At 42.6% G+C, this 138,406-nt stretch overlaps 3 protein-coding genes across 8 annotated transcripts; 2 read left to right on the forward strand and 1 right to left on the reverse strand.

The window, feature by feature from the left end:
• Positions 1–13,525: 13,525 nt before the first annotated feature.
• On the reverse strand, positions 13,526–61,624 carry sdha (succinate dehydrogenase complex, subunit A, flavoprotein (Fp)). 2 transcript variants are annotated; one of them, XM_043688951.2, is made up of 15 exons: positions 61,498–61,624; positions 56,380–56,469; positions 52,979–53,140; positions 50,407–50,550; positions 45,574–45,738; positions 36,676–36,824; positions 32,939–33,063; positions 31,416–31,584; positions 29,827–30,022; positions 28,786–28,957; positions 23,252–23,370; positions 20,823–20,934; positions 19,392–19,522; positions 15,672–15,785; positions 13,526–14,570 (listed from the first exon to the last, which is right to left on the reverse strand). In XM_043688951.2, exons 1-15 carry the CDS (start codon positions 61,543–61,545, stop codon positions 14,484–14,486), a joined length of 1,983 nt encoding a protein of 660 aa, XP_043544886.2. In that variant the 5' UTR covers positions 61,546–61,624; the 3' UTR covers positions 13,526–14,483. The 2 variants fall into 2 exon arrangements, with proteins under 2 accessions (XP_043544886.2, XP_043544885.2); XM_043688950.2 differs by having other exon boundaries at positions 61,483–61,560.
• A 122-nt stretch (positions 61,625–61,746) lies between these two features.
• Positions 61,747–80,636, forward strand: LOC122549323 (coiled-coil domain-containing protein 127-like). 2 transcript variants are annotated; one of them, XM_043688952.2, is made up of 3 exons: positions 61,747–61,807; positions 76,162–76,318; positions 78,331–80,636. In XM_043688952.2, the coding sequence occupies exons 2-3, from the start codon at positions 76,195–76,197 to the stop codon at positions 79,008–79,010; spliced, it is 804 nt and encodes a 267-aa protein (XP_043544887.1). In that variant the 5' UTR covers positions 61,747–61,807; positions 76,162–76,194; the 3' UTR covers positions 79,011–80,636. The 2 variants fall into 2 exon arrangements, with proteins under 2 accessions (XP_043544887.1, XP_043544888.1); XM_043688953.2 differs by having other exon boundaries at positions 61,801–61,941.
• A 42,189-nt stretch (positions 80,637–122,825) lies between these two features.
• cunh7orf25 (chromosome unknown C7orf25 homolog) lies at positions 122,826–125,970 on the forward strand. 4 transcript variants are annotated; one of them, XM_043688946.2, is made up of 2 exons: positions 122,826–122,889; positions 124,315–125,970. In XM_043688946.2, exon 2 carries the CDS (start codon positions 124,322–124,324, stop codon positions 125,600–125,602), a length of 1,281 nt encoding a protein of 426 aa, XP_043544881.1. In that variant the 5' UTR covers positions 122,826–122,889; positions 124,315–124,321; the 3' UTR covers positions 125,603–125,970. The 4 variants fall into 4 exon arrangements, with proteins under 4 accessions (XP_043544881.1, XP_087842198.1, XP_043544882.1 ...); XM_087986072.1 differs by lacking the exon at positions 122,826–122,889 and adding an exon at positions 123,184–123,487; XM_043688947.2 differs by lacking the exon at positions 122,826–122,889 and adding an exon at positions 123,604–123,781.
• The last annotated feature ends 12,436 nt before the right edge of the window (positions 125,971–138,406 follow it).

Here is a 138,406-nt window from a genome sequence, read left to right on the forward strand (position 1 = left end):
AGAGATAACTGGAAGTTCTACCCTATTTTTGGGTAATGTCATCCCAAAATGGCAGGAAGAGAATCTCAATGCTACATACATACACTGTCTGAAAACTCAGTCCAGGTTAAAAGAATTACAGGCTGACTTAACTATGTGTATCAGCTGCACCTCTTGTTAATCTGCATGGACGAACAATTTATAAGAAGATATGTTAATTTGATGTGTGAACTTGCATTGTTGAATTTGTAAAGGTCATTGGGTGTTCTTAAGTGTGACTGGAGAATATTGATTCAGCGCTAATAAATCTAGAAACCAGCTGTGACCTGAGAACAATGATGTACATGTCTCCAAGGGAATACATTAAAATATTATTAGAAAACTTAGTGAAATTTGTATCACACAAATGCCTAGCAATGACCAACGCCAATAAAAGACAATCAAATCACAGCCCCTTGAAATTCAATGGCGTTACCAGCACTAAATCCCTCACCTTCAACATCCTGACCAGAAAATCAACTGGAGTCACCATATATAGTGACTTCAACAGCAAGTCAGAGGTCAGGAATACTGCAGTGAGTAACTCATCTCCTGACTCCACATGGCACCTTCCCTTGGAATTGCAGAAGCTGTGATACCTATCTGCTTACTTCTTCCCTCCTCATTGTCCAATCACACCTTCTAGGTGAAGTAGCAATTTACCTGCACTTCACTTAATCTAGTCTCGTGTACTCGCTGCTCGATGAAATGGAGACTAGGTGACCGCTTTGCAGAATGTTTACAGTCTGCCCATAAAAATGGCCCCGAGCTTCCATTTGCCAGCCACTTCAGCACATCACCATGTTCCCTGGCCAACATTCTATCTTGGGCCTGCCTCAGTGCTCCAGTAAGGCTCAGCACAGCTGAAAGAACAGAATCTTATTTTCTTCTTAGGGACCTTGCAGCCTTCAGGGCTCAATAATTTCAGAACTTGAACACCTCCTTCTGTGTCATTTATCCATGCCCACTTGGTCCTATCATCAGGCTGCTTTTAGTACAGCCAACCTATTTTCATCAATTTATGGTCCCCATTTTCAGTTTTTCTTCCTCCCTGGCTTACTATCATCCATCCCTTTGTCTGCCTAACTATCTTTCTCTCTCTCTGAGCTCCATCTCCAATGATCCAATTTACAACAGGACTGCATTCACCTCCAAGACACTAGCAACAATTCATTTAGTGAAGTCAGGGTCAGCCAACATTATTCATTTGTTAGGATCATATTCAACTTCTCAGAAGCTGCTTGTACACTTTTGACCATCTCACAATTGCCTGTTTGGTAATACATCTATTAGAAATGTATCTATTATGCGAAAGTTAGGCATACATTTCTAACCCGAACCCTACATACCCAAATATCTCTGATATTTCATTTAGTTTGAGGAATGGGGAATTCTGTTTGAACTTTTACTGTCTCTGTCCTTGGCAACATTTGTCCTTGCCCTACAATGTGTCCAAAGTAAGTTACTCTTGCTTTTGCAATCCCACTCTGGGCAAGATTCATTACTAAGTCACTTAACTAAGACTGTTCAAATAAAATATCTATTAACTTACATGTTCTTCCCAAGAGTTGCTGTACATTGACACATCACCCAAGTGAACCACACAATTAGTTATAGTAATTACAATTTGATTCATAAGTCTTTGGTATGTAGCTGGAGAGCTTTAAACCCCAAACAGCATGACTCAACATTAATACAAAGGGTAATCGCTCACTAGCTCATGATGTTAGTGATTCTTGTCAATGCCCCTTGAATAAATCAATCTTAGAATAAAATGAGACAGTCATTCCTATAATGCAATCTTCTAGCATAGGAACTGGGTTTGCTTTTTGAAAGTTTGTGCAGAATCTAGTTGATCCATCAGGTTTAGGATCTAATATTCTTGGAGAACTCCAGCTGCTTTAAACTACATTCAATTAAGTGATTTTCACACATGTATTCAATCTCCATTTTACCCTGGGCTTGTTTTCCTGGGCTTAAGTGATACAGATATTGATTTTTTTTTGGTATTTTATTGGTTGTATTATTCCCCTAACCATAAATTATATCTGGCTAAGATTGAACACCCTAGTTTATCTCTACAGATTCCCTTAAATTCTATAAGTAAACTAATAAGGTCTTTCTATTTGTTTTTCCTCTAATTACATGAATACAACATCTTGCAGTCCTAGTAATTTCGCATTAGCTAATCAGATAGTTGGTTCACTTTGTGAATTGTCTACATCTTCTATATCACTCTCACTGTTTCTGTCATTGTCCACTATTCTTACTACTGCATGATATACATGCTCCTTCTTATCCTCCTCTCTCTGTTAGTAATGTATTAACAAAATTATATGCCAAAACCAATTCTTCCTCCTGTGATCTGGAGTGTCTCTCATAATTTACTTTTCTGAACTCTTTTAATTACTTTGTATGGATCTCTTATATGGATCAACTTATAAAGGTGATAATACTAATTCTTTATCCCATTTGAAATGTTCTGGTTTCAGCATGTTTGTCTGATCATGCTTTCATTTCTGTCTTTGATTTATAAATGCTCCTGTGCTATTTTGCATGCTGCTATGAGTCTCTGTAGAAACATAATTGAACATAAAGGGTTCTTCTTCTTCTAAGTTTTTACTTTATCAATTTTAGTGAACCTCATCACACAATCAGAGATTAATTCAAAAGCACTAAAACCAGTAGATTCTCTTAGGGACTGCGTGATTGTAAATAATAGAAAAAGCAGACCTTTGCCCTAATGCTGAGAATATTTAGAAGATTGTGCTTTAATCATTGCCATGCGAATCTGATGGTATCTCTAAAGTACCCAGTGATCGTCAATGATACGTTGTGGACTTCAGCTTCTTTATACCCAGTTACTTATCATGAAAATTTTTAGACATGAAGCCAGAACGTGGTCTGATATGGTACTCTCTAATGCGTAAAGAAATTTTGTGAATTTTTCCACACCTATTTTAGCTGTAATTGTCCTTAAAGCATCTGGAAATCAGGTTGTCATATTCATAATTGTTAGTATTTACTGGCATCCTGCTTTCGATTTTCAGTAATGGCTCTACACAATCTACGCATACAACATTACAGGATACAAAGTGGTGCTGAGACAGATAGTGGACAAAGACACATCCTTCCCTGATCTGCTCAATGCTTTCTATGCTTGGTTTGAGCAGAATGTCAGCAGTGTGGTGACCCCTGTTCCCTCAGTCACCGTTGTAGTCATCAGATTGGTCTTCCTGGGAGTCAACGTCAGGAAAGGGACAGGCCCAGACTGTGTCCCCAGCCAAGCACTCAGATCCTGTGTGGACCAACTGGCAGAGGTATTCACCGAAATCCTCAACCTCTCCTTCCAACAAGCTGAAGTCCCCACCTGCTTCAAGAAGACCACCGTCATGCCCCTACCTAAGAAAGCACAGTCACTGTGTCTCAATGACTACCACCCAGTGGCTCTGACCTCCAATAATAATGAAGTACTTTGAGAGGCTGGCCATGGCCCACATGAACTACAGTGTCTCAGCCTGCCTCAATCCTCTACAATTTGCCTACTGATGTAACAGGTCCATAGTGGATGCCATATCCCTAGCCCTGCACTCATCCCTGGAACAGCTGGACAATAAGGACACCCTACGTCAGACTCCTGCTCATTGGCTACAGCTCAGACTTTAACAGACTGATCTCAAAGCTTCGTGACTTGGGTCTTGGCTCCATCCTGTACAACTGGATCCTCAGCTTTCTGACCCATAGACCACAATGAGTAAAGATTGGTAATTGCACCTCCTTCACAGTAACACTCACCACTGGAGCCCCCCAAAGATGTGTTCTTAGCTCACTACTGTACACCCACAAATGCGTTGCCAAATTCCAAAAGAAAACCATCTACAAGTTTGCTGAAGACACCGCCATCGTGCCACGGATATCTAACAATGACAAGTCAAAATATAGAAGGGAGATAGAGGGTTGGTAACGTGGTGCAATGAGAACAATCTCTCTCTCAGCATCAGCAAAACTAAAGACCTGATCATTGACTTCAGAAAGGAGGAGGAGAACATACCCCTATCTACATCAATGGAGCTGAGGTTGAGTGGGTGGAGAGCATCAAGATCCTTGGAGTGACGATAACTGACAAACTGTCCTGAACTTTCCATGTAGATGTGATAGTCAAGAAGGCACGACAATGCCTCTTCTTCCTCTGGTGGATCAGGAAATTTGGCATGTCCATAAGGACGCTCACCAACTTCTACAGATGCACCATTGAGAGCATATTGTCCAGGTGCATAACAGCCTGGCATGGAACTGCTCTTTCCAGGACCGTAAGAAACAACAGAAGGTGGTGTGCACAGCTGAAGACAATCACAGAAGTTAACCTTCCATCCACTGACTCCATTTACAGAGGAACCTCGATTATCCAAAGGACACGGGCAAGGGTTTTTTATTCGGTTAATCGAATGCCGGATAATCAAATGCCGGATAACGTAGTTAGCCAAGCATTGGAACATTGGATCTTGTTCGGATAATCAGAAATTTGGTTAATCAAATGCCGGATAATTGAGGTTCCTCTGTACACGGCTTGCATTGCACCCCAGTAATGATCTCCTTCAACCTCTTCCATCAACCAGAAGATACAGAAGCTTGAACAAACACACACACACCAGCAGGTTCGGGAACAGTTTCTTCCCGCCCGTTAATAGACTGATGAATGGACTCATTAGCCTCAAATAATGTTGGTCTTGCAAATGCTGATCTCACCTCGCGCACACACTGTGCAGTGTAACCTGTATGCTTTTGTCTAAATCATTTTGATCTATACTTGCTTGCTTACTATGATCTGCTTGTGCTACTCGGAAACAAAGCTTTTCACTGTATCTCGGTTCACGAGACAATCAATCTTACTCCATTGAAAAGTTCTTCAAAAACTGGTATGGTTATTAAATGAAATAAAAATAACAAGTGCTGGAGAAATGCAGTTGTTATGGAAGTATTTGTGAGGACAGTGTTAACATTTTGAGTCCAATATGACTCTCTTTCAGACCAGAGTCCTATTGGACTTGAAATATTAAATGTTTTTCACTCCACAGATATTGCCAAAATTGCTGAGTTTATCCAGTGCTTTTTCTATTTCAGATTTCCAGCATCCACATTTTGTTTTGACTTGCAGTGTTATTATTTGTCCTTGTTTGAATTTATGTTGAAGTTTTCCCATCACTTGACATATATAGCATATTTTACAAAACTGCACGATGTGCCTATGAAGGATTAGTCAGGAAAAGTGCCAAACAAAGCTTAGCTTTTCTATATTCCTGTAGTTGCTACTATAAGAATTTCATGTACTACCCAAAATAATTCTTTATGATATCTGCAAGGTACCACTATCTGATGAACAACTGACCACTCCTCAATTGCAGGTCTGTATGAGATCATCTCTAATTCCTCATCAGAATTATGTTCTTATTGTGTCATTTTTAACATACAGAATTCCGTCAGTCTCAGCGTCTGTGTTGGCTGAGTGGATTAACTTGTCTAACACAGGATCTGCTTTTTGAGTAGTACTTAAATGAGACATATTAAACACTTTTAAATAATTCCTGTCCTTAAAATTTTGACTAACATCAGCTTGTGGTGTTGCTTTCAATTTTGATGATGAATTTTGCTTAACTCTTTTTCTGGTCACCACATATAAAAGGAAATGCCTGGAACTGATCAGTGTAACTGTTCCATCTCTTAACCTCAGCCAGACTTCCCATGATTATGGGTGAAGCTACAATTTTCACTCCTGCTAAATCATTACCTTGAAGTAAGTCAATTCTATCCACACTTAATTGCTGAACAATCCTTACTGTTGATATTTCAGACATTGTCACATTCCAAATGGGCTTTGTATTCAGGAATGGGTATTTACCATCCATTAATTCCAATGATTAAAATTTTGGTTTTTAGTACACTCTCAGGAAAAAATATGTTCTTCTCCAGCAAAAGAGTTTGAGTAGCTCCTGTATCCTTTTATAAATTTATGTAGCATTTGAAGAAAAATGAGCTTAATTTTTCTATGAATACACATCCTTTATATCTCTCATCTACCTTATTTAACTCTCCTGCATTCAAAACATTTTACCTTGAGTCTTATAGTTGTAGTTAAAGCTACAGTTTGATTTCAGGTATATTCCTACTGGGCTCTTTTTTTGGACTCACTGTTACAAGCCCCAACAAATCCCACAAGTTTCCCACAAAACGTCCATCATTCTGAATGAAGGTGTGACTTTTAACATTCATATTTCAAAGACCACAAGTTTCTTACACAGATTTTTATTTATTGTCCAGCTTCTACAGAAAATTTGATAGAATGTAGCTTGGGTTTTTTCTTTTGAGCTTGAACTTTGTTGTTGTTAGTACATCTTTCATCTTCACAAAATTACTTTTGGATATCTCTATCATTCTAATGTTGGCATTGCATCCACCATCTGTTATTACGTGTTCGAGGTAGACAAATTTACATTCTTAGGAACAGGAGGTGGTCATTCAGCCCCTCAAACCTGTTCCACCATTCAATGAGGTTATGGTTGATCTGTGGCCATATATCTGCCTTTGGCCTGTATCCCTTTATACCTTTGCTTAACAAAGATTTCAAATTAATAACTGATCCAGCATCAACTAGCATTTGCAGTAGAGAGTTCCAAACCTCTACCACCCTCTGTATGTAGAAGTGCTTCCTAACATCTTTCCTGAATGGTCTGGCCCTAATTTTTAGACTGTGCCCCCTAGTTCTAGAATCCCCAATCGATGGAATAGTTTATATTTATCTACCCTGTAATTTCCTGTTAATATCAATCGGATCACCCTTGAACCTTCTAAATTCTAGAGATAACAGGCCTAATTGATCCAGTGTGACACTATTCTCACAATCATTACTCTTTCTTCTAATGTTTACCTTCTGAGTGCTACTGTTTTTGCATTTATTCTACATTTAAACTTCTAGATTTTACTCAATCTAACTCTATGAATATTGTTCTCTGTCCAGATTGAATCATGATGGCAACAGTACAGGGTACACAGCTTTGTTGTACTCCCCTCTTCAACTGAAATATATTTGATTGCCCCTCTTCCAGTCTGATGCTTTTATGAGGTTCCAAATTATGCTCTAATAAATCTCACACCTTCACCATCAATGTCATATTTCTGCAACACATTTACTAATTCTTGATAATTAACATGATTGAATGGTGTTAAATAGTCTATGAAGTACAGAAAGATATTTATGGTGATTGCTCTTGGGTTAAATATTCACTTGTCCATAATTTACCAACTTCTGCTGCAAATGCCTTATTATTTCTGTCAGTTATCATTTCAAGATCACTTTAAATGAGAAAAGCACAGCAGGTCAGGCAGCATCCAAGGAGCAGGAGAATCGACGTTTCGGGCATAAGCCCTTCTTCATTCCTGAAGAAGGGCTCATGCCCGAAACGTCGATTCTCCTGCTCCTTGGATGCTGCGTGACCTGCTGCGCTTTCCCAGCAACACATTTTCAGCTCTGATCTCCAGCATCTGCAGTCCTCACTTTCTCTACTTTAATGAGGACTAGTTAAGCTTATCTTAGAAAAGGAGAAAGTGAGGTCTGCAGATGCTGGAGATCAAAGTTGAAACTTTATTGCTGGAACAGCACAGCAGGTCAGGCAGCATCCAGGGAACAGGAGATTCGACGTTTCGGGCACAGGCCCTTCTTCAGGAATGAGTACAGGAAACTCATTCCTGAAGAAGGGCCTGTGCCCGAAACGTCGAATCTCCTGTTCCCTGGATGCTGCCTGACCTGCTGTGCTGTTCCAGCAATAAAGTTTTATCTTAGAAAATAACTGCAATCCATTGCCCTAGTTTCTTAGGCATTTTAATGAATAATGTCACTTGGAATGTGTATCTTCTGTCATATATTTGGTCACAAATATCTGCCATGCATCAGCTTTTAGATATTCTGCTTTACTTTAACTATGACAGGAATGTTTCCTGTACTCATTAATACAATATCAAAATATTCTTGCCTTTGATATCTATGCAGTGGATCTGTGTTAGACTTGAGGATTTGAGTGGTGATTTGTGACCTTCAATTGGCAGAAAAGATGGAGAAACAGGTTACTGAACTGAATGACAATTCATCAGAAAAAAAGTAACAGGGCATATGTTTGATTATGGTCAGAGAACATGACATAAAATGGAAAATAAAAATGGCCAAAGTAGAAAGCGTGCAGAAAAATAAAGTAAAAAGGGGAGTTGCAGGAATTAATAAATCAAAGGAGGACTTAAAATCTTATCCTCGCTTCACAGGTCCAGACTATTTCAATGCCTTCCATAGATTTTACTAGATGGGAAATCATATGAAGCCGAAAGCCAATTTGTTGAAGCACACTGGGTACCTCATTACTTAGAAATTACCTTGACATTTTAAAACATGAACTTCTTAAATTAATACCTATTGTATTGCTCAACAAAGCTATTTACACATGTACATTTATTTCACACATTTGTGGACTGGATTTAACATCACATAATTTCAGATGGATGAAGACAATTATATATTTTAAAAATGTTAAAAATGTAAGAACAATGTAGAAAGGCTCACAACATTCAACATTGCCTTAAATACAGCTCTTTAAATATGGAACTGCCCTTCAAACTGGAATTATGAATAGAAGTCCACAAATATGTAACTATTTCATTTGACAATTTACATATTTTGTCTGTATTCAACTATATTCCAACCAAAAGTAATACTTTAGACTCTCCTAGTGGTTAATAGATGCACTGCATGATTATCTTTCCACCCAAGGACAGAATACTCAATTTCTCCATCAGTCCTTGAGTCTCAGAAGATGCAGCCAAACGAGGTGTTGGCATAGTGGTTTTGTCACTGGACTAGTAATCCAGTGATCTGAGCTAATGCTCTGCTGACATGGGTTTGATTGAATCCCTCAATAGTAGATGGTGAAATGTGAATTCAATTAATAAATCTAGAAATAAAAGCTAGTCTACTTGGGTCAATTGTTATAAAAATACATTCTTGAAATAGAAATGAAGACTTGTGTTTCAGAAGTTGCTGTACCTCTAATCAAGCTGAAGTACAGCTCAACACTGATAACTCAACAAATTGCTCTGATATGTTCTGTTCACATAAAGCAATACAAATCCAACCCAGCCAATTGCCATGTTATCAGTCTACTCCCAATCAAATTTATGGGAGCTGTCAACGAGAGTACGATCAAGTTGTACTTGCTTAACAGTAATCTGCACACTGATTCTGAGTTTAGTTCTATCAGGCAGACTCAGCACCTGACCTCATTCAAGCCTTGGTTCAAATACAGACAACAGACAAGTTGCAGGAGTAGGCCATTCGGCCCTTCGAGGCAGCACCACCATTCATTATGATCATGGCTGATCATCCACAATCAGTATCCTGTTCCTGCCTTATCCCCATAACCCTAGATTCCACTATCTCTAAGAGCTCTATCCATCTCTTTCTTGAAAGTATCCAGAGACTTGGACTCCACTGCCTTCTGGGGCAGAGCATTCCCTATATCCACTACTCTCTGGGTGAAGAAGTTTCTCCTCAACTCTGTTCTAAATGGCCTACCCCTTATTTTTAAACTGTGTCCTCTGGTTCTGGACTCACCCATCAGCGGAAACATGCTTCCTGCCTCCAGAGTGTCCAATCCTTTAATAATCTTATATGTCTAAATCAGATCCCCTCTCATCCTTCTAAACTCAAATGTATACAAGCCCAGTCGCTCCAATCTTTTAACATATGATAGTCCCGCCATTCCGGGAATTGACCTCGTGAACCTACGCTGTATTCCCTCAATAGCCAGAATGTCCTTCCTCAATTTTGGAGACCAAAACTGCACACAATACTCCAGGTGCGGTCTCACCAGGGCCCTGTACAGCTGCAGAAGGACCTCTTTGCTCCTATACTCAATTCCTCTTGTTATGAAGGCCAGCCTGCCATTAGCTTTCTTCACTGCCTGCTGTACCTGCATGCTTGCTTTCATTGACTGATGTACAAGAACACCTAGATCTCGTTGCACTTCCCCTTTACCTAACTTGACTCCATTTAGATAGTAACCTGCCTTCCTGTTAACCACATATTTATCAACATTAAACTGCATCTGCCATGCACCCCATCTATCACCTCGGCATTCAGTTCTTTCACCATCAATGGTACACTGTGCATCGTCAAGATGCTCTTTAACAACTCTCCAAGGCTCCACAGAGAGCACTTTCCGTACCAGAAACTCTACCATTTAGAAGGACAAGGACAATAGATACATGGGAAAATGACCACCTGCAACTTCTCTTCCAAGCCACACTCCATTCTGACTTGGAAATATATTGTCATTCCTTCATTGTCACTGGTTCAAACTCTTGGAATTCCCTTTCTAATAACATTGCTATGGCACTTGCATCATGCAGACTACAGTAATTCCAGAAGATAGTTCATCATCTTCCCAAGGGGAAATAAATGCTGGCCCAGCCAGTGACAACCACATTCTATAAAATTAATAAAAGATTAAAAAAAAGGCCTGATAACCAAAGTGAAAAAAAAAACACAACCAGACAGGAAGAGCCCTGTATAATTTTTACTAATCCCATGCAAACAACAAGGAGTTGCCAATGACTAATGTTCAAATAAGAGTAATGCACTTTCTTAAACCAAGGCATCAAGATTGCTTTTCAGGAGGATGTATATTATTTCATAGCACTAAATCAAAGTATAGCACAAGGAAGCACCTCCAGTTTCCTGGCTAATAGAGTCATAGAGACGTACAGCACGGAAACAGACCCTTCGGTCCAACGCGTCCATGCCAACCAGATATCCCAAACCAATCTAGGCCCACCTGCCAGTACCCAGCCCATATTCCTCCAAACCCTTCCTATTCATATACCCATCCAAATGCCTTTTAAATGTTGCAATGGTACTAGCCTCCACCACTTCCTCTGGCAGCTCATTCCATATACATACCACCATCTGCATGAAAAGGTTGCCCCTTAGGTCTCTTTTATAATTTAAGGGAAAACAGCGCAAGTGCATGAGGAAGAAGGGAACATTGAGCTATGCTGATAGAGAAAGGCTGGCTGTAGGCTCAAGTACAGTAGAGTGTTGGTGCACACTGGTTGGGCTGAGAGGCCTGTTTCGGTACAATATATTTAACATAAGAGCAATTGCACTTACTCTTGTTGATAACGCTTGTTAGCCTATAACTATACAAAGGGGAATCTGGCACAATAGCTTTCCTCGTTCAGTTGACAATACCTAAGTTCTCGTCTATAGCTTGAATCATAGGTTCTAGGACCAATCACCTACTTGCTGCATGAAAATTCTGTAGCATTGTATAATCACTTAGTGATTTGGGGATGTGGCCAGTCTATATTGATATTTATCTGTGCAAACAAAGCTTCATTTACAGCACATGGTGTGGATTGCAATACCTTGGGCAGTTTCCTCACCTTTATCCGGTGTCCGGTTTCTGAAGGCAGGAGCTGTTATGAGAATACATTTCCTTCTTATCCCAGGGTCCCATATATGCTGACAACATCCAGCTCTACCACATCACACTTCTCGATGACCCCATCATTGCAAATTTATCAGAGCACTTACTTAACATTTAATACAAAGATTTGATTGAAGAACATTTCTGCTCATCCAATGTTATGAGTGAAAGCAATTGTTTTTGGTTTCAGTTCAAATCTCTTTCCTAGCTAGTACTAACTCCATTCCTTTTCCTAGCAACAATCCAAAATTCAACCAGTCTGCTCACAACCTCTATGTCACATATAATCACAAGATAAGCTTTTGACTTCATCTGTGCCAACAAAAAGCACTCATTTCCACTTCAGCACTGATGCAATTCAGCTGCCTCTGGAACCCTCAAGAATTACTTTGGTGCTTCTAGAATCAACTGATCCAGCATATTTCTGACTGATATCCTACTCTGTAAACTTGAGCTTGTTCAAAACACTGCTATCCATGTCTTTAGTTGGAAATCTCATTCTACTGTCATCCTGTGGCTGCAGACCTATGTTAGCTTTCAGCCAACAAAATCTACACTTCAAAATTCTCATCCATATTTTCAACTCAGTTTGTGATCTCCACGCTCTCTAGCTCTGTAACCATATCAGGCCTCACAACCCTCTTAACTGCACTCCAACACGCACCTGAGACACATATTGGGCAGCATGGTGGTTCAGTAGTTAGCACTGTTGCCTCACAGCGCCAGAGGTCTGGTTTCAATTCCAGCCTCAGGCGACTGCCTGTGTGGAGTTTGCATGCTCTTCCCCTGGTTTCCTCCAGGTGCTCCGGTTTCCTCCCACAGTCCAAAGATGTGCAGATTGAGTGAATTGGCTATGCTAAATGTGCAAAGTGTTCAGGGATGTGTAGGTAAGGTGCATTAGTCAGGGGAAATGTAGAGCGGTAGGGGAACGAGTCTGGGTGGGATACTTTGTGGAGGATCGGTGTGTACTCGTTGGGCCAAAACTGCCTGTTTCCCCACCGTAGGGATTCTATTCATTGGCAAAGATGATGTCAAGTAGCTTATTTCCCCTCTTCTGGAGGTTATTGCACCACCTTCTGGAGACCTAGTCTGGGAGACATCCTTCGGGATTGAACTAACTCTGCCACAGTAGTGCGACTGATCCATTCGGAGTGCTGGACGTTATAATTCCCATCCTGAGTACACATTCCCTTGTTATTCTCAGGTCTTCAGACTGGTGTTCAACTGATTAATCAGCTGAGGGAGGATGATGACCAGCAGATTTACTTTCCAATTCATGACAAGATTGTTTGAAGACTTTGTGGAGTCCAGAATCAATCTTGAAGACTCCAGGATTATTCCTTTCTGTCTATCTGTGTCCCACCTTTGGTAAGTCCGTTCTGCTGATGAAATAGGACACATTGAAGGATGGTGGTTGAGGAATGAGACAATGGCTCTTAAGAAATGATAATTGTGTGTGACTTGCCAGAGACAGTTTTCTCATTTTGACACAGCCTCACCAGATCTTCCAAAGGATGATTTTTCTAGATTGAACAGGCTAACTGTCCATTTGCAGTTTCCAAAGCCAAGCTCGATGCCAGTGGTCCATTGGATTTCAATCTTATTTGACAATCTGCAGTGGTTTGACACAGAGCTGAAAATGTGTTGCTGGAAAAGCGCAGCAGGTCAGGCAGCATCCAGGGAACAGGAGAATCGATGTTTCGGGCATAAGCCCTTCTTCAGGAATGAGGAAAGTTTGTCCAGCAGGCTAAGATAAAAGGTAGGGAGGAGGGACTTGGGGGAGGGAAAGTTTGTCCAGCAGGCTAAGATAAAAGGTAGGGAGGTGGTTTGACATACCTTAGTGGACTTCTAAATCAGTTAAGAGTCAAGCACATTGCGTCAAGAATCATTTCTGGGTCACTCCGGGTAAACATAGCAGATTTCCTTCCCTAACACATTAGCAAACGAGATGAGGTTTTACAACATTGACAGTTTCATGATCATTAAGGAGATTAGCTTTTAATTCCACATTTATTGATTACATCAAAACTTCCTGAGTTGCCAGGTGAGGTTTGGATCATGTCTTCATAACATCAGCTCAGGCTTCTGGATTGCTAATTAACCAGACAACTATAAAATCAATTTAAGCTTCAAATAAATTGTATGTTCAAATAAAACATACAAGTCATAATAGTCTACAATACAATCAACATGAATAGAACTTCATACACCCAAAGCACACCATTATTCTTGTTCAGCCACCGTCACAGCGCCAGAGACCCGGGTTCAATTCCCGCCTCAGGCGACTGACTGTGTGGAGTTTGCACATTCTCCCCGTGCCTGCGTGGGTTTCCTCCGGGTGCTCCGCTTTCCTCCCACAGTCCAAAGATGTGCAGGTTAGGTGAATTGGCCATGCTAAATTGCCCGTAGTGTTAGGTAAGGGTAAATGTAGGGGTATGGGTGGGTTGCGCTTCGGCGGGTCGGTGTGGACTTGTTGGGCCGAAGGGCCTATTTCCACACTGTAATGTAATCTAATCTAATCTAAATGCTTTTGACCTGATTTTTAAAAAAGTCCTACTGAATTGAACATCAGTCAAAGGGTATAATATTCCGACAGAATAATTCAAAGTGGATTTTACAATTTCAGTAATAGTCATGCAGCATTGCAAAGGAATTATTTTTTATAAACCGTTAGATAAACCACTGGCATCATTAGAATGCATGCTCTTTTATGGAATTCATCAATGCACTATGTACAGAGTACTGTTCCTATGGCTTTATCACTCACACTCATACAAAAGATGTTTACGTTTTACAATTTACATATTGTTATAATACATAGAATTCAAAAAGGATGACATTTTGCCACTGAATTAGACTTTTATTAAATATGTTAATAGGGAGCTATCCTTTTTTTTAATTCCCAGTTAAGCATGTAATGATTTAATGGTTTTGTTAGATTTAATAAGAACGAATTGCTGGTGGAACTGTGGCACAGTCTTTTGCATCCAACGTTGTGTCAATTACAGGTCTGTATTCCAGAGTAACCTGGAATTTAAAACAAAAACATGCTCAGAATAACAGACGTGTGGCCTTTTACTATCTCTCTAATTAACTTCAAGCAACAAACTCCAAGGATTGGGATTTCTTTGGAGGCTTTCAATTTTCTGTGGAAAGTGATCCATAGATACAATTATACTCCTCAGGATATCAATCCCCTTTCAGAAAGATCAAAAGAATCATTCAGAGTTTGCTAATAAATCAACAAACAAGCAAAAGTTTGAGAAATACTGTCCAGTCATAAACATGATGACCTTCCACCCTCACCACCATCTGCTCACAGACTTCCCGACCCATCAGTTTGAAAACTTTTATACAACTAATAGCTAACCACATGAAAGTTGACAAAAGAACATAATTTTAATTTAGTGCATTCATCCTCTACATTTATACTTCACCTTTCATCATAAGCACATATTCCTAATTAGTGTATCAAAGAAAATTCATGTGGAGTCTCATTAGAAACATGGAATTTCAGATACGCTACTTAATCAGATTTCCTACTGCACAAAAGTTCTCACACATTAAGTCCTTGGCTCAATGGTTGCATTCCAGCATTTGTCAGCTGGTGGAGGGTTTGAACCACATTCCAGATGGTCCTGGTGAGTGAGGACTCAAGTTCTGGTGCTGAATTTGGGCTTATACAGGATAAATAAATCAACTAATATGAAAATGATCACAGCCAAAGAAGGAGAATTCACATTGCAGTCTGTTAATCAATCTGAAAATCTTTCTACTACTTCAAACTTCAACAGGGAAGTGTATGAAGATACAAAACCAAACAGTTTTATATCAAATAACTGATTTCATATCTTCTGCTAATATGAAGGCTTATAAGAGCTGTCCGCAATTTTGTGACCATTAATTTTAAAATAGAAAGTCACTGGTAGAATACTGGTAATTTTATTGCGTGTGCAGCGGTTTAGATTCATTGTCACAGAAGCACTTGTAATACAGACCTGATATTTATAATTTGTAATTACAAAAAAAAACATGCTTTTTATGCATCAATATTTCAGTGATAAAAAGCATTCAACAAATCTGCTTGTTTCAAACTATCTTCCATTTGCTGCAGTCAATAAGTCTCACCTTTCCAGTCTTGGGATCCACATAACAGAGTGTGTGCTTTCTCCAATGTTCATCAAATGGTTTCTTCTCTTGGTCTTGCAATGGCTTTGAAAAGTCATACTCATCAATTCTCATCTAAAACGAGAACAGAATACAGAAAGAGAAAAATATTCAGATGAACTCATGGCAAAATATTCTCAGCTCTTTGCCTTTCAAATAAGGCTTCTTTGCAACTTATTTCTTTACAAATGAACAGTGTTTATTTTTGCATTTCTATAGCCTTAATGTACACTGTTGTTCCGTAATTTTTACCCTATCCCCCTAGCACTTGTTTTACCACAAAGGGAAACATCTATCATGTCAAGCCATGGTTTTATTAGTTAGCTGGGGTTTTTTTTGATTTTTTTAAAATCAAAGAGATTTCTCCTGTACTCTATTCATCTTTTAGATATGACCCATTACTGCTGCCTTGTCAATATAATTTCCAGTTTTCTTCCCTCATTTCATACTTGTTCCCTTGAAATTAGCATCCCCACCGCACCAAACACAATACTCCTTGCTCTATCTTACTTATGCTTTTCTCAATTATTATTTTAATGATTTGCATGACATTAATCAATACCTTTTTGACATTTATTTCTCTGAACTGATCTGGTTCATTTCCCATCACTAGATTCAGCAAGATTATGGTCTTGTTGGTTTATGTAGTGGGTGAGAAATGAGTACTTATTTCAAATCGTTTCCGTTATTTTGAGACCATCAAATGTTATATTTGCTCTGACTAGATCATTGGGCCAGTTCCAGACTTTATGGCCCTCTCTCTTATAAAATATTAATTAGGTGTTCTTGCTCATATTCCTCAACAGCCTTGTTTTCCAGTAAAGTATTGATCTCTCTCGTAAACATTTGTATGGCCTTCTGGAACAGCACAGTCTACCTCCACAAAACAGAGTGAAGATTTCCTCCCGATTTACTGTTAATGATCTTGGATCAAATTCGAGAATTTTTGTTTGTAGTCTACACTTTTTTTTAAAAACGAGAAGGCCTGTGGATCAGTTGGTCAGATTAGAGTGTGTGGTGCTGGAAAAGCACAATAGGTCAGGCAGCATCCAAGGAGCAGAAAAATCGACGTTTCGGGAAAAAGCCCTTCATCAGGAATGACGCCTCATCCCTGCTGAAGAGCTTTTGCCCAAAACGTTGACTGTCCTGCTCCTTGGATGCTGCCTGACCTGCTGTGCTTTTTCAGCACCAAACTCTCGACTCTAACCTCCAGCATCTGCAGTCCTCACTTTCGCTCAGTTGGTCAGATATCCAGTCTTCAATGCAGAATGATACCAAAAATGTAGTTTCAATTTTCTTGTACACACTTAAATTCCTCTCCATTAAACTCTTAACACTATGGCAGTCCCAGCCTATGTTTGGCAAGTTAAAATCCCCTACCATAACCACCCTACTTCCAGATAACTGAAATCTCCATGCAAATTTGTTTCTTAATTTCCCACTGACTATGAGGGAGTCTATAATATAATCCCAAGTAAGGTGATCATCCCTTTATTTTTCAACTTTCCTCGTTGTATTCCCAGGAACAAGTACAGCAGTAATGCTATCCCTTGTCAAAAATGTCACCCCCCCACCCCCCTTTCAATCCTTCCTATCATATTTGTATCCTGGAACATTAAGCTGCCAGTCCTGTCCATCCCTAAGCCATACAGGAAATCATGTCTCATGACCTTGATTTAGAGTTTTTTGAAGAAGTAACAAAGAGGATTGATGAGGGCAAAGCGTGATCTATGTGGACTTCAGGAAGGTGTTTGATAAGATTCCTAATCAGAGACTGGTTAGCAAGGTTAGATCTCATGGAATACAGGGAGAACTAGCCATTTGGAAACAGAACTGGCTCAAGGTAGAAGACAGAGGGTGGTGGTGGAGGGTTGCTTTTCAGACTGGAGGCCTGTGACCAGTGAAGTGCCACAAGGATCGGTGCTGGGTCCACTCCTTTTCATCATCTATATAAATGATTTGAATGAGAACGCAGGGGCTACAGTTAGTAAGTTTGCAGATGATACCGAAATTGGAGGTGTAGTGGACAGTGAAGAAGGTTACCTCAGAGTACAAAGGGATCTCGATCAGATGAACCAATGGGCTGAGGAGGGTCAGATGGAGTTTAATTTAGATAAATGGGAGGTGCTGCATTTTGGAAAAGCAAATCAGAGCAGCGACTTATACACTGAATGGTCAAGTCCTATGGAGTGTTGCTGAACAAAAAGACCTTGGAGTGCAGGTTCATAGCTGCTTGAAAGTAGAGTCACAAGTAGACAGGATAGTGGTATGCTTTCCTTTATTGGTCAGACCATAGAATAAAGGGGTTGGGAGGTCACATTGCAGCTGTACAGGGCATTGATTAGGCCACTTCTGAAATATTGTGTGCAATTCTGGTCTCCTTCCTATCGGAAGGAAGTTGTAAAACTTGAAAAGGTTCAGAAAAAAGACTTAAGGATGATGCCAGGGTTGAGGATTGAACTCAAGAGAGAGGCTTAAAAGGCTGAGGCTGTTTTCCCTGGAGCGTCAGAGGCTGAGGGGTGATCTTATAGAGGTTTATAAAATCATGACGGGCATGGATAGGATAGATAGACAAAGTCTTTTCCCTGGGGTGGGGGAATCCAGAATTAGAGGGCATAGGTTTAGGGTGATTATTACTGGACACCAGTCATGTGAAATAGATACAATGCTATGTATTTGCTATTTTGATTCATGGCAAACAGTGAAAAAAATACATCTGTGCTCAGTAACTAATTTATTTATTGCTACAAGACCGTTTATATTTAATACTACTTGGAAGACTTGAGTTTTGAAGGATTGCTGAAAGTGGAATTTATTCCAATTCTTGTGGCCAAACCTGAAGTGGCTTTTGAAAGAGGTCACTGACATTTCACTATGGAAATTTTAGATTTTTATTTAAACAAGACTTCCTAGAAGTCACATGACTAGTGATAAAGGCTTGTTTTGCTGTAGACCCTGCTGCTGGGGCTGTTTTGACCAGTGACTGGTTTGGGGAGGTTCTTGTTTTATCTGGTTGACTTGAAGAAAAGCTTGCTAAGAACAGATGGAAGAAAGCTTCCTATGCTGTCTAGCAGATCTGTTCTGTTTCTAAAAAGAAACCGTGCTGCATCAGTTCAGGGTGAAAACTATTTGTTCATCTGAAAGTGTGATTGAAAGAACTTTGAGATTGTACTTCCCAAGTAAGCAGAATCCACAAAGAACGACACACGATTAGTGATTAAACACACACTCCAGAACATCACAGCAACTGAATCCCCAACAATCTCCACTTTATCCTTTTGCCTTCAAGAATAACCCACTGGTGGAACATTATTTCTTCCAAAAGTCAGTCTCTGCAGCAAAATCCTTTTTATCCTCCTCTTCCACAAAAGAGCACAAGTGCGTGCGCTTGCTCGAGGGGTTTGGGGATATTTAAAAGGGTAGGTATTTTCATGTTGACATTACTAATAACATATTCTCACCAATTATTGCATTTTTGAATAAATTTGGTTTTGATAATAACTTCATTATGTTTATTCAGAAACCTGATTGATATTTTTGTTTAAACTCTAAATTAGATAAGGTTTAACTGATCATCTTGGTATGTTGCAAACCATGGACAAGTGGGACTAGTCTGTACAGTACTAAAGATACATTTGACAGTGTGTGACAACATGACCACAAATGTAATTTTACTCAAACCTTGAAATCCTCTCTAGCGTGTGCTCCCCTGCTCTCTTTGCGAGCCTCTGCAGCATAGATAGTCTGAAGGGCACAAAGCATCAAATTCTGCAGTTCCAGGGTCTCAACTAGGTCAGAGTTCCAAACAATACCTGAAACAAGCAATACCGTTCTTATTAAACACAAAGTAATGGTTTGGTAGACTGGACTCATAAGGTTGTTGTTGTTGATAATGGTGCATTTGATACTTACACATGGCTGATCTAACCCTGGTTTGCTAAATTAGTTTAGAGGGAATCAAAAGTCAACCACAGATGAGTTCCATTAAGTTTTAATAATAAAAATAGGTCATCATTCACATCAATTTTTTTTTTGGTGCCAGCCACAATTTACCAGATTTATTACATTCCTTTGTACAATTTGCCATAGTGGGTAATCCAGAAGGTTAACTATTGCATACTGTATCTATTCAAAGGTGTTTCATTATATGCTGTAATTTTAGATTAAAAAATGATAAATTTAGGACTGGTGAGATAGATATATTTAGTTTGCTTAGGTGAATTGCTTAGCAGCATTCCTCAGGAGGCTGAACAACATCCAGTCTGTCTGATCAGCAGTCACTCATCAATTTAACTGCGAACACCCTGTAGTTACAATGTGTGTTATCAACTCACTAAGAATTATTTGATATCACATCCCAAATCCAAACCTTCAACTACCTAGAAGGGCAAGGGTAGCAGGTGCATGAGAACACCATCACCTCTAGTCTCACACCATCCCTGTACCTTCATCACAGCTGAACTAAACCTTGGAACACTCTACCAAAAAACACTGCAGAAATACTTTCCTATGAATGACAGCAGTACAAGAATCAGATAACCAACTATCTCAAGAATAGCTGGACAATTAGCCTTCCAGTAACATCCACAGTCTGATCAATGATTTTAAAAAAAGGTTATCACTGAAATAATACAAGATATTGTTGTGCTAAGCTGCAAAACTGGAAGTCAAAAAATTTGGTAGTATTAACATTTGCAGTGCTGAGCTGGGTAGACAATACTGCACCTTCAGCTGGGATCTCTAAAATGTTGAGGGGCTCTTGGATTAGCTTATTTTGCAGTAAAAGAGATATTACAATTCTGATCGCAACAAAGGTGTATGTATAAAATGAAACTTGAATAATTCATAAATAATTGAATGAATAATTTGAGGGAGAACTTTGAGATTTTTCTTGTGTTTGACGTGGAGGCTTACTTGCAAAGTAGTGTCAGAAGTGGAGTGAGGAATAGCAATTCTATCTGCAAACTCAAGCTAATATATAGCAAGGATCCTATGAGAATTAATCCTTTTGAAGACAGTTGGGCTAACAAATATAGGGCATCCAAAGTTCTGGTGGTAATCCCTCGAGTAATAAATAAGAGAATTTCAGCCGGCAAAAGAAAATATATCTACCTCTGTCAAATGTCTTGATGTCATCCAGAGAGCTGTACAAATTGCTTAACTGCTCACAACCTTCTTTTAGTACAGAGCCTGTGCGGAACACAGCTGCGTGACTTTGCATGCACTGTTGAAAATAAGAATTAAAGCAATTATCAGTCTCAAGTATAGCTGTTGAATTAGCAATTAAGAGTCGGCCACATCAAGCTCTTGCTAATGAGCAGGAAGATCCTTTACCAAGAATGTCAATTTTATACATACCAGGTAAACTTATAATAAGATGCTTACATTTATGTTTTTATCATTCTATTCACAATTGAACAACACTTTAATTGACTTGAACTGGGTATCTAACACTCTTTCTGGGGTGCCAAATCAAAACAGGCTGAAAGCATAAACTGAAATATAGAAGAATGTTAATAGGACATCTTTAATCCAGTACTCAGCAGTTCAGCAATGTGGAACGAACCAGTTTCACTGTATGTGTCTGAGTTGTGAGCTGTATCCAGACTGACAAATTCTAAAATAAAACCATCTATGTTATGGTTCACTGGGGTAGTGAGCTGGAAATCAAACCCTGCACTTCCAATGTCATCACAAAAGTTTTATGAAGTATGCAAAATCACCCAATTATCTGACTTTTAGACCGAGGTTGTCAAAGCATGGTCCAGGTTTCTGTAATGAACAAGAATTACTGTTTACTACAAATAATTAGACTATAACTACAGGTAAACAGTTACAAACCACTGGCACATAACACTACTGATTAAAACTGTAATCCTCTTAGAAACAACCCTCTTTATACAGGCACAGCACATGGACAGATTTTATTAGCTAAGGATATCAATTGTTATAAAGCCAAGGTGGGTAAGATAGAGTTGAAACGCGTATCAGCCATGACGTAACTTGATGATGGTGCAAGGTTGAGGAGCTAAGTAGCCCTATGATTTAGAAAATTCATAAATTGTAAGTTATGTCAATGAGTAAGTGTGAAAGTAATGTCTGACACTAGCACTTTCTCGTTTCATGCAGCATCCATTTAAAATTCAGTTTCAGGAACTGGAATTTCAAATCACTGACGGCCTGATCTGTAGCCACATAAAACTTTCAGTCACTGAGCAATAAATTCTTAAGCAGTTGCCTGTACTAATCAAAGCAACTATGTGATCTACTTTCCTACAATTACAGTTAAGAGGTTATAAAAAATGATTTGGATGTGAATATAGGAGGTATAGTTCGTAAGTTTGCAGATGACACCAAAATTGGAGGGGTAGTGGACAGCAAAGAAGTTTACCTCGGAGTACAACGGAATCTTGATTAATGGACCGAGAAGTGGAAAATGGAGTTTAATTTAGGATAACTGAGGTGCTGCATTTTAGAAAGGTAAATCAGGGAAGACTTACACACTTAATGGTAAGGAACTGGGGAGTGTTGCTGAACAAAGAGATCTTGCAGTGCAGATTCATTGTTCTTTGAAGGTGGAGTCGCAGGTAGATAGGATAGTGAAAGTGGCTTTTGGTATGCTTTCTTTTACTGGTCAAAGTACTGAGGATTGGAGTTGGGAGGTCATGTTGTGGCTGTACAGGACATTGGTCAGGCCACTTTTAGAGTATTGCATTCAATTCGGATGTCCCTCCTATTGGAAGGATGTTTGAAAATTGAAAGGGTTCAGAAAAGATTTACAAGGATGTTGTCAGAGTTGGAGGGTTTGAACCATTGGAAGAAGCTGAATAGGCTGGGACCGTTTCTCCCTGTAGCATCGGAAGCTGAGGGGTGACCGTATTGAGGTTTATAAAATCATGAGGGGCATGAATAGGGTAAATAGATAAGGTCTTTTCCCCGGGATGGGGAGCATAGAGAGCACAAGTTTAAGATGAGAGGGGAAACATTTAAAAACTGACGTAAGGGACAACCTTTTCACGCAGAGGTTTGTGCATGCATGGAATGAACTGGTAGAGGTTATGGAGGCTGGTACAATTACAACATTTAATAGGTATCTGGATTGGTATATGAATAGCAGGGTTTAGAGGGATATGGGCCAAGTGCTGGCAATTTAGGATATCTGGATGGCATGGATGAGTTAGACCAAAGGGTCTGTTTTCATGCTGTTCATCTCTATGACTTGCTTAGTAAATTACACAACAGCAATCTCGATATCACAAAATAAATACAAATTTAACTTCACTGGACACTTGTAAGAATTCATCAAACATTTATTTATAACTTTAAAATCCATAGACTAGCCTATTGTAGAAGCCAGGATTTAACAAGTCAAAGGACTAGGCCCCCAACATTGTGCTAACTAGTCTTTAATGGTGTTGCAGGAGTAGAATTTGTTTGAGGATAAAGCTCTTGCACTTTCAGCAATGTTATTAGAACACACAAATTTCAAAACTATATATGTACCAGTTGGAGAATTTGTAAAGTGGCTTCTCTTCTCTCACCTTCTGCATGCCAATTCTGAGCTCAGATGTACGAGTATTTCCATCAGCAAATCGCAGCTTGTCAAGATTGGCTACAGACTCCTCTCCAGCATTTGGTTTAATCGGTGCAACAGCATCTCCTGAGTTCACAACAATAAATAACAGCACTTCAGATCTCAAGAACTTATTTTGAAAGGACAGAATAAATTGAATTTCACTGGGAAGAGACTTGAAAATAATTCATCAAAAGGAAATTTTCTTTTTTAGTTGCAATATCTTTAAAATCTAGCAAGGTGTCAAACTTTAGTTTACAAAGAAAGTGCAAAGACTGCAAGATACAATGTTATCATTTGGTAGCTCTCAAATGGCATGAGGGGTTTAGATTCAAACCCACTATGGACTCCATCATGTAATCTAGGCAGATTTTACATGCAGTAATAATAGAGGTTTACATGGTAAAAACAAGGAGTGCAGATGCTGGAAACCAGAGTCTAGATTAGAGTGGTGCTGGAAGAGCACATCAGGTTAGGCAGCATCCAAGGAGCAGGAAAATCGATGTTTCGGGCAAAAGTCCTTCATCAGGAATAGAGGCAGGGTGCCTGCAGAGTGGAGAGGTAAATGAGAGGAGGTTGGGGTTGGGGAGAAATTGGCATAGAGTACAGTGGGGATGGAGGTGATAGGTCGGGGAGGGGAGTGGATAGGTGGAAAGGAAGATAGGCAGGTCTATAAATAAGGAGGCCATCTGGTGTGTTCTGTGGTGGAACTGGTCCTCCTGGAAGCAGATACAGCAGAGGTGGAGGAAGTGGGAATACAGGATGGCATTTTTGCAGGAGGTAGGGTGGGAAGAGGTGTAATCCAGGTAGCTGTGAGAGTCAATGGGGTTTCCAGCTCAGTACTGCCCTCGTGACCTGTCCTACCTGCCTATCTTCCTTTCCACCTATCCACTCCACCCTCCTCTCTGACCTATCAACTCCATCCCCACCCCAATTCACCTATTGTACTCTACGCTACTTTCTCCCTACCCCCACCTCCCTCTCATTTATCTCTCCACTCTGCAGGCACCCTGCCTCTATTCCTGAAAGGTCGTTTTTCCTGCTCCTCGGATGCTCCTTGCCCTGCTGTGCTTTTCCAGCACTACTCTAATCTAGGGGTTCACATGGTCAGTCATGCAGCTTTTCAAGTGACAAACTGTGCATGACATTTGGTTCACAGAAAACCTAAAGGCTGGATACCAATATGATGGCTGATTTAAACAGTAATACTATCGCCAGTTTCTTTAACAAACTAGTTCTTGCCCTGCCCTTCTTACACATGCAGGTTTGTTTTTATTAAAACTGAAATTATCTATGTGAAACTCCCAGGACTGGTTTGAACCACATTTTTAGATCTTTATGGAAGAAACTGTATTTAATCCATGTACAGCATTTCTTTCCCCCAAAAGACTCCATTTATTCAGCATTATATAACCAGAGGACAGGAGAAATAAACACTAGTGACAGTTCAAATGCTAAAGCAATCTACATGAGTTAACTATCTGTGAAATCTAAAATCTACAGCCTAACTGGCAATAGCAGACCAGTGTTGGTAATTGTGTTTGAAAGCAATACTGCTGAGACACAAATTGTTTGTCTGGCTGTCTCCCCCACGGCAAAATCCTTGCATGATTTACTCTGGTGTAGCTCTCAGTTAAGAGGTCTTGTGGCACAGTGGTTTCTGCTCAGGGCCAGAAACTCCAAATTCAAGCCCACTTTAGGACTAGATGGCCGAGGAAGGTATTTGTAATGCAGCCAAATATGCTAGGCATTAACTTAAACATTCTTCTAACATATGCTAATGGCTGGCAATAAAAGCCTGAGAAATTACTGGTCTGCCATGTCAGAAAAAGAAATTGGAATCTTTACCATCGTGCTCCAGGCTACAAGCATATGTGCATGAAACCATTAGCCACAGCAACTTGTACTCCTTGGAAAGTACTAGTTAGTTCAGTTGGCTGGTTCATTTCAGTGCCAATAGCACAGGGCTCAGACGCTATTCTGGTTTGGGGGTGTAGGGGGGCAGGCGGTTTGGAGACCGCCTCCTTGCCCTGCCCATAACGGTGCTGGGAGTCAGGCCTGTTTTTGGGCACAAAGCCAAGGAGCAGCATTCAGTTAAGCATAATCCCTTTTCTGCCATGAGTCTTGCACCTAACAGTAAAAATCAGGATTAAAAGGAATAAAGGAGATCAGTAATTAAAACTTGCGGAACTACTCATTAGAACAGTCACAGCAAGTTTGATTTTATTCTACACTACAGCCTGCAACTTTCTATATACATTTTCCCTGCTTCTGATTACACATATTTTCAAAACTGTTAGGGAAAAATATTACTAGCAGCATGTTAAACCTTTTTCCAATCTTAAATGCTCTGAGCCACAACATAGTGTGGTTATAGTGTCTGAATCCAACTTTTCCAGTGCTGGTTCTTGTAAAGTTAAAAATGTTTATTTTAAAAAATTTCTTTGGCACATGGCCATCATTGGCTTGCCCAGTATTTATGACCCAACTCCTCTGAAGAAAGTGATGGTAGCAGTGCCACCTTCTTGAGCATTGGCATCCTTGGGGTATGGATACACCCATAGTGGTGTCGGGAAAAAGTTTGACCCCGTGATAGTGAAAGAATTGTCATATAGTTCCAATTTAGGATGCAGCACAGCTTGGAAGGTTAGTTGCTGGTGGAAACGCTCCCACGCATCCACTGTGGGAGGTTACGGGTTTGGAAGGTGTTGTCACAGGCACTTGGTGACTTTCTATTGGGCATCTTGTAGATAGTACGCACTGCAGCCATTGTGCGTCTGAGATGGGGAAAAGGAATGTTTAAGGCGGAGGATATGGTGTCATTCAAGCAGGTTACTTTGTCTAAGATTGTGTCATGCTTCTGCAGTGTTGTTGGAGCTGCATCCATTCTGGTAAGTGGAGTGTATTCTATCACAGAATATTCCCACTTGTGTGCTGTGGCTCGTGGACAGGTCTAGTGGAAATAAATACATTACTCACCACAGAAATCCCAGTCACTGACCTGCTCTTGTGAGCATTAGTATTTATAGGGCTAGTCTAGCTCAGTTTCTGGTCAATGGCAAACCCCACTATGCTGACAGTCATAGATACACCATTGGTAATAACATTGAAAGCTAAGAGGTGATAGTTAGATTCTCTCCTGTTGGAGATGGTCATTCACACTACACATAATGACACTTGCCACTTAAAACACAAGTTCAGCCTGCAGAAGGACATGGACTGACTCAGTTTTTGAGACACAACCAATTGCAATTTACACTGTGTAGTTATCAGCAAACATCCATATTCTAATTTTATGATGGAAGGTTGGCAATTGAAGAAGCAGCTGAAGATGGTTGGGCCTAGGACGTGACCCTGAGGAACTCAGGGGTCTAGAGGCACAGTGGTAGTGTGCCTATCTCTGAGCCAGGAAGCCTTGTCTGCGCTGAACAGTTTAATTAGAAAATAGCCATCCTGAGGAACTTCTGCAACAACACCTGGAATCAAGATGACTGACCTCCATGAACTATGACCACCTTCCTTTGTGTTAGGTAAGATTCCAACTAGTGGAGGGTTCCTCCCAGAATTCCGATGAATTTTTGCCAGGCTGCTTTGAGGTCACTCTCATTTCTCCTTGAGTTAATTCCTTTTGTCCCGGTTTTGACCAAGATTGCAATGAGATCAGGAGTTGTGGCGCCTTGGCAGCACCCATACTGAATGTCAGTAAGCAAGTTACTACTTAAACACTGTCAACCATCACTTTGCTGATGATTGAGAGAGCGAACGAATCGAACAGTAAGTAACTGGGTTGAGTTTGTCTTGCCTCTTGTGGACTGGATATAACTGGACAATCTTTCACATTGTTGGGTAGATGTCAGCTGTACTGGATTAGCTTGGCTGGGGCACAGTTAGTTTTGCAGCACGAGTCTTCAGTACTATTGTTACATTGATGGTCATAGCTTTTGTGGTATCCAGTGCTTTCAGCCATTTCATAATATCACATGAGTAAAGTCTATCAACTGTGGTTCAGAAGACCTCATGACACTTCTAGCTAAAGATGATTATAAATACTTCAGCATTGTCTTTTGCACTACGTGCTGGGCTCACACAGATTTGTAGAGCGCCTCCTGCAATTTTGTTTTAGAATTGCCAATCACCATTCATTACTGGATGCAGTATGGTCTGCAGAGCTTAGATATGATAGTTGTGGGAACACTTCCTGCATTCTAAACAACATAAACAGAATGCAATAGAGTAAGTGGAGTTGTAGCTTTGCCAGGTTGACACCTCATATTTTGGTAAGCCTGATATGCCATCCTGCTCTCATTAAATTTATTTGGCAATGGTCAACAAGAAGCATCAATTTCAGATAAATGATTTAGATGTGAACAGAGGACATCAAAATTAGAAATGTAGTGGACAGCGATGAAGGTTACCTCAGAATACAACAGGATCTTGATCAGATGGGCCAATGGGCTGAAGAGTGGCGGATGGAGTTTAATTTAGATAAATGTGAGGTGCTGCATTTTGGAAAGGCAAATCAGAGCAGGACTTATGCACTTAATGGTAAGGTCCTGGGGAGTGTTGCTGAACAAAGTGACTTTGGAGTGCAGGTTCATAGCTCCTTGAAAGTGGAGTCACAGGTAGATAGGATACTGAAGGCGGCAGCATGTGGTATGTTTTCCTTTATTGGACAGAGCATAAAGTATAGGAGTTGGGAGATCATGTTGTGGCTATACAGGACATTGGTTAGGCCAGTTTTGGAATATTGAGTGCAATTCTGGTCTCCCTCCTACTGGAAGGATGTTGCGAAAATTGAAAGAGTTTAGAAAAGATTTACAAGGATGTTGCCAGGATTGGAGGGTTTGAGCTACAGTGAGAGGTTGAATAGGCTGGGTTGTTTTCCCTGGAGTGGCGGAGGCTAAGGGGTCACCTTACAAAGGTTTATAAAATCATGAGGGGCATGGATAGGGTAATAGACAAGGTCATTTCCTTGGGGTGGGCGAGTCCAGAATTAGAGGGCATAGATTTTAAAGGGATCTAAGGAGCAACCTTTTCACACAGAGGGTGGTGCGTGTATGGACTGAGCTGCCAGAGGAAGAGGTGGCAGCTGGTACAGTTGCAATATTTAAAAGGCATCTGGATGGGTATATGAATAGGAAGGGTTCAGAGGGATATGGGCCAAGTGCTGGCAAACGGGACTAGATTAGGTGAGGATGTCTGGTCGGCATGGACGAGTTGGACTGAAGGGTCTGTTTCCGTGCTGTACATCTCTATGACTCTATGACATCCATGACATCCATTATGGACCATACGAGGCTCAATTAAATTATTTGTTCTGGATAAACGCAGCACTCGGTGTTCAGATTTCAACTCGGAAATATATTATTTCTGGTTAAATTCTAATTTCTGAGTTGTTTTAAAACAAAGACATTAACATCAAAATAAAGTTTCAAAGGTTTTGTGAACTAGAGTGGAATGCAAGACTAACTGACTGACAATGAAATAAGTAACAAATCATACCTGGCTTGCAAGTTTCCGCGATGGTCAGGGCACAGGCACGGCCAAATACCACTAAGTCGAGGAGGGAATTTGCTCCAAGTCGGTTAGCTCCATGAACTGAAGCACATGCAGCTTCACCACAGGCATAGAGGCCAGGAACCACAGCATCTTTACCATTTGTGTGGTTAATCACCTGCAAGAGGCAAAATGCACATTGAAGTATTGTTTATCACATTTTAACATCCTGAATTTTGACACTATTTCCTTTACAGTGGGCAATTTAAAAAGAAACTTATGCGGAATGAACATTCTAATATTAGTACTTACAGCAAGCTATGCAACTTTTCAGTATCCTACCATATATCATTAAATTTAAATATATACTGGTAAATAACAATAATGCATGCAGTTTTGGTTTTATATTAAAACAAAGTTTCATTTTACACATCTTCAGCTGTGGCCAAAGGGTTCTTGGAGGACGAGGCACATTCCATGCTTTGAGACTTTACAGTCAAGTCTAATCTGATTCACGCTGAAGCCTTTAGGAACAAGACAAAGGCAAAGGCACTCACAATGTCATCAACTATAAGCAAGGCTTCTTTGGCATCAACACAATACAGGAGTCCAGTTGGTTTGCTTACTGCCTTCACATTAGGGCTCCACTTTAGGGGCCTAACCCCGCACAAACAAAACACATCTGCCTCTCATGTCTGTGTATTTTGTGGTTAATAATAACACCACAATGAATGAAGAGTGAAGAATTTTTAAAATAATCTGTCAGACACAATTACAGATGTTTAAAAAAAATTAAAGTGGGAAATGCACCTTCTCACATTCTTGACTTTTTAAAAATACTATATTGCCAAAAATGTGCAACTTTGCATGAGCCCAAAGCACAAAGTATGTTTTTTAAAGCATAGTTATGAGAGTACAAATAACTATAATGATATACAAGTATGGTACAAGAAAAGTGGAATGAATTCATAATCTGCTTATTCAGAGGCAACAGTGTGACCACCTGTACAGAATTCATTGAAATACAATCCAAAATATTGCTGTTACCTGGCCTTTGTAGTTGGTGGGGACACCTCCCATATTGTAATGAACTGTAGGAAGGACTGGAATTGGCTCTTTGGTAACATCCACGCCAGCAAAAATCATAGCAGTTTCTGAAATACCAGGCAGCCGCATTGCAAGCTGCTCAGGGGGCAGGTGGTGCAGTTGTAAGTACACATGATCCTTATCAGGGCCGCAACCTCTGTCGAGACAGTGATGACAAATGCCAAAGGTCACAGAAAATATTTCAGAGAAGGTACAGTTTAGACACTTATGGCACCCATGCTTCTAATATTCAATAAAAACCATGACAGGCTTAGCCTAAATGTGGTATAAAGAGCTGAATTCCAGAAGAGAGGGAGTATAACTGGCCTTGATATCAGGCAGCACTTGAAGTATGACATGAAGGACCCAATCGGATAAAGCAGAAGCATTTTCATTCGTTGGGAGTAAGGCCATTGGGAGCTCTGAACTTGCTCCATCAGAATTCTGTTAATGCTTTCTCTCCACACCCTTTGACCCCTTTATCCTCAAGAACTATATCAAACTTATTCTTGAAAACATTAAATGTTTTGGCCTCAACCAATTTCCTGTGGCAGAGAATTCAAATTTCACAAGCTCACCAATCTTTGGCTGAAGAAACTGCTCACCCAGTCCTAAATGGCATACCCTGTATCCTTAAACAGTGACCTGGTATTCTGGAACATCCTGCCTGCATTTACACAACCCCCACTCCCCAACTCCATGATGCACCTCCCACCAACCCCATCTCCCCGCTCCTGTTTTTCCAAACTCCAATGATCGTAGATTAATCAATCCAGGCTCTATTCATACATCAGTCCTCCTATTCCAGAAATCAATCTGGAAAACATGCGTTGCACTTCCTCCATAGCTTGAACATCCCTCCTCAGATAAGGAATCCCAAACTACACACAATACTACAGGGATGGTTTCACCCCAAGATATTGTACAATTCGAGCAAGACATCCCTGCTTCTGTCCTCAAATGATCTTATTTTGAAGGCCAATATATCATTTGCCTTGTTCCACCTGCATGTGAACTTTCAGCAATTGGTATGCAGGGGCATTCAGATTTTATTTTATCTATCCCTTTTCTAATTTCTTTGTCATCCCCTCCTATTATGTCCTTTGGTTATCTTTCTACAATGGAATGCTTCATCAATACAAGTGGTTGTTATAACATTTGATGAGTTTGCAAGTCTTTGTTGGTTCAGCACCATATAAATTGCTAATGCGGATCAGGAATAAGTTTCTGAAATGTTCTAGCCATCAGTCTGTGCTCCCATTTTGTGTCATTTTCCTGCTGATTTTAAGGAATAAAAATGTAATCCAGGAGTGAACTTTGCTCTTGCTCTTTTTTGGACTGTGGTTACAAATCAAGTCTCTTACAGTTAGTTACTCTTACAACCGTAAGCAACAGGAGATTGATGCATCCACTATAAATGTAATTTCTTTCTAAGCATAACATTTGAGTGAATAGTAAATGAGTAATGAGAGATATGAGAGAGAGGGAGAGGTTAAGTGCACATTCTTACTTTCACAAAAGAAAACAAATCTAGAGGGGTTCAAGCTTACCGCCCTTCACGAATTTCAATGGTCATAGATCGTGATACTACATCTCTCGAAGCAAGATCTTTTGCAACTGGAGCATATCGCTCCATGAATCTCTCTCCCTCACGGTTGATGAGAATTCCACCTTCACCACGACATCCTTCAGTGATGAGGCAACCAGCACCATAAATTCCTAGAGTGTGCAACGAACATAGCTTTCACTATTTGAATTCAAGATACAAATAAAACAGCGAAACATCTGGTGTAATAAATCACGTAAGCAGTCAACACAAATTCAACAGAACAGCAGTCACAATTACTGTACATTGCCACAAAGCACTGTAAGCACAACTCTATTTATAAGAATCAGCCTTGGCTTGGGGATAAGACTGTCACTTTCAAGTTTGAAGATTATACATTCAAGCTATTGAAGACTCCTTTGTATTCCGGATTACTCTACTGTAATCTTGTGCATTATCACCACGGTTTAAACATAAGAAATATGCCAGCTGATTTACATACAGCATGCTCCTGTAAACAAACTAATGACAAGATAATTTTTTTGGTATTGATTAAAGGGTAAATGAAGACCAAGACACTAAAAAGAACTAACTTTTTGTTTGAACAATGCTATCATATATTTTTCCAACCGCCTAATAGGGTAGCTGGTATTTTAGTTTTTGTTTTTTTTTAAAAACAAGAAAATTAAACCTTCACAAGATTACAGTAGAGTACTTTAGGACAAGCTGCATTTAAAGCCATGCACCAAATATGATTTGTCCACAGGACCACACAGCAATAAGTATCCATTAACGGCTATATCTTCACAATCCAATGCCTAAATATGGGTGTTTACTCCATAAGTCTTGCATTTTCTTTAAGATCTCGAACACTTAACATCTTTAAATCCCATCAGTGAGAATACACTAATGATTTTACTTCTTATTAGAAATGAAAGGCATAAGATCATCTTTCCTCTTTGGGAAAGATTTACCCTTTAGTCCACATATACACTTCCCTGATCATATGATTCAGATTCTGATATCAGAAGTTAATCTTGATCCTGACAATTTATACGTGTTTTGTCATTTCCCAGTGACCATTAGGATTTTGGCTTTCTTCCAAAAAAATTTTCCAAATTTTTAACCTCCACATTTAGATGAAACACCTGTTATACTCCATGTTATACTTCAGAAAGGCAGATTGTGAAGAGCCAATACCAATCTGCATGCAAACCTTTGTTTTGTTTTAAAGAATTACACATTACAAACATGTTTTACCATATTGAAAGGTATGAGTTTTGTTATCAAAATTTACCTTTCATGGTATACAAACGCAAAGTCAAGAACTCTTACAGCTTCAAAACAAACAGAATCTTATTTAAGCACCTATTCAATAGATGAAGTGCCCTGGCAATCAATAATCTGAGAAAACAATGTTACTTGTATACCTCTCGCAGCTACCATAAAACCTTCTAGGATCTTCATTAAAAAAGTGAAAAATATAAAATTAGAAGTATATACTGGGCACTAGGAGCAATCTCGCACCTGTGGGGTGAAATTGGACAAATTCCAAGTCCTGATTGGGTAACCCAGCTCGAGTGACCATGGCACTTCCATCTCCAGTACTTGTATGAGCTGACGTACAACTGAAGTAAGTTCTTCCATATCCACTGCGAAACAGAACAAACATTGATCCAACAGTTTAATGACAAGCAAAAGCATTTACTTACTTACAATTGCTCAGGACATCTTGCAATCAAATTGTGCTTTCTTTGGACTATTAGCCATGATCTAGTTAACTGGTAGGACAGTGGCAAAGGGCTAAATGGCTGCCTTCTGTTTCAATATCCTTACATCAGTCTGGGACAGTCCATCACCCAAGTCCTCTCTCCCTCCTTGACTCTGCTTTCCTGATAATGACCTGATGAATTGAAATGCTTCACTAATAATATGCTGAGTGCAAGCAAACTGAAGAACAAACAACTCCTCCATTGTGTTTCTGACATTTATCCAGGATGACTACTGGAGTCTAGACTTATGTTCCAGATTGACTGAGAAAGCCTAAGAACTTTGAGAGGATGCGCTTCATTCAATCTAGCGTACTACTGTTCACAGTGTGGTCTCCAGTACATTGGGAGTCAATAAACAGACTAGGTGACCATTTTGCAGCACATGTTCTATTCGTAAAAATGAACTTACAGTTCGCTGCCACTTCATGTTGCTACACCAACATTTCTGTCTCGGACCTGCCATAGTGTTCCAGCGAGCCTCAGTGCTAGCTCAAAGAAGAGCATCTCATTCCCACTTGAGGACCCTGCAGCTTTTAGGACTCAATATAGAGTTGAATAACTTTAGAGCCTGATTCCATCCAATCGTTTGCCTTATTGTAAAAAAAAAACACACACCCCTACGCCCCGATCCTGTCATGACATGGTTTGCTTTCAGCACAGTCTACACATTCTATTATTTTATTAAACCGTACAAAATATAGTTGACAATAAACAGAAAGCAGCAGTTCACAAAAAAACAGGGGAAAGGGCAGCAAAGCCAAACCCCAAACTCCACCATTCAACCAGGGAGATGAGGACGAACCTCAAATCCCATTTCCATTTATCACAAAGATAACAGTAACAAACACAGACAAGACAATGCAATCAAATCAGAAAGAGTGCATAGAACACAGACCCAATATAGCTATAAAAGACACCTGACAAACATTCTCTATTACTCTCAGCTCTCATTATCGCTTCAGCTTCTCTTCTCTTCTCTCCTGGCTTACTATCAATAAACCCCTTGGCTGCCTACTCTTTTTATGTATCTCTCTAGGCTCCATCTTCACCTATCCCCTTATTCCCCAACATACTGTCTTCAGCAGAAATACATAACACATTTTCCAAGCTACTATCAGTTCTGATGAAGAATCACTGAACTCAAAATGTTAACCCTGCTTTCACCCCATAGATGCTGTCAGACCTGCTTTTAGCTCACACAACCAATTCCTGGCTGTGACCGCACCAAACAAGAAGCAGTATCAATTAACATGAGTGGTGTCCTAGACCTTTTATTTCTAAATCACCTTGAGGACTCAAAAGAGAAAAGTTTTCAGGATTCTCCCCATGGCCCCCACTATCTATCCACTACCTAACTGGTTTGAATTTTGAACACACATCTCAGAGGAGATTTTGACACATAGGAATAGGGTCCTCTTAATATGATGCACAAGACTTCATGACTTTATGACACAGGATAGATGGACCAGCCGGTCTTTTTCTGTCCAGCACTGGTGTGCTTGTACATTCGTGCCTCTGTATATATTTGTTTTGTGTGTCATCTGAATTTAGCACTTAATTTCAAATTTAGAACATTTTAATAAAAGTAAAAGACTGAAAGACTGAAAAAAAAACCAAGTGCTAGAGAAACTCAGCAGGTCTCACAGCATCTGAGGAGACAGAAACAAGAGTTAACATTTTGAGTCTGAGATCAACTCTTGCTTTTGATTCAACGTAATGTATCAAGTGTTATTCTGGATGTAAGATCTAATGTAACAGTGGCAAATGCACTGCTGTAGGATGTTGATGAACTAGACAGTTGATGAACAAGATTCACAACCCACTGAGGGAGAGGAGGAGGAGGAGGAAGAATTTCTTCTGTCAGAAGGTTTTGAACTTGTGGAATTCTTTACTGCAAAGGCCTGTAGAGGCTGAATCATTAAGTATATTTAAAGCTGAGACTGACAGATTTTTAACCAGTAAGGAAACCAAGAGTTGAGTAAAAGATAGGAAAGAGGAACTGAGGATTATCAGATCAGCCATGAACTCACTGAATGGTGTAGGAGACTCAATGGACTGAATGGTCTACTTGTGCTCCTTTGTCCTATAAAGTCTCAGAGTTGTATAACTTCAGTCCAACTCGGCTATGCTAACCAGATATCCTAAATCAATCTAATGCCACTTTCCAGCATTTGGCCCATATCCCTCCAAATCCTTCCTGTACATGTTCCCATCCAGATGCCTTTTAAAATGTTATAATTTTACCAGCTCCCACCACTACCTCTGGCAACCCACCTTCCGTGTGAAAACATTTTCCCTAAAGTCCCTTTTCTTGAGTTTGAAAAATAAATTCTTCTTTTATACTTCTTTCGTCACAACTTAATATTAAAATTTGCCTTAAAAAAAAACAATTTAAAAAAAAAATATTCACAAGACGTTGCTGGTTAGGTCATCACTTATTATCTCTCTTGAAATGCTCAGAGGGCAGTTCAGAAACAACCACATCAATGTGGATCTAGAATGTCAAGTAGGCTAGACCAGGTAATGATGATAAATTTTCTTCCCTATAAGGACATTAGTGAACCAGATAGGTTTTTATAACAATCAACAGTGGTTACTAGCTGCCACTAGACCAGCTTTTTATTAAATTAAAATTTCACCATCTGTCATGGCATAATTTGAACCCACATTCCGGATTTGCAAGTCTAGTGACTTACCATGACAATAAAACCTCCCCACTAACCTATGTTTAGAGTTCATTTGAAGAAAGAATTGCAATATTTTCGGATAATTTCAATACAAGAACTGCAGTGATAAGTTGGAGTGGTCGAATTTAAATTTTAGGTTGTACTGTTCCACCTTAAAAATCTTCACAGCTTTATTGATTTGTTTTCTGAATGATTTTCATCCGGGACTTAAATCATCTTGAATCCATTAGGCAACACAATTTTTATGTAGTGCTGGTGCTTCTCAAACCACTGGTTCTGCACAGGGAGTTACAAGGTAACTGCGATACTACTGGGGCTTTAAATAGGAAGAATTTTGTTCAGCTTGCAATGTATGTCAACCAATTCTTATATTTGGCTGACAGCGTTTTTGCAAATCGTTTACCATTTGGAAAAAAATACTTTTATGTAGCACCTTGCTATGTTCACAGCATGTTCCAAATAAACAGCCAACAAGATACTTATGATTCGTTGGTGTGCACATTTGGTTTTGACATTTCTCAATGATAGTGACAAAGTTCCAAAAATAGGAAACAAATAATTTATTAATCTATTTCATCTTTTGGACTGAGGGAGGTCTTCCTGGCTCAGACACTTGACATACTATGTCCAATTCATCAATTAGTAATTTGAGATTTTTAACGTGCACTTGAACAGGCTTTGGTTCAATATCTCATCTAAAAGACCAGGATTGTCCCCACAGTTTAGGCGTGCTTGCGAATTGTGCCAAGTTTAAATCAGCACCAACAGGACAGAAAGTCAGTTAGTCTACAATACACATTCTTACCCAGTGGCAAGCACAGTATTATTAGCTCTAAATCGGTGAATAGAACCGTCTTCCATACACAATGCGATGACACCTCGACATTCTCCATTCTCCATCAGAAGATCCAAGGCAAAGTATTCAACAAAATAGCTGGTATCATACCGCAATGACTGCAGAAACACATTACAACAACTCCAATTATACAAGACCAAAAAGGGCAACACATTTTCTCAGAAGTTTGCAAATTAGTTAAATTGTACATGGCTCTAATTACTGTGGGGAAAATATACTTGGAGAGTTATCATGTTGTTAGCTCAAGGATATGAACATTTCCACTGAAAAGTGGTGTCTGGTTAGCAAACTGGTTGCAGATTTACCATGTGATGTGAAATAGTGTTTCAAGTAGCTTCACAATTTGATCTTTTTAAATTTCTGATTCTGTTTTATATATAGATCACAACAATTCTTAAGAAATCAAATTCAACATACTGGATGTCAATTTTTATATGCAATAAGAAAATATTTAACCTCACATTGGAGTGGGCAATAAACAAGGAAATAACAACTAATTCTTGCAAAAATAGTACGGTTATTATCATGGAGGATTTTAATCTGCATGTAGATTGGTCAAACCAGCTCAGTCAGGGTAGCCTTGAGGAGGAGTTTGTTGAGTGTATCCGTCATAGTTTTCTTGAATAGCATGGAATGGAACTGATGAAGGAGCAAGCTATCCTAGGTCTGGTCCTATGTGATGAGACAGGAATAATTAATGACCTCATAATCAGGGATCCTCTTGAAAGGAGTGATCGCAGTATGGTTGAATTTAAAATACATTTGCATGGTGTGAAGATAAAATCCAATACCAAGGTCCTGTGCTTGAATTGGGAGGGCGGGGGGGGGGTGGCTATGATAGAATGAGACAGGACATTGCTGAACAGACTGGAAACAGAGACTTTATAGTGCGACAGTTGACGAGCATTGGAGGACTTTCAAAGAAATTGTTCAAAAGTGCTCAGCAAAAGTATAATCTGGTGAGAAGGAAGAACTGTAAGCGGAGGGGTAATCTGCCATGGGTGTTTAAGGAATTAAGGCAGCCTATCAAAGTGAAAGAGAAGGCATACCAAGTGGACAAAACCAGCAAGAATCTAGAAGACTGGGAAAAGTTTAAAGGTCAACAGAAAGCCACAAAAAGATCTATAAAGAAAAGGAAGAGGAAGTATGCGAAGAAACTAGCACAGAATATAAAGACAGATAGCAAAAGTTCCTATAAATATATAAAACAAAGAAGTGGCTAAAGTAAGTATTGGTCCTTTAGAGGATGAGAACGAGTTAGCTATGGGATATGATAAAATGGCTGAGGCATTGAACAGGTACTTTGCAATGATCTTCACAGTGGAGGATACTAATAACAACATGCCAGTAAGTGACGAAGAGAAGAAGGTAGGTGAGGACCTAGAAACAATCATTATGGAAAAGTTAGTGTTGGGTAAGCTAATGGAGCTAAGGATAGATAACACTCCTGGCCCTGATGGAATGCATCCCAGGGTACTAAAGGATGGTGGGAGAAATAGCAGGTGGACTGGCAGTAATTTTCCAAAATTCGCTGAACTCTGGGGCAGTCCCAATAGATTGGAAAATAGCAAATGTGACGCCACAAGGGAAGTATACAAAAGATGGGGAACTATAGGCCAGTGAACTTAACCTCTGTAGTGGGGAAGATGCTGGAGTCTATTATCAAGGAAGAAATAGCAGGGCATCTCAAAAGAAATTGTCCCATTGTACAGACACAGCATAGGTTCATGAAGGGCAGGTCATGCTTCACAAATCTTTTGGAATTCTATGAAGACATTTTAAGCAAGGTGGACAACGGGGACTCAGTGGATGTGCTATACTTAGATTTCCAAAAGACCTTTGACAAGGTGCTGCACATAAAACTGCTGCATAAGATAAGGATGCATGGTGTTAGGGGTAAAATATTAGAGTGGATAGAGGATTGGTTGACTGACAGGCAGCAAACAGGGAGGATAAATGAGTGCTACTCTGGCTGGCAATCAATGACTAGTGGTGTGCCTAGGGGTCTGTGTTGGGACTATAATTATTTCTAATTTATATTGATGATTTGAAGTTGGAGAACCACGTGTACAGTATCAAATGTGCTGATGACACCAAGATGAGTGGCAGAGCGAAGTGTGCAGAGGACTGTGAAACTTTGCAGAGGAACATAAATACATTGAGTGAGTGGGCAAAGGTCTGACAGATGGAATACAACGGTAGTAAATGTGAAGTTGTACATTATGATAGGAATAACAGCAAAATAAATTATTACCTGAATGGTAAAAAGTTGCAGCATGCTGATTTGTAGAGAGACTTGGGTGTTGTGCATGAATTGCAGAAGGTTGGTCTGCACGTACAACAAGTAATTAGGAAGACATATGGAATTTTGTGCTTCACTGTAAAAGGGATTGAGTTTTAAAGAAGAGAGGTAATGTTACAGCTATACAAGGCGCTGCTGAGGCCACACCTGGAGTACTGTGTGCAGATTTGGTCTCCTTACTTAAGAAAGGATGTACTGGCATTGGAGGGGCTACAGAAAAGGTTCACTGGGTTGATTTTGGAGTTGAGGGGTTGACTTATGAGGAGAGGCTGAGTAGATTGCGATTATATTCATTGGAATTCAGAAGAATGAGGGGGGGAATCTTATAGAAATATATAAAATTAAGAAGGGAATTGATAAAATAGAAATAGAGAGGATATTTCCGCTGGTAGATGAAATTAGGACAAAGGGCATTACCTTAAGATTAGAGGAAGCAGGTTTAGAACTGAACTGATAAGGAACTTCTTTACCCAGAGGGCTGATAATCTATGGAATTTCTTGCCCAGGGAAGTAGTTGACACTACTTCAGTAAGCTAAGGTAGATACTTTTTTAAAAAAAAAAAGGAATTGAGGGATATGGTCAAAATGCGGTTAAGTGGAGCTGAGTCCATGAAAAGCTCAGCAATGACCTTATTGAGTGGTGGAGCAGGCTTGAAGGCCTACTCCTGCTCCTAATTCTTATGTTACGTTCTTATGTTTTTTTTTAATTTATTGGCTGCACCAGTGAAGCGTGCATGCAGAATTAACAAATTAAACAAAACAGCTAACCTCTATTATGACAACGACAATAGACTTTTCAAACATTCAGCCAGATTCAACTGACTTAAACTTCTGTGTCCTGAAGACAAATCTCCCATCCAGAATTTTAGGAGAATCGAACCCAATTATAACAAGATATTTCTCAGGGACAGGGTATCAGGATATTAAGATGGGGTCTGGTGGGGAGGAGAGTCAGGACATGAAAATTGACATTCTGTTGACAATTGTGGTTGGGTATAGGAGAAGAGGAATGGTTGGGTGCATATGAAGCCCAAAATTTTCTTCAGACTAGCATCAGCAGCAATGAGGTAAGTGGGAACAGCATTGAGGGAAGAGCATCTTGCAGAGAGCTGACTGAAACTGAGACACCAGAGACACTGAGTAAATGAATGATGAATATGGGGACAAGGGTTAGGCATTCTCAATCGAGGATCATTACAAGCTCCAATATATGCAGAAGCTGTACGGGAGTCGTGTACAGAGCAGCTTTCCAAGCAATAATGTGGAATTCTCCTGTTCCTCCATGTTCTATACAGAATATGAATAAATAATTTTACAACTAATTCTTCATTGTTGAGGCTGTCAAAGATCTGGAAAAAAAAACTAATCATGAGCTTATTATGCATATTCTTTCTAGTTTTTCAAAATTCACAGCAACAGATTTGGATAATTGCCTGCATATTTAAATTATCCAAAGTTGATATCTGGCGGTCACTAGATCTACCTAAAAGTACAACAAAGTGGTTGCAGACCTGCTACATGAACAGGATAGAGACAGAAACTCACACCCAGAAAATGGCACACAGTGCACCATTTTCCCCCCCAAAAGAATAAACTCAATAACTACCTTCTATGCTACATTAATGTCACTGGATGTCATCCAGTTGCTAGTGCCAGGATGTCAGAGCAGTACCATCCTGTAAATTGGGTTTGCTCGCTGGACTACAGTATGCAATAGGTCTTGCCAGACCTATCATATCGATGTTTGACAGCAATTTGCGCAAGGAAGACTAGAAAAACAATGCAAGTCATTTAGGCAATCAGTGAAATTAACAGGACTTTTCCAGCAACTTTCTTTGGAATATAGGGGTGGAATACAGAGGAAGCTTGATTACCCAAAGGACACAGGCAGGAGTATTTCGTTTAGTTGATCGAATGCTGGAAAACATTGTTTAGCCAAGCATCGGGACCTTGCGATCTTGCCAGATTATCTGAATTTCAGATAATCGAATTCCAAATAATTGAAGTTCCTCTGTATAGAGTAATGGAGGGATAAGTGTTAATCAGGGGATTAAATTTTAATCCCAATACATGCAAAAATTATTTGATATTCCTAACAATTGTTTTAAATCACTGATGGAGGGATGATGATTGCAAGTCATGAGACAAACATTCAAAGGAGCAGGTGGCTTGGCCCTTCAAGCCTGCTCTGCCATTCAATAAGATAATAGCTGATCTGATTACTTAACATTCCCGCATACCTCCATTAACCTTTCATTCCACAAATTCCTCAAGCAACCTCCCTCTGCCGTAAAAATATATTCAAAGCTTTCAAAGAGCAGTGAGAGCAGAGTTGCACGACTCTTGAAGAAAGAATCTCATGTCTTATAGAAGCAACCATTTATTTTTAAGGTGACTCCTGGTTCTTGGTCTCCTACAACATTAGACTGGGAGCTTTCACATCTTCATGCTGTCTTAGCAGCAACACAGAACCATCTCAGAAAATAAAGTGCAAAAAAGCTACTTTAACTCTGGTTTTGCCCAGATAGATTAACTCTTTGTGAAGCTTCCATTATCATTCAACAGCTTGACACCTGTTTGAACATAGGGTCTCTTCCAGGCTCAGTGGAACCAATTCCCACATACTGACCCCATTAACAGCCAACTTCTACCATCTGTCTAAACAGAATTCTGTTTCTAGGATCACTGTCTTTTCGAACCTTTTAAAATCAAGGCTCAGTCAGCAATTAGCCTTCAGGCCTGGCCTCATTCAAACAAAGTTTGCTTTGTCTGTTCTTTTCCTTTTCTACAAGCGGTCTTAAAGTCTAACAGTCATTTGCAGCTCATCATTTAAAAGTGATAATAGAATAAAAATAATTTTTAAAAAAAATCAGCCAGGGTTCTAATAATACGACTGCAATGCTTTGAGTGTTCCTGACTGAACTACTATTTCAGGTAGTGACCTCCTGACTTACAACACCCTCAATATGAAAAATATTTCTGAAACCCCCCACAGCCTTCTAACTGAAATGGTAAATTTCCTCTGCATTCTTCCTATGTGGTCACCAGAGCTGCACATGGTACTTCACTTGTGGCCTAACGTGTACAGATATCACCTTTCTCAGAAAGAATCTTACTGGCTCAGGGCTCTAAGTCACTGCTTACTCTAAACTCCAGCGGATAAAATCCTAGCCTGTCCAACCTTTCCTCATAAGGGATCTCACTCATCCCAGATTTAATTCTAGTAAACCTCTCTAAACTGCTTATAGTGCATGTAGATTCTTCCTTAAATATGACAACCAATACTGTACACGTACTCCTGATGAGGTCTCACTAATGCTCTGTACAAACGAAGCATGAACACTGCATTTGTATTCAAGCCCTTTCACAATAAACGATAACATTCTGATTGTTTCCCTATTTACTTGCTGCACCTGCTACTAATCTTTTGCCATTCAGCACTAGAACATCCAGATCTCTCTGCATCTCGGAACTCTGCAATTTCCCAGTTAGATAATAATGCTTCTTCCTTATTCTTCCAACCAAAAATGAATTGCATATTTTCCTACATTATATTCTATTTGCCAGATCTGTACTTATCTATATCTTTTCATACATTCCTTGTGTCCTCTACACAACTCACCTTTTTTCCTATTTTTCTGTTGTCAGCAAATGTAGCAATCATAACTAATTCCCTATCCAAGCCATTCATACAAATGATATCAAGTTGAGATTCCAGCACTGATCCCTGCGGCATACCACTTGTTACATCTTGCCAACTAGAAATGCAGCCATTTATGTATATTGTCTGTTTCCTGTTAGCTAGCCTACCTCTATCTATGTCAATGTTACCCCCTATATTGTGTACTTTTATTTTCCACAATAACCTTTGATGTGGCATTTTATTTTATGCCTTCTGGAAATCTAAGTACAGTATAATACATCAGTTCTAATTTATTCACAACAGATGATACATAGAAACAGAACTGGGGAAGAACTGAACACTTCTTGCTCTGTGTAACTCGTTCTCAGCTTCAAATTGTTTAGTTACTCGAGAACCAATCTTTCAGTTGGCAACAGGTAAATAAAGATTTCATCATCAATAACTGTTCATTTGTCCACAGACCAATCAACTTATTTCCAGTAAAAGCTGCATCAGTACATCCCCTCAGTTCCAATCATCTGCAATCCTGGAAAAACTAGTTGAACAAGCAGTAATTGCACAGTGTCTGGCATGGGTGACAGATTACATCTTTGCAAAACTGCAGCCACTGTTTCAAAACATTGGTTTTTAAAACAGCTCTTTCATTTCAGTCCCCAGTTTTTAAAAACACAATAAAAAGACACTTTTTTCCCCCCAAAGTGCATATGTACACACTGCATTTCTGGAATGCTGTACCCATTCTATTAATTGAAAAGGATCCATTCTGATACACACTTCTCAACATCAGCACCTGGGGTCATGCTGCAATTAATGTCAGGCTAGACACTAACATCAACATCCTGTAAATGAACACTTTTTAAAAACAAAATTGGATTTTAAGCATTTTCTTTAGGACAGATTGCTCCTCCTTCCATTATCACACTAGCTTTTCACTAACATCGAATTCCCTCACAACAGAAAATATTAGAAAATAAGTAAACATTAGAACTTTTGACTTGAAATCAGTTCTGTACTTCATTGTTTTCGCTGAAGGGCTCCTGCAGTCTGCTGTGTGGGCTTACCTTAAATTTCTGCACATCTTCTTAGCAACTGTTTGATTCCATGCACCAACTATTACATTGAGTAAAACATGCAGTTCTGAGGTGAGAAACTGAGGCTGATTCCCAATGCTAGCATTGTGTTTCTTAGCGGAAAGGAGGACTGACTTATACATTTTGTTGCTAAGAAAATTGAGACATCTCAGACGAGATCAATAAAAATGCAGTGATTGGTGGTCAATATCAGCAGCGACCACTGATATTTTTCAGCCCTATCATTCCGTGCTAAAATTTTAGCTTCCAACTATAGCTCGAATGCACAAGATACTATTCAAAATCTGCAGCTTTACACATTGTTACTAACAATATCATGTATTTAGACAGCATTCTTCACTTGCAGGAAGACGCAATTAAGATTTTGATTTCTAAATCATAAGCACTTAGTTTCCACAACACTTGATACCCCCAGTGTCTCTAATCTGTCATGACTGCCAGCACCAGACAAGGAGAAATTTCTTTGAATTAAGTATTGAGAAGATTAAAGATAATGGCTTCAGTCCCTGTCACAAACTCTCTTCCCTTTTTGCAGTTCATTCCAATACTAGTTTCTTAAGCACCCAAGATTTCAATTGCAGCATCACTGGTGATTGTGTTATCAGCTGGCAAGGTGTTAACCTGCTATAATCCTCCCCCCACTCCCCAACTAAACATCTTGTTATGCCTCACTGGGGATGTGCATCAAAAATCAAGCCACAATATTCCCAAAGGTGTCACAAAGTTAGAAGATTTTAAAAATTGCACAAAATTCCCTAATTTGTCTGTCTTTTAGACACAAATTGACAGAAAGCACAGAACAGGTTTCCGTAATAAACAAAAATTGCTACTTTTTACAAATAACTAGATGCTAACTACAGAAAACCAATTATGAACCATCAACAAAACCCTACTAGTTAAAACCCTAGCCCCCTGATAAATCCCATTAGTTGGACAGGAATAAATATACAAGTGTGATGGATGGAGGAAAGACTTGACAGCGTTTATGGAGATGGTATCTTATGTTTGTCAGGACTTGCTGCTCTGTGATCCCTCGGGATTCTTCTCCCGCCCTTGCACCTTATGGCTTCTCCCGCCCTTGCACCTTATGGCTTCTCCCGCCCTTGCACCTTATGGCTTCTCCCGCCCTTGCACCTTATGGCTTCTCCCGCCCTTGCACCTTATGGCTTCTCCCGCCCTTGCACCTTATGGCTTCTCTCTATTTCATTCACTACCAGATAGTTGAAGAGTTGGGGGCTATCAATCACAATCGTCATCAGACAGGAGGCCTTTGTCATTGATCCAAGGACTGGTGATCAGTTGGTAATCAGCTATTTGTTGCCAGTCAAAGCTCCATGTGTACTTGCCTCTTGGCCCCAACTTGTCTGTAAACTGAAATTCTACTACTGATTGAATAAACTGCAGAGTAAAGTACTTAACTTGTTTTTTAAAAAGTACAGGAATCCTTCCAAAATGCTTGGTTTCTAAAGCATTCATTTCCCCATTTCAGCCCACAATCAAAAATGCAGAAAACTAAAAAAAATTCCTTACACACACACTGTTCCTTTACTATGCACCTTAAACCTTGTTCAATTATCTAATTGCAAAAGGTGTCAAATTTTGTAAATACTCTTGTACAATAACTTGGAATATATTATTACATTAAAGATGATAAAGAAATACAAATTATTTAAGAGAAGGAAAAATAAACACATATTCATGTTTAGGAAATTTAACCTTACTCTTCTGATGAAAGATTGATGTCCAAAAATACTAAATTTATCCCTTTGTTCTACAGATATTTAAAGAATCAATCAGTCGACATGTCTTACCCTGCCATACAGAGTGTGCAGTAAAGAGTGCCCTGTCCGGTCTGCAACACAACAGCAGCGGTGAGCCTGCCCCCCTTTTCCAAATTGCAGGCTTTGCCCACCAAATGCACGTTGATAAATCTTGCCTGCCTCGGTTCTACTGAAAGGCATTCCATAATTTTCCAGCTAGTATAAAGACAAGAGCAAACAGAGAACACAAAAATTGTTAACAGCTCATTCTTCCAGGAAAGGATTTAGATTCCACAGACCCAAATCTTCAAAAGCTGACAAATGCAAATTGCTTTGCATCGGTCTCATCACTTCAACATCTCCCATAATGTTCTCTGCTACTGACATGTTTCTGCTATAAAGGCAGAAATTCTTAATGGAGGAGATGCCAAAAGGAATCAGTTTGGGTGGAAATAAGGAGAAGCAAGGGAAAGAAGTCATGGGTGGGAGTGGTCTATAGGCCCCAGAAGAGTTCCCTCAGTAAAGGACGAGCTTAATTTAGAATATACATATATGGATGCATGTAAGAAGGACACTGCAATTGTCACGGTTGGTTTTAATCTGCATTTGACTGCAAAAATTAGATGGGCAAGGGTAACATGGATGACAAATTTGTAGAGTGCAAATTTAGATCTCATAATGTGTAAAGAGGTGGAATTAATATGTAATTTTGGATTTAAGGATCCTCTTGTGTGCAGCAATTATTGTAATATGATACATGAGCTGATGGCACAAATAGATATATGGATAAATAAATGAGTGAATGAGCGATGGCAGACTTTTTGAGTAGATATTTCGTAATGTTAAGCAAAGGTTCATTTTGGTCAAAAAGGATTTGGTGAGAGGTGGTAAAGGAGGGTATCCAATCAAAAATTAAGATACACAGAGCAGCAACACCGAGTGGCAAAGTGGAGGACTTGATTGTTTTTATCCCCCAGACAAAGCACTGCAGGTGACTAAAAATCTATAAAAAAGGGAGAAAATAAGTTATGATTATGATTATGAAAGTAAATTAGCAAGAAGGTGGTAAGGTCCTAGGAACTGTTGGAGTGCAGCTTCATAGCTCCTTGAAAGTGGAGTTGCAGGTAGATAAGGTACTGAAAGGCAGCATTTGGTACGCTTCCCTATATTGGTCAGAGTATTGAGTACAGGAGCTGGGAGGTCATGTTGCGGCTGTACAGGACATTGGTTAGGCCACTGTTGGAATACTGCGTGCAGTTCTGGTCTCCTTCCAATCAGAAAGATGTTGTGAAACTTGAAAGAGTTCAGAACAGATTTGGATAATTTGAGCTACAGGGAGAGGCTGAACAGGCTGGGACTGTTTTCCCTGGAGTGTCGGAGGCTGAGGGGTGACCTTATAGAGGTTACAAAATTATGAGGGGCATGGATAGGGTAAATAGACAAAGTCTTTTCTCTGGGGTCGGGGAGTCCAGAACTAGAGGGCATAGGTTTAGGGTGAAAGGGGAACGATATAAAAGAGACCTAAGGGACAACTTTTTCACACAGTGGGTGGTATATGTATGGAATGAGCTGCCAGAGGAAATGGTGGAGGCTGGTACAATTGCAACATTTAAAAAGGCATTTGGATGGGTATATGAATAGGAAGGGTTTGGAGGGATATGGGTTGGCAGGTGGAACTAGATTGGGTGGGATATCTGGTCAGCATGAACGGGTTGGACCAAAGGGTCTGTTTCCATGCTGTACATCTCTATGACTAAGTAAAAGCTCTTGCTATTTTATTTCTCCTCCAAATGTATTTTTTTTAAAAAAGCAGCTAAACAGAGTATGGTATTCTTAGACAATGTAATTGGGAACTGAACATGGAAGATAACAACCAACAATTTGCAACAATCTTCACAGCGAAGGACATCGTAAACACTCCAAGGATCTCAGATAAGCAAGGTGCAAATGGGAGGAAAGGTCTGATAAAAGTCTCTATCATGAAGAATAAAGTACTTGAAATATTTATGGTACCAGAGGCAGATAAGTCACCAGGAACTGATGGCCAGCTTCCAAAGGTTTTAAAGGAAGTGGTGAGAGAGATGATTGAAGCGTTGGTCAAAATATTCCAAAATTCACTCAATTCTAATGGGTTCAAGCCAATCAGAAAACCATTCATATGATACCCCTGTTCAAACTGAAGGTCAGTTACCCGACATCTGTCATTGGTCCATTACAAAAGGAAGAAAGTGTGGGGCATTTTGTACAGCTTAACATAATCAAAGAGTCAACTTGGTTTTGAAAGGGAAATTATGTTTGACAAGTTTGCAAGAGTTCTTTGATCATAACAAGCAGAGATAATAAAGGGAAACCAATATATGCAATGTATTTGCATTTCCAGAAAGCACTTGATAGGGTCCCATGTGAAAGCTTATTGCACAAGAGCTCACAGTACTGGGGACAAAGTATTTACGTGGACTGAAGATTGGTTAACACACAGTACTGTTAATGTTTTGGGGGTCTAGATTAGAGTGGTGCTGGAAAAGCACAGCAGTTCAGGCAGCATCAGAGGAGCAGTAAAATCGACGTTTCGGGCAAAAGCCCTTCATCAGGAATACAGGCAGATTGCCTAAAGGGTGAAGAGATAAATGAGAGGAGGGTGGGGGTGGGGAGAAAGTAGCATAGATTACAATAGGTGAGTGGGGGAGGGGATGAAGGTGATAGGTCAGGGGGAGGGTGGAGTGGATAGGTGGAAAAGAAGATAGGCAGGTAGGACAAGTCATGGGGACAAGTCATGAGCTGGAAGGTTGGAACTGGGGTGAGGTGGGGGAAGGGGAAAATGAGGAAACTGGTGAAATCCACATTGATGCCCTGGGGTTGAAGTGTTCCAAGGCGGAAGATGAGGCGTTCTTCCTCCAGGCGTCTGGTGGTGAGGGAGCGGCGGTGAAGGAGGCCCAGGACCTCCATGTCCTCGGCAGAGTGGGAGGGGGAGTTGAAATGTTGGGCCACAGGGCGGTGTGGCTGATTGGTGCGGGTGTCCCAGAGATGTTCTCTAAAGCACTCTGCTAGGAGGCGTCCAGTCTCCCCAATGTAGAGGAGACCGCATCAGGAGCAATGGATACAATAAATAATATTAGTGGATGTGCAGGTAAAACTTTGATGGATGTGGAAGGCTCCTTCAGGGTCTTGGATTGATGGGAGGGAGGAGGTGTAGGCGCAGGTTTTGTACTTCCTGCAGTGGCAGGGGAAGGTGCTAGGATGGGAGGGTGGGTTGTAGAGGGGCGCGGACCTGACCAGATAGTCACGGAGGGAACAGTCTTTGTGGAAGGCGGAAAGAGGTGGGGAGGGAAATATATCCCTGGTGGTGGGGTCCTTTTGGAGGTGGCGGATGATTTGGTTTATGCGAAGGTTGGTAAGGTGGAAGGTGAGCACCAGGGGCGTTCTGTCCTTGTTACAGTTGGAGGGGTGGGGTCTGAGGGCGGAGGTGCGGGATGTGGACGAGATGCGTTGGAGGGCATCTTTAACCACGTAGGAAAGGAAATTGCGGTCTCTAAAAGGAGGCCATCTGGTGTGTTCTGTGGTGGAACTGGTCCTCCTGGGAGCAGATACGGCAGAGGCAGAGGAATTGGGAATACGGCATGGCATTTTTGCAGGAGGTAGGGTGGGAAGAGGTGTAATCCAGGTAGCTGTGGGTTTGTAAAAAATGTCGGTGTCAAGTCGGTCGTCATTAATGGAGATGAAGAGGTCCAGGAAGGGGAGGGAGGTGTCAGAGATGGTCCAGGTAAATTTAAGGTCAGGGTGGAACGTGTGTTGGTGAAGTTGATGAATTGCTCAACCTCCTCACGGGAGCACGAGGTGGCGCCAATGCAGTCATCGATGTAGCAGAGGAAGAGGTGGGGAGTGGTGCCGGTTTTGGGTCCAGTTATCTTTCTTCAGTTCTGAAGAGTGTTAAACTCTGCTTTCACTCCACAAATGCTGCCAGACCTGCTGAGTTTCTCCAGCAATTTCTATTTTTGATCCAGATTTCCAGTTCCTTCTTTGAAGAGACTAAAATGGGTGGGAGGACAAGCTGTGATGAGGATAAAATAAGTCTGCAGGGGGCTATAGATAAGTTGAGTGAGTGAGCAAAAAGATGGCAGATGGATTTTTTTTTGTAAGAAAGGACAAGGCACTTTGGTAGGGAGAACCAAAAAAGAGACTCCTATATAAATAGAAATAGACTCCAAAAAAGACTGTAGCACAGAAAGATCTTGAAAAAGGTTATCATACAGATGTAGCAAGTAATTAAAGGTGACAAATGGAATGTTGACCTTTATTTCTAAATTTTGGAGATTAAAAAGGAAGTCTTGTTAACAACAGTATATAATACCGGTGAGGCTGCACTGGAATAGGGTGTACAGTTTTTGGTCCCTGTATTTAAGGGAGAATATACGAGAATTGGTGGCAGTTCACAAAAGATTCATTAAGCTGATTCCTGACATGAAGGGTTTACTTTTCAAAAGCATTTAAACAGTTATTCATTAGAGTTTTGAAGAATGATTGGTGATTTTGCTGAAAAATGCAAAACTGTTCCGTTGTGAAAACTCAAAAAATTTGCTACTGCCCAAATATGGCATCCTTCCATTCCAAGGCAACCAACCAATTAGTCAGGTTGAACGGTTAATTTAATGCTGCGTACATGCACCATCCCCACCCCAAAATATCTGGTTTAAAAGGTTTAAATCTAAATCATTGGACTTTTATTGCAGTCGGAAATAAAATATGAGCATCCCATCAATCTTGATGGGACACAAACATAAGTCTCAAGGACAGCAACCTGAGCTGTTAACCTAATTACTACACCATCCCGTTAAACATTTCAGAGTTAGAAAATACCTTGCATTTAAAAATCTCAAGCTTATTTACCTCAATAACGGCAGCTGGTGCCTGTTCTGTCATATAGTGGATTGCATCTTGATCTCCCAGCCAATCAGATCCTTTAACAGTATCATAAAAATGCCACCTCCAATCATCACTCTCCATATTGCCCAGTGCAGCATTTATTCCACCCTGCAAAAATAACCAAGTGTTTCTTTAAACCTTCTTTTCATTTGTTGGTTACCTGTCAGCATTTATCATCAGTGAGAAAATGAAACAGATGGTTAGTATCAACATTAAAATTAAACACACAGAAAAAGCATAGGATGAAACAGATTAAAAGAGAAGTAAATCTGATTTTACTCCACTGCTTTTTCTTAATTTCAACCTCAAGAAAACTTGACTCACCTAGATCAACTTTTGATTCTATTCAAGGGGGAGTTAGATATAGCACTTAGGGCTAAAGGGATCAAAGGCTATTGGGAGAATGCAGCAACAGGGTACTGAGTTGGATATTCAGCCATGATCCTACTGAATGACAGAATAGGATCACAAAGGGATGAATTACCTACTCTTGCTCCTATTTGCTACGTTTCTATATATCCTTAACGCTAGTCAATAATCTAAGCAGGGCTGTATGCATTTACTTCAGTTGTTAAATGGGAAGTTATTGCTTCACAGTACACATCCATTTCCTCAGCTGGAGGTGGAATCTGTAGACAGTCCAACTCTACACATACACAGCCTAGAACCCAAAATTGGAAACTCTACATTCTGTCATAAAAACAGCCTCTCTCATCCCCTGCCATCCACAGAGTTCATAATTAGTTCTGCACTCTACTGTGCATAGAATGGATACTACCCTCCCAAACTACCAATTTACAGCTTTACATCCCAACTCATGCACACCTACAGGATGAAAGTGAGTACTGCAGATACTGGAGATCAGAGTCAAGATTAGAGTGGTGCTGGAAGAGCACAGCAAGTCAGACAGCATCCACGGAGCAGGAAAATCCACATTTCAGGCAAAAGCCCTTCATCAGGACTTGCGAGCTTTTGCCCGAAACATCGATCTTCCTGCTCCTTGGATGCTACCTGACCTGCTGCGCTTCTCATGCACACTCACGTCTGTGCACAAGATAGTATATAGACTGCCAAATCTGAACCACTTTGGTTTTCATACACATGAATGAACTTCTATCTAAAAAGGTATTACTTTCCAAGATAATACAGCAAAGTGCCAGCCTTGGCTCAAAGGCAACATTTTTTTATCAGAGACAGAATATTGTGGCTTTGGGTCTGACCCCAGAGAATTTATCTCCTGACGAAGGGCTCATGCCCGAAACGTCGATTCTCCTGCTCCTTTGATGCTGCCTGACCTGCTGCGCTTTTCCAGCAACACATTTTTAAGCTTTTTTTAAAATAAAGATTTTACATTGCTCATTCCATCTCACCTTGCAAATGAACTTTAAAAGATCCCATCACTTCACTCAAGGGAAAAAGCTTACCTGGTGACCAGTTCAATATTCAGAAAGTCATGGAGTTTTAACAGCATGCAGAGATTCTCTGATCAGCATAGACACAATGGGCCATCTAACATCTATCTATTCTAATCCCATTGCCAGCACTTGGCCCAAATCCTTGTATGCTTATGGTACAGAGTGCTCATCCAAATAGTTGTTCACTGTCTGCCTCTACCAACCTTTCATTTAGAGAGTTCCAGTTACTCAAAACCCACCTGGGTGAAAACCTTTCTCCTCAAATCCTCTCAACTTCCTGCTCCTTACCTTCCCCCGGTTACTGACCCCACTACTAAGTGGAAACATTTCACCCTATCTGCCTTGTCTATACCCCCCTCATCGTACATCTTAATCAGATTCCCTCTCAGCCTTCTTTGCTCTAAGGAAAACAATCCCAGCCTAGCTGTTTGTAGTTGAATCGATCCAGCCAAGGCAACATTTAATATTTAGTTCAATCACAATCACATCCTTCCTATAGCATGGTGGCCAGAACTGCACACAGTACTTGGTTGTGCCTAAATGTTATAATAGCTCCATCATAACATATTTGATAATGTATTCAATACCTTGACTAATAAGGGCAAGTACCCAATATGCCTTCTTAAGCACCTTGTTTACCTGTCCTGCTGCTTTCAAGGATTTATGGACATGCACCTCTCAAAATATTATCTTGCCATAATCCTACTACTGCATGCGGGATTTTGCCGGGCACACCATTCAGCCGCAACCTTCCCAACAAAGTCCTTTAATGCATAATGCAACCAGATATCCAAGCACAGGACCCAGCCACATCCTATAGCACTGGCTCAGATCACATCAGCAAACATCAGTCCTAGCCACAGCACAGGACCTAGCCACTTCTTGATCAGCTATCTTCCCCAGTGTCCAGTTCAACTGGATCTCTGAGCACTAACAGCCATATCTTTGTCATCCAACTCCCGACAATTTTCATTCTGAATAGCCCTCATGATACTCACTCACACAGCTCCATCACTATGGTGGAGGAAAGACTTCAGTTTGTACAACTGTTGACATTTAAACACAAATCAGAAATATCACTAATTGCAATGCATGTATGAAAGATTATCAGTAAGTCTCACCTGAGCAGCGACTGTGTGAGATCTAGTTGGAAAGAGTTTTGTAACACAAGCAGTGTTGAAACCAGCTTCAGATAAACCAAAAGCTGCTCGTAAACCAGCACCACCAGCTCCAACAACCACCGCATCAAATTCATGATCTACCACTGGGTACTGAGTAGAAATCTATATTCAGGAAGCAAGATACACATTGTGGTTACCATGTCAATGGCTCAGACTGTAAAAATAAAAGAATCAGAGCAATGCCAATTTTCACTGATGTTCAAAAAGACATTTATAGCACCATTAATGCAAGGAAAGGTCCAAGACACTTCACAGGAGCATTGGAAAAGAAAGTTACACAAAGAAACTATTAGGTCAGATGATCAAAAAGGTTTTCATAATGTCTCAAAGGAGGAAAACTAGAGGCAGAGATGTAAAGGAAGCAAAGACCAAAGCTTGGAGCTGAGGCAACAGAAGGCACAACCACCGATGGTGTCGCAGTTCAAATTCAAATTGCACAAGTCACTAGAATTAAAAGTATTGATAGCTAGGAAGTCTGTGGAGTTTGAGAAAATTCAAGATAGGGAGGGGAGACATCACAGACACATTTGAAGAAAGCTTGAGAATGTTACCAAAACATTGCTTGATCAGGAGCCAAAATATAAGCCAGGACACACAGGGTGATAACACACTGCAAATGAAGACATGAATCCTTTCAGAGTTTTAAATGACACTGACTTTAGTTTGATGAATACAGAAAGCAAGAGAATAGCCAGGAGCACATGGCAATAGTCATGTCTAGCCAACGTACAAGTGCTGATTTCAACAGTAGATGAGTCAAGGCAGGAATGGAGTTAGGCTATGTTATAAAAGAGGAAGTGCTTGATGTCTTGAAACGCATAAAGGTAGATAAATCCCCAGGACGTGATCAGATGTACCAGAGAACTCTGTGGGAAGCTAGGGAAGTGATTGCTGGGCCCCTTGCTGAGATATTTATACCATCGATAGTCACAGGTGAGATGCCAGAGGACTGGAGATTGGTTAACGTGGTACCATTATTTAAGAAAAGTGGTAAGGACAAGCCAGGGAACTATAGACCAACGAGCCTGACGTCGGTGCTGGGCAAGCTGTTGGTGGAAATCCTGAGGGACAGGGTTTACACGTATTTGGAAAAGCAAGGACTGATTAGGGATAGTCAGCATGGCTTTGTGTGTGGGAAATCATGTCTCACAAACTTATTTTTTTGAGAAGTAACCAACAGGATTGATGAGAGCAGAGCAGTGGAGGTGATCTATATGGACTTCATATGACAAGGTTCCCCATGGGAGACTGGTTAGCAAGGTTAGATCTCATGGAATACAGGAAGAACTAGTCATTTGGATACAGAACTGGCTCAAAGCTAGGAGAGGTGGTGGTGGAGGGTTGTTTTTCCGACTGGAGGCCTGCGACCAGTGGAGTGCCACAAGGATCGGTGCTGGGTCCACTATTTTTCATCATTTATATAAATGATTTGGATATGAATATAGGAGATACAGTTAGTAAGTTTGCAGATGACACCAAAATTGGAGGTGTAGTGGACAACGAAGAAGGTTACTTCAGATTACAACGGAATCTTGATCAGATGGGCCAATGAGCTGGGCAGATGGAGTTTAATTTAGATAAATGGGAGGTGTTGCATTTTGGGAAATCTTAGCAGAACTTGTACTCTTAATGGCAAGGTCCTAGGGAGTGTTGCTGAACAAAGAGACCTTGAAGTGCAGGTTCATAGATCCTAAAAGTAGAGTCACAGGTAGATAGGATAGTGAAGGCGGCGTTTGGTATGCTTTTCTTTATTGGTCAGAGCATTGAGTACAGGAGTTGGGGGTCATCTTGCGGCTGTACTGGACATTGGTTAGGCCATTTTTGAAATATTGCGTGCAATTCTGGTCTCCTTCCTATTGGAAGCATGTTGTGAAAGGGTTCAGAAAAGACATAGAAGGATGTTGTCAGGGTTGTAGGATTTGAGCGATAGTGAGTGGCTCAACAGGCTGGGGCTGTTTTCCCTGGAGTGTCGGAGGCTTAGGGGTGACATTGTAGAGGTTTATAAAATCATGAGGGGCATGGATAGGATAAATAGACAAAAGTCTTTTCCCTGCGTTGGGGGAATTCCAGGTTTAGGGTGAGAGGGGAAGATATAAAAGGGACCTAAGGGGCATCCCCAGATAGTGGAGTGTTTATGGAACGAGCTGCCAAAGGAAGTGGTGGAGGCTGGTACAACCGCAACATTTAAAAGGCATCTGGATGGGTATATGAATAGGAAGGGTTTGGAGGGATATGGGCCAAGTGCTGGCAAATGGGACTAGATTAGGTCAGGATATCTGGTTGGCATGGATGGGTTGGAACAAAGGGTCTGTTTCTGTGCTGTACATCTCTATAACTCTAAATAGTGATGGCACGAACATAAGGTCAGAAGTTCATTCCAGGGCAGAATGCGACACGAATGTTGCAAACAGTCTGGCTCAATGTCAGAATGTTACCAGGAAGAGGGACAGAGTTTGTGGCTAGGGAACAGAGCTTGGAGCTGAGACTAGAATAATAGAATCCCTCCAGGGCAAAGAGAGGCCATTTGACCCCCATCAAGTCTGCTCAGATTCTGAAGAGCATCCCAGCCAGATCCATCCCAGCCCCAAAACCCTTCATCTACCATGGTGAATCCACATGTCTCAGGACACTATGGGGTAACTTAGTATAGCCAATCCACACATCCCTGCATGTTTGGTCTGTGGGAGGAAACTGGAGCACCAGGTGGAACCCACGCAGAAATGGGGAAAATGTGCCAACTCCACACAGAATGGGGAAAATGTGCCAACTCCACACAGTCACCCAAAGCAAGAATCAAACCCAGGACCCTGGCACTGAGGTAGCAGTGCTGAGGACTGAGCCAATGTGCTGCCTAGACTGAAAACAATGGCTTCAGTTTTCCCCAATATTGAATTGAAGAAAAACTTTGCTCATTCAATACTAGATGTGGGATAAGCTCAGACATAAAGGTTACTGACTTTTGTTAATGAGCAAAGGCTTAGAAAAAAAATTGCTCTCATCAAGCAGTGTTACCAGAGATCTTAGGATACAGAAGGACCAAACACTTGTCTAATACAAAAACATTGCTTATCAGCATCTAGACATTCTGGACAGATAGATTTGGCTGAGATAATCCTGAAGTCAGAATAGTGACTGAGGGATGATGGGGATTTCAGCTCCTTGGATAGAACTCTGATATCATTTAGGCAATGGCAGAATTTACTAAGTGCCAACAGATGCAGCATTGAAATTCAGAAAGCATTGACGCTAAAATTAATAATTTGTATTTGGACACTTGTTAAGAATTTGCTGCATAATGCTGGGCAATCATGATCAAGTCCTCAAATGTGACTTTTACTTACTGCATTTGAAACTTTGTTTGCATTTTTATTATGTTTCCCATTGACAGCAAAGTGGAATCTGCAAGCTGCATTTTGGTACACTGCAGAAATCTGTAAAAATAGAAATCACAATTAATTAGAAACTGTAGATTGTAAAGTTGTCACGACTAGAAGCACATTTCAGACAAAAGGAGGCAGGATTAGGTACAAAGGAAAATGGGGGCAGAACATTGGTGGGATGGGGTGGTATAGGCAGGTAAGAGGTCAGCCATGGGCAAGGGCAAGGAGAAAGATAGATCAATGAGGAAGGTAGAAAGGGAGAAAACCAATGATGAATGTTTCCAATGAAAAACATATTCTTTGTCATAGAACTGATCTCAAAGTTTGTCATCATTCATATCACTACTTCTCAGGGGCTTTTCATTGTTCTGTCATTATTCCCTCTAATAGTCAGAGGGAAATTGAGAAACACATTTGTAAGGAGATCTCAGCTATCTGTAAGAATAATAGGGTGGTTATGGTAGGGGATTTTTACTTTCCAAACAGACTGGGACTGCCATAGTGTTAAGTGTTTAGATGAAGAGAAAATTGTTAAGTGTGTTCAAGAAAAATTTTCTGATTCAGTACGTGGATGCACCCACTATAGAAGGTGCAAAACTTGATCTACTTTTGGGAAATAAGACAGGGCAGGTCACTGAGGTGTCAGTCGGGGAGCACTTTGGGGCCAGCGATCTTAATTCTATTAGATTTAAAATAGTAATGGAAAAAGATAGATCAGATCTAAACGTTGAAGTTCTAAATTGGAGAAAGGCCAATTTTGACAATATTAGGCAAGAACTTCAAAAGCTGACTGGGGGCAGGTGTTCGCAGGTAAAGGGACAGCTGGAAAATGGGAAGCCTTCAGAAATAAGATAACAAGAATCCAGAGAAAGTATTTTCCTGTCACGGGGAAAGGGAAGGCTGATAGGTGTAAGGAATGCTGGATGACTAAAGAAATTGAGGGCTTGATTAAGGAAAAGAAGGAAGCATATGTAAGATATAGACAGGATAGATTGAGTGAATCCTTAGAAGAGTATAAAGTCAGTAGGAGAATACTCAAGAGGGAAATCAGGAGGGCAAATAGGGGAAGTGAGATAGCTTTGGCAAATAGAATTGAGGAGAATCCAAAGGGTTTTTACAAATTCATGAAGGACAAAAGGGTAACTAGGGACAGAATAGGGCCCCTCAAAGATCAGCGAGGCAGCCTTTGTGTGACCCGCAGAAAATGGGGGAAGATACTAAATGAGTATTTTATATTAGCATTTACTGTGGAAAAGGACATGGAAGATATAGAATGTATGGAAATAGATGGTGACATCTTGAAAAATGTCCATAATGCAGAGGAGGAAGTGCTGGAAGTCTTGAAGCGCATAAAGGTGGATAAATCCGCAGGTCGTGATCAGGTGTATCCTAGAACTCTGTGGGAAGCTAGAGGTGATTGCTGGGCGTTTTGTTGAGATATTTGTATCATCGATAGTCACAGGCGAGGTGACGGAAGACTGGAGGTTGGTAAATGTGGTGACACTGTTTAAGAAGGGTGGTAAAGATAAGCCAAGGAACTATAGATCAGTGAGCCTGACGTCGGTGGTGGGCAAGTTGTTGGAGGTACATCCTGTCCCCTCAGGATTCCATGCATTTGGAACAGCAAGGGCTAATTAGGGAGAATCAACATGGCTTTATGCATGGGAAATCATGTCTCACAAACTTGATTGAGTTTTTTGAAGAAGTAACAAAGAGGATTGATGAGGCCAGAGTAGTAGATGTGATCTATATGGACTTCAGTAAGGCGTTTGACCAGGTTCCCCACAGGAGACTGGTTAGCAAGGTTAGATCTCACAGAATACAGGGAGAACTAGCCATTTGGATACAGAACTGGCTCAAAGGTAGAAGACAGAGGGTAGTGGTGGAGGGTTGTTTTCAGACTGGAGGCCTGGGACCAGTGGAGTGCCACAAAGATTGGTGCTGGGTCCACTACTTTTCATCATTTATATAAATGATTTGGATGTGAACATATAAGGTATAATTAGTAAGGTTGCAGATGACACCAAAATTGGAGGTGTAATGGCCAGCGAAGGAGGTTACCTCAGATTACAACAGGATCTTGATAAGATGGACTAATGGGCTGAGAAGTGGCAGATGGAGTTTAATACAAATAAATGCGAGGGGCTGCAATTTGGGAAAGCAAATCTTAGCAGGACTTATACACTTAATGGTAAGGTCCTAGGGAGTGTTGCTGAACAAAGAGCCTTGGAGTACAGGTTCATAGCTCCTTGAAAGTGGAGTTGCAGGTAGATAGGATAGTGAAGGCGGCGTTTGGTATGCTTTCCTTTATTGGTCAGAGTATTGAGTACAGGAGTTGAGAGGCCATGTTGCGGCTGTACAGGACACTGGTGTGATCACTTTTAGAATATTGCATGCAATTCTGGTCTCCTTCCTATCGGAAAGATGTTGTGAAACTTGAAGGGGTTCAGAAAAGATTTACAATGATGTTGCCTGGGTTGGGGGATTTGGGCTATAGGGAGAGGCAGAACAGGCTGTGGCTGTTTCCCCTGGAGCGTCAGAGGCTGAAGGGTGACCTTATAGATGTTTACAAAGTTGAGGGGCAAGGATACGATGAACAGACAAAGTCTTTTCCCTGGGGTGGGGGGAGTCCAGAACTACAGGGCATAGCTTTAGGGTGAGAGAGGAAAGATATAAAAGAGACCTAAGGGGCAACTTTTTTTCAAGCAGAGGGTAATACATGTATGGAATGAGCTGCCAGAGGAAGTGGTGGTGGCTGGTACAATTGTAACATTTAAAAGGCATTTGGATGGGTAGATGAACAGGAAGAGTTTGGAAGGATATGGGCCGGGTGCTGACAGGTGGGACTAGATCGAGTTGGAATATCTGGTCGGCATGGACGGGTTGGACCGAAGGGCGTGTCTCCATACTGTACATTTCTATGACTGTACAGCTGCATTCACCACTCTGACATCCTCATAGCTTATGTATTATTTACCTCTACATCTGGAGGACTCCCTTAATCTAGATCACAGATGAACCCCATCCCCAGTATAATCAAGATACTCACTGAAGGTCACAACAGATTTTGGATGTAGGTTTGCTCGCTGAGCTGAAAGGTTCATTTCCAGACATTTCGTTACCTTACTAGGTAACGTCTTCAACGGACTTTATGCAAAGTAATGCTGAAACTTTCTGTTTTCTATTTATATGTTTGGGTTGGTGATGTCATTTCCTTTGTTGATGTTATTTCCTGTGGTGAAGTCACTTCCTGTTCCTTTTCTCAAGGGGTGGTAGATGGGGTCTAATTCGATGTGTTTGTTGATAGAGTTCTGGTTGGATTACCATGCTTCTAGGAATTCTCGTGCGTGTCTTTGTTTGGCTTGTCCTACCACCTAGAAAGCAGGAAGTTTCAGCATTGCTTTGCATAAAGTCCACTAAAGATGTTACCTTGGAAGGTAATGAAACGTCTGGAAATGAACCTTTCAGCTCAGCGAGCAAACCTCATCCAAAACCTCAACCTGAGCTACAAGTCTTCTCAAAACGGTCACAACAGATTTATAAAAGTCTAGAACATAGAACATTACAGCGCTTACAGGCCCTTTGGCCCTCAATGTTGCACCAACCTATGAAACCAATCTGAAGCCCATCTACCCTGCACTATTCCATTTTCATTCATGTGTTTATCCAATGACCATGTAAATGCCCTTTAAGTTGGCAAGTCTACTACTGTTGCAGGCAGTGCGTTCCAAACCCCTACTACTCTCTGAGTAAAGAACCTGCCTTTGACATCTGTCCTACATCTATCACCCCATAATTTTAAACAACGTCCCCTCATGCTAGCCATCACCATCCAAGAAAAAAAGGCTCTGACTGTCCACCCTATCTAACCCTCTGATTATCTTGTACGTCTCAATTAAGTCACCTTTCAACCTTCTCTCTAACGAAAACAGCCTCAAGTCCCTCAGGCTTTCCTCAGAAGACCTTCTTTCCATACCAGGCAATATCCTAGTAAGTTTCCTCTGAACCCTTTCCAAACTTCCACATCCTTCCAATAATGCATTTGCCAGAATTGTACGCAATCTCCAAGTGCGGACGCATCAGCTTTGTACAGCTGCAGCATGACCTTGTGGCTCCAAAACTCAATCCCTCTACCGATAAAGGCTAACACACCGTATGCTTTCTTAACAACACTATCAACCAGGGATCTATGTACATGGACACCAAGATTTCTCTGCTCATCTACACTACCAAGAATCGTACCATAAGCCCAGTACTCTTTACTCCTGTTGCTCCTTCTAAAGTGAATCACTTCACAATGTTCTGCATTGAACTCCATTTGCCACCTCTCAGCTTATTTATGTCTCTCTGTAACCTGCAACATCCTTTGCCAATATCCACATCTCCACCAACCTTAGTGTCATCTGCAAATTCACTAACCCATCCTTCTATGCCCTCATCTAGGTCATTTATAAAAACGACAAACAGCAGTGGATCTAAAACAGATCCTTGGGGTAAATGAACTCCAGGATGTATAGTTCCCATCAACCGCCATCCTCTGTCTTCTTACAACTAATCAATTTCTGATCCAAACAACTATATCACCTTCAATCTCATGCCTCCATATTTTGTGCAATGTTCCACAGGGAACATTATCAAACACTTTACTGAAATCCATATATATCACATCAACCACTTTACCCTCATCCACCTGTTGGTCACCTTCTCAAAGAACTCAATAAGGTTTGACCGGCACGACCTACCCCTTCACAAAACTATGTTGACTATCTAGGACTAGGATAACACTAACCACTAGTAAAACCGAGCAAAGACATAACTCGCTGCTGACAACAACCAATATGTTATGTGGTGAAACTCTGATGAAGAGTCACGTCTTGTTCTCTCTCCATGGATGCTGTCTGACCCGCTGCGACCTCCAGCATCGGCAGTAAACTTGCTCCTTAACAGTTATGTAACTGCTCCTAGTTACACAACCAGGATAACCTTTGTGGTGGCTGACGACAATCGCTGAGTCCGAGCGCAAACTGCAGCCTATCGCAGCCTCTCAGCAGGACGCTCGCTGACCTGTCTAAGGCCCACCTTGAAACGCCGCTTCCCCAGAGCGGACACCAAGCAACGCGCCGCCATCTTGCATCAACCGACGTCTGCGAACCGCCGCTGGACTAGCCTACTCCTGAGGGCGGGGGGAGGGGAGGGGAGACGGTTGGCCTGGTCCATTCCCGGGGATATGGGGCAGGTCGGCGGTGGACCAATCCATTCCGGGGGAGGTTCGTGGCGCACCAATCCATTCCGGGGTGGGGAGGAGATATGTCAGAGCCTTTCTGTTCCGGATAAACGGAGCGAACCAGAACTACGTCCTGGTGCAGCAAAAAGAGAAAAAAAAAAATAGGTAAAGTTGTCATTGCGTGAAACAGAACGGATTCAGAAGAGAACTTGGTGTAGCAGGTCACCCTGTGCTTCTCCCTCACACGGTTGGGGGGGGGGTAGCTGTAGCTCAGTGAAGTGCTGCGCCATCGAGACAAGGTCAGAAAATGACAGAAGGGGAGGTTTAATGGGGTCTGCACTGCATGTGCATCCAGGGTAACTCTTTCCTGGCTCTGTGCCATTGTGCTGTCCATCTCTGCTGAGATAGGATATACCCAGGGACGGTAATGGTGGTACAAAAACACAAGTTGTTGGCGGAAAAAAAAACTCAGCAGGTCTGACAGCATCTGCGGAGAGAAATCAGAGTTAACGTTTTTGGGACCGGTGACCCTCCCTCAGAAATGATGGTAGCCAGGAAAATGTCGGTTTACATGCAGAAGATTGGGTAAGGGAGAGGGCAACAGAGTAAATGATGGGCCAAATGGCCTTACTTCCACTCCTAAGTCTTATGGTCTAAGTGATAGTTGGCCCGAAGAGAGAAGAACAGTTGGACAGACAAAGGAATGGATAACAATCTGGCTTAGAAAGTGAATAGCTGTGAATGGGGACTGTTAGTGGCTAATGGTATGTAGTGAGTTAAGGCAGACCATGTGATAACAAGAGATGGAAATGTGTTGCTGGAAAAGCGCAGCAGGTCAGGCAGCATCTAGGGAACAGGAGAATCGACGTTTCGGGCATTAGCCCTTCTTCAGATGCTGCCTGACCTGCTGCGCTTTTCCAGCAACACATTTCCATCTCTGATCTCCAGCATCTGCAGACCTCACTTTCTCCTCCATGTGATAACAAGGCCAGGTGTATGTGACAGGGGGCTTGGACTTAAGGGAGTTCGGGCCCTAAAACTATTGAACTGTATATTGAGTCTGGAGGGCTGCATGGTCCCCAAGTGGAAAATGAGGTGTTGTTTTTCCAGCTTGTGCTGAACTTCGCTGGAACATTGCAGCAAGCCTGAGACAGAGATGTTGGCCAGAGAACAAGTTGGTGTGTTAACGTGGCAAGATTAGAGTGGTGCTGGAAAAGCACAACAGGTCAGGCAGCGTCTGAGGAGCAGGAAAATCGATGTTTCGGGCAAAAGCCCTTCATCAGGAACGAGGCTGGAAGCCTCGGGGGTGGAGAGATAAATGGGAGGGTGGTGGGGTTAGGGAAAAGGTAGCTGAGAGTGCAATAGGTGGTTGGAGGTGGGAATGAAGGTAATAGGTTGGAGAGGAGGGTGGAGCAAGTAGGTGGGAAGGAAGAGTGACAGGTGGGACAGGTCATGAGGATGGTGCTGAGCTGGAAGGTTGGAACTGGAGTAAGGTGGGGGTGGGGAATGAGGAAGCTGGTGAGGTTCTCATTGATGCCATATGGTTGAAGGGTCCGAATCAGGAGATGAGGCGTTCTTCCTCTAGGTGTCCGGTGGTGAGGGAGTGGTGATGAAGGAGGCCCAGGACCTGCATGTCCTCGGCAGAGTGGGAGGGGGAGTTGAAATGTTCGGCCACGGGGCAGTGGGGTTGATTGGTGCGGGTGTCCTGGAGATGTTCTCTGAAGCGCTCTGTGAGAAGGTGTCCAGTTTCCCCAATGTAGAGGAGTCCACATCAGGAGCAACGGATACAATAAATAACGTGTGGAAGTGCAGGTGAAATTTTGATGGATGTAGAAGGCTCCTTTGGAGACTTGGATGGAGGTGAGGGGGGAGGTGTGGGCACAGATTTTGCAATTCCTGTGGTGGCAGGGAAAGGTGCAAGGAGGGGATGGTGGGTTGATCGGGGGTGTGGACCTGACGAGGTAGTCATGGAGGGAACGGTCTTTGCAGATAGGGGTGGGGAGGGAAATATAACCCTGCTGGTGGGGTCCGTTTGGAGGTAGCAGAGATGTCGGCAAATGATGCGATTTTTGCAGAGGTTGGTGGGGTGGAAGATGAGGACTGGGGAGTTCTGTCCTTGTTGCGGTTAGAGGGGTGGGGTTTGAGGGTGGAGGTGCAGGATGTGGATGAGATGCTTTGGGGGCATCTTCAACTACATGGGAGAGGAAATTGCGGTCTTTAAAGAAGGAGGCCATCTGGTGTGTTCTGTGGTGGAACCGGTCCTCCTGAGAGTAGATGTGGCAGAGGCAGAGGAATTGGGAATATGAGATAGCATTTTTGCAAGAGGTAGGGTGTGAGTTGGTGTAATTCAGGTAGCTATGGGAGTTGGTGGGTTTGTAGATTGTGAGAAGTGTAGGTAAAGCGCTGCTTCACCTGGGTGGTATGTTTGGGCCCTTGGATACTAAGGAGGGAGGAGGTAAATGGGCCAGTGTTACATCTTTGGCGGTTGCAGGGGTAGGTGCAGTGGGGCTGTTGCGGAAGGGGCGTGGTGGTGGGGAGGGAAGATGTTGGGAGTGAAGGAAGAGTGGACCAGGGTGTTCTAGAGGGAACAGACTTTGCAGAAGCCTGACAAGGGAGGGGAAGGGAATAAGTGTCGGGTGGTGGTATCTTGCTGGATGTGGCAGAAATACCGGCTGATGGTCTCTGGGTGTCGATTCTGGTGGAATGGTAGGTAAGTCAAAGGGAACCTATTGCTGTTGCTGGTGAAACGAGATGAGGTGAGGGTGGAAGTGCAGGAGATGGGTGAGACCTGGTTGAAGGCCTTGTCGACAACTGTGCTTGGGAATCCACGATTGAGGAAGAAGATGAACGTTTCAGAGGCTCCCTAGTTGAAGTTGGCCTCATCGGAGCATATGCGATGGAGATGGAGAAACTGAAAGAATGGAATGGGGTCTTTATAGGAAGCAGGGTGTGAGGATGTATTGTCCAGGTAGCTGTGGGTGTCGGTGGGTTTACAGTGGTTATTAGTGGCTAGTCTGTCCCCAGAAATGGAAACAGAAATGTCAAGAAAGGGAAAAGAGGAGTCCGATATAGACCAGGTGAAAGTGAATGTGGAGTGGAAATTGGAAGCAAAATTGATGAAGTTTTCCAAGTCCCCTTGTCACGTTCACCTTTCTCAACCGTGGATTCCCCAGCACTGTTGTCCCAAGGGCGGGAAACAGCACCAGTGATATCTTCGAAATATCCTTGGAAAAGTTATTATTGGAGGCCGGAATAGGACTGGAAAGAGGAATGTGCTACATACCCCACTTAGAGACTGGCATAGCTGGGGCCAATGCCGTGTCCATAGCCAAACTTTTGACCTGAACAAAATGAGAGGAAGTAAAAGAAGTTGTTGAGCTCGGCCAAATGGAGGAGGGTGGCAGTGGGTGAGGACAGCCTTTGCTGCAGGAAGAAGCAGAGAGCCCTGAGACTATCTGGGTGACAGATGGACGTGTAAAGGATTTGCACGGTAAAAAGGAGGCGGCTGGAGCTTGCAAACTGGAAATTCCAAATCTGGCATAAAGCGTGAGAGGAATCATGGATGTATGTGGGTAGGGTCTGAACCAGGTAGTAAAGATAGAGTCAAGGTAGGAAGAGATGAATTCTGTGGGGCAGGAGCAGGCTGAAATAATGGGTCTGCTCAGTCAGTCCTGTTTGTGAATTTTTGCAAGGAGGTGGAAGTGAGGTGTGCCAGGCTTGGGGACTATCAGCTGGGAGGCAGTAAGGGGGAGATGATCAGATGAAATGAGGTCAGTGACTGTGATTGATTCAGTGGCCTGATGTGCCATGGTGAGTCATGGACCACAGACAGATAGGTCAAGATCACAAAGCACGAATACCTTTCTCAGTCCTTGAATTCCTTATTGGTTGTGATCTCAAGTTTCAGACTCTTTGACAATGCCGGCATGGAGACACTCACCAATGTCCAGAATTGATCCCAGGTTCCTGGCGTTGTGAAGCTGCAGTGCTAACCACTGTGCTACATAAGGCATCCAAACCTTTTCATAGTTACCAACAGTTCTAGGGAAGGTCACCTTACTTGAAATGTTAACTCTGATTTCACGCAGAGGGTAGTGCATGTGTGGAATGAGCTGCCAGAGGAAGCAGTGGGGGCTGGTACAATTACAATATTTAAAAGGTGTCTGGATGGATACATGAATAGAAAGGGTTCAGAGGGATATAGGCCAAGTGCTGGCAAATGGGACTAGATTAGTTTGGGATGCCCAGTCGGCAGGGACGAGTTGAACCAAAGGGTCTGTTTCCGTGCCGTACATCTCTGTGATTCTATGATGCCAGACCTGTTAAACTTTTCCAGCAACTTTTGTTTTTGTTTCTCATTTATAGCACCCGCAGTTCTTTCAGCTTTTATGTGGTAATGGTGGTGCCTGAGACATTGTGAAGTATGAACCAACAGATGTGACTATATCAGGTGGTTGTTTCCAGGAGATTGTTATGTGCACATTAGCCTGCAAAGTTTCCTGCATCACCACTGTAATGATTGTAACAAGGTCAGCCAGGTGGACCTCATAAAATATGAGTTTCCTGATTGGGGCTGTTAACCTGTTTCAATCAGGGACCCTAGCGAAAAGTTATAAGCAGGAGTCTCAGGGGTTCTGTTCACTTGTAAAGAAAGGGTGACTTGACGACAGGACACTGATCTTCGTGGAGTTATTTCAACAACTCACTACTTTTCAAAATTACTGTATTGACTATCGGGTGCTGCTGAGACATGAAGTGTGAGACATACGTGTAATTCTTTCATCATTACCTAAAGATGTTTGGCTAATTAAGAATCAAGATGAAGTTAAATGCATTTCTAATTAGTGTAAACAAAAATTTGTAGACTTGATCATGTGATCTCAGTACTCAATAATTTCCCAGCCATGAGAAGCATTCTTTAATATTAGTGATTTTTGAGAGGATTTGTAGCTCAGGTTGATGATACAGATGTTTCGTCACCATAAACAAATCTTCAAGCTCAGTGAGCTAACTTACATGCTTATTCTTTAATATTTCTGTTCTGAAGGAGGGTCACTGGAACCAAAACATTAACTCTAATTTCTCTCCACAGGTGCTTCCAGACCTGCTGACATTTTCCAGTAATTTTTGTTTTTGTTTCAGATTTCCAGTATCTGCAATTCTTTCGGTTTTTTGTATAATATTTCTGCGTTTGGTGTTAAAGTGGAAACCAAAATGCAGAATACACAAGTGTTGTTTGTTGTGAATGCCTTACTTCCTTGCTTATTGAATGATATGCACTTGTTAAGTAACTACAGGAGTAAAGTATGTTTAACTTGGTTATGTGAGGTAATTTAAGGTAAGATAAAATGAGCATATGTGGTTAATCTAGCATTAATGTAGACTCGCCAGACACAGGTGCAGCATGGAGATCCACATTTTTTTGCACACTGGACTTCAGACAGGAATGAAGCCCACTGAAATGTCATGGAAACAATAGTGTTAACATCAATTTCCTCAGTGCAACATATATTTTCAAAATCAAACCTCTCATTGCTTGACAACCAGAATAGCTACAACCTGCTGTTGGTTTAATAAGTACAAGATCAAATCACATAACAGACTTGATACCCTGTCATGAGAACAACAGATCTGCTTTTTAAGTACACAATATCTAGTAATTTTATGATCGTAACCCTTGCATATTCACATTGAAGTTCCAATTATATGAATTTAGTTTAGTGATTTGTTATTACATTTGGTCACTTCCATACTCAAAATATTATTATATGTGATTATCTATGTATAGACTTCTGGGACTGATCTTTCTGAAGTATCATGCAGTCATTGTTATCATATAATGGTTTTCCTGCACCCAGCAGTTGTGAAATTAAAATCATTTTAAGATAAAATCATCCCATAAATTATTAAATTTGGAGCTGATATCAATAGGACAAGGGGACAGGGTGCTGGGACCATTGCTAAAAGGATTGATAATGCGTCCCCTTAACTAATGGGATTTAAGAAAGAAGCAGAGAAAGAGATGGTGATTATAACCCTATGAAGTGCAGAAAGAGGAAAATGGAGTATGGATTAGAGAAGGAAAAAGAAACAAGAAAAGTAAGATTTTTAAAAAGGTTTTGGTTTTTTAATTTCAAATCATTAACAACATGTAGGAATGGGATTGAATGTTCCAAATTATTACTGTTCTGGGTCAGAGAGTTTGATTATAGTTAAATTAAGAATTGAAAAGTAGAGTCAAAGTTGCTATAGGCTGTTGTTCATTAGAGAGAAAGGCTACTAGTGATGGTTTAAGATCAGGGTAACCACGTCTCAGAGGGGAGAAATTGAGAAGTAGAGTCCTACAGGATAACCAAAGCTGGTGTGGGAATTGGGCCCACACTGTTGGCATCAGTCTGCGTGGCAAACCAGTTATATTGTTACAAAGGTACTTGTGCTCCGAATTTTCAGACTTAACTTTTTGTAATGAGTTTGTTGGGTAAGGGCTTGCATTATTAACACTTACTTTTGCAGCAGGACTCATTCCAATATTCTTAAAATTCATGCAGGATATAATTTTCTAGCACTGTAGTATTTCTGTTCAACAAAAAATGATATACTTTGATAATGATCTGATGTGAAATCCACCCAAACAAGCCGGGTTTAGTTGTGTTCATTTCTTTGTCTGTCTAATTTGAAAATGCCTAATCCTGGATCAATGTGAATGAAGAAGAAGGACTTTGAATTCATATAGTGCCTTTCAAAACTTCAGTATGTGACAATCCACTTTGAAGTGACTAAAACACTCTAAAGTATGTTTTTGCTTTTGTTTGTAGTTAATTTAGACTTAGCTATAAGAAAACAACTTGCCGGCCATGTAAAAGTAGTTTTGATAAATTGTGAAGGCAACTGTGGAAAATTACATTCTACATCATGGCTGATCATCTCAATGCCAATTTTGCGCACTCTCATCCTCTCCCTAAGGTCATTAGTTTTCAGAAACACACCAATTTCTGCCTTGAACCTGCTCAATGATCAAGGATTCACAGTATCCTTGATACTGTGTAGAGAGTTCCAATGATTCACCACCCTCTGAATGAAGAAATTCCTCATTAAATGTCTTAAATGGCCTGCTGATTATCCTGAATATCCGTTTCCTGATTCTAGAGTCGTCAGCCACAGCAAACATTCTACCTATATCCATCCTGTCATGCTCTGTAAGAATTTCGTAAGTTTCAGTGAAATCACTTCTCATTCTTCAAAATTCTGGAGAACTCAAATTGTTTCCTCAAATAAAAGCATAGTATTCAGGATGCAGAAGTTGTGAAGTGAAAATAAAAAGTATTAGAGAAACTTGGGGCTGATAGCAACTGTGAAGAGGGAAACTGAGTTAATGTTTCGAGTCCAATTAACTTTTCTTTGGAATGTAATCTCTTCTCATTGCCAATCTGCCATCCCAGGAATTAATCTGGTGAACCTTGGTAGCACTCCCTCTGTAGCACGTGTAACCTTTCTTGGATATGAGACTAAAGCTATACATGGTACTTTAGGTGAGTTTTCACAAAGACTCCATACAAATGCAGCAAGACATCTTTACGAATATACTTAAAACCTATCAAAATGAATGCTAATATAGTTTTCATTTATAATTGCTTGCTGCAGCTGCAGTCTGGCTTTTAGTGACTAATGGACAACAACCTAGATCCTTTTGGACACCAATACTTCCCAGTCATCATCATTTAAGAAATATTATGCCTTTGTTTTTTCAACAATGTTGAATATTCATGTTATTGATCATTTATTTACATTATCTTCTATATGCCATATTCTAGCAAATTCACTGTCCAAGTCCTCTTGAAACATCCTTGCATTCCAGTTTGGTATCACTATAAAATTTCAAAATATTTCAGTTTGTCCCCACATCCAAATCATTTATGTAGATTATGAACAGTTGTGGACCTTTGTACTGATACTTATATCACTTCACTATTGACGGCCTGCCATTCTGAGAACAATCCATGTATTCCTGCTGTCTACTTTCTATCTGTTAATTCTTTCTTAATCCATACTGGTATATTCCCTTATTCCCATTTTTAATTTTATTTACTAGCCTGTGTGGCAACCTTATTGCAAGCCATCTGAAAATTCAAATATAATGCATAAATTAGTTCTCCTTTGTCTATGCTACAAGTAACATCCACCAAAATCTCTGACAGGTTTACCAAATATGATGTCCCTTTAACAAATCCATGTTCACTCTGCCCAATTTTGTTATTCTTAGTTTTTCAGTTCACATATTTATTTTAATAGAATCTAACATTTTCCCTATTATAGATATCAAGCTAACGGGCCTGTTGTTCTCCAGTCTTCATCCTCTTCTTCACCCATTCTTAAATAGGTTTACAACTACTACCTTACAAAAGCAGGATTCCGCTTTCTAGAATCTATAGAATTGTGAAAGATGACGATACAAATAGTTTGGGTGAAGCAGACTTTGTCAGGTGTGTCCCCAGGAAAGATTCCTGACTCAATATGTAGATAGGCTGACTAGAGGGGAGGCCATATTGGATTTGGTGCTTGGCAACGAACCAGGGCAGGTGTCAGATCTCTCAGTGGGAGAGCATTTCGGTTCACAACTCCCTGACCCGAACTATAGTCATGGAGAGGGATAGATGCAGGTGGTATGTGAAAGCATTTAATTAAGGGAGGAGGAATTAAAATGCTATTGGCAGTGTTATGGACCAGGCCAGACCCCTCAAAACATTTCAAGAAGGTAGCCCACTCTAACTTTGTTAGTTGTTTTAAGCAGGTGTAAGGTGGCTATTCCAGGAGAAATGCTGCTGGTCAAACCACTTAGCTTTAAACAAAACAGAGTTTATTTACAAGATTACTGAATGAAATACCAACAACAGAAAACAGAATACCCTGAATAACAACCTCTCAGAAAGCTCAACAGATTATCCCAACATAATAATGCTGCTCCAAATACTTGCAAAATCCCCATAAACTCCTCTTGGCACAAAAGGTAAAATCAAGCACTGGTTCTTACAGGATAGAAGACAGAGAGAGAGTACCAGCCTGGACCTGCTTCTTCGGGTCCAACAGCATTTTTCGTACTACTGCTAAAAAGCAAAGCAAACCAGCGAAAAGCCGAGCTGGAAGAACTGGCCACTCCCCTTTCGTTGTACAAGTGTTTGTGTTTTAACTTGTAAGCCTTCTGCCTGAGGCAGTATCTGTTAGTTATTATTAAATTGGCCCTAAAACCCTTCAACCCTAGACTTTTCGGAGTCTGTGTTGCTTACAACCTCTCTGATTAAAAAGAAGCCAAGGACAGCAAAACCTTGTTAAAGGAGCAGCTTCTTCATAGCAGGAACTGTGGAGCATAAATTGGGAACAGATATTCTCAGGGTAATGCACAACAGAAACGTGGAGGTTATTTAGGGAGCACTTACTGCGAGTGCTGGATAGGTTTGTCCCACTGAAGTACGGAAGAGATGGTAGGGTGAAGGAAACTTGGATGACAAGATATGGAACGTCTAGTCAAGAGGAAGAAGGAAGCTTACTTAAGGCTGATGAAGCAAGGATCACACTGTGTTAGAGGGTTACAAGGTAGCCAAGAAGGAACTGAAGAATGGACTTAGAAGAGCTAGAATAGCGTATGTAAAAGCTTTAGCGGGTAGGGTTAAGGAAACCCCAAGGTGTTCTGTACTTATGTGAGGAACAAGAGGATGGCCAGAGAGAGGGCAAGGCCAATCAGAGATAGTGAAAGGAACTTGTGCCTGGAGTTGGAGGAAGTAGGGCAAGTCCTTAATGAATACTTTGCTTTATATTCACTGGGGAGAGGGACCATTGGAGCGAAGAAAGATGAGAGGTGACTTGATAGAGGTCTACAAGCTGATGAGAGACATAGAGTGTGGATAGCCAGAGACTTATTCCGAGGGTGGAAATGGCTATTACAAGGGGCATAATTTTAAGATGATTGGAGGAAGGTTTAGGGGAGATGTCAGAGAGTGGTGGGTGCAGGGAATGCACTGCCAACAGTGGTAGTATAGTCAGATATATTGGGGACATTTAAGTGACTCTTGGATAGGCAAGTGGGTGATAGTAAAATGTAGGGTCTGCAGGCTAGTTTCATCTTAAAGTAGGTTAAAAAGTCGGCACAACATCGAGGGCTGAAGGGCCTCTAGTGTGCTGTACTCTTTGTTCTTCTATTGATGCATTCACAATTTCTTTTGCTATTTTGTTCAGCACTCTGGGATGGACTGATCTGATCCAGGATATTTATCAACCTTTAATTCAACTAATTTTTCAATTACTACCTCTGTACTGATACTTTTTTTTTTAGCTCTTCAGTTGCACAAATCCCTTGGTTGCTGAATATTTTAGGGATCTTTATGTATCTTCCATGAAGACAAATGCAAAGTAACTGTTTAGTTTTGCTTCCATTTATCCCCAACTGTAATGTACCCACATTTATCCTTGCTGATCTTTTTCTTTTTATGTATTATGAGAAGCATTTTCAGCTCACCTTCATGTTCCTTGCTGACTAGCGTACAAATTCTCTTTTCCCTTCCTTATGAGTTTCTTGACATGTTTTTGCTGGATCCTAAACTGCTCCCAGTCCTCAGGCTTACCTCATTTCAGGCATTCTTACAAGCTACTACCTCTGATCGACTGCAGTCTTTAACTTTTATTAGTCATATTTATTTACCCTTTGACTTTTATGCCTTGGAGGAATCTATTGTAAGCCTGGAAATATTTCTTTAAATACTAGCCATTGCCTGTCTTTTGTTAAATCCTTTAGTGAATTTTCACAAACCACCCCAGTCAAGTCTTACTCCAATTTTACTCCCCCATTAATTGTTGCTTTTGTTCGGATATAAGAACCTAGTCTCAGAATGAACTATATCAGAGTCGAACTGTAAACATTCAACTCCCCCCCACCCCATGTAAAATTATTGTCACTGTTTCTCAAAGCTGCCTTTACAGCAAGGTTATTAATGACCGTTTCGTCATTACATACCAAACCCACAATTGCCAAATCCCTCATTGTTAACACATTGTTCCAGAAACCCATCTCGGAAATACTTTCAGAACTCATCTGCTGCAGCATTAGAGTCAACTTGATTAATCTAGTTCATGTGTAAACTGAAATGATCTATTATTACTGTATTACCCAAATTACAAAAGTCTATAATGTGCCCAACGTTATAGAACACCAAATTACTATTCCATAAATCCCTTCAAAAGTTTGTGTTCTTTTGCTGGTTCTTAGCTCTATCCAAACTAATTCTCTACCTTGATCCTTTGATTGGAGACCCTGCTGAACTATTATACTGATGTTGTCCCTTACTAGGAGTGCTATTGCACCTCCTTTTTCTGCTGCCTATCTCTCCTAAATATAGATTTTGTAAAAACAAATTCAATCATTGCTTGAGGAGAAAGTGAGGTCTGCAGACGCTGGAGATCAAAGCTGAAACTTTATTGCTGGAACAGCACAGCAGGTCAGGCAGCATCCAGGGAACAGGAGATTCGACGTTTCGGGCACATGCCCTTCTTCAGGAAGGGCATGAAGAAGGGCATGTGCCCGAAACGTCGAATCTCCTGTTCCCTGGATGCTGCCTGACCTGCTGTGCTGTTCCAGCAATAAAGTTTCAATCATTGCTTGGCATTGCTGACCAGGCTAGCATTGATTGCCCATCTATATTTTCTCAGTCAGATGTTGTCAGACCATGTAAGGACACTAGATTGCCATTTTGAAATGAATGAATTGGATGGGTTTTTACAATGATTGACAGTGATTACATGGTCACTATTAGACTGGCTTTTTATTCCAGATTTTATTGACTTCAAATTTTGTTGTCTGCAGTGGGAGGATTCAAACTTCTGTCCCCAGAACATAAACCTAGGGTTCTAGATTACTAGTCCAGTGATGTTGCCATGATGTCACCAACTTCTCAGTGTTATGACACGATGGTAAACCCTTCTGCTAATTAAACCAAACACACAGAACAGCTCGCCTTGCCTTGTAATCTGTTAAAGTATGTGTGACAGAGAATTCCCAACTTCCACTACTTAAAGAAAAAAAATAACAATTTTATTCTTTAACTCTAAAATGAACATTAACCAACAACTATTTACAACTCTAAGCCTCCTTTCTCTTAAACGTGTGTTATCTACCTCCCACTCTATAATGATATCTGATCCAATAAAGCCCCTATTAAATTTACTGCAACTCAAGTTTCAAAACCAGACAGCGGTTGTCATCTCCAGTGTCAATCTTCCTCTGTTTGTAGATCACCTTGGGTCCTCTTCAGTCTTCTGCTGCAAAGATTTTTCATATGAAAAAAGGTACCCTGTCACATTAGTTTAAAGCTTCTCAGCAGCATTACCAAATCTCCCCTGTAAATGGTATTCCTGGTCCTGCTAAGGTCCACCCTGTCAATCTTATACAGGAGGCCTAGAACCAATCATAATACTTCAGAAATCTCATGGCCTCCGTCCTAAACCAGTTTTCTAGCCATATGTTAAATTGCTCACTTCTGTTTCTATGATCACTACCACTTGGAACTTTGTATTTGTGAGTTTACTGCTCTGGAGGTCTTGTTTTTCAGTCATTTTATGAGCGTTCTGAAAATTGCTTTCAGGATTTCATCTATCTTCCTACTTAATTAATTAATGCCAACATGGACCACAGGCTGTAGCTGTTCACACTATCCCAAAAGCCGATCATGCAGCTGTTCTGTGGCATCCTTGACCTTGGCACGAGGGAGGCAACATACATTCTTGGAGTCATGTTTACAGCTGCAGAAATGTCTGACTAAAGCGTTCCCTACTGTTACTGCTCTCCACTCTTCTCCTCCAGCACAACTGATTACACTCACTAGTGCCCAAAGTGGAAAATCCATTTATTAGCAGAGGTATCTATACTACCTGCCAGTTTTCTTAGACTGCATGGTCACCAATCCTTAACTGCCTGCACACTTCTAAGTTGCGGTATAATTGTATTATGCTATTCATGAAGTTCTAACCCAAGCCTAACGTGGATTAGAAAATGGGCAAACAGATGGGAAATGCAGAGTCGAGAGTGTGGAGCTGGAAAAGCACAGCCAGTCAGGCAGCATCCGAGGAGCAGGAGAATCAACATTTCGGGCGTAAGCCCTTCATCAGGAATGAGAACCAATCTGCTTAGGTTAAGTCGGTGGAAGTACACATATAGGAACAAACAAAGGAATTAAGTAAGTAATAAGCTACCATAGTTTGGGAACTGGCAGCTACAGTGTTATTGACTTTAATGGCCTTGGATTTTATATGGAGATACTGAAAAATCCAAGAGCACAAGAGAGATGGAAAAAAACTTCTGTTATTACTGCTACATTAAGCACTTCCAGTTCACACAAGTTACTTCCAGACTATTTGTTTTAATTAAAATTATGCTCACATATTGGGAGGAGCAGATAATAGTACAAAATAGCAGAGAATCCATCATCGTTTTAAAAATATTTTGACCAGTTAAATTGGTGGTTCAGTTGCCTTTGCCTTGATCACTTTGTTAGAATTTGGAGATACGGTTCTGCATTTGAAAGTCAAGCATGTTTTGACTTGTAGTATGACTGTTGAATCATAAAGCTTGTTGGTCACATTTCTATTTTAACTGATATCCCAGTGTTTTAGATTAGATTACATTACAGTATGGAAACAGGCCCTTCGGCCCAACAAGTCCACACTGACCTGCTGAAGCGCAACCCACCCATACCCCTATACCTAACACTACGGGCAATTTAGCATGGCCAATTCACCTGACCTGCACATCTTTGGACTGTGGGAGGAAACCGGAGCACCCGGAGGAAACCCACGCAGACATGGGGAGAACGTGCAAACTCCACACAGTCAGTCGCCTGAGGCGGGAATTGAACCCGGGTCTCTGGCGCTGTGAGGCAACAGTGCTAACCACTGTGCCACCGTGCCGCCCACTTACAAAAATAATTTAGTACAAGCCATTGAACGTGTAAATCAAAAGTTTGCAAGAATGATACCAAAGCTGATGCATTATACCAATTGGACAATGGTGAACAGCCTAGATCTCTTTTTATTTCCCATGAAAAGAAAAGGCAGGAGAGTTACCTAATAGGAACCTCTAACATTCTGAAAAGTATTGATAGCATAGACAGTGTGTTCCCATTTGTCAGGAAGAGCAAAACTGGAGATAATCAATATAAGGCAATTACCAGGAAATCAAAGAAGGAATTCAGAAGAAGCATCTTTTATCCTGAAAGATGTCAGGACTGAATTTTCCAATTCCAGGAATAGTTGAGGTGGATACTATAGATGTATTCAAAATGAAAATAGGTAAGTATAAGGAGGAGAAACAATTGGAGCAATAGCAAAACAAGATTGTGACAAAGTTTGAGATTAGGGATAGGCCTGGATGGAACATAATTGCCAGGATGGACATGTTGGCCCAAATGACCATATTCTTTGCTATTCTGCATAATGTGTTTTGTTTAATTTCCTTTGTGTTTTCTGCTACTTGAATCCAGACATTATTGCTGTTGCTAGCAAACTGTGACTTCATGAATAATCTCAATGTGCCAGAACAACATTGGAATATTTTCCCTAATCACCGCGATGGTGGAGGTGATGGAAGCAAATGGAATTATGCTTTGCTGGTGCCTATGCTGGGACTGGCTGCCTTTCGTAAGTGGTGTGAATTTAGATTTATATGCTGTGATATGTTTGTGGAAACCTTTCATTTAGCATTGTAAAATGGAACTTCTGGAATTTATGAAAAGTATGTTTGGGAGCATAGTGAGCCTTTCAAACATTTTCCCTGATTTTTTTTTAAAACCAGGGGGCAACGTTTTCATGCAGAGGGTGGTACGTGTATGGAATGAGCTGCCAGAGGAAATGGTGGAGGCTGGCACAATTGCAACATTTAAGAGGCATTTGGATGGGTGTATGAATAGGAAGGGTTTGGAGGGATATGGGCCGGGTGCTGACTGGTAGGACTGGAGTGGATTGGGTTGGGATATCTGGTTGGCATGGACGGGTTGGACCGAAGGGTATGTTTCCATGCTGTACATCTCTATGACTCTAATCTCGCTCATCCCAATGATAGCCATAGAGTCATAGGATAGGAAGGAGACCAGAATTGCACACAATATTCCAAAAGTGGTCTAACCAATGTCCTGTACAGCCGCAACATGACCTCCCTACTTCTATACTCAATACTCTGACCAATAAAAGAAAGCATACGAAATGCCTTCTTCATTATCCTATCTACCTGCGACTCCACTTTCAAGGAGCTATGAACCTGCACTCCAAGGTCTCTTTGTTCAGCAACACTTCCTAGGACCTTAACATTAAGTGTATAAGGCCTGCTAAGATTTGCTTTCCCAAAATGCAACATCTCGCATTTATCTAAATTAAACTCCACCTGTCCTCCTCAGCCCATTGACCCATTTGGTCCAGATCCTGTTGTACTCTGAGGTAACCCTCTTCGTTGTGCACTACACCTTCAACTTTGATGTCATCTGCAAACTTACTAACTGTACCTCTTATGCTCATATCCAAATCATTTATGTAAATGATGAAAAGTAGTGGACCCACACCGATCCTCGTGGCACTCCACTGGTCCCAGGCTCCAGTCTGAAAAACAACCCTCCACCACCACCACCACCCTCTGACTTTTACTTTTGAGCCAGTTCTGTATCCAAATGGAGAGTTTTCCCTGTATTCCATGAGATCTAACCTTCCCCAGTCTCCCATGGGGAACCTTGTTGAACGCCTTACTGAAGTCCATATAGATTACATCTATCGCTCTGCCCTCCATTCTCTTTGTTACTTCTTCAAAAATCTCAATCAAGTTTGTGAGACATGATTTCTCACCCACAAAGCCATGTTGACTATCCCTAATCAGTCCATGCCTTTCCAAATACATGTACATCCTGTCCCTCAGGATTCCCTCCAACAACTTGCCCACCACTGACGTCAGGCTCATTGGTCTATAGTTTCCTGTTTTTTCTTACCATCCTTCTTAAACAGTGGCAGCACGTTAGCCAACCTCCATGCTTCCAGCAACATCACCTGTGACAATCGATGATACAAATATCTCAGCAAGAGGCCCAGCAATCACTTTCCTAGCTTCCCACAGAGTTCGAGGGTACACCTGATCAGATCCTGGGGATTTGTCCACATTTATGCATTTCAAGACATCCAGCACTTACTCCTCTGAAATATGGACATTTTTCAAGGTGTCACCATCTATATCTTCCATGTCCTTTTCCACAGTAAATACTGAGACATTCAGAAATGCAAATTAGGTTTTCATTCAGAAAATAATTTTGGGTTACAGTATGTGACATGATGTGGTAAATTTATCATGATTCTTGGTGTGGGAGGAAACCTGACGTTGTAAATTACTCGTTTAGTATCTCCCCCATCTCCTGCGGCTCCATACAAAGGCTGCCTTGCTGATCTTTGAGGGGCCCTATTCTGTCCCTAGTTACCCTTTTGTCCTTAATGTATTTGTAAAAGCCCTTTGATCTTACCATTATTTGATGCAAACGGCACAATATTAAAGTTATTTCTTGATGTCTGCTGTTTAAAAGAGAGAGAGATGTGTGGCCTGTGGTTGAAATTCTTCCCACAGTTTTTGAGGAAATAACAAATAGGAATTAAATTTAGTGGTCTCAATTTTATTTTATAAGGCTGGATCTGGTCCAGAGAATCCCAGAAGGAGATCAAGCAAGTAAGAGCAGAATGCAAGAATATAATAAACGCAACACAACAAGATCTGAAATTGAAGTATGAAGACACAATTGTTCAGAATCGACGCTTGCTTGCATATTGTGAGTTAGAACAGGAGAAGCTCAAAAGTAAAGTCCAAAGTTACCGTGAAGCCCTGTTGGCACAAAGCCGGCAGCTGGTTGAGGAACGCAAACAACTGGAAGAAGAACGTGTAAATTTAGAACAGAAAAAAAATTTCCTCCAATATTCTGGAGCAGCAGGAGCTTTGTATCATGACATGATGGAAAGGGAAGCAGTGTGGCAAAGCAAAGCAACAGCACTAATAAAAGAATTTGAAAATTCCCTGGTCCATAGACAAAGTCTATTCTGTAGCTACTTCAAACCTCGACAAGAAAGACTGGACTTAGAAAGGAAGATACTTAACCAAGCTGTTAGAAACCCAATTGCGAGAGAATTAGATATCGAAACTGGCTTGAACGATATATTTAAATATGAAACACACTGTGCAAATGTGCAAAACACGGACAAAAGACAGAACGGCAGGTTAATGTGGGTGTATCTAGCGTACTGGGAGCTACAAGCTAATCTGCAGAAATTCAAGAAAGTCGAAGCAACCTTATTGACAAAACAAGCTGACTAAAATGTTGATGATTTTTCTTAAAAAAAAGTCATTGTACCAGAAATTGCTGAAAGATATCCAATAACTGTCATTATTAGTCAACAAAATATCCTGAATTTAAATTAAGTAGTTATGCCATTAATTCTGATTCTCCACAAATTGCTAAGCATAGAACTAAAAAAAAGGCATATTATCATGAACTTATCTATAGACATTAATTATGTCATGAAATTGCTGGATTTGTGTTGTGAATGCAAATCAATCTCAAACGTTGCTAAAAGGAGACATTCAGAAATGCAAATTAGGTTTTCATTCAGAAAATAATTTTGGGTTACAGTATGTGACATGATGTGGTAAATTTATCATGATTATTGGTGTGGGAGGAAACCTGACGTTGGACCTTCTCTTCCCAAAGACCTCCACCACACTGGAATTTGCTCATGTTATACTGTGCATTTTGCCTAGCAATTCCTGTGTTCTTTTTGAAAGCAGTTCCCACATTCCTAGTCATGAATGATGTGGCTGCTTTGTCTATACTTTGTGGGTCAAAAAATTTTGTACATTTTGTACGTGTACCCTTGCATTAACTTGTCAAGTGCCAATACAGCAATTATCAAACACAGTTGAGTTAAAATGTCATCTTTTGATTATTCTTTTACTTCACTTTTTCTTTATCTCTGTTAGTACAGTCTTCTCTCTGTATAGAATTTGTCTTGAATTCATCTTATTTCCTTCTCCATCGGCTACTGTGTATCTTTATTGTTTCCTTTTACAGCTAAAGGAGATAGATGATTGGATGTGATGTTTAAATAGAGTGATGTTTGACTTTGATGTTCGACTGGCCACTGCCAGTTTGCATTCCCTGCAATCTGTAATGCAAATATAGTGTCATCGTAGGATGAGATATAACGACCAATATAAGCAGCTGCATATTCAGCTGGAGACTGTTGCAACATTCACTATCAAAGGAGAGAAGCAGGCGATTGAAGTAAAATCTATTGCACTTTCACTTAACTGTCAAATAGACTATTCAGCCTTTCACACCTGTTCTGTCATTCAGTGAGATAATGTCTGATCTGATTGTGGATTCAGCTTTGATGCTTCCCCTAATGCTCATCCTCCCCATAATCCTTGACTTTGCAGATCAAGAATCTGTTTAACTCAACTTTGAACATTTTAGATGACCCACCCTCTACATGAAGACAGATCTGTAAGTAAAGAAATTGGAGGATTATCCACCAATCTCCTTGAAACAGATGTTTGAAATTAACTTTGACTTTCTATTTTAGTATCATGACTTTTTTTGGTCACCCAACCAAAAACCTGGGAAGAATAATTGAGTACTGATAACTGAGATGGTAAGCATAATATAAAGATTGCCACTTTCTGATTGTTGTTTCTATCATCTTATTCAATAATGTTTGCTTTATGTAGATGTTTTTGGCAGAGTAATGTTGATTGATCTATTGCTCAGATTGCTCTGGGTTATTCACTGCTTCACAAATCAGGGACAGGGAGCAGGAACTGAGCAACGTCAGTTGTGTTTGGGATTCAAAAGATGGATGCATTTGTGTGCAGCTTTGTGGAAATGCCTCTGTTTCATAACTATTCTGGTGTGCTGATCTGAATAAAGAAATTGAGAACCATGGTTAAGGATTATGTGCATATTTGTGGAATTTGGATCATGTACAAGGGATTTCAAATGACCTGATATTGAATTTTGTGAGGTGTTGAAATCTTGAGTGTATTATGTGCGAAGAAATGGATAAAAATCTTGAAATCTGCTGAATTTCTTTTTTTAAACGGATTTCAGATAAGCATACGCTGTACTTGTTGAATATTTGTTGTTGTCTATCTTTTTGGAGAAGGTTTCTCCTGTTTATCTCCATGAAATTTCAATGCAGAAAGTAGTGAATAATGCCTAGACCTGATTAAAATTATCCTGTAAACAAATATCATCAATGTTATCTTTCTTGACCCTATCTGGTATATAAACTTTTCTTAGTAACCATATCAGACTCATGGTTTGTGTCCGGTTTTCATATCAAATTAGAGTCATAGATAGACAACAGACCCTTCTGTCCAACTCATCCATGCCAACCAGATATCCTCACCTAATCTAATCACATTTGCCAGTACCCAGCGCATATCCCTCCAAACTCTTTCCTATTCATATATCCATTCAGATGCCTTTTAAATGCTGTAATTGTACCAGCCTCCACCACTGGAGCTCATTCCATACACATATCACCCTTTGCGTGAAAAAGTTGTTCCTCTATAAGGTCACCCCTAAGCCTCTGACACTCCAGGGAAAACAGCCCCAGCCTATTCAAACTCTCCCTATAGCTCAAATCCTCCGACCCTGGCAACATCCTTGTAAATAGTTTCTGAACCCTTTCAAGTTTCACAACATTGGAAGGAGAACAGAATTGCACGCAGTATTCCAAAAGTGGCCTAAATAATGTCATGTACAGTGGCAACATGACTCCCAACTCCTATACTCAATGCTCTGACCAATAAAGGAAAGCATACCAAACGTCATCTTCACCTGCACTCCAAGGTCTCTTTGTTCAGCAACACTCCGTAAGACCTTACCATTTAAGTGTACGGAGGGTCAGTGGTTAGCACTGCTGCCTCACGAAGCCAGGGACCCGGGTTCAATTCCAGTCTCGGGTGACTGTCTGTAGAGTTCGCACATTCTCCCCATGTCTGTGTAGATTTCCTCTGGGTGCTCTGATTTCCTCCCATTTTCCAAAGACATGCAGCTTAGATGAATTGGAGGGGACTAAATCAAAATAGAGTTGGAGGAGGAAATAAAGCAATCCATTCCCCCATTGTGCCCACCTCTCCCTTGGGGCATCAAAAACATGGGTAGGCACCTGGGCTGGACACCTGGGTTGACTTTGTTACAATCACTACAAGCTTCCCCCTCTGAGTCCAAGGACATAGGCCAGTTTTTTGTAGCTTTTCCTGTGGCATTTTAGCACCAGGTCAGGGTCCTCCAACTCTGCCTCTGATATGGACAGCATGCAACACATGGTAGCTCTTATGCCCAAGTGTATCAGCAGAAATTCGTTCTTCAGGCGGTGACGTCCACCGTTCCATCTCAGATTCTGAAGTATCTGAAATGTTTGACAGGGAGAATCCACAGGTTCTGGAATAGTTGAAAGGCAGTCGAGGAGCCAGACACATTTTGCTCGTACACCGTTTGTGAGTTTGCAGCTTTCATGTGGTGGACATGCTTGTTCAGGACCATCACATCTCCCTGAACTTTATATGTCACTGGACCTGACCTCACATCGACCATGCCTCTTACCCATGTAGAGCCATTCTGGTGGTTCCTATTCCAAACTTAGGTCCCTTGAAGTAAAGTATCTGTCTCGCTTAGCATAGTCTTGTATTCAACATTGGCGTTCCTGAAGTTGTTACACGCTCTGCCGCCCCCAGGTCTGAGAAGATAAGATTTACCCTGGTATGGTGTCTTTTCCCCATTAGCAACTCTGCTGGAGCTATCTCTGTAGTTGAATAGGAACTGGGACAGTTTGGTATCTAGTGAAGCAGTAGGCTATTTCTTCAAGCCTGCCTTCTAAGTTTGGACTGCTTTTTCTGCCAGGCCATTGGATGATGGATGATTTGGAGCTGTCATTAGAGGACAAATATCTGACCTTTGGAAATATTCAAAAGTGACCAACACTTTTGAGAGTCTGTGCGTTGTACAAGATGCAAGCAGTTTTTCTATTGTCATCCCCGTGTTTGGGAAATGAACTTTAGGCACATCCAGCCACTTTGGGAATCCACAATGACTAAGAACATTGAGCCCATGAAAGGACCTGAATAGTCAGGATTCTCATTAAAATAGGGGAGCTGTTGATGGTAGTTTTTGTCCTTGTTGATACTCTGGGCACCGCCCCACCAATCACCCCCATTTAAGGAGAATGATGCTAATCTGCTGCTCTCATGATGAACTGCTACACATCCACTTACTGAAGCAGCAAGCAAGAGTCCGTCTGTCTTCCAAAAACTGTTTATTTTTCTCAGTTAATGACGAACATTGCTTTTTCCCTTATTACAACTCTGGGCCTCAGTTGTTCCCTATTATATCTTGAGTATGTCCTTTAAAGGGACCATCTTTGAAATATTGTCATTGCATACAGTTTTAATCGCCTCACATAAGTGTAGATGTACCCCCATTGGGGCACTTCAGGGATGTTTCACTGATACGATTTCTGAGATGGCATGGTTGTTTTATGACGTAAATTTGAGCAATTTGGACTTATTCTCAGTCGGGTTGAGAAGAATGGGAGGTGATCTTGTTGAAACACAAGACTTCAAGAGGCCTCAAGTAGGGTAGGTAATGTGAGAATATTACCTGGACAGTCTCGGACTCCTCCCTCCCCTTCCTAGACCTTTCTGTTTCTATCTCAGGCGACCGAATCAACACGGACATCTACTACAAACCTACCGACTCCCACAGCTACCTGGACTACACCTCCTCCCATCCTGCCCCCTGTAAAAACGCCATCCCATTCTCCCAATTCCTTCGTCTCCGCCGCATCTGCTCCCAGGAGGACCAGTTCAAAATACGTACAACACAGATGGCCTCCTTCTTCAAGGACCGCAATTTCCCCCCCGACGTGGTCGACGGTGCCCTCCACCGCATCTCCTCCACTTCCCGCTCCTCCGCCCTTGAGCCCCGCCCCTCCAACCGCCACCAGGACAGAACCCCACTGGTCCTCACCTACCACCCCACCAATCTCCATGTACAGCGCATCATCCGCCGTCACTTCCGCCACCTCCAAACAGACCCCAGCACCAAGGATATATTTCCCTCCCCTCCCCTATCAGCTTTCCGTAGAGACCACTCCCTCCGCGACTCCCTTGTCAGATCCACACCCCCCACCGACCCAACCACCACTCCCGGCACCTTCCCTTGCAACCGCAGGAGGTGCAACACTTGCGCCCACACCTCCCCCCTCACTTCTCTCCAAGGCCCCAAGGGAAACTTCCATATCCGCCACAGATTCACCTGCACCTCCACCCACATCATCTACTGCATCCGCTGCAGCCGGTGTGGCCTCCTCTATATTGGGGAGACAGGCCGCCTACTTGCGGAGCGATTCAGGGAGCACCTCTGGGCCACCCGGACGAACCAACCCAACCAACCTGTGGCACAGCATTTCAACTCCCCCTCCCACTCCACCGAGGATATGCAGGTCATTGGACTCATCCACCGCCAAACCACAACAACCCGACGGTCGGAGGAGGAGCGTCTTATCTTCCGACTGGGAACCCTCCAACCGCAGGGGATGAACTTGGACTTCACCAGTTTCTTCATCCCCCCTCCCCCCACCTTGTCTCAGCCGGATCCTTCCAGCCCGGCACCGCCTTCCTGACCTGCAGTCTTCTTCTTGACCTCTCCGCCTCCACCCTACTCCGACCTATCACCCTCACCTTGACCTCTTTCCACCTATCACATTTCCAACTCCCCTCCTCCAAGTCCCTCCTCCCTACCTTTTATCTTCTCCTGCTGAACACTCTCTGCTCATTCCTGAAGAAGGGCCTGTGCCCGAAACGTCGAATCTCCTGTTCCCTGGATGCTGCCTGACCTGCTGTGCTGTTCCAGCAATAAAGTTTCAAATGTGAGAATATTGCCTCACCTGTGAAAATCCAGAACTAGGGGACCAACTTTCAAATAAGGGATCTCACATTTAAAATGTGGAAGGGAGGAATTCTTGCTCTCTATGGATCATAACCATTTGAAATACTTAAGCCTGGAGAGCTGTGGGTGCTGAGTCATTAGTATACTGAAGCTGCATTGGACAGATTCTTGAATTATAAGGGAGTCAAGATAATGGGAAACAGGCAGAAAAGTGGAGTTGAAGCCAAGACCACAACATTAGGGACCACATACTTTTCCTTTTTTGACTATAAACTGGAATAGAAGTCAGACATAATTGAAATACCGGATCAGTCTCAAAATAGTAGATCAGCAATTATTTCCTTTAAGTATCATTTGTTAAAGTTGTGTATTACAATAAATAGTTATTTTCTGTGAATAATGAATCCTAGTGTGAATTGCTTTTGTGGCAGTCATTCAGGCAAATTTCTCGTCTTGATGGTCTCATTGGGACTTTATATGTTTTATGACAGCTTGTGGAAAAGTGAAACACTATTATCGGTGCACGCTTCCCAGTTAACGCATGCCATCAATCCATTGAATCCCTACAGTGTGAAAATAGACTATTCACCCAACAAGTCCACACTGACCCTCTGAAGAGTATCCCATCCGGATCCATCCCCCCCCCCCCCCATGCTTTTCCTTGTAACCCTGCAGTTCTCATGCCTAATGCACCACCCATCCCTGAACACTATGGGCAATTTGGCTTAGCTAATCCACCTAATATGCACACCTTTGGACTTACTGAATGATGGAGGAGACATGATGGGCCAATTGGCCTATCCCTACTTATCTTGACAAGTGAATTCTCCTGGGTGCCTGTTAAATATCTATCCTTAAACCAAAATTGCTAAAACTGATTACCTGGTCATTATCTTGTTGCTATTTGTCAGACCTTGCTGGACACAAACTGACTGTTTAATTTCTGACATGATGACTAGACCTCAAAAGTACTTAGAGTCACAGAGTCATGGAAATGTACAACATCAAAACAGACCCTTCAGTTCCAACTCATCCATGCTGACCAGATATCCCAACCTAATCTAGTCCCATTTGCCAGCACCCGCCCCATAGCCCACCAAATCCTTCCTATTCATATACCCATCCAGATGCCTTTTAAATGTTGCAATTGTATTAGCCTCCACCACTTCCTCTGGCAGATTATTCCTTACACGTACCACCCTCTGCATGAAAAAGTTGCCTCTTAGGTCTCTTTCATATCTTTCCCCTCTCACCCTAAACCTATAACCTTTAGTTCTGGACTCCCCCACCCAAGGAAACGACTTTGTTAATTTATCCTATCCATGCCCCTCATGATTTTATAATAAATGATTGTAGCACATCCTGAGGCCATAAATGTGTTGTAGAAATGCAAGTTCATTCTTTCTTGTTCTGTTATTATGAAAAGCCATTTCACTGATAAGCAGAGAAGTCAGCATAGTCTGACTATAGCACATTTGCTTGCATGTTTCTTGATAATAACAGATGAAAAACTTTGAAGAGGAATGGAGAAGGGTTTCTAAAGTGACAGTGAGAAAGTTATAGCCACAGAGGAGGGGAAGAGGTCTCCAAGGGAACAGTTGGGTGGGGTCTTGGGACAGAGAATACCTACTGTGTGGATGCAGGCCATTTGGCTCATCATCTACACCAAACCTCCGAAGAGCATCCCACCCAGCCATACCCTATCCCTGTAACCCTACATTTCCCATGGCTAATCAACCTGGACCCATCCTATCCCTGGACACTACAGGCAATTCAGCATAGCTAATCCACGTAACCTGCACATCTTTGGACTGTGGGAGGAAACTGGAGCACCTGGAGAAAACCCACGCAGACATGGGGAGAATGTGCAAACTTCACACACCGACAGTCACCTGAGGAATTGAACCCAGGTTCCTGGTGCTGTGAGGCAGCAGTGTTAACCACTGAGTCACTGTGCCACCCTGAAGAATAAAAGAGGCTCAGAGCTTAGAGTCAGGGTGTGAAACTTGGCAGTGGGAAGGGCTTGGCCCTTTGGATGAGGTGAGGGACAAGGGAGGGGTGTATAGTTAGTGCTGGTAAATGCAATGAGGGACCTAAAGGGCCTTCCTGTCATTTTCTGACCACTATTCTTATTGCTACCTTGTTCTCTTGCGTTGTTTTCTCTAATTAATTTATCAAATCTTACCAAATTTGATTCCATTCCCTCATTTTGTTGGTGTGGCCCATATTGTATGATGTGGGGAAATGTGTTGAAGACGATGTCATTTGGCAGTCATTACTGATTGTTAAACACCTTGTTAACTATCCAACTCACCTCGTTAATATTCTCACTCTCCGTTTACCAAACTTGGCAAGTAAGCTCATTGCTTATAAACTTGATGAAGAAAACAGATATTGCGCCTGGTGGATTCAGGTCACCACCTGCTCTGAGCGACCTCCATGTTGGATTCTAGGCATCAACATCCCGAGCACATTCCAGGGCCACCGGCCACAGGCACCTCACACCCACAGACATTGCCATTTGACATGCCAGCCTCTAAGAAGTGACAGGGCCTTTCGGCACTTCAATGCTGCACTAGCAACTATCACTATAATGCTGCAAGCACACTTGCTGTGAGGGACACACACCCAGTTCATGGACTGGACCAGGCTGCATCTCCAGGCTCTTCATTTGCTATCGGAACACTCGCTCACTCTGAGCCTACCTATTTGGTAACAGCTTCACTTTGCCTTGCATTGCCTATTTATGCACTTGGCCCCCTCAGTGACAAATATTAGGGTGATATTCCTGCTGTCTTTCTGTACTGTTTAGTGCTGACATCAAGGAAACTTGAGGTGCATGTGGATAGTGTCCATGAGATGTTGGTGTCCAGAGTCCAATATGGAGGTCGCTGGGAGAAAATGGCGAGCTAAATTCTCCAGGTGTTCACCCTGTTTTCTTTATCAAGTTTGTCAAACGTCAAGCTTCTTTAGTGTGTTTGGTAAAATGGGAGGGTGAATATTAACGAAGCGAGTTGGACAGTTAACAAGATGTTTAACAATTGGTAATGACTGCCAAGCAACATCTTGTCACTGCCTAGGAAGGATCTCACCAACTTGCTTCTGAAAAACATAAAAGATGGGCATGAGTCACTCATCTTCAAGATGGGTCTCACTGCACTTGTCACCCACATCTGCCACTCATCTCACTATAGCCCATGTCACTCACACCCGTATGAGATTTCACCCATCATCGGGTGAAATTGGGTGGCATGGTGGCTCATTGGTTAGCACTGTTGGTTCACGGCACCCGGGACCCAGGTTCAATTCCAGCCTCGGGTAACTGTCTGCGTGGAGTCTGCATGTTCTCCACATGTCCACGTGGGTTTCCTCCAGGTTCTTCCACATTCCAAAGATGTGCAGGCTAGGTGGATTAGCTGGAAAAATACAGGGTTACAGGGATAAAAGTAAGGTGTTTCTGGGTGGGATTCTCTTTGGAGGATTGGTGTGGACTTGGGCTGAATGGCTTGCTTTCAAACTGTAGGACTTCTTTGTTCTCCTAGTCATAGTTGTCAGCAGGCCTCCGTTAAGTCAGGAAGGTGGGAAATGCTTGTTCAAGAGTTCCTGAGACAGAATGTGAAGAGCAGCCTCTGATGTCAGTCCAGCTCCTGCTCTGGGTGTTCAGTGTCAGGATCCTGTGCTGATGGGGGTGAGGAGCTAAATGATGGGCAGCACACAATCCAACTTGATACTTTCTGCCCTGTTGTGAGCTGTTTTCCTCATAGGATTACAAAGACGGATATTATACACTTACAAAAAAGCTACACTGTTGATGCAGGTGGGGAGGTGTCCAGAATGAGTGAGTTGGCAGCACAGACAGCATGCAGGGTTAGTCGAGTTGGAGGTTGGGATGGATGACAGTGAGCAGTGGTGAGAGTGGTAAAGTGTGAGCCTTAGTGGGAGATTAACACAATAGCAGAAAGAGAGTGAATGTGAAGTATCAGAGAGATGATGGTGGGTCTTACCCTGGTGGAATGAGCAGAACATTGAGCTTCCGACAGTGCTGGGCATTCCTCCAGACGGTTGAGACTCCTTTAACCTAAGTGGCAATATTGGACTAGGCTAGCATGATCTGGTGTGGGGTCTTCACTGCTGACCCTGGGTAAGGAGAAAGTCCTGTGTCAGCAGTTAAAAATCTCACAACACCAGTCCAATTGGAAGCACTAGCTTTTGGAGCGCTGCTCCTTCATCAGGTGGTTGTGGAGTACACAATTATAAGACACAGAATTTACAACAAAAGTTTACAGTGTGATGTAACTGAAATTTGTTTAAGTCTGTCATCTGTTAGAATGACAATGTTAGTTTCACTTCTTTCATTTGTAAATCACAAAGCTTTTTAAAGAAGTTACATTCTCGGGTTAACTTTAACAATTGGTGTCAGCTCAGATAATGTATTGAAGGTGTTAGCCCCCTGTGTGCTGCTGTCTGTGCCATATTGTTTAGACTGATTCTAATCTAAAAAATTAATTGACAGAATCTTACAAGGATTCATGCAATTTTTGAGCAAAGTACAATGTAACTCTGTAAGTAATGTATAATTTCAATTGTATCACACTAAACTTTTGCTATAAATTCTGCATCTTACAATTGTGTACTCCACAGCCACCTGATGAAGGAGCAGTGCTCCGAAAGCTGGTGCTTCCAATTTAAATCTGTTGGCGGCGACGGCAGCTCAGTGGTTAGCTCTGCTACCTCACAGCACCAGGGACCCAGGTTTGATTCTAGCCTTGGGCGATTGTCTGTGTGGAGTTTACACGTTCTCCCTGTGTCTGCGTGGGTTTCCTCCAGGTGCTCCGGTTTCCTCCCACAGTCCAAAGGTATGCAGGTCAGGTGAATTGGCCATGTTAAATTGCCCAGACTGTTAGGTGCATTAGTCAGAGGGAAATGGGGCTGGATGGGTTACCCTTCGGAGGGTCGGTGTGGACTTGTTGAGCTGAAGGGCCTGTTTCCACGCTGTAGGGGATCTAATCTAATCTATAACCTGGTGTTGTGTGATTTTTAATTTTGTACACCCAGTCGAAATCATGACTGTGTCAGCAAGACCTTCAAAGCCCCTCCCGTAAAACTTGTTGACAATTTTCCTCTTCTGCCTGTCAGGGGCTAAGGTCAGGAACCATGTAGGGTAGCTCAGGAATAATGGTGGTTGATTAGATGTGTAACTGGTTTTTAAAATGGCATGGAAGGTCTTTTGACGGATATCCACCAAGTAGTGAATTGTTCTGGGAATGGCCCATGTTAAAATAGAGTGAGATTGGATGTGAGAGATGTCATAGGAACAGGGTAGGTAATTCATGTAATGAGCTTGGCAGGGTAAAGTGAGAAAACATGCTAGACCTTACTCTGAAAAACACTCAAAAAAAAACTTGATGTAATTGTACTTAAAACACTTGGAATTCAGTCCTAACTATTGAGTTATTCATAGCTGTCTGACATTCTCCAGTTATAAACGCATTCTCTAGCCAATTTTCAAATATTCTATTTTAAATTAGGACATGAATGATTAAACTGGGAACTGGGCTCACCTGCAGACATTGTCAATACATGTAGATAGACAATGACAATAATTAAGCCCTTTGAAAGCTGTGACAAATGGATTATCTTGATTTTTTTTAAAATCAAGTATGGCGTGTTCTTCCCTTAGAATCTTTCTTTCTCACTAGAATTACATATGTTCTAGAAATCAGGGTGTTGTATTCGTTGATGAGAAATAGTAAAGGTCACTTGTTGAAGTGGATTACAGGGCTCCTAATAGTAGCCACACTTCAGGACAGCGAATTGGGAATGGTAGGTGTGTGAACATTTTCATTTGACAGCACTAGCGTCTGCTGCAATTAAACACCTGAGACTGACATACAGCTAACTAATGGAAAGAAAGTAGATCAGTTAAATTAGATCAACCAATTGCTGGACAGTTTACATGTATCTGATACATCCTGTATCTAACATTTATCAGATATCTGATACACACCATTAAAACACTGTGAACCAGCAAATTATGCTTTCTAATTTGTCTTAGTCTACTTGCAATATAGTTGCATGAATAACCATCTGAATTGATCTGAATGAATGTTCATGAAATAGTGTGTGTGCATAAATAACCTGTGTCTTAGAAGCTATCTGACTAGGGTTGCCAAGTCTCCTGGAATGGCCAAGAGTCTACTGGTATCAATCTTCTGGTGATCAAAGAAAACATTCCAGAAGATTTTAAATTGATGCTTTTTAAATGCAGCACAGCCTAATCTGAAGCAAACCTCCTTGTACAAAAAATACAGCTCAGAGGACTCTGAACAGCTAGCATTTTGATGAGCTGCAAGGGGATTATGGCTTCTTCTCTGATCACCATTTTGGGAGGAAGGCAATGGAGTAAACAAGAAGCCCTATCCTTGAGTCATGTTAAAATGGAGTACTTCTTTAAGATTTTGCTGATGATTTGGCATGGCTTCGGTGCTGTGCTCTGTGATTGTCTCCAGAGGTGATCCCAGGTACTACTAAGTACTAGAAAGACTGGCTGGGGCGGTTTAATCTTGAAACACTGAAGAACAAGGAAAGGTTGTATTTTATTGCATTGCCACTGTGTTATGAACCAACTTTGCTCCCTGTTACTGATATGGCTTCAGAGTCTATCTCCATCAAATAGGACAGAATGCTTTTGTTGGTCTAAGCGCGAGTATGAATATTTTGAGACAAAATCTTTATCTTGAAACAAGGCTACAATTCTAAGCATAACCAGTTAGATAGTACTTTATGTACCTTGTTTTGTTACAAGTTGCTTTGAAGTGTTTTCAGATTACATCTGAAAAATCCCTGTTTTTTTTAAATAAAACACCTGTAGATTTAAATTATTCTTAACTAGATCCCAAGGACAGAGCAGGGCAGAGAGTTCTTGGTATCTGAGGAGTCTTCTGATCAGTGACAATGTTCATAGGTAAAGAGATAGCTGGAAAATGGGAAGCCTTCAAAAATGAGATCACAAGAGTCCGGAGACAGTATATTCCTGTTAGGGTGGGAGGAAAGGCTGGTAGGTGTAGGGAATGCTGAATGATGAAAGAAATTGAGGGTTTGGTTAAGAAAAAGAAGGAAGCATATGTCAGGTATAGACAGGAAAGATCAAGTGAATTATTAGAAGATTATAAAGACAGTGGGAGTATACTTGAGAGAAATCAGGAGGGCAAAAAGGGGACATAAGATAGCTTTGGAAATACAGTTAAGGAGAATCCAAAGGGTTTTTACAAATACATGAAGGACAAAAGGCTAACTAGGGAGATAATAGGGCCCCTCAAAGATCAGCAAGGTGGAACCACAGGAGATGGGCGAGATTCTTAACAAATATTTTCCTTCAGTGTTTACTGTGGAAAAGGACATGGAAGATATAGACTGTAGGGAAATAGATGGTGTCATCTTGAAAAATGTCCATATTACTGAGGAGGAAGTGCTGGATGTCTTGAAACGCATAAGGGTGGATTAAACCCCAGGACCTGATCAGGTCTATTCTAGAACTCTGTGGGAGGCTAGGGAAGTGATTGCTGGACCTCGTGCTGAGATATTTGTATCATTGATAGTTACAGGTGAAGTGCCAGAAGACTGGAAGTTGGCTAACGTGCCACTAATTAAGAAAGGTGGTAAGGACAAGCAAGGGAACTATAGACCAGTGGTGGGCAAGTTGTTGGAGGGAATCCTGAGGGGCAAGATGTACATGTATTTGGAAAGGCAAGGACTGATTAGGAATAGTCAACATGGCTTTGTGTGTGGGAAGTGGTGTCTCACAAACTTGATTGAGTGTTTTGAAGAAGTAGCAAAGAGGATTGATGAGGGCAGAGCAGTAGATGTGATCTATATGGACTTCAATAAAGTGTTTGACAAGGTTCCCAATGGGAGACTGGTTAGCAAGGTTAGATCTCATGGAGTATAGGGAGTACTAGCCACTTGGATACAGAACTGGCTCAAAGGTAGAAGACAGAGAGTGGTGGTGGAGGGTTGCTTTTCAGACTGGAGGCCTGTGACCAGTGGAGTGCCACAAGGATCGGTGCTGGGTCCACTTCTTTTCATCATTTATATAAATGATTTGGATGTGAGCATGAGAGGTATATTTAGTAAGTTTGCAGATGAAACCAAAATTGGAGGTGTAGTACACAATGAAGAAGGTTACCTCCGATTACAACGGGATCTTGATCAGATGAGCCAATGGGCTAAGGACCGCAGATGGAGTTTAATTTAGATAGATGTGAGGTGTTTCATTTTGGAAAGGCAAATCTTAGCAGGACTTATATACCTAATGCTGAAAATGTGTTGCTGGAAAAGCGCAGCAGGTCAGGAAGAAGGGCTTATGCCCGAAACGTCGATTCTCCTGTTCCCTGGATGCTGCCTGACCTGCTGCGCTTTTCGAGCAACACATTTTCAGCTCTGATCTCCAGCATCTGCTGACCTCACTTTCTCCTTATATACCTAATGGTAAGGGTCGAGGGAGTGTTGCTGAACAAAGAGACCTTGGAGTGCAGATTCATAGCTCCTTGAAAGTGGAGGCGCAGGTGGATAGGATAGTGAAGAAGGCGTTTGGTATACTTTCCTTTATTGGTGAGAGTATTGAGTACAGGAGTTGAGAGGTCATGTACAGGACATTGGTTAGGTCACTTTTGGAATATTGCATGCAATTCTGGTCTGCCTGCTATCAGAATGATGTTGTGAAACTTGAAAGGGTTCAGAAAAGATTTACAAGGATGTTGCCAAGATTGGAGGATTTTAGCTGTTGGGAGAGATTGAATAGGCTGTGGCTGTTTTCCCTTGAGCGTTGGAGGCTAAGGGGTGACCTTATATTTAAACATTTATAAAATCATGAGGGGCATGGACAAGATAAAGAGACAAGGTCCTTTCCCTGGGGTGGGGGCCTCCAGAATTAGAGGGCATAGGTTTAGGATGAGAGGGAAATAATCGAAAAGAGACCTATGGGGCAACATTTTCATGCAGAGGGTGGTACGTGTATGGAATGAGCTGCCAGAGGAAGTAGTGGAGGCTAGTACAACTGCAACATTTAAAAGGCATCCTGGATATGTATATGAATAGGAAGGGTTTGGAGGGATAGGGTGCTGGGACTAGATAGGGTTGGATTATCTGATTGGCATGGACGAATTGGACTGAAGGGTCTGTTTCTGTGCTGTACATCTCTTTGACTCTCTGACTCTATGACTTCAGACATTGGGTCACTGAGGAACCTATGACCCTGCTTCCCCATAGAATTTGTATGCACCTCACTGCCAGATTTCCATGATGTCTCTTACACAGAAATCTTCTGGAATATGTTCAGTTCGAATTAATAGGCCACATCTGGCCCACAAACAAGATAAAACAACATAGAAATGTTAAGGAAAGAGTTTAAAAGTTTTATTTATAATATGCATGGCAAACTGCATGCTTGGAGGTAGCGAGACCTGCAGATGCTGGAAAGTTGGAGTCGATAAAATGTGGAGTTGGAAAAAGCACAACAACAGAACAGCAGGAAAGTCAACATTTCAGGCAGGACCTTTCATCAAGATTGGGAAGGGGGCTGAGAAATAAATAGAGGGAGGGGGTGGTGTGGGGGAAAGATAGGTGAGATGATGATAGGTGGATCTGATACATCCAGCATCAAACATTTTTCAGGTATCTAATATACCCCATTAAACACAGGTTAAACACTATTAGAACCTAAAACAACAGTTTTAATCACAGAAACTAATCAGGCTTCCTGACCTTGGGATCCCATGTACTGTCACCACCTGCCTTCCCCTCCCTGCTAGCTAGGTCAGAACTTCAGGTCTTGGGAGTTTTAGCTCACCACTGAGAAAAAGACAGTTTTAAAGTGCTGTGGTTCCTGGTGTCGGTTCTCTTGGTTCAGAACAGGCCTGTGCCTGGAAGCTCTTGTTCAGATAGCACCTAGTTGGATTCCCCATTCTCGGATGTCCTTTGTTGTGATGATGGTATTGATTTGGCTTCCTGATTCTGCTTGTGTGTTCGGCCTCTGTGGTTCTTTGTTCTGAAGCTCCTTGTTGGGGCTGGGAGCCCGTGGAGAAGCTTTCTGTGCAGAGGCTTATTGCTGAATAGGCTCTTCCCTCAGGTCAGATCAGGGCTAGCAGTTATAGAACACACAACATTGAACAATACAGCACAGAACAGGCCCTTTGGCCCTCGATGTTGCGCCGACCTGTGAACTAATCTAATCCCATCCTCTTACACTATCCCATCATCATCCATGTGCTTATCCAAGGATTGCTTAAATCTCCCTAATGCCCTTGGATGCTGCCTGAACTGCTGTGCTCTTCCAGCACCACTAATCCAGAATCTGGTTTCCAGCATCTGCAGTCATTGTTTTTACCTCTCCCTAATGTGGCTGAGTTAACTACATTAGCAGGTAGGGCATTCCATGCCCTTACCACTCTGAGTAAAGAACTTGCCTCTCTCATCTGTCTTTAATCTGTCACCCCTCAATTTGTAGTTATGCCCCCTTGTACAAGCTGATGTCATCATCCTAAGAAAAAACTTTTCACTGTCTGCCCTATCTAATCCTCTGATCATCTTGTATGTCTCTATCAAGTACCCTCTTAGCCGCCTTCTTTCCAATGAGAACAGACCCAAGTCTCTCAGCCTTTTCACATAAGACCTTCCCTCCAGACTAGGCAACATCCTGGTAAGTCTCTTCTGCACCTTTTCCAATGCTTCCACATCTTTCCTGCAATGGGGTGACCAGAACTGAACACAGCACTAACATAGAACATAGAAGGATACAGCGCAGTACAGGCCCTTCGGCCCTCGATGTTGCGCCGATCCAAGCCCACCTAACCTACACTAGCCCACTATCCTCCATATGCCTATCCAATGCCCGCTTAAATGCCCATAATGAGGGAGGGTCCACCACTGCTACTGGCAGGGCATTCCATGAACTCACGACTCGCTGAGTAAAGAACCTACCCCTAACATCTGTCCTATACCTATCCCCCCCTTAATTTAAAGCTATGCCCCCTTGTAATAGCTGACTCCATACATGGAAAAAGATTCTCACTGTCGACCCTATCTAAACCCCTAATCATCTTGTACACCTCTATCAAGTCACCCCTAAACCTTCTTTTCTCCAATGAAAACAACCCCAAGTGCCTCAGCCTTTCCTCATACGATCTTCCTACCATACCAGGCAACATCCTGGTAAACCTCCTCTGCACCCGTTCCAGTGCCTCCACATCCTTCCGGAACTCAATTCCTCTACCAATGAAAGCCAGTACGTCATATGCCTTCTTCACCGCACTATTTATCTGAGTGACAACTTTCAAAGATGTGTGTACATGGACACCAAGATCCCTCTGCTCATCCACACTACCAAGTATCCGACCATTAGCCCAGTACCCCATCTTTTTGTTACTCTTACCAAAGTGAATCACCTCACACTTACCTACATTGAACTCCATTTGCCACCTTTCTGCCCAGTTCTGCAGCTTATCTATATCCCGTTGTAACCTGCCACGTCCTTCCTCACTGTCTACAACTCCTCCGACTTTCGTATCATCCGCAAACTTCCTCACCCAACCTTCTAACCCCTCCTCCAGGTCATTTATAAAAATGACAAACAGCAATGGTCCCAAAACAGATCCTTGCGGAACACCCCTAGTGACGGCACTCCAAGATGAACCTTTGCCATCAACTACTACCCTCTGTATTCTTCCAGCCAGCCAACTCCTAATCCAACCCTCCAACTCGCCCTCAATGCCATACTTCCGTATTTTTTGCAGTGGTCTACCATGGGGAACCTTATCAAACGCCTTACTAAAATCCATATACACCACATCTACCGCTTTCCGCTCATCCACCTCCTTAGTCACCTTCTCAAAGAATTCAATAAGGTTTGTGAGGCACAACCTGCCCTTCACAAAACCATGCTGACTATCCTTGATCACATTATTCCTATCCAGATGTTCATAAATCCTATCCCTTACAATTCTCTTTAAGACTTTGCCCACAACAGAAGTGAGACTCACCAGCCTATAGTTACTAGGGTTATCCCTACTCCCCTTCTTGAACAAGGGAACCACATTTGCTAGCCCCCAATCTTCTGGCACTACTCCTGTAGACAATGAGGACATAAAAATCAAGGCCAATGGCTCTGCAATCTCCTCCCTTGCTTCCCAGAGAATCCTAGGATAAATGCCATCAGGCCCAGGGGACTTCTCTATTTTCACCCTTCCCAGAATTTCCAACACCTCATCTCTACATACCTCAAAGCCATCCATTCTACTTAATTGTGACTCCGTATTCACATCGACAACAATGTCCTGTTCCTGAATGAATACTGACGAAAAGTATTCATTCAGTGTCTCCCCAATCTCTTCAGCCTCCACATGCAACTTCCCACTACTATCCTTGACTGGACCTATTCCTACCCTAGTCATTCTTTTATTCCTGACATACCTATAGAAAGCCTTAGGGTTTTCCCTAATCCTACCGACTAAGAACCTTTCATGTCCCCTCCTTGCTGCTTTTAGCTCTCTCTTCAGGTCCTTCCTGGCTACCTTTTAACTCTCAATCGCCCCAATTGAACCTTCACGCCTCATCTTTACATAGGCCGCCTTCTTCCATTTAACAAGGGATTTCAATTCCTTATTAAACCACGGCTCCCTCACACGACCCTTTCCTCCCTGCCTGACGGGTACATACTTATCAAGGACACTCAATAGTTGCTCCTTGAACAAGCTCCACATATCAATTACGCCCTTGCCTTGAAGCTTACTTTTCCAAGCCACACATCCTAAGTCATGCTCACCGCATCATAATTTCCCTGCCCCCAGCTATAACTCTTGCCCTGTAGTGCACACTTATCCCTCTCCATCACTAGAGTAAAAGTCACCGAATTGTGGTCACTGTCCCCAAAGTGCTCACCTACCTCTAATTCTAACACCTGGCCTGGTTCGTTACCCAGAACCAAATCCAGTATGGCCTCACCTCTTGTTGGCCTATCTACATATTGTGTCAGGAAACCCTCCTGGACACATTGGACAAACACTGACCCATCCAACGAACTTGAGCTATAGCTTTCCCAATCAATATCAGGAAAGTTAAAGTCCCCCATAACAACCACCCTATTACTTTCACTCTTCTCTTGAATCATCCTCACAATCCTTTCTTCTACATTTCTAGGACTATTAGGAGGCCTGTAAAAAAACTCCTAACAGGGTGAGCTCACCTTTCCTATTCCTAACCTCAGCCCAAACTACCTCAGATGGCGAGTCTTCATCCATCGTCCTTTCCACAGCTGTAATACTATCTTTGACAAGCAATGCCACACCTCCCCCTCTTTTACCCCCACCTCTGACCCTACTAAAACATTTAAACCCTGGGACCTGCAACAACCAATCCTGTCCCTGTTCTACCCATGTCTCCGTAATAGCCACAACATCGAAGTCCCAGGTACCAACCCACGCTGCAAGTTCACCTACCTTATTTCGTATACTTCTTGCATTGAAGTATACACACTTCAAGCCACTTTCCTGTTTACAGGCACCCTCCTTTGAAATTGATGCCATGTTCCTAACCTCCCTACACTCCAGGTCCTGCACCCTAAAGCTACAGTCTGGGTTCCCATGCCCCTGCAGAGTTAGTTTAAACCCCCCCCAAGAGCACTAGCAAACCTCCCACCAAGGATACTGGTGCCCCTCAGGTTCCGGTACAGACCATCCTGTTTATAGAGGTCCCACCTTCCCCAGAAAGAACCCCAGTTATACAAATACCGGAATCCCTCCCTCCTGCACCATCCCTGTAGCCACGCATTTAACTGTTCTCTCTCCCTATTCCTCGACACTCTATCACGTGGCATGGGTAACAAACCAGAGACAACAACTCTGTTTGTTCTAACCTTGAGCTTCCAACCGAGCTCCCTGAAAGCCTGCCTAACATCCTCATCCGTCTTCCTACCTATTTCGTTGGTGCCAATGTGGACCACGACTTCGGGCTGCTCCCCCTCCCCCTTAAGGACCAGGAAAACACGATCAGAGATATCACGTACCCTTGCACCTGGGAGGCAACATACCAAACGTGAGTCTCTCTCGTTCCCACAAAATCGCCTATCTGTGCCTCGAACAATCGAGTCCCCAATTACTATTGCTCTGCTCTTCTCCACCCTTCCCTTCTGAGTAACGGGGACAGGCTCCGTGCCAGACGCCTGAGCCCCGTTACTTACCCCTGGTAAGTCGTGCCCCCCACAAGTATCCAAAACGGTATACTTGTTCTTGAGGGGAACGGCCGCAGGGGGTCCCTGCACTGGCTGCTTCCTCCCAGTCCCCCTCACTGTCACCCATCTATCTGTCATCTTTGGAGTTACTACTTCCCTAAAGATCTATGACCCCCTCTGCCTCCCGAATGATCCTAAGTTCAACCAACTCCAGCTCCAGTTCCCTAACACGGTCTTGGAGGAGCTGGAGATGGGTGCACTTCCTGCAAGTGTTATCAGCAGGGACGTCCATGGCATCCCTCACCTCAAACATGTTGCAAGAGGAACATTGCACTGCCTTCACTGCCATCCCTCTGAAAGTAACCTTTTTTAAAAAAACTGGGTCTAAAGAATACAACAAGCAAAATGCAGCACTTACCTACTTACCACAACGGGTCTTATTATTTAGGTTAGAGGAGGAGGGCGGGTGGGAGACACTACCTCTGTAGTGCCTCGGGTTCTGCTCCTGCGTGCTTTTAAAGGGAAAAAAACCTACTCGGCTGCCGCTCTGGTCTTCGTCACTTCCCCCTGCTGCTCCCGCTCTTTCTGTGAAGAGAAAAAAAAACACCGCTGCCCGCTACCGGTAAGTAATTTTAAAACAAACTGTCTTACCTTAGCTGCTGCTCGCACTCCAAGTATCATAACGTTTTGTATCATTACAGCTCCGGCACTCAATCCCTCGACCAATAAAACCTAACACACCAAATGCCTTCCTAACAGCACTATCAACCTGGGTGACAACTTTCAGGGATCTATGCACATGGACTCCAAGATCCCTCTGCACATCCACACTACCAAGAATCTTTCCATTGACCAGTATTCTGCCTTCCTGTTACTCTTCCCAAAGTGAATCACCTCACATTTATCTGTATTGAACTCCATTTGCCACCTCTCAGCCCAATTCTGCAGTTTATCCATCCAAGTCACCCTCGGAACGTGCAGCCCTCTACTCCCTCCGTTCCAACCCCAACCTCGCTATCAAACCGGCAGACAAGGGAGGCGCAGTGGTAGTTTAGCGCACCGATCTTTACACCGCTGAGGCTAAACGCCAGCTCGCGGACACCTCCTCCTATTGCCCCCTTGACCATGACCCCACCTCCCACCACCAAACCATCATCTCCCAGACCATCCACAAACCTCATCTCCTCAGGGGATCTCCCATTCACCGCTTCCAACCTCATAGTCCCACAACCCCGCACCGCCCGTTTCTACCTCCTGCCCAAAATCCACAAACCTGACTGCCCTGGCTGACCCATTGTCTCAGCCTGCTCCTGCCCCACCGAACTCATCTCTGCATACCTCGACACGGTCCTGTCCCCCTTAGTCCAAGAACTCCCCACCTACGTTCGGGACACCGCCAACGCCCTCCACCTCCTCCATGGTTTTCGCTTCCCCGGTCCCCAACGCCTTATATTCACCATGGACATTCAGTCCCTGTACACCTCCATCCTCCATCACGAAGGACTTAAAGCCCTCCGCGTCTTCCTTTCCCACCGTACCAACCAGTACCCTTCTACTGACACCCTCCTCCGACTGACTGAACTGGTCCTCACTCTGAACAACTTCTCTTTCTAATCCTCCCACTTCCTCCAAACCAAAGGAGTAGCCATGGGCACCCGCATGGGCCCCAGCTATGCCTGCCTCTTCGTAGGATATGTGGAACAGTCCATCTTCCGCAGCTACACTACTTTTTCCTCCGCCACATCGATGACTGTATCGGCGCTGCCTCGTGCTCCCACGAGGAGGTTGAACAGTTCATCCACTTTCCTAACACCTTCCACCCCGACCTCAAATTTACTTGGACCGTCTCAGACTCCTCCCTCCCCTTCCTAGACCTCTCCATTTCTATCTCGGGCGACCGAATCAACATGGACATTAACTATAAACCGACCGACTCCCACAGCTACCTAGACTACACCTCCTCCCACCCTGTAAAAACGCCATCCCATATTCCCAATTTCTTCGTCTCCGCCGCATCTGCTCCCAGGAGGACCAGTTCCAATACCGAACAACCCAAATGGTCTCTTTCTTCAAAGACCGCAATTTCCCCCCAGACGTGGTCGACGATGTTTTCCACCGCATCTCCTCCACTTCCCGCTCCTCATCCTTAAGCCCCACCCCTCCAATCGCCACCAGGACAGAACCCCACTGGTCCTCACCTACCACCCCACCAACCTCCATATACATCATATCATCCGTCATCATTTCCGCCACCTCCAAACGGACCCCACCACCAGGGATATATTTCCCTCCCCTCCCCTATCAGCATTCCAAAAAGACCACTCCCTCCTTGACTCCGTCGTCAGGTCCACACCCCCACCAACCCAACCTCCACTCCCAGCACCTTCCCCTGCAACCGCAAGAAATGCAAAACTTGCGCCCACGCCTCCCCCCTTACTTCCCTCCAAGGCCCCAAGGGATACTTCTATATCCGCCACAAATTCACCTGCACCTCCACACACATCATTTATTGCATCCACTGCACCTGATGTGGCCTCCTCTATATTGGGGAGACAGGCCGCCTACTTGCGGAACATTTCAGAGAACACCTCTGGGATACCCGGACCAACCAACCCAACCACCCCGTGGCTCAACACTTCAACTCCCCCTCCCACTCCACCAAGGACATGTAGGTCCTTGGACTCCTCCATCGCCAGACCATAGCAACATGACGGCTGGAGGAAGAGCGCCTCATCTTCTGCCTAGGAACCCTCCAACCACAAGGGATGAACTCAGATTTCTCCAGTTTCCTCATTTTCCCCTCCCCCACCTTGTCTCAGTCCCAACCCTAGAACTCAGCACCACCTTCCTAACCTGCAAAATCTTCTTCCTGACCTCTCCATCCCTACTCCCACTCCGGCCTATCACCCTCACCTTAACCTCCTTCTACCTATCGCATTTCCAATGCCCCTCCCACAAGTCCCTCCTCCCTACCTTTTATCTTAGCCTGCTTGGCACACGTTCCTCATTCCTGAAGAAGGGCTCATGCCCGAAACGTCGATTCTCCTGCTCCTTGGATGCTGCCTGACCTGCGCTTTTCCAGCAACACATTTTCAGCAGTTTATCCAAGTCCCCCTGCAACCTGCAACATTCTTCCACATTGTCCACTACTCCACCGACGTTTGTGTCATCAGCAAACTTACTAACCCATCCACCTATGGCTGCGTCTAAGTCATTTATAAAAATGACAATCGGCAGTGGTCCCAAAACAGATCCTTGTGGATCACCACCAGTAACCGGACTCCAGGCTGAATATTTTCCATCAACCACCACTCGTTGCCTTCTTACAGAAAGCCAGTTTCTAATCCAAACTGCTAAATCACCCTTAATTCCATGCCTCTGCATTTTCTCCAACAACCTACCATGTGGAACCTTATCAAAGGCTTTATGAAGTCCATGTACATCACATCAATTGCCCTACCCTCATGTACATGCTTGGTCACCTTCTCCAAAAACTCAATGAGGTTTGTGAGACATGACCTGCTCTTGACGAAACCATGTTGACTATCTGTAATCAAATTGTACAGATTGTGTGCCTTCAAATCTGCCTTCAAATCTGTGTTGTCTATTGTGTATCCTGGTGTTTCCTTCTGAAGTCAATTGGTTTCCTAATAGTTAAGCATATGTGTAAAGGGATTTTTATAGAAGTTGAATATTCAGTATCTGTGTAGATCCCATACAGTCTGTACTGGGTAACCTGTAAATGTTAGTTTCAGTCTATAGTGTTAGGTTCGGTTGATTGTTAACTTAGAGTGGAAGTGTAAATTGGAATTCCAGGCTGAACAATGGTTCCACGTAGCTATCTCTGTGTTTGTGTATTTTTCGCAAGCTCACCCCAGCTGTCTCCTTTACTTTTAAAAGTTTTAACAAGTCCAGGGCCTTGCTCCAATATTTTAGATGATGCGGTTTTTGGCTCAAACCTACAATACCAAACATTAATCAGACTTGATTTGGAGATGCTGGTGTTGGGCTGGGGTGTAAAAAGTTAAAAATCACACAACACCAGGTTATAGTCCAACAGGTTTAATTGGAAGCACACTAGTTTTCGGAGCTCCGCTCCTTCATCAGGTGGTTGTGGAGGACACAATTGTAAGACACAAAATTTATAGCAAATTTTGCTATAAATTCTGTGTCTTACAATTGTGTCCTCCACAACCACCTGATGAAGGCGCGGCGCTCCGAAAGCTAGTGTGCTTCCAATTAAACCTGGTGTTGTGTGATTTTTAACTTAGTCAGACTTCAACTTCAGTACAATGTAGCTGCTTGGGACCAACGTACTGTTCAAGTCATCATTCTCCTTGAGGACATTTAATGCAAAACAACTTACTTTTATTCACTCATGACATTTTTCATGACACTTTTTGCAATTTATATAAATGATTTGTATGTGAACATAAGAGGTCTACTTAGTATGTTTGCAAATAACACCAAAATTAGAGATGGAGTGGACAGCGAAGAAGGTTACCTCATAGTACAATGGAATCTTGATCAGATGGGCTAATGGGCGGAAGAGTGGCAGATGGAGTTTAATTTAAATAAATGTGAGGTGCTGCATTTTGGAAAGGCAAATCAGAGCAGGACTTATACACCTAATGATAAGGTCCTGGGGAGTGTTGTTGCACAAAAAGACTTGAAGTGCAGGTTCATAGCTCCTTGAAAGTGGAGTTGCAGGTAGATAGGATAGTTAAGAAGGTGTTTGGTATGCTTTCCTTAATTGGTCAGAGCATTGAGTTGGGAGGTCATGTTGCGGTTATACAGGTTGAAACTTTATTGCTGGAACAGCACAGCAGGTCAGGCAGCATCCAGGGAACAGGAGATTCGACGTTTCGGGCACAGGCCCTTCTTCAGGAATGAGCAGAGAGTGTTCAGCAGGAGAAGATAAAAGGTAGGGAGGAGGGACTTGGAGGAGGGGCGTTGGAAATGTGATAGGTGGAAAGAGGTCAAGGTGAGGGTGATAGGTCGGAGTAGGATGGAGGCGGAGAGGTCAAGAAGAAGACTGCAGGTCAGGAAGGCGGTGCCGGGCTGGAGGGATTCGGCTGAGACAAGGTGGGGGGAGGGGGATGAAGAAACTGGTGAAGTCCAAGTTCATCCCCTGTGGTTGGAGGGTTCCCAGTCGGAAGATAAGACGCTCCTCCTCCGACCGTCGGGTTGTTGTGGTTTGGCGGTGGATGAGTCCAATGACCTGCATATCCTCGGTGGAGTGGGAGGGGGAGTTGAAATGCTGTGCTACAGAGTGGTTGGGTTGGTTCGTCCGGGTGGCCTAGAGGTGCTCTCTGAATCGCTCCGCAAGTAGGCGGCCTGTCTCCCCAATATAGAGGAGGCCACACCGGCTGCAGCGGATGCAGTAGATGATGTGGGTGGAGGTGCAGGTGAATCTGTGGCGGATATGGAAGTTTCCTTTGGGGCCTTGGAGAGAAGTGAGGGGGGAGGTGTGGGCGCAAGTGTTGCACCTCCTGCGGTTGCAAGGGAAGGTGCCGGGAGTGGAGGTTGGGTCGGTGGGGGGTGTGGATCTGACAAGGGAGTCGCGGAGGGAGTGGTCTCTACGGAAAGCTGATAGGGGAGGGGAGGGAAATATATCCTTGGTGCTGGGGTCTGTTTGGAGGTGGCGGAAGTGACGGCGGATGATGCGCTGTACATGGAGATTGGTGGGGTGGTAGGTGAGGACCAGTGGGGTTCTGTCCTGGTGGCGGTTGGAGGGGCGGGGCTCAAGGGCGGAGGAGCGGGAAGTGGAGGAGATGCGGTGGAGGGCACCGTCGACCACGTCGGGGGGGGAAATTGCGGTCCTTGAAGAAGGAGGCCATCTGTGTTGTACGTATTTTGAACTGGTCCTCCTGGGAGCAGATGCGGCGGAGACGAAGGAATTGGGAGAATGGGATGGCGTTTTTACAGGGGGCAGGATGGGAGGAGGTGTAGTCCAGGTAGCTGTGGGAGTCGGTTGGTTTGTAGTAGATGTCCGTGTTGATTCGGTCGCCTGAGATAGAAACAGAAAGATCTAGGAAGGGGAGGGAGGAGTCCGAGACTGTCCAGGTGAATTTGAGGTCGGGGTGGAAGGTGTTAGTGTAGTGGATGAACTGTTCAACCTCCTCGTGGGAGCACGAGGTAGCGCTGAACTGTTCAACCTCCTCGTGGGAGCACGAGGTAGCGCTGAACTGTTCAACCTCCTCGTGGGAGCACGAGGTAGCGCTGAACTGTTCAACCTCCTCGTGGGAGCACGAGGTAGCGCACCTATCACATTTCCAACGCCCCTCCTCCAAGTCCCTCCTCCCTACCTTTTATCTTCTCCTGCTGAACACTCTCTGCTCATTCCTGAAGAAGGGCCTGTGCCCGAAACGTCGAATCTCCTGTTCCCTGGATGCTGCCTGACCTGCTGTGCTGTTCCAGCAATAAAGTTTCAACTTTGATCTCCAGCATCTGCAGACCTCACTTTCTCCCCTGCGGTTATACAGGACATTGGTTAGGCCATTTTTGAAAAATTGTGTCCAATTCTGGTCTGCCTCCTATCAGAAAAGGTTAAAAAAATATTTATAAGGATCTTGTCAGGGTTGGAGTGTTTGAGCTATTGGGAGAGGCTGAATAGGCTAGGGCTGCTTTACCTAGAGCATCAGAGACGGAGGGATGACCTTATACAGGTTTATAAAATCATAAGGGGCATGGATATGATAAATAGATAAAGTCTTTTCCCTGTGTTGGGAAAGTCCAGAATTAGAGGGCATAGTTTAGGGTGAGAGGGGAAAAATTTAAAAGGAACCTAAGTGGCAACTTTTTCAGCAAAGGGTGGTGCGTGTATGGAATGAGTTGGCAGAGGAGGTGGTGGAGGCTGGTATAATTACAGCATTTAAAAGGCATCTGGATGGATATATGAATAAGAAGGGTTTGGAGGTATATGGGGCCAAGTGCTGGCAAATAGGACTGGATTAGATTAGGATACCTGGTCGGCATGGTCAAGTTGGACTGAGGTGACTGTTTCCATGCTGTACATCTCTATTATTCTGTGACTCTATGACATGCCTTCTACGACATCTGTGTGGTCACATTGTGAGACAGAGTCCTGAATAAAAGGTAGACCACAGGTTGATGTATGTACAAAAATCTGAATGGACAATTCATTAGTTGTAAGCAGTATGTCAAATCATAAACTGAGCTCAATGTTCACAACCAATGCTCCAATGTACACACCCATAAGTGATTTATTTGCTAATTCCTTTCTCCCAAGAACAACAAAGGATTGGAATGATGTCCCATAATCTGAATACCATGCATGTTTAAGGAAAGCATATTCAAAGTTTTAAATTAATTCAGCCACTGACTGCTCATTGTGCACCTGCCGTGAAAACTCCATAATAAAAGATAATGGAGAGAAAGTTTACCATGTCAACATGCTGACTCTACTACAGGATTGACTTGTTATCATCCAATCAACATCCAGGATATGCTTTCAAAATTCTCTTTTAAAAGTGCTGTTACTGGGCTCATCCATAAGGAGGATGTTTGCCAATGTGATTCGAGCAGTGGAGCTTGAAGTTTCTTTGCAACTCTTGTGTCTTGTAGAACTATATCTTCATATGAAATTACAAAGCGGTAGTAAGTGGTCCTACTTTGCTCACCATGTTAGTTTGGATGAAAAAGTATTAGGGAGAAAGAGCAACATCCATGTTTAAAAAATAGTGCTCGAGCCCCGCTATTCACAATGTATATAAATGGCCTGGATGAGGGAATCAAGTTTGCTGATGACAAAACTGAGCAGGATTGTGAATCGTGAGGAGGATGCAAGGAGACTTCAAAGGTGATTTCAATAAGTTGAGTGAGTAGGCCATTGCATGGCAGATGCAGTACAACCTGGATAAATGTGAAGTTATACAGAAAGGAAGAGTGTTACTTAAATGGAGATGTATTGGGAAATAGTGATATACAAAGGGATCTGGGTGTCCTTGAACACCAGTCAATGAAACTAGACAGGGGCAGCAAACAATTAACAAAGCAGGTTGTGTGCTGGCCATCATTGCCAGAGAATTTAAGTTCAGAATTAGGGATGTCTTACTGCAGCTACACACAGCTTTGGTGAGATCACAACTGGAGTATCAGGTACTGTTTATTCTCCCTAACTAAGAAAGGGTATTCTTGTTATAAAGAGAGTGCAGCCAAGATTCACTGGGCTGATACCAGCGATGGAAGGACTGTCCTATGAGGAGAGATATGTTCAACTGGGCGTGTATTAGTTAGAGTCGAAGAGTGTGGTGCTGGAAAAGCACCGGTTAGGCAGTATCTGAGGGGCAGGAGAATCGACGTTTCGGGCATCAGCCCTTCATCAGGGTTGAGGCTTGTGGGCCAAAGGGGCTGAGAGATAAATGGGAGTGGGGTGGGGCTGGGGGGGGAATTAAGCTAGGAATGTGATAGATGAAGGTGGGGGTGAAAGTGATAGGTCGGAGAGGAGATTGGAGCAGATAGGTGGGAAGGAAGATGGACAGGTAGGATCATTCAATGAGGGTGGTGCCAAATTGGAAGGTGGGGACTGGGATAAGATGGGGGGAGGAGAAATGGGGTAACTAGTGAAAGCCACATTGAGCCTGTGTGGTTGGAGGATCCCAAGGTGGAAGATGATGCGTTCTTCCTCCAGATGTCGGGTGGTTAGGGTTTGGCAATGGAGGAGACCCAGGACCTGCATGTCCTTGGCGGAATGAGAGGGGGAGTTAAAGTGGTCAGTCACAGGGCGGTAGGGTTGGTTGGTGCGGGTGTCCCAGAGATGTTCTCTGAAACTCTAGCTGTATTAGCTGGAGTTTAGAAGGATGAGAGAGGATCTGATTGAAACGTGAAAAATTCTAATAGGCTGGATAGACTAGATGCAGGGAGAATATTTTCTCTGGTTGGGGAGTCTAGAGACAGGGAGACAGTTTTGGGATTTGGGACAGACCATTTAGGATTGAAATGGGTAAAATGTTCTTCACTCAAAGGGTAGCGAACCACAGAAGACTGGAAGTTCAAGAAAAAGATTTATAATACTTTACATTTTAAAGGCACCAAGGGTTGAAGGGAGTAAGCTGCAATTTGGCATTGAAATAGAGGATCGGTCATGATTAAATGGAATGGTGGAGCTGGCTTAAAAGGGCCAAATGGTGTACTCTTGCTCCTAGTTTCTTTGTATGTTGAGGGTTGACCTTATAGAGGTTTAGGAGAAAGTGAGGACTGCAGATGCTGGAGATCAGAGCTGAAAATGTGTTGCTGAAAAAGCGCAGCAGGTCAGGCAGCATCCAAGGAGCAGAAGAATCGACGTTTCGGGCATGAGCCCTTCTTCAGGAAACATTCCAATAGGCAGAATCAGGAGCTGAATGCAGTTGGGGAAAAATAATCTTTCAATAAATCTGATGTACACTTGATAAAGCAATCATGAAACACCTTGAGAGAGTTTCATTTCCACTAGGTGGTTATTCTGTCATAAAAACAAACTTTTACTCAACAACCCAACAAATCTTTTAGTAGCTTCTGTAAGCGGTCAATCAAATGTGAACTCAGCCTTTAGCTAAGTGTCTCTGCAACTTTTGAAACTGAGACAGCAGGGGATGCAAGATGGTGACGATCTAAGGGGTGTGCTTTGCTGAGCACTGCATCTCAGTTCAGGCAGAGTAGCACTTTCATCTTCCCACTTAAATCATTTCTACGATAATTTTAAACTGAGACAAGCATTCAACTGTAATACCACACTACAGAAAATGTCAATAATGAACTAAATCGAAATTACAGAAATAATAGCTGAATAGCTACACCAGATGCCTTTTTAGTCAAAGCAATCCGGCTGGTGGGGAGAGGACACAGGCTTTCCCCAATTCTGAGACCAGTAGTTTGAAAGACTGGGGATTTAAATAACTTCAGATTATGAGTTGCTTAAACAGACCTGATCCACCTTTCAAGGAGTTGGATCTACTACATTGATATATACTTCCCCCACTGTGGATTAAGGCCTATGGAATTGCGAAAATAGTCTGTTCAACTTCATTTTGGCACTGTTTTCAAATGGAGCTTAAGTTTGGGTTTCCAACCAATGTGATTCATATTCCATCACCTTCAGCAAAAGTTGTTTTGTCAGAATTTGAGGTGGGATTTCTGCATCCTAGAACCACTTGCCATTTTTAAAGGTCTCTAGCATCAGCCCAGCAAATCCAAAATTCATCCTATAGAATCATGCAATGGAGTAGAAGGCCATATGTAAAATAATGCCTATTCCAGGTCTTGAAATTTACTATTGCATCTTCTTCAACCAGCCTTCAACCAGCGCATTTTAGATTACAACAACTAGCTGTACATAAAATAATTCATTTCCCCCTTGTTTTCTGAACTATCTTAACTCCTTGTTCTCTGCTATTAAACCTCATGTCAGTGCAAACTGTGGAATATAGTATTAGTTAAAAACATATTTTGATGTGTTGCCGGTTTCACAACAAAGACTGAGAGGCAGCTATGTTTCATTCACTCAGGAATAATTATATTGAGAAAGTAAGCAACCGAACACACTTCACAAAATAATAACATTTGTTGTTATCAACTACAAGGAACCTCTTAAACTCTAGTCCTTGTTTTATTGTGTCTTTAATTAATACATGATAAACAAACCACATGCAATAAAGAGAAGCAATGATCCAAACTGAAAGTTGCAGCATTTATATGGTAGCAATACAACATTTCAAAATCCTAATGCGATAGTCACAGCACGGATATTCTAGCTAATGTATTTTTGTGGCAGAGTAAGCAGAGTATTTATTCCTATCATGTGCTGGTTGCATTAATGAGGTACACCCCATTTTACTTTCAAAACTTCAGGTTTGAATAAATTGCCATTAATGATAATCATTCTGGTTGCATAACCTTTGCACTTTAGACTATAGCTGTTTGTGCTGAGAGATGGTCATGGTACAGCTAGCTAGGTAAAGGCATTGATCAGAACAATAAGGTGATTGTTGAGCAAACAGAAGAGTTGCTCATGAGAGTGTGGGTGTAAGGACAGTGGAAGGAGGTTGTGTGATAAAGTAAGGAGCAGAAAAATAAAGGAGGCATAGGATCTGATAAGTAAATATAGTAAGTTATGTCTAGTTCAGCAAAGAAGAGTGATCAAAAGATAAAATTACATTCTACAAAGATAAAGAACGGAATCTTAAATTTCTTTGGTGAAATCTAAGTTGTGTTGAGCTATTTTGAGGGTTTCTTGATGCGGGGCTTAGTGTGTTTTCTTGCCATATCTTACTAAATTTGCCTCATTAATGAGCTACTCTAGTAATATGCTGTCCTTCATGTCCAACTTCTGCTCCAGCTCACCGTCCATCATTCCCAGTACAGTCATCACATGATGAGTTTCCCAGAATTCACAAGCATCACTTGCACCTGTGCCATCTTTAAAACCTACTGTGCACCTGGTTAAGCAATCAGTTCAAAGCTGACCTGCACGATTCTTGACATTTGCCGCCTGTCTGCCACGTCTGGGGCAAAGGTGCCATATGGCAGTGTCCAGGGGAGCTCCTGCTAGATGGGGTGATGTCCAGATGGGACTTGCTATCATCCAGGCCTGCAGCAGAGAACAAAAGACCAGACCACGCCAAACTGGTCTGAGGTTGCCACCAGGTTATTGCAGTCTCAGCCATCCAGAGAAATGCACAGCAATGTAGCAGGAAGGCCAATAACCTTCTCCATTATTCCAGCATAAGTCTTCTCTCCCACACCTTACATTCACTGTACTTCTATAATTGCCTCCATCTCCCACCAAGGCTCATGTTGTAACATGTTCACTATTATCTGCAACATGCTCCCTCACTTGTTGTCACCTACCCCTAATGCCTGACACCATGAACCCTGCATGTTTTCCTCACTTGCTCAGGATACAGGTCATTCTGTCATAATGCATTTCACATCAATGTAAATTCACTGTAATGTGATTGATGAATTGGGGACGTTTTTCTACGGTGCGAATTTTTAAAACGTGTGTTGGTTGTAACGCGATTACAGTGCCAACACTTTAAGCGCAGTTTCTAAAGTGCAATTTTTTTATAACGTGGCATTGCAAAAGAACACACCCATCACGTTATCGAAGAACTGACTGTACCTTTCCACTTGCATCAAAACTAATAGCTGTGTCACCCACTTTCATTTTCTGAAATATCACCCTGTCCCTTATTCCTTGAAGTAAAAAGCCAACAATAGGGCAGAGTCAAGATAGGTTGTGTTTTGCTCATCATTTGGCTCCTCCTCCCTTACGAGGAGAGGATTCTGACTCTGACCACTCAGAGTTATTGCACTGGTATCCAAGGCAGTCCTTGACTTACTGCGTCAGGAGCCCCTGAGTGAAAGCTATTTCTCTTGATTTGACAGAAGGCTGCTGACAAGAATGGCAAGGGTTCAGGCTTTATGCCAGGTTTATGCACTAAATAGCGTGGCAAGATAGTGGTATCGCTGGCTAAGGGGGCAAAGTGCAAAAGGGCAAGGCAAGGATGCTGTGAGCATCCAGATGGGCTCAGAGTGAGTGATCACTATGACAGGAAGTGAACATGCAGCCTGGTGCAGTCCATGTGTTGGGTGCATGTCCCCAGCACAATGTCCTTACTGCAGAATTACAAGATCAATGCCAGTGTAGCCAGAGGTGCTACACTGAAGTGCAGAACCATCCTGTAAGTGTATCAGAGAAGTGCCTTGAGGGTTCATAGAGGCTGGCACATATCAAATGCCAATCTCCTGTGGACATAGGTATATCTGTGGCTGGTGCCCATGGTATGCACCCTGAGATGTTGATGCCCAGTGTCCAACATGGAGGTCATTTGGAGCAAATGGTTAGCTGAATCTGCAAGGCGCTTGCCTTGGTTTCTTTGTCACATTTTTCCAATGTTGTGCTTGTTTGGCACATTTAGTAACATGGGATTTTGAATATTAATTTGGTGGGTTGTGGCATTTAGCCCACGGTAATCCTCATCAATTGGGATCTTGTTGTTGCCTACCGAAAATCTCACTATGCCACTTCTGAAAAGCATAAATAAATGAAGTCTCATCACCGAGATAGACATTGCCGGATTTGTCACTCAATTCTGCCATACACACCTCACCATAGCCCATGTCGCTTGGACCCATGTAAGATTCTGTACATTATGAGAAAATATTACAGGATTATAACAGCAGGATATATATTATATAATTTAGTTGGCTATTATATAATTTAGAAGTGTTACAAAAAATTGCTTCAAAGATAATTCTGAGGATAGGTGATGGATTATTCTGCAGATGTACTAAATGAATATTATGATTGTTCTGAGGACAAACAGAGGACCATGAAAGTGAGTGGCATCCAGTAAGAGTGTTACATATTTTACTGAGATGATAGCTGATGGGTACAATAGTGTTATTATAACTTTCTGTTTAACGTAAAAGACATAAGGAATACAATTTTACCACAGATTTTGGCAGCTTCATCAGCTCAATGGAACATGCTGTGCACTTGGAGTAGAAAGCTCCATTGACAATGACAGCTCTGACTTCTCAAAACAGGGTCCTGGACTTTATTCCTCTTAATTTTTAAAAATAGAAACAACAAACATTAGAAACATAAATTCAAACTGTGGGAGTAATTTGTGGGACCAATAATTGTCAAGGTATTTGTTGCCTGCGGCTGAAATACAATGGGCAAACTATGAAAAAATCTCTATTGGAATAAAACTAATACATAACCCAACTAATATGGCTCAAATGGCAGAACTTTTCATTAACATATCTTACTATAAGGCCCTAAAACTAACTGTTCTTGCAAGTGAACACGTTCCAGTTTACTCCACACTCAGCCTCTGTGAGCAGCTTCAGGCTGTGAATATATATTCAGGGGAGACAAAAGAGCCGAGGCCCTGAAGTTCCCACTTGCTGGCTGCACAATGCGAGGTAACTCCTTTTCCATTACTGAAACTTGCTGCTTGTCAGGGAATGACCACGTGTTGTTTAGTGCTCTTTCAAATCTCTCTTTTCCTCTCAATTCTTCTAGAGATAGAGAAAACTCAGGCTTGAGGTCTTCTTTGGTGACTGACTTTATTTTGCATGGCACAAAGACTGGTACTGGTAGGACATTCTTATATGGGAGCTGATACTCCACTGCTTTCTCTCCAAGTCTGCCTATCCTCATCTTCTGATCAGGAGAATTCTGCACAATGAATGTGACCTGTTGGTTCTGGCCATAGTGTTCTTTTCTAGTGATATCATCTTCAGTCAGAGCATTTCTGTTAAATAAAACACGGTGTATTAATGGACCCGTACAAATATGACAAAACAAGTCCAAACTAAAATATATCAAATAACCGAAAGCACTAAAATCCATTTAAATTCATGTTGTACTTCAAGATTTCATTGATTTTTTTTTAGAAGATTAATGCTGCTACATTTGGGGAACTTGATTTACAATCATCAGATCCTCTTCCACAAAAATCTTTCTTCAAAACCTTTAATTAGAACAAAGTGCTGAACATTTTTTAGCATTCTAGGATTGGAAACAAATATATAGCAAGAAGCATTTATTACTGAGACTACTAATTGACTGTTGATTCTAGCCATTTTGTTGCTGCCAATACCTGTTCCACACATGGATTAGTTCTGAACAGGACGGGGAACTGTTGTGACCAGTTGACATCATGAAGGAATCCTTGACCTATATGCGTCCTATCAGAATGGAATAAGGGTGTATTCTTGCACCATTACAGACGTGTGTCCCCATCTCAAATATTCAAGCAACCCTGGCCCTGGGACTTGGCAAAGCAGACACCCGTCCTGCCATTCTGTTCAATCTCTACTGTAATTTCTCTTTCCTAATCACACCATTGGAACAATCTATTTTCAATGACAATAAATTAGTGCAAATCATTTAATTAAGAATCAAAATAAACAAAGTTATTAGGTATGTCCAAAATTTCTCAAGATATTTAACATCTAATTTCTTTAAGTGCAAATTAGAATCTAAAGTGGTTTATAGTACACAACACAAAATACACAGGCAAATCCTCTCAAAACTGGAAAAGAGCCACGTTTGATAAAACAAACTGTTCTCTAGAACATAAATGTTCACAATACCTGCTGCTTACCCCAAAAGAAATGTCCCCTCTGTCACACACAATGTTAAGATTTTGACAGGGAGTTGCTGTTGTCCGCTATCAAATGTAACTTGCTCAATGTTGACAATGCAAAACAGTACTGAAAGAACCTGTTAGAAAAAAAATCCTATACCTGCTCAGTGCCTTCGTTACCATCATCAGATCCTGCCAACAAGCAGTGAAATACTCTTTGTTTGCTGAATTGACCTCCTTTATATCACATCTTAGGGCAGCAGAGGGTAAACCACCATTAAATCTCTTAAATTTAGAAACTGAAAACATCTTTAAACTGTATCGTCAGAAATACAGGCAAGATCCTATGTGTGTTCTTAAAGAGTGACTCGATGTAAAAGCCTTAGCTGGCTGACGTCACACCATAGGGCATGAGTTTAAATAGGTTTGTGCTCCTATTTCTGTTTTGGTTGCATCACTTAATTATTGAGTTCCAAACTTGGCAGAGCAATATAGACTGAACTAATTGCAACAGCTACACAAAACACTCAGGTGGCCCAGAAATACCTTTCTTATGTTTCTCAACGACCTGGTCAGAACAGAATTTAGTATCTGTCCACACATTGAATTAACCTTTTTGAGTCTGTATGAAATATATTGTAATTATCTGTGTTATTACAATTTCAACCACTGGAGTTCCAACAGGTGGGAAAGATTCTCTGAGTGATATCTTGGGAATGAGGACTCGGTAATTGGTATTTTGCAATCTCACTGAATCCCCATTTCTATTGTGCGATACCTGCATTGGGAACTCAGACACAGAAAGTAAAGGTTTCATTATGGAAACTAAATAGGAATAAAATGTGGTCTCCATTTTTCTGTTTGTCCAGCTTAAACCCTGGACATTATATTCAGAAGCACTGAAAAAGTGCTATGTGCTGGAGTGTTGAGAAAACAAAATGTCCTTAAAGGTAAATTTTAATGGCAATTATAATGGTTCTGTTCGCCGAGCTGGGAATTTGTGTTGCAGACGTTTCGTCCCCTGTCTAGGTGACATCCTCAGCGCTTGGGAGCCTCCTGTGAAGCACTTCTATGATGTTTCCTCCGGCATTTATAATAATTTGTATCTGCCGCTTCCGGTTGTCAGTTCCAGCTGTCCGCTGCAGTGGTCGGTATATTGGGTCCAGGTCGATGTGCTTATTGATTGAATCTGTGGATGAGTGTCATGCCTCTAGGAATTCCCTGGCTGTCCCTGGTGAATAGGAAGGGTTTTGAGGGATATGGGCCGGGTGCTGGCAGGTGGGACTAGATTGGGTTGGGATATCTGGTCGGCATGGACGGGTTGGACCGAAGGGTCTGTTTCCATGCTGTACATCTCTATGACTCTATGCCCCTCAATTTTATAAACCTCTGTAAAGTCACCCCTCAGCCTCCGATGCTTCAGGGAAAACAGCCCCAGCCTGTTCAGCCTCTCCCTATAGCTCAAATCCTCCAACCCTGGCAACATCCTTGTAAATCCTTTCAGAACCCTTTCAAGTTTCACAACAAGTAGTGCTGGAAAAGCAGAGCAGGTCAGGTAGCATTCGAGGAGCAAGTAAATTGACGTTTTGGGCCAAAGCCCTTCATCAGATTTTGGTCCGAAACGTCGATTTTCCTGCTCCTTGGATGCTGCCTGACCTGCTCTGCTTTTCCAGCACTACTCTAATCTCCAGAATCTGCAGTACCCACTTTCACCTAGTTGATTTTAACCTTCCAAGATTATGCCAAGTGTGTTTGCAGGTCCTGCACACCTATGTAGAAAACTGTCTCTGCATCCAAATTAACACAGTCACTGAGTTTTGCCATATTCTGCAAGGATGTTTGGAGTTAACCTTCAGCATTAGGACAGTTTTTCTGGTATCAGTGAAGCCAGTTAAAGTCACCTTCCTGTTTTAGCTAGTAAGCAAGCCTTTGCTGCTGTCTAGGCTAGCATATGAACTTATTGCAGAAACGTTTTCTTTCTCTTCATTGCCCAGCAGCGAGTGAAACAATCAATTTCTTCTGCTTTACACCAGCCTTACAGTCCAACAAATCTGTTCTGCCATTCAATGAGACATAGCTGACTTGATAATCATCAACTCCACCTAAAATTCTTGCCTCTTCCCCATCACCCTTGATTCCCTCACTGATTAAAAATTTGTCCAACTTAGTCATGAACATACAATCCAGCCCCGCCAGCTCTCTGCACTAAAGAGTTCTGCAGATTCATTACCCTCCAAGTAATTCCTCTTCATCTCTGTCTTAAAAGGGTGATCCCTTATGCCCTCTGGTCTGAAGACTTACCCACAAGAAGAAACAACCTTTTCACATCTACCCTGTCAAATCCCCAAGTCCCCTAAGAATCCTGTATATTTCAAAAAGATTGTCTCTCTTTCATCTTAAATTCCAATGTGCGCAGGCCCAACCTATGCAACCTTTCCTCATAAGGCAGTGCCTCCACCTCCGTACTGGACTGCTTCCAATTCCAATATATACTTTCTTAGATAAGGAACTAAAAACTGTTCACAGTATTCCAGCTGTGGTCTGACTCATGCCTTCTTTAGTTTTGGCAAAACCTCCTACTTTTATGGAAAAGCACAGCAGGTCAGGCACCTGCTGTGCTTTTCCAGCACCACACTCTCAACTCTAATCTCCAGCATCTGCAGTCTTCACTTTCGCCTCCTACCTTTATGTTCCAGTCCCTTTGAAATAAAAGCTAACATTCTATTTATCTTCCACTGAATTTGTATGCTAACATTTTGTGATTCATGGAGGACTCCCAGATCTTTGTGGTCTGCAGCCTTTCTCCATTTAAATAATATTCAGCTCCTTTATTCTTCCTGTCAAAGTACACTGGGGATCAGTATGGGATAGCACAACCCTCAACCCAGAAACGTATCAAGATTGTTATCAAGGCAATTTGGAAAAATCACCTCACTTAATCGCAAGTTGGGAGGTCATATTGTGGCTTTACAGGACAGTGGTTAGGCCACTGTTGGAATATTGCGTGCAATTCTGGTGTCCTTCCTATCAGAAAGATGTTGTGAAACTTGAAAGGGTTCAGAAAAGATTTACAAGGATGTTGCTAGGGTTAGAGGATTTGAGCTATAGGAAGAGGCTGAACAGGCTAGGGCTGTTTTCCCTGGAGCGTCGGAGGCTGAGGGGTGGCCTTATAGAGGTTTACAAAATCATGAGTGGCATGGATAGGATAAATAGACAAAGTCTTTTCCCTGGGGTCAAGGTTTAGGGTGAGAGGGGAAAGATATAAAAGGGACCTAAGGGGCAACCTTTTCACGCAGACGGTGGTACGTGTATGGAATGACCTGCCAGTGAAAGTGGTGGAGGCTGGTACAATTGTAACATTTAAAAGGCATTTGGATGGGTATATGAACAGGGAGAGTTTGGAGGGATATGGGCTGGGTGCTGGCAGGTGGGACTAGATTGTGTTGGGAAATCTGGTCGGCATGGATGGGTTGGACCAAAGGGTCTGTTTCCATGCTGTACATCTCTATGACCAATTCCCCATGACAAAGTCAGTGCTGCAGCCCAGACAATTGGCTTTGCCTATGTAGCTGGCTTTTCCCAAGTATTGGGCACAATAAACTGTACACATGTCGCTTTGAGAGCACTATTTCAGAACACAACTGCCTCCATGAACAGAAATAGATTCCATTCCATCAGCGTACAAGTCACAGAAATTTGAGGGTTCATACATTAGGTTTACCTTACATGAAGATCAATGGTCAGCACAACATCGTGGGCTGAAGGGCCTGTTCTGTGCTATACTGTTCTATGTTCTAACTGTAATCATTAGACCATGTCTATGCTAAGAACTCTGGGAACTGTCATGATTCAATCCACTCACTTCCTGTTGCAGGACTCAGTCTCGCAGCTTTGCCTTTTAGAATTAAAGTCATAGAGCTGTACAGCATAGGAAAAGATTCTTCAGCCTATTGAATCTGAACTGGTCAAAAACAGGCACCTAGTTATTCTAATCCCATTTTCCAGCACTTGGCCTATAGCCTTGTATGCGTTGGCTTTGCAAGTGCACATCTAAATACTTCCTAAATGTTGTTAAAGTTTCTGCCTCTACCACCTTTACAGGCAGTGAGTTCCAGATTCCTACCACCCTGAAAAACTGTCTCCTCACATCTCATCTAAAGATCTTGCGTCTTATTTTAAATCTACGCCCCCAGTCATTGATCCCATGTGGAAACGTTCCTTCCTATTAACCCTATCTATGCATCTGATAATTTTATGTATCTCAATCATGTCCCTCCGCCCAGTCTCCTCTGCTCCAAGGAAAGCAACCCTAGTCTATCTTATCTCCCATCATAACTAAAACTCTCTACCTCAGGCAACATTCTGCTGCTGAGCCACTCTTGGTTACAGACACTGAAGTCCCCCACCCTGAATACATGCTGTACCTATGCCACTCTCGGTGCTTCCTCTAAATGGTGTTCATTCGATTCGTCAGATGAGGGGGGGGGGGGGGGGGGTGGTGGTGGTGGTGGTGGTGAGTGCAGTACATGGTAATTAGCAAGAGGTTTCTTTAGTTGAGTTTGACCTGATAGCACAAGACACCATGGTGTCCGGAATCAATGTTGAGGACTCTCAGAGCAACTCTCTCCTGACTGTCCTGCCACAGGACAGGCCATACCCAGGGATACTGACGGTTTGTCTGGGACACTGTCATACTCAGAATCATACCTTACAGATAATGTCAGACTATTGCTTGACTAATCTGTGAGACAGCCCTCCTAATTTTGGCAACAATCCCCAGATATTGGTTGGAAAGACTTTGAATGGTTGGCAGGCTGTGTTTGCAGTTGTCATTCTGGATGCCTTATTCGATGGCATGTAGTCCATTCAGGTTTGTTTTGAGACTTTTTAGTGGTTTGATACAATGGAGTGGATTGCAAGATCTTTTCAGAAGGTAGTTAAAGAGTCAATCACATTGCAGAGTGTCCAGGTGACAGAGGAAATCCAATTCCAACCCTTTCAGTGATTAAACAAATTAACTTATATCCAAGCAGTGTGGCCTTTTTGCAAGGAAGCTTTGGTTTTACGCAACCAAATCTGTATCATTTTCTATTCACAATGACACCTGTGTTATATGGGCTGTCAATGCAACATGTGTAGCATAATACGCCCTGCAAGATACACAGACTACTTGTGTAAGGGTAAGCAGGAACGCACTGAACCCATCTCATTTGATGGAGAAGTATAGAATGATCTAGCCAGGGAGGCCATTCAGCCATTATGTTTATACTGGATCACTGATTAAGCAACTCATCGAGTACCACTCCACTGCATTTTTCTTGGACCTACTTTTTTTTTCTCTCTTCAGGTGCTTACCCTACTGAAAGCTATGATTACAACAGCCTCCCCCACACTCTCAAACAGTACACTCCAAATGTTATCTACTGTCATATAAAAATATTTTTCCTCACGTTGCTGTTAGTTGTTTCGTAAGTTCAGATTCTCTGTTTCTTGACCCTTCCAGCCACGGTAACAGCTTCTTCCTACGCACTCTGTCCAGACTCAAAATTTTGAGTAATTCTATCAAATCTCCCTATGACCTTTTTCCTTTGAAGAGCAGATCCAGCTTCCCAATCCATTCATCCAAGTAACTAATGAAGTCCCTCGTACCTGGAACTATTCTCATGAATCTTTTGTGCACTCTCTCTGTCTTCACATCCTTTCTATGAGATTTAAGCATACAGACTGCCTGAAGGTTATGATTCGGATTATTTACTCCATCAGCAGCAAGTCTTTACAAACATTAAAATAAATTAAGGCTAAAAAATAGAAAAACATGGTATTTACATTTTCAGTTGCCCATTTGTTTGAGGCGTTCTTCATCATAATCCTTCTCTCCCTTTCCAGCAGGACTTTCCCTCTGCTTCCAGTCTAACAATCCCTTTCTTCCCTTCAGGAATGGCGGGAAGGGACTAATTGGCTCCCCTCCACGGTACCTTCCTTCACCCTTACCATCTGCTGCTAGAGGCATCACTATATTCTTCAGCGTAGTAGTGACAATCAGAAGCAATACTTGAGTTGTGACCAAAGGTTCATCAAAACTTTCTTGTTTTTGCACTGTATGCCTCTAAGTATAACATCCAGGATTAGGTATGCCCTATTAATAACCTTCCCAAATTATTCTGCCACCTTCAGCAATCTGCATTCATATAACCCCAAGGTCCCCCTGCTCCTTTTAATTTGTACTCTTTGATTTATATTACCTCTTCCTTAAGTATCACTTCATACTTCTCTGCATTTAATTTTGTATTTCACATATCTGCTCATTCCACTAGTCTGTCTACAGCCCTTTGAAGACTATCACAATCCTCGTCATAGTTCACAGTATTTCCAAGCTTTGTATCATCCACAGTTTTTAAAATTGTGTCTGTACACCCAACTTTATGCCTTTACTTTAGATCAGGAAAAGACGTGATCCTAATACCGACCCTGGGAAAGCCTGCTATATACCTTCCTCCAGTCAAAATTATGATTGCTCTCTGATTCCCGTCACTTACCTACCTTGGTACATGCTGCCTCTGTCCCATTTATTCTAAAGGCTCTTATGTTGCAATTTATCAAGGACCCTTGCCAAGTTCCTCATCAACCCTCTCTATTAACCTCATCAAATCATTCAATCAAGTTAGTTAAGCTAAGGATATAAACTGTCACCCATCCTATTTTATGCCTTCTCAACAATGAGCTGGGTGGCATCATTAGGCTTTCTGACAGGGAGTGATCTTTTTGAAAAAGCTGTTCTACTCCTTTTGACAAATTATGCTGATTTGATGTTAAACAAGCATTTGTTTCAATTACAGATTCATATCATTATTAGGAAGTCATGGGGGAATGACACCTTTAACTTTGACACAGTTCATCATAAAGGAACCCCACAAAAAGGGTGAACAGGACAGCTGAAAGCCTGCTATGTTATACTCACTTGATTGTGTGAAAATCAAATGTGACTTAACTTTAATTTTTAACTGACCTGTATGCCTTTTGGCTCTACATGCAAAATTATTACTGGTCTCAAAATCTTACAATGTGAGAAAAAGGGTCTCGTTCAGGATCTCAGGATACTGCAAAATATTTTACAGCTTATTAAATATTTTAATATGTAGTCACCATCATAACATGGCAACCAATTTGTGCAAGGGGTAACGACCAGCAAACCTGTTTCTTTATGTTAACTGTGGGACAGATATTGAGGATAGCTCTCCTGCTGTTTTTGGAAAAGGTGTCATGAGATTAGATTCCCTACAGTGTGGAAACAGGCCCTTCAGCCCAACAAGTCCACACTGACCCTCCAAAAAGTAACCCACCCAGACCTATTTCCCACTGACCAATGCACCTAATACTATGGACAATTTAGCATAACCAATTCACCTGACCTATATATCTTTGGATTGTGGGAGGAAACCTAAGCACCGAAAGAAAACCCATGCAGACACAGGAAGAATGTACAAACTCCACACAGACAGTCACCCGAGGCAGGGATTGAACCTGGGTGGCTGGTGCTGTGAGGTAGCAGTGCTAATCACTGAGCCACTATGCTGATCTTTGACATTCATCTGTTAGTTTAAAGATCTGTTTAAAGTTACCACAAAAATTGAACCTGCAAAAATGCAACACACTCTTACTACTACACTGGAGTATCAGCCTTAACATTTAAGTTCAAGTCTCTGGATGGTATTTTGAACTGAGAGGGCGACCAACTGAGCTGCCACTTAAGTATAAAGTAATCAATTCCTTTGGTAACTTGCTTTCTACTAGTCATGTTTTGGAGATGCCGGTGTTGGACTGGGGTGTACAAAGTTAAAAATCACACAACACCAGGTTATAGTCCAACAGGTTTAATTGGAAGCACACTAGCTTTTGGAGCGCCGCTCCTTCATCAGGTGCTTCTACTTGCTTTCTACTAGCTCTCTCTCTCGCCCTAGAAATATATTTCCCCTTTTATACTCTGTCATAACAAAAGCAAAACTCTGCTCCTCTGTTTACTGTGCAATAAAGACAATGTTACATTGGGTTTAACTGTAAATTGAGGATTAGAAAAGCTTATATCCCATTACCCTTTCAGCAGCCCTAAAAGCAAGGCCTTGCAGTTTTTTTTTAGGAAAATTTACACAGATAAAGTACATTCCTGAGGAAGGGCTTATGCCCGAAACGTTGATTCTCCTGCTCCTTGGATGCTGCCTGACCTGCTGCGCTTTTCCAGCAACACAATTTTCAGCTCTGATCTGCAGTCCTCACTTTCTCCCAGATAAAGTACAATACAATCACTGATTAAAAATTCCAGTATCTCAGATTTCAGGATTGATATGTTTCCCTGCATCATTACATTTTCGAGAGGTAACTATGCAGACTTTACAGGCACTGATACCCCATTCTGTTTCAAAATGTGTTACTGTTTGATAAAGCAGCACCCCCTGCACTTTGAAGTTAGCAATTAGGGAATATCATGGATGATTAGCCATCCCTTACTCCTCCTCCTCTTAATTTCTTCCCTCGTTTGTTACTCCCTTCTCCCCATTTTGTTACCCCACCCCCCTAATCCTTTGATACTCCACTCTTCCTCAAATCATTATCCATTATTCATTACCCCAACAACTTCAGTCCTCCCCTTCCTCCTCTCTCCACTTTATGACACATTTCTATTCCCGCTTCATTACCCCATTTTCATGTTTAATAACCCTCTCCACCTTTCATCACCGACCTCACCCATTCCTTTACTCCTCCTCCCCGATTTGTGCGATATCACCTGCTGCGCATGACTGTGTCCCTCACCAACATGGCGGAGCCGTGAGACGTCAACGTGGCAAAACAGGGATACACTTCCGGTAGACTGACCTCACTAAGAGGAAGGCGGTGAAGAGGCCAGACCCAGGATCTGGAAAGGTGACAGATGGGGTTAGAGAGGGAGGACAGGGGGTTCGGGTAGGTAGGGAGGGGGAGAGAGAGAGATGGAGAGGGGTGGGGATGCGGGAGAGGGTGAGGTGGGCTGGAGAAGGGGAGGTACAGTATGGAAGGGGAGAGGTGAGTGGGGTAAAAGGTGGAGTGTAGAGGTGGTTGGGCAGAGGGGGAGGTGGAGAAGGTGGTAGCAGAGTGTGAGGGCAGGGAAAAGGGAAGAAGGGTTGTGGTTTGGGAGAGGGTGAAAAAGGGCTGATGGGGGAGAAGGAGAAGGAGACAGAGACAGGGAGGAAGAAAGAATTCCTTCACTCAGAGTTATGAACCTATGGAATTCTCTCCCATAGCAAGCTATTGGAGCCAGTTCATTAGTATATTCAGTAGCCTTTGTGGCTAAACAGATCAAGGAGTATGGGGAGAGGGCAGGAACCGGGTAGTGAGATTGCGTGATCAGCCATGATCATATTGAATGGTGGTGCAGGCTTGATGGGCTGAATGGCCTACTCCTGCACCTATTTTCTATACTTATATGTTTTAAGACAAAGGAATTGAGGAGGGAACTGTGGTGATACGCATGGCCTGGGAGAGGGTAGGTATTGGGAGAGGGTGAGTGGAAGGAAGGATGGTGTGGGGGAAGGAGAAAGAAATGGGAGGGGGGTTGAGAGAGAGACTGATTTGAGGTGTGGGGAGAAAGACTGGCTGTGAGTGGGTCAGGAAGACCATTGGAATGTCTGAGGTTCTGATTTTGAATAGGTAATCTGAGAGAAAGTGATTAAGGCCTGGCTTCATTCAGGAGAGTTTAACAGCATTGTTCATAATTATGAAGTGTTGTCATCTTTCATGATAAATGTCTGATTCAGGAAGGCTATTCAGAGAGGTAAAGGTGGGTGATAGGTCTGTGGAAAGAAAGGGAAGTACTCTCAGTCCTGTAGCAGACAACCAAAATTGTTAACAATCAAAAACAAACCAAGGTGTCACCATTGATGTAGAACATATAAAGGTCCCAGAAACAGCAGTGAGATCAATGTTGATTGGAGATTAACTATTGGGCATACAACCAGGACTATGCTCTAGTCCTGTATGAAAAGTGATGTGGGATTGTTTACATCTGCCTGAGAGGGCAGACAGGCCTCTGTTTAACTCCATATGCAACAACACAGCATTCCTTCTGTACTGTACTGCAGCCTGTCCCTTGGAATGGGCTTGAATTGCTGGAATTTGAGCAGTGCATTGCTGCTAACCTGTGAATGGTCTACTCTCTGAGCCCTTTGACCTAGTTCACTGGTCTGCATCTAGATGCCCCTTGCTAGAATCCTGCAATGAGCCTCAGCCTCCTTCCCCCATGCTCCCTCCCCACGCTGCTTCCACCTGTAAAAACCCTGGTTATAACTGTAGGTGTTTGTTTTTTTTTCTCAGGGATGCAATGTCCTTACAGAAGATACTGTCTGAAAGGATCGCTGAAGCCCGGCAGCTGCTGGAGAGGGCGGAGGCGCTGTCCCGCTCCCGTCTGGGTGGGGTTCAGGGCGGTCCTAAGCTCTGCAGCAAACTGAAGGCTGAGTTGAAGTTCTTACGCAAAGTCGAAGCAGGCAAGGTTTCCGTGAAGGAGTCCCACCTGCAGAGCACGAACCTGACCCACCTAAAGGCGGTTATCGAGTCGGCAGAGAGCCTGGATGATGTGGTGAGCCTGCTGCACGTTTTCAACTATCAGGAACAGTCCGGTGAAAAGCAGTCTATTGTGGTGGATGTCGTTGCAAACGGTGGCCTCACCTGGGTCAAAGCCATTGGCCGGAAAGCTGAGGCTCTGCACAGTATCTGGGTGGGGCGAGGCCAGTATGGAGACAAAAGTATTGTTGAGCAAGCAGAAGATTACTTGGAAGCAAGCAAGCAGCAGCTGGTGCAGTACAGTAATCCACACATTGTGTTTGCCTTTTATAATGGCATCTCTAGCCCAATGGCTGAGAGACTGAAAGAAATGGGGCTCTCAGTACGTGGAGATATTGTAGCTGTGAATTCGATGATTGATCTAATGGAGGAGGCTGATCGTTCAGCTGACTCTGATGAAGAATTGGAGGAGCCTCTACAAGTGACAAAAGTAGACCGATCTACAATTGTTGCCAGTGTTGCCTTTCCGGCTGAGGTAAAAGTGGATTTTTGCAATCGTGTCAATTTAGACATAACCACCCTGATCACCTTTGTATCGGCAGTAAGCCATGGAGGCTGCTGCTTCATCTTTAAGGAGAAAGTATTGACAGAGCAAGCTTCACAGGAAAGGGAAGAGAGTGTGTTGCCCAAGCTGCAAGCCTTCATGAAGAACAAAGAATTGTTTGCGTGTGAATCAGCTGTGAAAGATTTTCAAGCCATTTTAGAGACACTCGGTGGCCCTGGAGAAAAGGCCCGGGCACAGAAGCTGTTGCAGGAAATCAAAGTTGTACCAGACCAGCCTTCCGAACGGGCATCCAGGTTGGAAGCCAGTGCAAAAATTAACAGTCGCTCTATTACTATCTTTGGCACTGGAGATGCTTTGAAGGCAATCACAATGACAGCGAACAGTGGGTTTGTTCGTGCTGCAGATAACCAAGGTGTGAAATTCAGTGTGTTTATCCATCAACCAAGAGCTTTAACAGAGAGCAAGGAAGCAACAGCAACACCTTTACCTGGGACTGTCTTTCGTGAGAAAGTCTGCAATAGTGGTTTTGTAAGATGAAGTAACATCTTGCAAATGATACTATGATATCTTAAGAACTTTGTGGGTCTGTTTAACTTGCACATTGGTATAAAATACAGTTTGTCAGCTCTTGCATTGATATCAAATCTTGTATAACAGACAGCTAATTAGATATTGCAGGTTTTTTCCACCATCTCACTTTTCCTCCCCACTGTCTCTCTCATGGCTACACCAACTACAAAGCATCCATTTAAAAAGTATTCAGGCTGACAGGTAACAGGCTTCATGGCAGTCCTTGCCATTGAGTCTATTTTGCTATGTTAGGCCAAGAGTTGCAATGGAAATTAGCAGTCAATTAATAGGAATAAAATCAAATCTTCATCCTCTAGAGTGGAAAAACAACTCTATCATGGCCTGTGGTGCAATTCTGAAACATTGTGAATACAGTACAGTTCGCAAACACTTTGGTGATGGTTCACAGAAGTACAAATTATTTTGTTAATTTGCAATATTTAAAAAATGTATGCAAGCAAATGCTGTTATTGTGAATTGTTTTCTGTTATTGAAAAGCAAGCACCTGTTGAGTTCAATAGAATGTTGAGCTCAGTGGAATGCAAGCCCAAACTGCTTGGGAAGTGGAGTCCTGAGCAGGATGACTGATGAATTATTTTCCTAATGTTAAGTGTGGGCAATATTGTTTGGTTCTAACTGGTGCCTTCATGATATACTGAGTATTAAAAGAGCCTTGCAGGATAAAGGTAAAATACAATTTAAGTATTGTAATTTTTAAATTTGCTTTTGGGAATTAAAAGATATTTAGGCTAAAATAAGAAAGAATTAGTGGAGGAATTAAGAATGAAATTGGGAGGATTTAAAAAGCAAACAAAATGATAGGGAGTAAAAGGGCAGCACGATGGCACAGTGGTTAGCACTGCTGCCTCACAGCGCCAGAGACCCGCCTCAGGTGACACCTGTATACAATTCAAATTCGTCTAATAGTTTGCACATTCTCCCCGTGTCTGCGTGGGTTTCCTCCGGGTGCTCTGGTTTCCTCCCACAATCCAAAAATGTGCAGGTTAGGTGAATTGGCCATGCTAAATTGCCCGTAGTGTTAGGTGAAGGGGGTAAACGTAGGAGTATGGGTCTGGGTGGTATACGCTTCGGCGGGTCGGTGTGGACTTGTTGGGCCGAAGGGCCTGTTTCCACACTAAGTAATCTAATCTAATCTAATCTAATCTAATCTGAAGATGAGTGGACACCGGTGCACAACTGCAGGGCAAAGAAAACATTCACCTCATTGGCAGCAGGGTGGTACTATGCACTGTTAGAAACAGGATTTTATTCAATGTGGAGTTAGCTGTCTTCATGGTAGATACCTGTAATAAAGGCATATCCCAAACATTGGTAGATAGCTGTGTTCTCTTTAATTGCCATATAATCTGTATCATAGCTACAGATCAATGCTAAAACCTTCCACAATTTCTGGGGAGATTCTGATGCAGAACAGAGGAGTACGTTTACCCAGGAATGCAGAACAATGTTATCAGTTGTAATATTGAGCTCCTTTAACCTGTACCATAGACTTCAGTGACTTAAACCTGTGTCAGGTTTGGTTATGAATCCCACTGTACAGTGAAATTTTGATTAATGTTAGATTTTATTTAAAAACTAGAATCCCAAAATTGTAACAACACAGGAGGAGGCAATTTGACCCATTGTGCCTGCACTGCTCCTATTACCTAGTGCCAGTTTCCTGCCTTTCCCCCATATCCTTGCACATCATTTCTATCCAAACAATCATCCAGTGCCCAGTTGAATGTCTCAATTGTACCTGCCTCTACCACATTTTCAGGCACAACATTCCAGGCCCTAATTACTAGCTGTGAAAAAAGAAATTTTTTGTTTTAACCCCCAGACCACCTTTGCTTCTTTTGCAGATCACGTTGAGTCTATGCTTTTTTTTTTCCTTTTAGGAGCATAACAGCTTCTCCCCATCTATTCTGTCCAGCCCATTTGTGATTTTTGTAAACCTCTATCAAATCTCTGCTCAGTCACCTCTCTCGAGAGAACAGATCCAACGTCATCATCATTACTGAAGTATCTCATTCTTGGAACTATTCTTGTAAATTACTTCTGCACTGTCTCCAATACATTCACATTTTCTCTACAATGTGGCACCACACCTGTATACAATTCAATATTACTTTGCTATTGTACTCTATAGCCTTATTAACAAAGACGAGAACACCGCTTTATTAACTGCTCACCACCTGTCCTGCACCTTAAATGATCTCTGTGCACATATGCACCTAAGTCTCTCTGATCTTCCATTCCTTTTAGAATTGTTTCCCTTATTTTATATTGTCTTTTAGTTTCATTCTAACCAATGTCTATAATCTTACTCTTGACTGCATTGAACTCATCTGCTACCTGTCCACCCACTTCAAACTGTCAGTGACTTTTTTGAGTTCCACACTGTCATCCTCACAATTACAATTCTTCCAAGTTTAGTGTCAATTTGTCTAATAGTGACCGTGTAACCACTGTCAATTGTTACAAACGACTCATCTTGATCTAATTCACCAATGTCTCTTTTGGGAAGAAAACCCTTACCTGATCTGGACTGTGTGCGACTCCGAACCCAGGAGTATGGCTGATGACTCTAACTGCCCTCTACAAAAGGCTTTGCAAACCACTCCGTTTTATCAAAACTGCTACAAGTAAAGAAATCCTAGATACCACCTGGCCTTGATATAGGCACTGAAAATAACAACATTAGAGCAACACAGTTTAGTTTGTTCTGGACTTCGTCCATTTTCCTTCAAGACTAATCCATTGCTCAAACTTTTTTTTTCCCAACAAAGCTCTGTGGAATTTTTTTTTCCCTTTTCCCCTGAAGGATTAATGTGTTTTTGTATGTAATTCACATGCACACCCAGGACTGTTAGCCCTGAAAGTCATCCTAGCCGACATCTGGGGGCTTCTGCCAAAATTGGGAGAGCTGTCCCATCAAGTAGTGTTAGAACTGAGGGTGTCCTGTCACTGTAGCTGCACTACTCCACAGGTTACAATATAAAAAAAATACACTCACAAAGATTTAGCAACTAGGTTTGTTAATAAACAGAGTTATGGGGTTATTTTCAGAATAAACGATATTCATTAAAGATGCAATCATTCATTAACACAGTAGGCAATATAGAAGAATAAATGCTTATCTGTATAACTATCACCAAAACATGTAAAGTGCACACACTTTCATACTTCAGGGAAGAGAGAAAATACACATTTCTCTGCAGAGATTGCCTTTTTGATCAAGGTTGCCCAATGGATTATTACTGAAGACAAAAGAACAAAGTGTAGAATATTCCAGACACTCATGTTCTGGCATTTATGGTGTGCAGTTCATTCTGAAGTCTTGCAGACACAGTTTGCTCAGGAAATACAATCTTGAGAGGTAAAGCTGGTTCTTAGCTGGCTTTCCTCCAACTCAAACAAAAAAAAACAGGAACTTCCCTGAGCCAATGCTGAAAAACAGCCCCAGTCATGTGATTTCTAGGAAGCCTTGTTAACAAAGGATCTCAATTGTTCTTTTTAAAGAAACTACCCTAGGTATATCCACAAAACTGTCGATCCAGTCGGGCACCTCCCCCCTTTGGACCTGGTCAAGATTATGCCGGATCTGGGCTAACATCCACAGGCCATACGTATGGCCCGGTCTATAAGGCGGTTAATGGTGTGGGCGTGTGTCTCCAGGACTGCAATGCCGTCGATGCTCCCTCTTCCCCCAGGCGTGCCTGGTCTGCCTGATTTGTGAGAGACCTCTGTAGCAGGTCCCTCATTACTCCTTTTAGTTGCTCGACCTTTTCGTTAAGGCCCTGGATGTCTAGGGAGTTTACGACGGATGTCCCCGTGTTGAGTCCTGTGAGAGCATCGTTGACTATGTCCCGTCTGTGTCGTTGTGTGTGCGTGTTATGTATGTCATTTCGGTAGTGGGTTGCCTCCATGGCGTCTATGGCCCTCTCTATAGCCTCCTTCCCCATCATGGCGTATAGGTTGCGTACCTGTGCTGTGCAATAGTCCGGTACCCGGATGCCCAATATATTGGCCAGCACAGGCATGACCTCATGCCGGACGTTGCCATAAAGGACCTCTCCCTCATCCCACAATACCAGTCCCCCCGCGGGCCCCAGTCCCAGAGAGGGGCATGGCAATATCTCGGGAGTCGTGGTCGGGGGCGGTGTGGTCGGGGCGGGTGGAAAGCACAAATACAAAGAGACTACCGCGGCATCAGTAGGCTCGTAATATCTGCAAACAGACAGATCCCGTACAGTAAAGGCATCAAAGGCCGGGGCAGAGGAGAGGTCCTCTGGCATGGCACACATTGTCCCGAACATGCAACCCCCCCAAGTCCATCACCTCAGCCCGCCGGAGGCAGGTCGGCCGCGGGTCGTGCTCCGACATGCAGAATAAACAGAGTGTCTGTACGCCCGGGAGGACCTCCAGCCAGGCGTTGTAGAACGCGTCAATCACATCGGGCTTGTCCCTTGCAGGAATACAGATGGCGTCGGACGCGTTGAAGGCAACACCGTGGCGGTAGAAGTTGTCATATATTTCGGGGAAGGAAGGCACTAGTCGTAGGGCGAAGAGGAGAGCGGTGCACCGGTGAAGCATGATCTATGGGAAGAGAGGGAGAGAGGCACCCCTACCAAGGGTGTAGGGTTAGTGTGTGTAGGAGCAGGTCTCCCTGGAACCGGTCCACCCGTTGCACTGTAAGGAGAAAGAGGGGCGGTTAGAGTCAAGTCAAAGGGGGGGGGTGGAGTCTGTCTGGTCGGGGCTTAAGGGTATGGTTTAAGCTGGGACCAGTGTTTCCACCTGCCCTTTCCCTTCATGTCGACACAGGCGTACGTGTCGCTGGTGAGGATGATTTCGTGCGGTCCCAGCCACCGGGGGGGCGAAGCCGGGCCGGTTGGGGGCGGCCCTGACCAGGACTTTGTCCCCAACGCCGGGAAGGGGTTGGGCGGGCAGATGCGGTTGCAGTTTTGCCTGGTCCCTAATGTCCTGCTGGTTGCGCGCAGTTTGTCTAAGGGCCAGCAGCTGCGTGTCCAGCTGCCTGATATAGCACGTCACCCTGTCCCTCAGGGGGGCCATGTCTACCCCCCCGACCATGACATTCTCTGGTAGTCGCATGGCCCTCCCCGTCATGAGCTCGAAGGGAGTGAGGCCAGTGGAGCGGCCTGGGGTGGCCCTTAAGCGCATCAGTATGCAGGGCAGAACGTCCACCCAGCCCTGCCCTGTTTCGGTGATCGCCCTCGCGATCGCAGCTTTGAGGGTCCGGTTCATGCACTCGACCATCCCGGAGCTCTGGGGATGGAACGGGACGTGAAGCGCTGTCTGATGCCTAGGAGGCGGCAGGCCACTTTCATTGCGCGTCTGGTGAAGTGCTTGCCATGGTCTGAGTCTAAACATTTTGAATTGACCTGCAGGGTCCAAGGCTTTTTACAAAGTGAAAGGTTAGGGTTTCTTCTACTCTTTGTGTGAAGAAATGCTTCCTGACATTATCCTTTTGCTGTCTGGCTTTAATTTTACACAGTCTTGCTCTTGATTCTCCTGCCAGAGGAAATCGTTTCTCTGTCTGCCCTTTCAACTCTTTTAGTTATCTTAAACAATCCAATTAAATCGTCACCTTCATTGTATGGAGTATTTGGGTCTAATCAATGTGGAATTCATGCTCAAATTCTAATTGTTCTGTCATATTTTTGCTAATAGTCTTCCTTTCCAGCAGCTTCCTGGACATTATCTCCCCAGCTCAAGTTAAGCAAATCTTGCAGCCTCATTTTAAATCCTTAAAAATTTGGCCTTTCCAATTTGAGCATGAGGTTCCATCTGCATTCCCGCAAGGTAAACATGGAAATTTGTTCTTGTTAACTTTGCTATTTGGCTTCCTCTGCGATTCTGGCAGATTAACCTGTGAACTTCTGGGATGTTTTCTTATATCCAGCCAGATAGAAATGTTCATTAGCTAACCTTTAGTTTCCAACTATTGGACTCAAGTAACTAATTTAAAGCAAAAAAGAAATTATAGTCTGGCATTCTCAATACCTGAGACTTGGAGACTAACAGTCTATTCACTTTTAACACAATCTACCATTGTCTACAAGTGTGAATACCTTCCCACGAAAACAACCAAGGGACACCTTTAATCTTAACAATCCAGTTTGCTGTCGGTGAAATTCAAATCTGCCTCTATGTTACCCTAATTTACTGACAGCCCCAAAATGTAACCATCTTGGAAAAATAATTGTTTGGTAGTACTGAACTTAAAACATGTCTAAAAAGAGACATGAGGTTGACGTTTTTTGGCTTGCACTCATCAGGATTGAAATGAAGCATAGCCTTAATAAGTTTCTTATTCTTGTCGGCTATAAAACGGGTAAGGGAACCCTCTGGCCCCCAATCTGGGTCTTCGGCCGCGCTCCCACCCATGGTAGGGGCGCAGCGGGTGTAACTTAACAGAAGCTACTTTAAAGTAAAGCTAGCAGGCGTGCTAAAGGATGTTGCTGGCACTGGCTTATTAATCTCCCAGTCGGGGAGCCCACTCCCTGTAAGTCGAACCCTAGCCCTGCGGGTCAACCTGGGCGGGGGGGGGGGATAGTTACAGACTTCTACTCTTTGTGTGAAGAAATGCTTCCTGACATTATCCTTTTGCTGTCTGGCTTTAATTTTACACAGTCTTGCTCTTGATTCTCCTGCCAGAGGAAAGCGTGTCGATTCCCGAGCGCGCAACCCCGGGTTTCCGTGAGTCTCTCTCTCACCGCCTGACGTTCAGCGGCCGTATGTACCCCACAAACACTGGGCGTGAACCAGGGGCCTGAGTGCAAGGGGGGGGGCATGAAGTCAGACCAAACCGCGCCTGATCCTACAGAGGCCAATACCTTGGGACTGCGAGGTCAATGGGCAGAGCGTATAACCGCCGGTTGGCCCAAAGGCCCCGCGTCTCGGGCTTGTTTGGAGGACTTCCCTTCTTGTAGCGCGCGTAGACCTCCCAGCCTCTACCGCGTACGCAAGGAAGGCGCTAAAACCGGGCTCAACGTACAATGGGGTCCCCTAACACCCACTGCAGAGGTCAACCAGGAAGGCTTGTTTGGTCGGTTTTTAAACAGGGGGGTCAATCTGTCGGGGTCTCGTACCTAAAGCCGTCGGTCCAAGGATAGTCCGTCAGTCACAGTAGCACATTGACAATAAACGACAATAATAATCACGCACACTTTTACTAGTGTTCCGCGACCCCAATCGCCCACTCGCGAAGGATCACTCACACACACACGTTTAAAGAGTACTCTACCGTTACACGACTGCCGGACTCACTCTGTTCACAGGTTCAGATAACGGCCGGCAGTGAAGTTCCTTGCGGGGCACTGGGAGACTTTTACACGAGAAGTAAAAGAGTAAACATAGAACATAGAACATAGAACAATACAGCACAGAACAGGCCCTTCGGCCCACGATGTTGTGCCGAACTTCTAACCTAGATTAAGTACCCATCCATGTACCTATCCAAAATGCCGCTTAAAGGTCGCCAATGATTCCGACTCTACCACTCCCACGGGCAGCGCATTCCATGCCCCCACCACTCTCTGGGTAAAGAACCCACCCCTAACATCTCCCCTATACCTTCCACCCTTCACCTTAAATTTATGTCCCCTTGTAACACTCTGTTGTACCTGGGGAAAAAGTTTCTGACTGTCTACTCTATCTATTCCTCTGATCATCTTATAAACCTCTATCAAGTCACCCCTCATCCTTCGCCGTTCCAACGAGAAAAGGCCGAGAACTCTCAACCTATCCTCGTACGACTTCCTCTCCATTCCAGGCAACATCCTGGTAAATCTTCTCTGCACCCTCTCCAAAGCTTCCACATCTTTCCTAAAGTGAGGCGACCAGAACTGCACACAGTACTCCAACTGTGGCCTAACCAAAGTCCTGTACAGCTGCAACATCACTTCACGACTCTTGAATTCAATCCCTCTGCTAATGAACGATAATACTCCATAGGCCTTCTTACAAACTCTATCCACCTGAGTGGCAACCTTCAAAGATCTATGTACATAGACTCCAAGATCCCTTTGTTCCTCCACCTGACTAAGAACCCTACCATTAACCCTGTATTCCGCATTCTTATTTGTTCTTCCAAAATGGACAACCTCACACTTGGCAGGGTTGAACTCCATCTGCCACTCCTCAGCCCAGCTCTGCATCATATCTAAGTCCCTCTGCAGCCGACAACAGCCCTCCTCACTGTCCACAACTCCACCTATCTTCGTATCATCTGCAAATTTACTGACCCACCCTTCGACTCCCTCATCTAAGTCATTAATAAAAATTACAAACAGCAGAGGACCCAGAACTGATCCCTGCGGAACTCCACTTGTAACTGGGCTCCAGGCTGAATATTTACCATCTACCACCACTCTCTGCCTTCGACCGGTTAGCCAGTTTTCTATCCAATTGGCCAAATTTCCCTCTATCCCATGGCTCCTGACTTTCCGCATAAGCCTACCATGGGGAACCTTATCAAATGCCTTACTAAAATCCATGTACACTACATCCACTGCTCTACCCTCATCCACATGCTTGGTCACCTCCTCGAAGAATTCAATAAGACTTGTAAGGCAAGACCTACCCTTCACAAATCCGTGCTGGCTGTCCCTAATCAAGCAGTGTCTTTCCAGATACTCATAAATCCTATCCCTCAGTACCCTTTCCATTACTTTGCCTACCACAGAAGTAAGACTAACAGGCCTGTAATTCCCGGGGTTATCCCTATTCCCTTTTTTGAACAGGGGCACAACATTCGCTACTCTCCAGTCCCCTGGTACCACCCCCGTTGCCAGTGAAGACGAGAAGATCATTGCCAACGGTACTGCAATTTCCTCTCTTGCTTCCCACATAATCCTAGGATATATCCCGTCAGGCCCGGGGGACTTGTCTATCCTCAAGTTGTTCAAAATGTCCAACACATCTTCCTTCCTAACAGGTATCTCTTCTAGCTTACCAGTCCATTTCACACTCTCCTCTTCTACAATATGGTCCCTCTCGTTCGTAAATACTGAAGAGAAGTACTTGTTCAAGACCTCTCCTATCTCTTCCGACTCAATACACAGTCTCCCACTACTGTCCTTGATCGGACCTACCCTCGTTCTTGTCATTCTCAGGTTTCTCACATATGCATAAAATGCCTTGGGGTTATCCTTGATCCTATCCGCCAACGATTTTTCATGCCCTCTCTTAGCTCTCCTAATCCCTTTCTTCAGGTCCCTTCTGGCTATCCTGTATCTCTCCACTGCTCTGTCTGAATCCTGTTTCCTCAACCTTATGTAAGCCTCCTTCTTCCTCTTTACCAGACATTCAACCTCTCTCGTCAACCAAGGCTCCCTCACACGACCATTTCTGTCCTGCCTGATAGGTACATACATATCATGGACACGTCGTATCTGCTCTTTGAAAAAGTTCCACATTTCCACCACATCCTTCCCTGACAGCCTATGCTCCCAACGTATGCTCCTCAAATCCTGCCTTACAGCATCGTAATTTCCCTTCACCCAATTATAAAATCTACCTTGTTGTGCGCACCTATCTCTCTCCATAACCAAGGTGAAAGTCACAGAATTGTGGTCACCATCACCAAAATGTTCACCCACTAACAAGCCCACCACTTGTCCCGGTTCATTACCGAGTACCAAATCCAATATGGCCTCCCCTCTGGTTGGACAATCTACATACTGCGTTAGAAAAGCTTCCTGGACACACTGCACAAACACCGCCCCATCCAATCTACTTGATCTAAAGAGCTTCCAATCAATATTTGGGAAGTTGAAGTCGCCCATGACTACGACCCTGTGGCTTCTGCACCTTTCCAAAATCTGTTTCCCAATCTGTTTCTCCACATCTCTGCTGCTATTGGGGGGCCTATAGTAAACACCCAACAAGGTGACTGCACCTTTCCTATTTCTGACTTCAGCCCATACTACCTCCAGAGGCAGATCCCCCTCAAACTTCCTTTCTGCAGCCGTTATACCATTTCTAATTAGCAATGCCACCCCCCCTCCTTTTTTCCCACCCTCCCTAATCTTACTGAAACACCTGTAACCAGGAACCTCCAACAGCCATTCCTGTCCCTCATCTATCCACGTTTCCGTGATGGCCACAACATCGTAGTCCCAGGTACCGATCCACGCCTTAAGTTCACCCACCTTATTTCTGATACTCCTTGCGTTGAAGTATACGCACTTGAGCCCATCTCTGTGTCCGCAAGTAGTCCCTGTCAGTGCTACCTTCTCCACAGCCTCCCTACAGTCTTGGGCATCCTGACACACAGCTAGCTTACTTGCTGGACTACAAGTCCGGATCCCATCCCCCTGCCAAATTAGTTTAAGATACTCACCCAGTGCCGTCGCAGGGATCCAGCAGCTGTCATTAACCAGGACGAAGCCCCCAATCTTAGCGCGGATGAAATGATATCAGTCCGAGCCCAGAGTGCGGTTCAACAATCGGTAACGTTTATTACTGCAGTAACGCCGGCGGAGGTCAACCGAGGTCCGAATCTCGGCTGCTCTGCTGTTCCCGCGCGCAGCTTCATATTATATACTTTTAGTTGTCAGGATGTGTGGGATTTGAGGATGAATGGGATGATAGTTCCCCATCATCACTGGAGTAGGTGCGAATAGGCTGTTTCCTGCCGTCCCAGGAGAGTTGCAGGGCATGCACAATAGGGTGCTAATTGGTTTATGTAAAACGGGTCCGGGTATTATCTGCTTGTCTCTGTCTGTGAGGGCAGGGGCTAGCACCCCCCTTTGTTCCCTTGGGGTGTTGGTGTTTATTGGTCTGTCCGTACCTGTCTGGTGGATGCCTGTCCTTTGTGTCAGAATGGCTCCGTATCGATGGGTATGTGTGTGTTTCAGTCAGTCTCTTGATGTGATTAGGAGATGGGTTTCCATATTTAATTAATTCCGGAGTTTCCTCTGTCTCCTATATCCCAGTCACGTGGGCAGACCGGCAGCTGCTGAGTTTTTGTGGGTTTTAAAGCTGCGACTGCTGTTTAAAACACAAAAATGAATTCTTATCATTTCCTAATGTAGGCATAGTCCCGTGGCAAATGCGGGGCGGCTCTGATGCCCGCTTGCAACTCGAACCATTTGTCTTAGCACAAAGCTAACGTGGTTGGGCTGAGTGCCCTTCATCAATTCTGTGATTTCTGATCCACTGTGGATGTTTCAGCTTTCTTTCTTCCCGTACCCATTCTTGCACCTTATGTCACCCTCGTACTGGACTGTGACTCCATCACTGTGACATGATGGCTCTTTTTGGAAAAGATATTCAATTTCCAGAGTGCTATCACTGGCCTTTGGTCTTGGTTCTAGATAGGAAGTCCAGCTGCTCTTGATGATCAGTAGTTATAATTGGTCACAGATTATTTATTTTCTCATTATTTTCGCATACAATAAGTGGGCAGCACACAGGACATAAACAAAAGTTTTGATGGGTGCCTTATATCTCTGACAGGGTTTTATTATTTGTGGTTGACCTGTGTTGGGGGTCAGTCTCATAGGGATTTGTATTGCAGTAAGAAATTGTTATTGGGGGCCAGGTGATTTGATACTACACTTGAATTTTACCCAGGTACATGTGGGGTTTGTGGTGATGTTATTTCCTGTTCGTTTCAGAAAATGGACAGGAAATGACATCACCACAAACCGCCATCCAGGACAAACATATAAATAGAAAGCAGGAGACAACAGCTTCGCTTCACTTGGAGGTCGCCACTGATGATGTTACCTAGCCAGGTAATGAAACGTCTGGATATCAAACCTACAGCTCAGTGAACAAACCTACACCCTAAATTTAATCCTTCCATTTACTGCATATTTTGTTTTTGATTAACTTCTGTATGTGCTATGGCTCCCTTAAATTTTGGGTAGTATGCTAGCTCAGTGGTTAATACTGCTGCCTCTCATTACCAGGTACCCCGGTTCAATACCAAACATCGGATGATTGTCTGGAGTTTGCACATTCTACCTGTCAGTTTGCCCCCATTAGTCCAAGGATGTGCAGGTTAGGTGGATTGGTCATGCTAAATTATCCCAGGATGTACAGGCTAGATGGATTAGCAATGGGAAATGCAAGGACAGGGTAGCAGTCTAGGTGTGATGCCCTTTCGAGAGTTGGTGGGTACTGGATGGGCTGAATGCCCTGCTTCCACACTGTAGGGATTCTATGATTCTTAGTTCTTTTATTCACTATGACTAAAACTAATAGGAAGAATCAATTTTTCATTTCCTGATATACCATGATATCTTTACTCAGTTTACCCTTTCTGGCCACCACATTTGCTTGAACATGCTGCACTTTAAATTATTTTGCAAGTGTGAATTGAAATTGTATAAAAAATACTTCTTGCATTAAGAGGATACAAGGATGTGAAAAAAAAACTACCTAGGTTTTGCAAAGGACAACTGAAGCAAGCCAAAGAAAATACATTCTGTAAAGTATAGTACACAGATCAAAGAATAATGTGTATTTGTATAGCTTGCTTAGTTTAACCTCTACCTGACTCCCAAAAACCTATCCTCCAAATACAAGGCACAAGTCAAGAGTATGATGGGATGCTACACTGACCCTTGGCTGGATGACAGCATTTGTACCAACATTAAGCAGGCTTGACAGGACGAAGCAGACTGCTTGATTTACACCCCAATCTGCCACTACTGCATTGTTTATCATTGACAAGATGCATTGCAGATGCTTACCAAGGTACTTACTTACCAAAAACATGATCACTAGCACATA

This window comes from Chiloscyllium plagiosum, unplaced genomic scaffold (assembly GCF_037043375.1).
Source record: "Chiloscyllium plagiosum isolate Xiang-an unplaced genomic scaffold, Cpla_swu_hap1 HiC_scaffold_4, whole genome shotgun sequence".
NCBI lineage: Eukaryota > Metazoa > Chordata > Chondrichthyes > Orectolobiformes > Hemiscylliidae > Chiloscyllium > Chiloscyllium plagiosum.

Coding starts and splice junctions, on each gene's coding strand:
- sdha (XM_043688950.2), bottom strand. CDS start 61,545: ATGGCGGCGCGTTGCTTGGTGTCCGCTCTGGGGAAGCGGCGTTTCAAG. Junction 31,585..32,938: donor TGTCCAATTTCACCCCACAG/GTGCGAGATTGC, acceptor TGCACACTCTAG/GAATTTATGGTGCTGGTTGC. Junction 23,371..28,785: donor CGCGGAAACTTGCAAGCCAG/GTATGATTTGTT, acceptor TTGTGAACTCAG/GAGATGCTGTTGCACCGATT.
- LOC122549323 (XM_043688952.2), top strand. CDS start 76,195: ATGAATAATCTCAATGTGCCAGAACAACATTGGAATATTTTCCCTAAT. Junction 76,319..78,330: donor GCTGGGACTGGCTGCCTTTC/GTAAGTGGTGTG, acceptor TTATTTTATAAG/GCTGGATCTGGTCCAGAGAA.
- cunh7orf25 (XM_043688946.2), top strand. CDS start 124,322: ATGTCCTTACAGAAGATACTGTCTGAAAGGATCGCTGAAGCCCGGCAG.